Source organism: Acomys minous (genome assembly GCF_964271855.1).
Source record: "Acomys minous genome assembly, chromosome: 3".
NCBI lineage: Eukaryota > Metazoa > Chordata > Mammalia > Rodentia > Muridae > Acomys > Acomys minous.
This window is the reverse complement of record NC_140485.1, coordinates 118488154-118632332: the sequence shown is the minus strand read 5'-3', so window position 1 is coordinate 118632332 and position 144179 is coordinate 118488154. Positions and strand designations below refer to the sequence as shown.

General features: G+C 42.2%; 1 protein-coding gene and 1 long non-coding RNA gene across 4 annotated transcripts in view; both read right to left on the bottom strand.

The window, feature by feature from the left end:
- Positions 1-29861, bottom strand: part of PDE7B (phosphodiesterase 7B) — a 328683-nt gene extending 298822 nt beyond the window's left edge. Inside the window, exon 1 of the mRNA XM_084777572.1 lies at positions 29400-29861. Coding sequence (XP_084633698.1) covers positions 29400-29420 — 21 coding nt within the window. The 5' untranslated portion in view covers positions 29421-29861. The remainder of the gene's footprint in view (positions 1-29399) is intronic.
- Positions 29862-71948: 42087 nt separating this feature from the next.
- On the bottom strand, positions 71949-143935 carry LOC311595154. 3 transcript variants are annotated; one of them, XR_014778330.1, is made up of 8 exons: positions 143808-143935; positions 110147-110274; positions 103906-104045; positions 89500-89624; positions 87076-87211; positions 86922-86982; positions 84947-85068; positions 71949-72338 (listed from the first exon to the last, which is right to left on the bottom strand). It is a non-coding gene; the product is annotated as an uncharacterized lncRNA (long non-coding RNA). The 3 variants fall into 3 exon arrangements; XR_014778331.1 differs by lacking the exon at positions 87076-87211; XR_014778332.1 differs by lacking the exons at positions 87076-87211; positions 103906-104045.
- Between the last annotated feature and the right edge of the window lie 244 nt (positions 143936-144179).

The window sequence follows — 144179 nt, the reverse complement described above, 5'->3', positions numbered from 1 at the left end:
TACTTATTTCTACCCCTTATCTGGGAGTCACTGGAGAGTCACTGGGACAGAGGGAGGAGTTATTATTCTCTTACATTCCTAACTTGTCCTGTGCCATCAGAATGGGTCCCTGGATTTATGGGGGAAGGCAGCCCCCAAAAACATAGAAGTAGATCCTGGTAGTTAGAAGTCAAAGCAAGTACCTCCCCAAAACACCCTAGGAACGGGGGAAGAGGAGCCTGTATCTCTGCCATAAGGTCCCGCTGGATGCTACAGTTCCCTTGTGATCTTGACACTTGAATTTAAGCTCCATCTTTGCTCTGATCTCTACAGATTTTCTCTTGTTGTTATTGTTCATTTGTTTGAATAGCGCATATGTATCACTAGCACTTTTAAAAAAAGAATGTTTGTAGTTGGGAAGAGGTCTGCTAAAAGCAATGCCTACATTGCTTGAGGTAAAATTCTGAGATGTTTTAATATACATTTTAATTGTATGAGATCACACTATAGACAGCTCACAATTTCCTTTATCCTCAAGATAAACGTAATACTTTTCCATAAACATATGTGTAAGTAAACTTCATTCATGTTCCTAAAATGACATAGATGCTTGTTTATAGAGTACAGCTATAATATAGAAAGCAATAAATATTATTTACCTGTATTCTTTCATAGTTTTGCTTCTGTATCTAGATGTAAATTTCCAGCACTAGGATATATAGGGCAAAGCTTTTATGCAAGCTTAAATTTTAAAAGATACTTTCAGATCCTCCTAAATTATTTTTGCCATTTTTTAAAATTCTCACCCATCACAGGAGAGAGGCTATTTTTTTTTTACTTAATTTATTTTAGTTTATTTATTAGGGAAGATAAATCACTTTATATATCCTGGTCATTGAATAGCCATTGTGTGGCTTTGGTCACATTTTTATTAGTCTGCTTTTTTTTTTTTTTACTTAAATCATAAGAACTTTTTGTGTTCTAAATACTAGCTCTTTGTCACATATCTAGAGTATACTTTTAGAGGGTTATATTTCATCTTTTGAATTTGTTTATTGCATTTTATTACCCGTGTAAAATTTTATGTAACCAATTACATCTATATTTGGTTTTGTGGTTTCTCATTTTCATATCATATGTTTAAAGAGCCGTGTATAATTATTAATTATAGAAGAATTAAAGCAGTCATTGAGTACCTACTAGGAACTGGATACATCACAGTGTGTGGGGAACAGGACAGAATGAATGAGAGTCTCTATTGCAACAGCATGTCAGATTAAATATGAGATTTTTTTTTCTGTAAAAGGGATGAAGTAAACAAGCTCTCCCCTCCACAAATAAACAAGAGCACAGATGACAATTCTCTAAACTTGTGTATCTTTCTTAAAAGAAAAACTTAAGCCAGTCAAAGCATCAACAAATATAGTAAATAATACTGCTTAGAACTGATTGGCAAAAAAGGCAGGTCTAGAATTCACAGTCTCTTATACACTGATATGCTGAGCTTGCCAACCTATGTTCTTCCTCCATCACGTAGGGCTGCTTCGGCCCGAGCTTCTACAAAGGGGAATTTTTAAAGGCACTTTTTAAAATGCTGCCAATATTAATCTCAGTAGTTTTTTAGACAGCAACTATAGTTACTCAGTTTTTCTAAATGTTGGTGAAACAGGTATACTGTTGAAACAAATGATCTCTGGCCTTCAGGAAATACAGTTGGAAAGGCAAAGTTTACATTAAAGAAACAAAGTTCAATCTGAAGACAGAATGAGACAGGTCTGCATGCATGCTGTCGGAGCATAAGGTAGAGGACTCTAAGAATGAGCAAGGAGTCCTTGTAACTCAGGGTAGAGATGCCTTGATGTGCACAATTGCAGGTCATATTGGCATATGTTTCATAAGGAACTCTTAGATAAGTGTGAATCAAATTTTAAATGAATTAGGTAAGAATATAAAAGTCTACTAAAAAAGGTTCAAAATTTTTCACATTAATGGAGTGTAACACTGAACAAGTTATGAAGGCAGATTCTCTAGAATCTAGTGCCTTCATGCATAAAGTTTTGCTACACACACACACACACACACACACACACACACACACACACACACACACACTGCACAGAAGCCTGGTTCTTGTTTGGCTCGAGTTGTCTGGTAGCAACCTGGGAACCAGAAGAAAGATCAAAGGGCAAAATCAAGCAGCCTCAGACAGTCCAGCGGGCAGAGGGTCCGCTTGGGAAGCCTCCACTCTGGGCTGTGTGCTCTTGGAAATGCTAGTGTGTGGCCTGAGGCCTCAGGAGCTCTGTCATAGAAAGATGGATGAGTACCTGCTATGAGCCAAGGGCCACATGTTTACATTGATGCAGCCAAGAGGTGTTTTTGTTTTGTTTTGTTTTGTTGGCCAGTTAGAGAAGAAAAGCATCTCTGGCAAGAGGATGTCAAGTGTGACAAGCAGGGTGGATGGGCAGAACTAAAGCAAGCATTGCATACATTGTATACATATTGTACACAAGTGTGGTGTGGAGGAGGCTTTAGCCTGAAAGGGGGAAAATACAGGACTGACAGTGATGTTTGAATTCTCCAGGCATGAAAATCCTGTTTGTACTTCTTCTCCTGTCCTGGGATTTGCAAAAGACAAAAACAAAACAAAACAAAACTCCAAGCTGATCTCCCATTGAGCCTTGAAGTCGAGGAAGTCGAAACACAGTCTCCACAGTAGAGTGGAGAGTTGGATATGACTTTCTCACATACTCTGGTGCCTCACATTTGACCATGTCCCCCCCCCATGTCCCTGGAGGGGGAGACCTGGTGGCACTCAGAGGAAGGACAGCAGGTTACCAAGAAGAGACTTGATACCCTATGAGCATATACAGGGGGAGGAAATCCCCCTCAGGAACAGTCATAGGGGAGGAGCAATAAGAGGAAAATGGGAGGGAGGGAAGAAGGGGAGGATACAAGGGATGGGATAACCATTGAGATGTAACAAGAATAAATTAATTAAAAAAAAAAAAGAAAGGCTTCAGCTAAGAGGGGTTCCAAATGCCAGGCTGTATGGTGGAGAGGCAGCTGTGCTCACAGGGGCGCGGGCAGCAGCCACCAGATGCTTCCTTTGAAGCGAACGTATTGCTACAGCTCAGCAAATAAAGGAAAGGATGGGCTGGCTAGCCCGTTCTGCTCCCCCCTCACCCCCCCCCCCAGAGAGGCGGGCAGACTGGGGCTTTTGTTTAGTCCTTTCAGGGTCGATCTCAGAACAGATCTGAGGTCTCAGGATTCCATCTGTGACTGTATTTCAGATCCCGGAGAATATAGAGACAGCGCAGGGATGTGCCAGCATTGCCTGTAACTTTTGGAGCACGTGCATTTGCTCAAGGCTACTGTGTCAGGCTAGCTGGGGGCAGACCACTGAGAGTCTGCGGCAGAGTCACAACACGATGCACGGTGCACTCCCTCATCGGTGCTGCACTTCTCGTTTGTTTGTTTCTTTATTTTCATCAGAAGTCATCTCTTCAGCGAGAGTTCTTCAACATCTAGCCCTTCAATCCTCCTCCCTAACATCGTCCCTGTTTTGTCCTTTTCCTGTGCCAATTATCACCAACTGTTGCCCCAACAAGAATTTGTTGAATGGATGAGCAGCTACTTATGTGGTTTACGCTACATTTGACATATCTGGGACTACAATTTTAGACTAGGGGGATCGATCCCTGGATAAAGCACTTGCTGCTCCAGCACGGGGGCCAGAACTCATATCCCTGGACCCCTGTAACTGCAGAGTCGGGGGAGAGGCCTACCCAGAATTCCAGCCTTAGGGCAGAGCGAGAAAGCTCATGAGACCAGCCTCATCAGTGAACTCTGGGTTCGACTGAGAGGGCCTACCTCAAGGGGCAAGGTAGAAGAATGATCAAGACGGAATCCAGGTATCAGCTCAGGTCTCCTCAAAACACTTGCACATGCTTGTGTATCCACCCATACACAAACATGCCTACACACATGCATGCACACCATAGGCACATACCAATGCTAAGAAGAAAACTACAATAAAAAGTTTAAGCATTCTTCAACAAACGAGAAGTGTCTATATTTGTGAATAAAAAACAAAGTTTGTGTGAATAGCTTATCAATATATGATAATGATTAATCATATTTGCACTCTCCTATTTGTCTAATTGGTTATAACACATTGCTTTTGTAATCCCAACAAAGGTAAAATAACGGCTGTCCCAGTGAATCACACATGTCTAGTTCATATTTCAGTAAATTCTATTGTCACTTAAAGCAGCCATTCTATTCCAGGACTAGTGAAATTGTCACGCATGTGTCATAGTGTGTGAAGGGTGAATAAGAGACCATCTAAGAATCCTTCAAAGATCACCTAGGCCAAACAATCTCATCACAAAACCCTCACAGAACACTGAGTTACACAAACCGCTCCATGAAAAATGTTCTGAGGCTATTCTGGGATTCCAGTGTCAATTTTGCAAAACCTGGGAACAAAGAGACAACTAAGATCACAAAGAGACACCTGAGATCACCAGGAGACACCAGAGATCACCAGGAGACACCAGAGATCATGAGGAGACACCTGAGATCACCAGGAGACACCAGAGATCACAAGGAGACAGACAGATGAGATCACGAGGAGACACCAGAGATCACGAGGAGACACCAGAGATCACCAGGAGACACCAGAGATCACCAGGAGACAGACAGATGAGATCACTAGGAGACAGACAGATGAGATCACTAGGAGACACCTGAGATCACTAGGAGACACCTGAGATCACTAGGAGACACCTGAGGTCACTAGGAGACACCAGAGATCACAAGGAGACACCTGAGATCACTAGGAGACACCAGAGATCACTAGGAGACACCTGAGATCACGAGGAGACACCAGAGATCATGAGGAGACACCTGAGATCACTAGGAGACACCAGAGATCACAAGGAGACACCTGAGTTCACAAGGAGACACCAGAGATCACAAGGAGACACCTGAGATCACAAGGAGACAGACACCTGAGATCACAAGGAGACACCAGAGACCACAAGGAGACACCTGAGATCACAAGGAGACACCTGAGATCACAAGGAGACAGACATCTGAGATCACGAGGAGACAGACACCTGAGATCACGAGGAGCCATCTTTACTCATCCTTCTGCTAGCTCTTCCTGCCGTCTTTCACACTTGTGGACGGCTTAGCTCTTTAGCGTGTTTTCTATTGTCCTGAATCGGACCCTGAAAGTAGCCCAGGCTAGCTTCAAACTCACTGTTCTCCCTCCCTAGCTTCTGGGGTGTTGGAGATAGAGGTGTGCACCACCATGCTGGGTCCAGATGCATTTTGTAATAGAGAATTCCAGAAGCCTGTAGTGAAGAGTAGAGCACATGCACTGTCACTGACAGGCACTCAGCAGTTCCCCTCAGCTCCAGCCTGGCAGCCTCTCTGCCAGCACAGGAACCAGAGCCTTCATTGTGTGTGGGTATTGTGGTTTTGGACCGTGAAATTTTATGTTTATAGAATGAGTCCATTAATGAAAGAACAGTGATAGAGAATTAATTAAAATCTGAAGATCAAAACATTAATGTGTTAGATAACACACCAAGACAGAAAAATTGTTACATCAAGGCTTTCTGTAGAGAACAAAGCTTAAACTAGAAAACCTTTATGAAGCACACAGCAATGTTAATCTGCTGCTTGTGGCACTTTCAAAAACAGATAAAACAGAATATTTGGATGTGGACAAAGAGAAAATAAAACATATTCCCTCAGCAGCAACATGTAAATGTGTAGCACTGGATTGAGGTGTAGTTTCTAAAGTACACACGTGTGTGTGCACACACATGCACATACATACACATATGGGTATGCACATACACATTCACACACATATACATGTAGGAGTGTGCATACACATGGACACACTTGCACACACATATACATATGGGAATGCACATACAAAAGAATGCATTTTATTATGCATCAGCCAATTGTGGAGCTGTGTAAAGACGAATCTGAAGGTGAAATTACTAAGCTGTTTCCATTCAGTGTGTCTGCACAGTCCCTGGCCATCTTTGCACCTCAGAATTGTGCTTGGTCTTATGGAATGTCGGAAGGAGTCATAAGGTCATATTTCCTTCTATGTGGGTTTTGCAGCAGATTTCTGGTCACACAGAATAAAAAGGAAATTATAGATTCCCACTGGTGTGTGTGTGTGTATATATATGTATATGCGTGCATTTGTATATGCATGTATGTGAGTATTCAAATGAATGTGTGCACATGTATGTGTGTGTATGTGTGTGCCTGTGTATGTGCATGTGTGTGCCTATGCACATGTGTGCATATGCATGTGTATGCATGTGTATATGCATGTGTGTGCTGAGCATGTGTGTATGCATGTGCATACATGTAGAATCAGACAACACCCTCATGTGTTGGTCCATGGCTTTTGTCTTAATTGAAACAGAGTCTTTAGCCATTTGCAGCTTAGCATGCCTGGCTGGTCCCGGAGCTTGCAGTAATTTTGCTTCTATCTCCCCATCTCATAGCAGGAGAACTGGGAATACAGATGCGAGCTGGTGCTTGGGTGCTGGCTCATACTTGTGCAACAAATGCTTCACCCACCGAGTCACGGAGTCACCCCCTGGTCCCCCACATCCTCTTCCTTGTTTTATACCCGTGTTCCACACTCACTGAGTTCTTCAAAGGTAGGTAACTTGCTGAGAAGCCCTTCTGTCCCCTTCTTGCCTGTCTCTTGTGCCCAGTTGGAAAGTGTTCACATTTACTCTGCTGTGTCGGAAAAGGAACAGAAAATATACTCCTTGGATTTTAAGAAATCCACGCAACCCTCCCTACAAACCCTTTACACACAAACGTCCCCGCAAGCCATTTGCTCTCTGACGTAGGGTCTCAACTTTCCGTGCTCCACTTCCGCACCCTTGTGCATTAGCTGGGCCCTCTGGGGCTTCTCAGTTCTGGAGTCCGAATCAAAGCCCGTCTGCGAAGTGGAGCTACCCGCTCTGTCAAGCACAAGGAAGGACACAGGACCCAACTTAAAGCACTGTGGGCCCGCATGTCACTTCAATGGCACTAAAGCCATCGCATGGTAAACAGGAGGAGGCTGATTCGCACCACAGCTTCTTTGTGCTACTGTCAAGCATCACTGGGAAGTTCCTGTCATCAGAGTCTGGCCGGAAGCCACAGACCCTCAGCACTAGCAACTTATAAAGCGGCTTTCACGTCTGCGGGGGCCTCCTGAAGCACACACTCTGCCTGCTCTCCAGGGACATAGGCAGCACGATGATGTCAAAAGCAGATGTGCATCGTTGGAACCATTTCCTGGCGCTGCCTCATCTCTCGGCCTCCCTGTGCTGGTGGGGTCCCACCCTCCGCCCTCTTCCTCTTTATATTGCCACCCTCGGTGTGCGCTTATCCTGCAGCCAGGCTGCAAATAGCGTGCATGTCAGTAAACGCCTCCCCTCTGAACTTGAGAGCGCCTCACCTCTGTTCCCCTGGTAGACACCTCAAACTTAGTGTCTCTTCTACACACCTCCTAACTCCTCACGCACTCCTCTTTGCCTATCTGATCTCCCTTTAATCCATCCCAGTAAATGTGAGCCTCAAATCCAGAATTATCAGGGTTTTTTTTTTAACTTAGCTAATAAGCTCACAATAGAGAGTCTGTACTTACTTGCCTTGTTACCAAACCTAAACCTGTGAACACATGCACACACAAACACACACACACACACACACACACACACACACACACACACACACACACACACACACACTTTACAGCAATCTTGTAAGTTTGGCACCAGCGTTGTCTCCTCCAGTTTTACAAATGAAGAAATGGACAACATATTTCCTGTCCCAGGTGAAGAAGCTGGTAGAGATGAGGCTAAACTTGATAAATAAGCCCAGCTTCAAAATCTGGGATTATCACCAAGCATGGTGGCGCAGCCGTGTGATTCTAGGATCTGAGTGATGGGAGCTGGAGGGTTAGCAGTCTAGTCAATGGAATCAACCTCCCGAGACTTACATAAGATCCTCTCAAAATCAAATCAAATTAAAAAAAAACATAAAAGGGTAGAAAGGAAGGAGGGAATAGAGAGAGAAAGAGAGGGAGGAGGAAGAAAAGTCATTGCAAAGCCTGTGGTTACCTGTCCTTCACAACTATCTGGTCTTGTTGGCTCCACCATGGATTCCCGCAAGCAAACATCGCCCCCTGAGCCATTCCACAGTCTGAGCCCCTAAACCACGCTATTCTCATCTCATGTGGCCCACAGCAGATGCGCCACCTTCTGCTGCACGAGCCGCTCATTGCACGTGCGCCAGGGCTATCCTTTTCAACATGCACCATATAGTAAGCAATTTTCTGGTTTATTCTGCTACATTTTCTTTTGGATTTACCAAGACAGGAAAGCAACTGGTACATCTACTTGCCTATGTGCTGTTGCTCTGTGGAGATGGGGATGTTGTCTGTTTCCCTTCTATCTCTTGAGTCCCTAGACTATATCAAGACTCCAAATATGTGCTAAATGAATGAGTGCACATGTGAATGAGTGCATGGATGAATGAGTGCATGGATGAATGAGGGCACATGTGAATGAGTGCATGCATGAATGAGTGCACATGTGAATGAGTGCACATATGAATGAGTGCACATGTGAATGAGTGCACATGTGAATGAGTGCACATGTGAATGAGTGCACATGTGAATGAGTGCATGCAGAATGAGTGCACACATGAATGAGTGTACATGTGAATGAGTGCACATGTGAATGAGTGCACATGTGAATGAGTGCACATATGAATGAGTGCACATGTGAATGAGTGCACATGTGAATGAGTGCACATGTGAATGAGTGCACATGTGAATGAGTGCATGCAGAATGAGTGCACACATGAATGAGTGTACATGTGAATGAGTGCACATGTGAATGAGTGCACATGTGAATGAGTGCATGGATAAATGAGTGCATGGATGAATGAGGGCACACATGAATTAGTACACATGTGAATAAGTGCACGCAGAATGAGTGTGTGTATGAATGAGTGCACATGTGAATGAGTGCACACGTGAATGAGGGCACATGTGAATGAGTGCACATGTGAATGAGGGCACATGTGAATGAGTGCATGGATGAATGAGTGCATGCATGGATGAGTGCACATGTGAATGAGTGCACACATGAATTAGTGCACATGTGAATGAGTGCACACATGAATTAGTGCACATGTGAATGAGTGCACGCAGAATGAGTGTGTGTGAATGAATGCACGCAGAACGAGTGTGTGTGAATGAATGCATGCAGAACGAGTGTGTGTGTGAATGAGGGCACATGTGAATGAGTGCACACATGAATGAGTGCACATGTGAATGAGTGCACACATGAATGAGTGCACATGTGAATGAGTGCACATGTGAATGAGTGCATGCTGTGTTACTAAGACAGTCATCGATGTGAATTAATCAACGGAATCCCAGTTTGCTTATAACATGGGAACAGTCACACTATGTTGGAGATTTTCTGAGACTATTTGAGAGATTTAAGCAGGAACCAGAATTTTTTCATAACTATGTAAAAACAATATGCTATTCATAATTAGTATACTATCATTTGTTATCTGTTTGTATGTTTATTTAATCTGTTTGTCTTTTTTTTTCTTACAGTTTGAATAAGAAATACTCCCTGAAAATGGTACATGTGTAGAAGGTTTAGTCACTAGTGGCAGTTTTATTGAATGTTACTGGGCCATGGATTAAATTATACATTGTTAGATACTTGGCTAACTAAATAGGCTGTTAGAGGGGGGAACTAATTGGGGTAAAAAAATCACTGGGGTTGCACCTTTGAAGGGTGGTCATTATCCTCTCTCTCTCTCTCTCTCTCTCTCTCTCTCTCTCTCTCTCTTCTCTTTATCTCTGTCTCTCGCTCTCTGTCTCTCCTCTATCTCTGTCTCTCTCTCTCTCTCTCTCTCTTCTCTTTATCTCTGTCTCTCTCTCTCTCCTCCCTCCCTCTTTTCTCCTCCCTCTCCCTTCCCCCCTCCATTTCCTTCAATGAGGGGATGCAGACGCTCTGTCATGTCCTTCTTCAGGAGAAGCCTATTGCGACCTTGAGCCAAAGCCACAGGTCAGGACACGTCTTCTTTCCTCTAACCTGCTTTTCCCAGGTGTCTTGTCATAGTGATGAAAAACTTACCCAGCAGTTAAAATGTAACACATTGAGTCTGGGCTTATTAGTAGCTTGTTACATGTGACACATATTTCCACATCAACCTAAAGAGGTCCCTATGTCCTTGTGTCTAAGATCTAAATTATCTACTTATCATTTGCAGAATATAGAAATATTTTATATACCTGTCACCTTGAATATTCCTACATATGTACAGATACACACACATAAACAATACAGCCACATATTTATTAATATTTGTCTATTTGGGTCTAAAAAGTATTGTGTCAACAGCCTGACCATTGAAATGCATCTTTAACAAGATGTCTGTACAGCAAGAAACAGAGATCTGATTATTTACTTGAGATTCCTATAGCAAAATCACTATTATCATCATCACCACCATCACCATCACCACCCCTACCACCACTATCACCACCACGACCATCACCATATCATCATCATCATCACCATCATCACCATCATCATCATCATCATCATCATCATCATCATGATGTCAGCACTCGTGAGGAACATGAGGAAAACTAAATAAGATAGTATAAAATACTGAGCCAAGAATTCACCTAAGCATCTCTGAGATTTCACTTGGGGTTTCTACTGAGCACAGTTCTGATGCTACCTGTGCTCCATGGGAAAGTCAGAGTAGTCCATCGACTATAATTCTGGGGTCCACAGCATTCCTGCAACTCAGTCTTTGTGTATCGCCTTCATATATTGTTTTTCATTTTAGAACATCAATAAAGGAGTAACAGTGAGTTATTGCAAACTCTGGGTAGGCCAATAGAAGCAGCAGCTATATGCTGCGGTACAGTTTAACCGACGTCCTCAAATTCTTGTGAAAAGGCTCCTATGTTGTGTGTTTTTGATAATAATAGGTACCAGAGGGATAATAGTCAAGACATTAAAATCAATATATTGACCAGAGATGAATGATCAATGTGCCTATCTTGGCCCCGAATATGTGGCAAGATCTCAAGAACACTTGTTGGCTACATTAAAAATAAAACAAACAAACACCTTCTAGCCTGAAAACCTCTTTGGAGATAGCCACATTCTTGAAAATTCATTTCTCAGAAAATGAAGTTATCACCATGCCTCAGGACTGTACTAATAATCTAAGCACAGGTCAAAGTGACCATGTCTATGAACGGCTACTTTTAAATTTTAATTTGAACACTTAAAATGAACTTTGAAATTTTAATTATAAATTACTTAAAGTTATTACCTTTTTGTGTTTCTTTAAAGATGAAACACTAAGTCTTTGTTGTATTGAGATGAACACACAACATAGGAGAAGATGGAAAATGTCTTCTCAGTTTAAAAGTTCATTTATAACACACAAAATCCACTTAGTCCTTTGGTTGACATATTAAGACAATGTCCCTTCATTTCTAGTGTTACCCACAAAATAGATACTATCAACTGAAAATGGTAACATTTTGCAAATCTTTCAGTGTTTTCAATTTAAATGGCATTTTAAAATGGTTGAATACAAAACCTTTAAATTCCAATTTTATAGCATACACTTTAATAATAATATAATGCATGAGATGTCTAGTTATAAGAAAACATATCCTAAAAGTTATACCAAACATATTTTAATGTGTTTATATTTCTCCCATTATACACTTAATCTGTTTTAAGCTATATATAAATCACACACAAATAATTAGCTATTAAATTCTAGGTTAATGCATTTTTAAATGCAAACTTACTTGCTCTCCAAAGATATTCTAGCACTGAAAAAGCCTGCATGAAGGATGAGGAAAACACAATATCTCAGAAAAGACAGCAAACCGACAGATGCAGCCAATGAGTTACAGGACACAGAAAGCTAATTTCACACAACTAAGCCAGAGCTTGACGACCGCCTAACCAGATGAATGTTAGGGTTTATTTTATTTGTAACTAAGGATTTGCTAACTCTACAGGATACGGCTAAAAAGACATCATGCTTTCTTGTGTGTCTATGACACACATTCAGAAATACTACACTGGCTTATATAGAACTGTGAACTTGGAAATACTTTGGATAATGGGGAAAGTCACCAAGAGGTCATGGTCCCTAATTTACATCAGAGATTGTGCAAGGAAATATTAACTGCCATGTTTGGAAGTCGGAAACCAGGAGCAAGATGATTCAGTTTTGGTAGATGACTGTGAGCTACAGATGACAAACAAGTGGTGATGACGCTTTGTCCTCAGGGTCCTTCAGTGTATTACAGTATCATTGAAAACGGTGGTGGCGGCTGAGCAACTAACAAGTATAAAACAGTATGTGCTCCGGTGGGATTGGAGTTCTTTTGATTTAGACTGTTGTGTGATGACAATGCAGTGGCCACCTATCAGCCAGTGAGTAATAGGATTGTGGCTCTCACAGATGTGTGTGAAGATAGTTTTTAAACTCACTTCAGACACAAAGGTAAAAGCCTCCCAACTCACAAAGATGAACACCCGTTTTGAGGACATACTCTCGGTTCATACGGAGCCTTCCAGCACTGCATGGTCTTCTTCATACCTTCTTCTCCAACTCTGTCCCTACACCCATTGAAGAAACCACGAGAGGGGAAGAGACGTGGCTGCAGAGCCCACCAATCACCGCCTTGCGTTCTTGTGCAGTGGGCTAAGACGATCGAGGTAGCTACTGTCATTGGCAACTTCACAGGAGCAAACGTATGATCTGGAAAGGCACAGCACTGTGCATAGGCCCAAGGCTCGCTCTCCCACTTATAACTCAAAATTGAAACAATTATACCCAGCAAGTAGGATTGATACAGACACTAGACAAACTTAACTACTATGGCTTTAGAAACTTCAAAATAACATAGAGAATCATGTCCAATGACATGTCCAGGACATGAAGGTATGGCAGACAAGACTAAGAATCTTGATAGAGACTTAAAAACCGGACTGGAAAGATGGCTCAGCCGTTAAAGACCAGGCTCACAACCCAAAACTATAAGAGACTTAAGAACCATAAAAATAAAATAATATTAAAAATTAGAAAGTCAGCTGACATGGTGGTGCATGCCTGTAATCCCAGAACTCGAGGAGGCACAGGCAGCTGGATCTCTGTGAGTTCAAGGCCAGGCCGGTCCACAAAGTGAGTCTAAGACAACCAAGGCTACACAGAGAAACCCTGTCTCCAAAAGCCAAAAAGGAAAAAAAAGAAAGAAAGAAAGTCTATGACTGAAAAATAACAAAATTCAAGATCATTTAATAGGTTTAGTGGCAGATTACACAGACCTGAAGAGAGAAATAGGGAACTACCTGTCAAAGAGAGACATCAAGCAGCAACCATGGAGCCTGCATGTGTCTGTGCTGTGTCTTCTGCATATGTGTTATACATGTTGGCATATATGTTATGTATGTTGTTCTTGTGGTAGTCCTGACAATGGGAGTGGAGGTGTCTCTGACCCTTTGGCCTGCTCTTGGGGCTTGCCTCCTACTAGGTTGCCTTATCAGCCTTGGCCTGAGGGTTTGTAACTGGTCCCATTGCATCTTGCTGTGCTGTATTCCCTTAATGTCACTGGGAGGCCTTCTCTTTTCTGGAGGAAGACAGAGGGAATGGATCTGGGGAAGATGGAGGAAAATTGGGAGGAGTGGAGAATGGGGAAGCTACAGTTGGGGTGTACTGTATGAGAAAGGAATAAATTTAAAAAATGAAAACATCAAAAATAAAAAACAATGAGATCAAAAGTAAGCAATGGGGGTAGGTTGATTCAAATCTACAGCACACATACAGCTAAGCTTCTATTAAGAAACCAAGGGAGAATGAGCCATAATTAGTATTAAAAAATGATTAGTAGAAATATTTCAAGATTGCTGAATGGTAGCAAGAGAGTTTTTTTAAAAAAAATATTGACCACTTTATTCATAGTTTTCTTGATAAATTTTTGGTCTATATTTTAAAACTGTAAGAGTAGACACATAGGTACCTTAATTTGTTAGTTTAATGAATTTAACATGCCAAAACATGTAATGGATTGTTCATAAGATAGCAAGCTAATTTAAGTAATACGGCAGTATAAAAATATCCCCAAGCTTGTCTGTAGAATTGCCAATGGAAAATTTCATTTCCAGGAAAAAGATTGAATAAAGCTATTGCAGATAAAACTTGAATGAAGTCATTACTACACTATAATCAGGGAGGGTGTGTATATGATTGGATAATGCTGCATTAATAACTATCATTGAGGTATTTAAATTACATAAAGTTAGGCATTTGATAACTCATGGGTACACAAAGGAAGTTGAGGTATTCCAAGGTTCTCACACTCCCTTTCAGAGGACTGAACACTAAGGCACATCATATTCTCGTTAGGTTAAAGATGCATCCTGTATCCTCCATCAGTAAAAGAGTGTAAAAGAGTACAAAACAAATAAGCTAATGAGAGAGGAGGCAACACAATGAAAACAACACTCAATCCAAAAGAATACAAATTAAAGTGAGAGAACAAGATAGACAAATAGACTAGACTAAATGATTACACTAAACATAAAAGGACTAAATAATCCACAAAAACCCAAATACCATCAAACTGATCAAAAACAAATTTTACTATCTTTGGCTTATGTAGAGGCAATTCTAAATTATAAACATAAAAAAAATTAAAAGATGAAAGAGTGGAAAATAATGATATGCAAGCTCTACCTATCACAATGCTTGTTTTTACAGAATTTAGCAATAGTCAAATAGAAGCAAAGGCAACAAACAAACAAGATAAAACTATGTAAAGGATATAATATAATGATCAAATTTCTGGTGAATGGAACGTCAATTTTAAATTTATATCATACTAAATAATTCTCAGATATTTTCACCATTGTTCTGCTTTTTCAGACTTTTTCCTTTGCACATATCTATGGAAACTTTAAGACCATACTATGTGTATCTGTGTATGTACTGAAATCTTTAGATGGCTATAAACCAATATGAGATCTTGCTCTATAAGAATCAGTTATTTCCCCACACGGTGACGATAAGACTTAAAGACATAGCATTGAAATAGTAGTATAAATTGTATACTTTTTTATATTTAATCTTGATCAATAAAAATAAAATTTCAATCTGTTTAATGTAATATGTGAATAAGTGAGGAAAAACTAAAAAGAAAACAAATACATCCTCAGCCAGGAGGAAGTTTTTTTTATTTAAATTTAATGCTATTAATTTATTCAGATTACAACTCAATTGTTATCCCATCACTTGTATCCTCCCATTCCTCCCTCCCTCCCACTTTCACCTTATTCCCCTCCCCTAGGTCTATGACCAAGGGGGTCCTTCTCCCCCACTATATGGTCATAGGCTATCAAGTCTCATCTTTGGTAGCCTGCTTATTCTTTCTTTGAGGAAGCTTTTAATATGCCCATTTAAATAATTGATATAAATGTGAAAAGTAGTAAAACCTGGAAGATTTTCATGATGTGGTTAATGACTTTCTAACTGACATACGTGAAAGACTGCACTTAATAACTGCATAATCATTCATTTCATAGGTATGGGGGACATTATATTAGCAAATCTTTAACAAAGTTTAAGCCTCAAAATCTTGTATAATAAGTTGTCAAACACATTAGAATCACTTCATGAGTAATGCCAAGTTACACAATTGTTAACATGTTTGCCAATCAATAGATGCACTTGTAAACAATAAACTGGTCCAAAAAAAGTAAAATTGACATTATTTTCAACTAACTGATAAAGAAATGCCAATCTTTAAAATAGATGCCATGCAAGAATCCAGTCTCAAACTCAGTTTAGGGCAAGAAATAGAAAGATGAGGGAAGAATTTAATGAAATAGAGACTAAAAGAACAATACTCAGAGTCAGTTGAAGAAAGAGTTGGTTTTTGAAAAGGTTAACGAAGCATCCAAACCTCTAGGCCAATAACCAAAAGGAGAGAGGGGGTGGGACAAAGAAGGAGATGCTACAACAGACCCCAGAAAATCTAGAAGACCACCAGAGAATGCTAGGAAACTCACACTCCAAGGAGCTGGAGAACCTACATGAAGCTGACACATGTCTATAGGTGTGTGGTCTACACACATTATGTATAAACAGGCCCATGAGGAGCAATGAAGTTGAGGTAGTAGATAAAAGTATCTTCACAAAGAAAAGTCCTGATGAAATACTGCTGAATTCTCACATACTTCTAGTACTGACACTTCTAAAACGGTTTCATGGCACAGGGAGGAAAAGGCCCCACCAAGCTCATTTGAAGAAGCCAGCATCATCATGTGTAAAAACCAGCTCAAGAAACAAAACAGAAAACAAAAAACAAAAACAAAAACAACAAAAACAAACAAACAAAAAAACAAAGTACAGCTCAATAACCCCAATGAACAGAGACACAAAAATTCCAACAGAGTACTTAGAAACCAAATTCAAGAACACACCAAGAAGACAAAGGAGGCTTCAGCTCAGCACAGCCAGGTTGGCTCAGCATAAACAAATGAAGAATGCAAGCCGCCATGTAAATACTCCCAAGGGCAGAACCTGCCTGATCATCCCATGGAGCAGAAAAGGCACGCGGTAAAGCTCACGGTGCCTTCACGATGAAGTCTTACAAACATGAGGAACAGACAGAACATGCCTTGAAATACTAAAAGCTCACCTGAAATCCTACTGTCGATGTTATACTCAGGTGGAGGTGGGGACGGAAAGCATTCCCTCTAACATCTGGAAGACAGGGGGTGACTACTACATTCATTTGTACTCACTGTTGCGCTCAAAGTTTTAGTCAGAGCATACACACAAGAAGAAGATATAAAAGGGGAAAACAGGAAAGTGAAATTACCCCCTATTTTGCAAATGTAAATACTTGAAAGACTCTACAGACTCTACCAGAAAACTTAGATGTAATAGATATTTTCACTAAGGTTGAAGGACACAACTTTGGTGAAAACGAAGAGACCATCCAATTACCGGCTGCCCAGCCCAGTCGACAGATCTACAACACAATGTGTGCACACAAGCTCAGGGGACATTTCAGAAGAGTGGGCAGAGAGACTGTAAGACAGAGGGCCATAACGTTTGCCGCACAGTAGTATCTTTGATACATGACAGGGAAGCTACACCGATGATACCTCAACAATATGGCCACCTAAACAGGACCTAAGGAATGACAACTGACACGCCAACACGAATGAGAAGACTCTCACAAGATGAAGAGCTATGGGCAATATCGATCTTCTCCAGCCAAAATGGCCCCATAGACTGCCCAATGCCAACCAGAGAGTCATAAACACATACGCATACGACCAACACTAAATGGACTTAGAAGGTTACATGTATAAATAATATATAATGTTCTACAATTGTATTATAATTATAATGAAAGGATAAGAAACCATGCTTTTGAGGAGTAGGGGGATACAGGGAAAATTATAAAGAGGTGAGGAAGTGAGGGGGTGACTTATGTAAATACAGCAATGTAGGTAAATAAAAACAATCTTACAAACTCAGAGGCTTTATTTCTAGCAATAAGGAACACCTCATTCACAATCATGCTCCAAAAATAAAGTCCTTAGAAGATCTCAGCAATGACGTGGAAGACCTATACAAGAAAAACTTCAGGCCACTGAAAAGAGAAATAAAAGAAGATAGTGGAGAGACTTCCCATGCTCCCAAGACTTACTTCCCATGCTCCTGAGACTTACTTCCCATGCTCCTGAGACTGACTTCCCATGCTCCTGAGACTTACTTCCCATGCTCCTGAGACTTACTTCCCATGCTCCAGAGACTTACTTCCCATGCTCCTGAGACTTACTTCCCATGCTCCCAAGACTTACTTCCCATGCTCCTGAGACTTACTTCCCATGCTCCCAAGACTTACTTTCCATGCTCCTGAGACTTACTTCCCATGCTCCGGAGACTGACTTCCCATGCTCCTGAGACTTACTTCCCATGCTCCTGAGACTGACTTCCCATGCTCCTGAGACTGACTTCCCATGCTCCTGAGACTGACTTCCCATGCTCCTGAGACTGACTTCCCATGCTCCAGAGACTTACTTCCCATGCTCCTGAGACTTACTTCCCATGCTCCTGAGACTGACTTCCCATGCTCCTGAGACTGACTTCCCATGCTCCTGAGACTGACTTCCCATGCTCCTGAGACTGACTTCCCATGCTCCTGAGACTTACTTCCCATGCCCCAGAGACTTACTTCCCATGTTCCAGAGACTTACTTCCCATGCTCCTGGATCAGCATGATTAACAGTGTGTAAATGGTCTCATTGCCAAAAGTAATCTACAGAGTCAATGTGATCCTCAGGGGCTGGAGAGATGGCCCAGCAAGTATTCTTACCCAGAGGACCCAAGTTCTATCCCTAGCACTCACAGGGCAGCTCACACTCATCTGTAACTCCAGTTCTAAGGAATCCAATGGCATTTTCTAGCCCGCAGGTTGGAGGCATATGCGTGGTGCACAGGTATGCACGCAGGCAAACTTCCATCCACACACATAATTGAAAAGTTTAAAGAAAATTCCAATGACGTTCTTCAAAGAACTAAAAAGAACAATACAAATATTCATACGGAAACACAAAATACAGCATACAGCCAAAGCAATTCCAAGTACTAAAAAACAAAACAAAACACAAAAATACTACTACCGATGAAATCATAAAACCTGACCTCAAATTATACTCTAGAGTGATAGTAATAAAAATAGCCCATTACTGGAATGAAAACAGACATGCAGACCAGTGGCGAAGGACAGAGGACCCAGAAGTAAGTTCATCCTGCTGCGGCCACCTACTACTTAACAAAACCATCAAGAACACACAGGGGGAGGTGGGGGGGGAGGCAGCCTGTTCAACAGACAGTGCTAGAGAAACTGGGCATCTATTACCGAAGAATAGAATTAGGCTCTCATCTATCACTCTGCAGAAAAACCAACTCAAAATGGATCAAAAAACAAAAACAAAAAACAACCCATTGAAACATATAACCCGAAATGTTGAAACTCCCAGAGCAGCTGATCTCAAGCTGGGGGCCGTTACCCCTTTGGGGGGTCAAATGACCCTTTTATGGGGGGTCACATTATCAGATATCCTACATATCAGGTGTTTACATTACAATTCAAAGTAGTAGCAAAATGACAGTTATGGGGAGAATAATTTTATGGTTGGGGGTCACACACACACATGCACACACACACACACACACACACACACACACACACACACACACATACACCTTTCATGCATACTGAAAGCAAAAAGTTGAAACTGAAGAGGCTCCGTTTAGATCAGATAAAAAAATACTAAGTTCTTGCTAATAGATGCTTCACGTCTTAGAGAAATCACAAAGCCAGATAGAAAGCTGGATTGAGAGAAAGCAGCAAAGACAAAGTGGAAGGGGCTGCACTGTGCTTATAAACCAACGCTCAGCAAAGACATCCTCTCCTCAGATTAACTTGTATCCCAACTGTTCATTTGCCTTGTTGGTTGGTTGGTTGGTTTGGGGGAGAAGAATCTTAATTCTAAAATTCATGTAGTAATACAGAAAGCCCAAGATAATATTGAAGAATTAAAAAATATTATTTTTGGCAATGGAAGAAATGTTCATGCTACTTAAAGCAATCATATATATATATGATTATATATATATAATGAAGAATTGTTTTCAATTAGAATACAGGATGACTATACCTGACATTGAAGATATTTATCTGCCTGAGGTCAGGCAGATAGGGAACATGTCAAAAGGGAACCAGCAAAACGCACGTTGAGTCAGAACAACCTTAACTCTATACCTGACAGAGATGCTGACGTGGACAGTGAGGAAGGAAATAGCCTCTCAGTGAGAGTGTAAAGTTTTATAACAGCTTTGAGAAATCTTGAGTTTTCCACTAATGTTCAACATGATTTCTTAAGGCCAAGAAGAAATAAAGGGACTCTTCTCCGAAAGACTTGGACCAACATTATCCATAATGTAAGAAACTGGACACAGCCCAGCACTTTCCTCAGTACAATTGCACAGATGTATACAGATGGCTAAATCTCATGCAATAATGCAAATACCCAATACAATTATATGAGACAACTTACAAGTCTCAAGACACGATGCTGAATGAAAGAACGGAGGTGGCGCGATGGGATTCCAGCACGCTGATGATATAAAAAGCCGTCGTCTTGCCTTGAGTAACAGGAGACTTTTGTTTGGATATTTGTTTTAAGGAATCGTCTTGTTGTGTAACCCGGCATTCTAAACCAACACTCTGGCAACTCGAATAATACACAAAGGGGGAGAGACTTTCTTACCGTAAGTGAATGACCAATACATTTATAATTTAGGTTATATGTGCTATAGTTTAATATAGAAGAAAAAAGTCAAAGACACATGTTTTGTTGCTGCCACATAATACTCCAGAGCGGGGAATTTATAAAGAAACATATTGAATAGGTTTGGGCTCCATAGATTCACGTGTTTGAATGTTTGGCCATAACGAGCGGCACTATTAGGAGGTGTGGCCTTGTTGGAGAGGGTGTGGTCTTGTTGAAGGAAGTGCCTCCCTGTGGAGGCGGGCTTTCAAGTTTCCTAAGCTCAAGCTCCGCCCAGTGTAGAATCAGAGGCTCCTCCTTGGCTGCTTAAGGATCAAGATAGAACTCATTCGCTTCCAGCACCAAGTCGGCCTGCTTCCTGCCACGCTGGTAACGGACTGAGCCTCTGAAACTGTAAGCCATCCCCAGTTCACCGTTTTCCTTTATGAGAGTTGCCTTGGTCAGGTTGTCTCGTCACAGCAATGGAACCCTAAGACAGTATTCTTATAGTTCTGGAGGCTCAAAAGCAGAGTACCAGCAGCTGGTGTGCTACCTTACAACACGCTGGGAGGTGAACGGGTGAGGAACAAGCCCCAGCAAAGGATGGAGAAGAGGCCTGGGCACCTCACAGCAACCCACTCTCAGGGTACCCGAGCCAGTCCAATAGTGACAACGCTAAACCCTCCATGAGAATTCTGCCCCATGAACTATATATATATATATTTTTTTTTCTTTTTCTTTTTTAAAGCTCCACTTCTCCATATATCAGTACTGGAGTCAAGCTTCCGGCACATGAATTCTGAGGAGAAACTTTCAAACTATAACAAGAGCACAGCCATCTTAAATGTTTTAAGCCCTCAGCCAACACAACGCTATTCACATAATAATCCCAAAACTCATGTAAACAAGCATTGCCAGCTGAGAGGCTTGCACACTTGCTCTCTTTCCTTCTCCTCACGCTCAGCAAATAAAAAAGACCTCCCATCTCCTTTATGCTTTTATGAGAGAGACATACTGTAAACACCTTCTTTTCAGAAACTTGTAAGTAGAATGAAGCGATTTGCATATGGTCACAGAACAAGAGTGACCTACACACACACACACACACACACACACACACACACACACACATACACACCGAATGCTGCCTGAGCATTCTTGTGTGCCACCAATAGCAAACTGCACTCCTGAAATTTGAAGTGTCAAAGGGCACTAAAAATGAAAGCGCACTATTTCTCTTTATTACAGAACCTCGTGTGTATATATCTAGTTAGAAGAATACCTTAACACTTTTTGAAACAAACGCTCTTAGGCTTGGTATAAATATTTTACAAACGTTTGCCAAGTCAGGCTTACAATGAGTAGAGATGAAGTGGGGACACGTAGGAACAGTTAAGACTTGACAGCAAAGGGCGGAAGTGGAGTCCTGGCTGCACTAGCTGGAGTTTCTTTCGGCCTTTATTTCTTGCTTTTGAAATCGGCTCCACTAACCTTTGCTTCACAAGAGGGATGTGAGAATAAAGTGATTTGTGCAATTTGTTAAGAGTGAAGTGACTCATGACACAGGACACCCTGAAGTTTTAGAGTGTAAAAGTACCTTGCTGCAAGTTACATTGTAGAGACAGGAAAACCAAAAATGCTAAATACCTTGCGAAGAGTATCATTCTTTCATCAAGGACCCAAACTCGGGGTTTTAGGTTACAGATTCAGGGCTCCTTAAAAAACTGAGTAGATCTGCTTTTTCTCTTCCTGTTCTTTTTGTTTTCTCCTACTGCATGACCCATAAATTTATTTTGTTTTAAATTACATTTTGCCATTTTATATATATATATATATATACATATATATATATATATATACACATATACACACACATATGATGCATTTAGTTTTTACTCTACATTAGAGGGGACAATATATGTGAATTCACTGTGGCCTCCAGGCAACCTGTTAATTTTGACATAAATGTAAACATTAAAAGTTTTCCTTGGTGATTCTGGAGATCAGACCCAGGACCTTAGGTATAGAGCAATGCTGACCCCTGACTGACACCTTTGACTAGGTTTCCCGTTTGAGAAGGCCTGCACACTGAGGCACCAGAACTGATTATAAAAGAGAAGTAGAGAGAAAAGTTATTGTACTTATAAGCTCTTGAAGCATCTTTCTAGCAACAATGAATTTTAATAGAAGTTAAGAAGAACATGTTAGAATGTTCTTATCACCCGAGTTGCCAGTGCACAGACTCCCATCCGTTTTTGTTTTATCTGAACACAAAGCTTCTTCCTCTCTCTAACTGAGAGGCCTCAGGAAAGAGGAAACAAAACTACCAAGTATGTTCCATGGTGAATAAAGTTTCCAAATTGAACCAAACGCCATATTGAAATTACGTTTTCATTTCTTTGAAAAAAAAAAATGAGGACACTAAGTGTGAAGGCCGTAGAAAGAGGCCACACTTCCACCACACCGGAAACAACTCCTTCTAGAGTAAGTGACCTTTCCTAAATCGGGGCATTCTTTAGACCTCCATAGTGCAGGGCCACATCTCGTCTCATGAGAATGCAGTCTGCACTTGTGAATGACTGGGTTCTTTCTTCTCACTGGGCACAGCTGGCGACCGGCATAATGAGAAAGGGAAATGAAGGTATTTTTTTTTTCTCATGGAAAACCAAGAAATGCATAAATCACATTTAAGCAGAACCAGCATTAGTCGTTTGCATACGCAAAACATGAAAACATTAATATAAATAATATTTTCTAAATAACTGATGTTATGGTATAAATTCATTTTAAAAGTTTTACCTTAGATGTGTAATTCCCTTCAAGACAAATTAAGAAAATCATAAGCTTTGCATGTTTAATTGACTTGGAAAATTAAGTGAAACTGAACTAATTTTAAAACAGGTAGTTTAGCTCAGACCAATAAAATATATAACATATACTGGTTTAGCCAAAAGGTTTTCAAGGACACCATGCCAAGGGGAAAGGGACTTTGCTCTTGACAAAGCTCCTCCTTCTATGGCAAGGAAAATCAAGTGTGGAGGACAAGTTCCTCAAGCGGTGGTGTCATGGTGGAGTCCTTGTTTTCCTGTCTGCAACTCTTACTTGAAGAGCATTCAATTCTTTCTCTTTGGCAGTTTTTAAAAACACATGAAATAAATTCAAAGCCAAATAGAAGCACCCTTTCCTTCATTCTCTACCACGTGGCATCACAAGCATGTCAGGAAAACGGTTTCTGCTGTAAATGCAGTAAGCTTATGGGGGGGGGGGACTTTTATTTTATTTTTTTAAATAATTCTATAGAATTTACAAAAGCTAAGTCTCTCTCGCTCTCTGCACTTCAGGCTTTCCTCTTAGACACATCCATTTGTTACGCTTTTTATCTATGCTTTTTCCCGGAGATATTCTTTGCGAATTACCAGTGGTCTGCATACTTATACAAATGCCAATGTGGATGTTTTCCTGTCCTGTATATCTGAAAAATCACTCCACATCTTTTGCATGCAGGCGTACTTCATTCTTTTAAATCAACAGTGGCATTTTATTACCTGGATATAAAATAATGATCTATTTATTGTTGAGTTTTCAATTAGTTTCTGAGTTTTATATGACAGTGCAAAAAATCATTATATTTTTAGACTAAGAGTTGAAAAGTATATGAGCTATTGATTATTATCTCAAGATATCAAGATTTGACCAACTCAAACTTATAACCACCTCCCATATCTATACCTGGGCTCATGGGAGCACCGTCCTCATCCCTAACAAGCTGTGGCCCTCTAGCCCATACAAGACAGAGGGAAGATTCAGAGCCCCAATTCTCAGCTGCTCCTTAAATGGGTCTACCAACTCCTAGAAAGGAGAAAATTAAAGCGAACCTTACTCTGAATTTTACACAAGGAAAACCCATCAAAACCTCATTGTCACTCTTCATTTTGTTCATCTTTCCCTTACAGATGAAAGGGGGAGGGGAGGGGAGGGAAGAGGAGAAACAATTTAAAGAGGGTGAGAAGGAGAAAGAGAGGGAGGAAGAAACTCTACATGACAGACAGACTCTACTGGGGTATTGGCTTCAGCTACCCTTTCCATACTCTGTACCGTATGGAAATCTTAATGCAGACACTTGTTGATAGGATTTAGATTTTCTTTAATATTGAGGCAATTGCAGAATATGATTAAGAGTTACCTGTGCCTAATAGATTTCCATGTGCTGACATGCTGTTTTTTAGGATTATCTGAAATGACAAACCTGCTGCTCATCCTCCATGCTTTAACTGTAATGGAAAGCTCCTTCTTAGGAGAGATGGCAGCTCGCCCCAGGATGGACCAGTGTCTGAATAAGGCTAATTGGACTACGTCAAAGCCAACCAGCAGGATGAGGGAGTATGTGCGCACCAGGGCTCATGGCCTCACAGCACATATGCAGCCAACAACCAACTCTCTAGACGGTTTTATCCTGAGGGCTCCCCCCAACTCTGTTATCAAAGTGCTTTGTTTTCCTCTAAAGAAACCAGAACTGCCAAAGAAAGGAATATAGGAACTTTAGAATGACTGACATTTATGGGGAAAAGATGTTTGTCTTACAGCACTGATGTGCCATCTGCAGTAAACACAAACCATGTCTCAAGAAATGATCCAGCATGGAGGAGGTGCCACCTGACGGGAGATAAATGTGGCGGAGAGAGGGAATGTTCCCAGCAGAGTGACAATCTTTCTGGGAGAAATTCTCCAAACCCTGGCCTTCTGACTGCTTTTGCTTTTCCTTGGTAATGTGATTACCTTGGAGGAGGAAGAATTATCTAAACTAAAATAACTAGAGGCAGTAAGGCATGAAGATAAGTGGTAAAGTTAATGGGGTCCACAATAATGGTTCACTATGAACCTTGTCAGGATAAGTCACAGACTGCAAAGGGCATCAAACACCCTTAAAAACAAGGAAACGGGGGTCCCCACAAACACACACACACAAGTGACTCTTAAATGTTCTAGAGCCACTGTCAGAAGCCTCCAGACACCACAGGTGCTTCCCACAGCATGGACATCACTTTATATCAGTATTGGTCCATCATGGCTGCCAACCCTTGTTGCTGTCAGAGGGATGCTGGGATATGGGGCTGCTTTCAATATCCTCAGAGGATTCTTCCTGTAACTCAAGGAGTGATGAAGGAACCCCAGTGCATACGTTTTATAAATCATCTCTGGCTGGTGGATAAGCTAAGTCAGTTTGTGATAGAACTTGGGCTCTCGTCAGCAATGCTGTTTTTAAGATTACCACTACAAAAGAGTGATGGTGTCGTCCCACCTGGCCTCGTTAGGTGCCTATATGGATAACAATTCACTTCTTGCAATCTAACTTGCACTCACCTGCCTCTTCTGTGTAGTTCTTTTTTACTATCTCCCTTCCAAATGTGTGTGTATACACGTGCGTGCCTGCCTGCCTATGGTGGTTTTTTTTTTTTAAGATTTATTTATTTATTATATATACAGTGTTTTGCCTGCATGTACACCTGCAGACCAGACGATCTCATTATAGGTGGGAGTGACCCACCATGTGGTTGCTGGGAACTGAACTCAGGACCTTTGGAAGAGCAGCCAGTGCTCTTAACCTTTGAGCCATCCCTCCAGCTCAAAAGTGTAGCCCAGGCTAGCCTCCTGATCCTCCTGCCTTTGCCTCCTTCAGCAAATCCTCCCAGCGCCTAGGGTGTTTTTTTTTTTTTTTGACACTTTCACATTTATGTATGAATAGATTTTTAAAAAAACAAATGTGGTTGAAAGTAAAATACTATAAAAGTTTGGCCTAAAAGGATGTTAGAAATAACCCAATCCAACCAGTTGGTCATACAGATGAGGAAATTCATGTCAAGAATAACTGAGTGTCTTAGTGTCACTTTGCCAGTCGCTGCCTAAATGAGGGCATCCGTCCTGGTCCCTACCCACTGCTTTTTCTTGTTATTGTTTATTCTAAGCAGTTGCTGTCTTAATTACAAGTTCACCTATTTAAATGGTAACATAATTATTTGGGGAGGGTTAAATGCCTTGATTCAACATTAGAACATCAGCATCGTCTTCCTCCTGCTAGTCATGTTTCCGAATAGGTCTTTCCCACAGGTGTTTTAGTCAGTATGGGTCTCCCCAGTTCCTTTTCTTTCTTTTCCTCAAACCTCAGGATCAAGCACTCTAAAGTCTGCTAGGGAACTGAACGGGCACCATGTCGTGAATGGAAGCGAGGGTGCCTGGAAAGCGAAACGATGCTGCCGAGTGCCCAGGCCACTCTGACGGGGAGAAAGATGTGCTCCATGTATGCAAAGGTTGGGAAATGAGGATGCCGCTTCCCAGAAGTAGTTACAGAAATGGCCTCATGTGTGAGGTACCAAGAAAGCCTTCAACTGCCAAATTTTTGCTTTCTCAGGGTGAAAGTCCCTCTAAGAAAGACTCTTACTTGACCCAAGACCTCACTAGGATATGTGAACGGAAGCTTCCAGATGGTGCATTCTTCGGACAGTTCATGTACACACGGGGTGCCCCTTCCCAAGATCTACAGCCCCTCTGCAGTGTGAGACAAACCGGCTATCAGGGATGATTTAGGAACACACAGCTGAAGCATTTGTAGGCAAGAGCTGACTTCTGGCTTAATGAATTCCTTCCCGCAGTGTGCTATGTGAGTCAACAAGCAGTTTTTCCCTTGTGATTTGAGCCTGGCGAACAACAAAAATTAGACCTTGGGAGAATAATGACTGGACATAGGCACTTCCAGGTGGTACCGTCCCACTTGGAGGAAGCTTGGTCGTCTTGCTTTTGTGTGGACGGCATCCTTTTGGCTGAAAATAGCACACACGGGGCGCCTGGAATGGCCTTGTCCCCATCATTGGCAATTTCCAGACTATATTTTCAACTGGACTCAACACCAAAAAAAAAAAAAAAAAGTTTCTCAAAACAGTTAAAAAAAAATTCCAGGATTAAAGTCATTCAGTTAATTTACAAGATATGCTTGGTAAATTCTCAGCAAACATTTTAGCTAGAGTTTTTATTCGGCCCCAACAACGGTGGCTTTGTGATAAACACTGAAGAAGGCATAAAAAAGATGTCCTGGTGTCATTGTTCTCTTTAAACTGATGCCTGCCTCTGACACATCTTGGATAGCCCCACCCTTCTCCTAAGTCACTTCATTCAAAAAAAAATTTTTTTTTCTCCAAACCACTTTGCTGAAATACAGTCTCCACTGACTTTGGCCCATGCTCAGTTGAGTGGGGCCCTCTGAAATCAGACAGGCAGAAAGTAGGTAGACAGGTAGGAAGTCGGCTAGAAAGCCTGATCAAGAGGATTTGGATTTGAGAGTCCTTAACTTTGAGCTTCTACTTACAAATTAAAAAAGAAGAAGGACTTCATTTGACTAGAGCAAATGTCAGTCAAGACGGAACCACTGACACCGTCTTTGTTTGGCCAGCCAGTAATAAGAGATAAAGCGGAGGAAATGGAGGAGTCGCAGTTATGCATTCGAAACACACAAAGTCCTTGTTTTCCAAGTAGGCGATGCAGAAAAGCCATTGTCCATTCACAGCACATCCTCTGCAGTTCAGAGCTAATATTTTCGCTATTCTTAACTAGGTACGTTATGCAGTTAAATTCTGCTAACCCTTGGAAATGTCTGAGGTGCGTCTGAGCCTGCCTTCTGGGGTGCTCCTGATATGACCCAGTTTCACGGAGCTCTAGTTCCCGGTGTTGAGAACAGAAACTTTAAGGAGACCGAGTTAGATATCCTGGAGCAAGGCAATGTTTCAAACAATCCTGTCTTGTCTGCTGTTGTGTAACTCTCAGATAAGGAAGCCTATGTCGACTGTGTGCTGCTTTAATTGCCTTTATAAAAATTGACTGCCAGATAGGGAAGATCCCCAGCAAGGTCCCCTCAGACACATAAAAATGTACGGCTGAAGCCATCAGCAGTGCTCGGCTGTGCCTGCTGCAGCAGCAAGTCAATCTACTGAGCGTGGATGTGTGCGCCTGGCTTTTTTTCTTCCCTTGCATGGTCACTGGCCAGAGCACACCAAGAGCTGGGTTTTCAGATGATTAATTAGTCCCCAGGCTCCATCACTTAAGTCCCTAATTAAATATCTGACTGCTTTCAACCCATTCAGGAAAAGATAATGACCGAATCTTACAATGATGATAAAGTTTTATTTTCCTTTGTAAGTAATGAGACCTAAATCATTGGCCACATAACTCACTACCTACGTCTCCTCTGTTAACTTCGAAAAATGGGTTTGGTTTGGTTTTGTCTTGTTACAAAAGGCAGCAAGATAATGAAGTGGATTTTTTTCTCCTCAACAATTCACACCCCCACACACAAGCCTTGTACACAGTTGTCTGTGTTCCCTCTCACTATCCACTGTTGCCTTCTGCACTGCCACTTCCTTCATCTGGCAGGCTGCTACTGACCAACCACCAAACTCAAGAGAAAAACAAACAAACAAACAAACAAACAAACCTGATTTTTTCAACCACCAGTTCATAACCCTTCACCAACATTTTCCTGCCCTGTCCTACCAAAACTGAAAAAAATGAACCAATTCTAAAATTTACAATGGAGAAGAAATATTTCACTCATTAAAAGAAAAACACACACACACAAAACAAAAACAAAAACGTTGGGGGGCGCTCCTCCGTGAAGGTTCAAAGTGCAGAGAATACAGAATTTCTTGCTAAACCCTGTTGCCCTCAAGGGGTTAACTGAAGGCAAGTGACAGTATTCAGTCAGTCCGTTGAGGAAAAGGAAGGAAATTCAAAAGCTGGTTGCTGTAGGAACAATCACAGACAAAAAAAAAAATATACACATTTATAGGTACGGGTCCATTTTCAGTTTTAAAAAAAGAAAAAGAAAGAAACAAAACCTCTGGCGTCTCCCTGTGGCTCTGTACTCTCAAGGAAAATGAACTTGCCGCTTAAATTTGTTGTACATACCTCAACCATTAAACAAGACATTTAACCATAGTGGCAGTTCTGTGACCTTTGAATGCCGTGAAATCTCTGAGCGGTGCGGCTTGTTCATGAAGACTTGTGCTGCAGAATCCAGCAACTTCATCCAGGATTAGCAGTATAATTATGTAAATTTTTAAAAGAAAAAGAAAATATCAAAAAAAAAAAAAGAAAGAAAAGAAAAGAAAGGAAGGAAGGAAGGAAGGAAGAACCTCCAAAGCGGCCAGAGAGCTCCAGAAAGAAGGAAGGTGCAGAGAGAGACGCTCTCTGGGCTCTCTGGGTGAGGACACCACTTTCTCCCAGACAAGCGCTGGGACGGAGCCGAGCTGCTGCAGTGCCCAGGGCGAGCCTCTGGCTGGGGGAGCAGGCAGGCAGCCGGCCTGGGAGGCTGGCTGAGGTGCTGTCAGTTGCCACAGGCAAGGAAAATCAGAGACCAATCAGCTTCTGCGCCGGCAGCTTACTGGAGTGGAGCCTTTTCTGTTTATGTTCCCTCATTTCAAGAGTGACGTCAAAGGGTTTAGTTTTTCCCCTGCATGTGCTATTAATTTTAAAGTACTGTACTATGGGAAGAATGTGTGTGTGTGTGTGTGTGTGTGTGTGTGTGTGTGTGTGTGCGCGCCTGTGATTAACTGGGGTGCTCCACTCTCTCTGGAGAATCCGAGAAACGTTTTTTACATTCAGAAACAATAAAAAAAAAAAAACAAATTAAATACCTTGGGGTTAGGTGTTTAAAAGTAATTAACAAAACAAAACGCACTGAGCCAAGTGATAGCAGCAAGCTTTTTATTTTGCCACGTGTCAGTTGATGTGCATATGCCCACTTGACAGCTTGTTGCTTATTCCTGAGCTAATTCATTTGTACCTTTACCTTAAAAAAAAAAAAAGTGTTAATAAAAACCCCTAGAGCCAGGGGTGGAGAACTGTGCAAATGAGCTGGCGATCTTAGTATGTGCAAAGACAAAGGGAATGTAAGTGGCCCTGGCTGCTGGTGGTCCCTGCTTCTCCCTCCTTCCCACAACTTCTGAGGCAAAGGCTTGGGTTTATTAAACCAGGGAGATCACAGCTCTTTTCCCCACAAAAGCCACTTAAGAGTTAGGACGCTATGAGTCCGCGCATGCGCGCCTGGGGTAAGCGCACGTCCTCTCCCAGAGAGTGCGAAGGTACAGTTATTTAGGGAGAGTCCCTCTGCCAAGGGCCCCAGCTAATCCTTGTGTTTCCCTTCCCACTCGTCACAATCTCTGCAGCTCCCATCTGTTGTTTCTGCTTCCCCAGGGTCCTCCCCACTCTAGCCCTACCCTGGACGCTGTGAGGAAAAACCTACTTTTTGTTTCCTCCTCTCTCCTTTAGGCCTCATGCCCTTCCCTGCTAATCCCATGCCAATGACAGGCCTATAAAGGGAGCATGTGACTCACACTGTAGAATCAAATGTCTCTTTTGATCTGGGCAGAGAAAATGTTTTAAGGGTCCACACAACATTTGGAACGTCTCGAGTCTTTTTTTTTTTTCCTTCATAAAGGAACATGATTCTTTTTGAGAAATAAAATATTTATTTCTATGACCTTAGGTACTAAGGTTTAGAAACCCTAGAGATTAAAGATTCTAATCCTATTGACGAGGACGCAATGGTGAACATAGCACTTTTACACAGAGTTTACATTTTAAGGGTGAAAAGATAGGTGACTGAAAAGTAAATAAAAATCCTGTATGACATTAAACACTTGTAATCCTAGGACTTGGGAGGCTGAGGCAGGATCAAGGTCATCCTGGGCTACTAAGAGAGGTTCAGAATTAAAAACAAAAACAAAAACAAAACCTAAAAATAAAAATAAACATGTGACTTCAGGTTGTAGGAAAGACTTGTAAGTAAGATAGAGGCTAGAGCAGTGTGTGGGTTCAAGTAGTTCATGCTCGATGTTTTAGGTGTGGTCATCTGGGAAGCAGTCTGAGGAAGCCACATGGAGCAGAGGTCTGAGTGTGGACGAGAAGCCAGTCACATGTGTACCTGCATTCCAGCTCCACGCCTGGCACATTTAAAGACCAGCAAAGGCCGTTGGGTGGCTTATGACAGCGAATACAGAGGGTGTGAGGGAATTAGCTTCATGGAGGGATTCCTAGGGCCAGATCAGGAAGAGTCAAACCTGCATCCCAGGAAGGGGAGCCCTCTCAGAGTGTTTCGGTGGAAGACAGACTTCTGCAGATCCTGAGTGAAAGAGTAGGGCCAGTAACAAGTCCCGCCGCAGCTGGCAAGAGAGTATCATAGCCTGGCCTTAGGGGAGAGCCCTGAAGAGGTGAGAAGTCCGGATTCTGGAATGCTCTGTGCGTTTGTGCATCGACATGGTGCAGCTTGAAGACCTAATGGGCAAAGGGGAGTCAAGAACGGCTCCCAGGTGATGGCTTTGAACAAAGAGTCACTGTTTACAAATACAGGGAAGACAGCATGAAGGGGCCTTGTCCTTGGGAAACTTGGATTCTTCTGGGGAGAGTAAGTCCTAAGTTATACACGATATGGGGTGGTAATATATTGAGAAGATAAGGAGACAGTAGGTCAGATAAGGGTTCGTGGTCAACCAAGTATCCCAACGGGTCTAGATCTGAGGGAATACTGGAGTTCAAACTTGAGGTTGATAAAGGGAGCCGAGTCAGGTGGCATCCAGGCAGGAAGAACGACATCCAATGCAAAGGCTTTGAGGGGTGAATTGGCTGACAAGGTATAGATGGTGGCAGTGGATCTGGGTGGGGCATGGAGGGCTTTCTGAGCTACGGCAGGGACTTCAACATTTACTCTAATTGAATTGGGTCTTTAGGTAGAGGAGAAGGATGATTTGATTTTAGCATGGTCTTTCCAGCAGCCGTGTTACAGTCAGCATGGAAGAAAGGAATCTAACAAAGAAACCATTGTGATAAGGAAGTCAGAGATGGTGTGAGCCAGGGTGCTCTTAGTGGAAATGATTAGAAATGGTTGTGATATCAGAGATAGTCAGTTTGGTAAGTGGATTGGATTCTACATACTATAAGGAAGGACTTTAGCAAGAGGAGCCAGTGGTTTCTTCAAACCTTTCGACCAAGTGGAAGACCAGAGCTAATGAGTAGGAGACAGTGGGAGGAGCAGACTTAGAGGTGAAGATAAGGATTTAATGTCACACCTTTCCCTGCGAGATAGCTACTTGGAGATGTCACATAGGCAGTTGGGTAGATAGGCTTAGAGTTCAGGGTGCATTCTGGGCTGCCCACGTGAGTTTGTACGCCATTGTTTAGAAATAAAGCCATGGCAGTGGATGAGGGCACCAATGGAATGAGTTCAGAGAGCAAGTCCAGGGGCAGTCCACTGCTAAGTCATTAGGAAGAACCGGCAAAAGTAAAGGAGAAGCCACCAGGAGATCCCAGAAAAGCCAGGAGAGGGTGAGGTCTTGGAAGCCTAATGAAATATTCCAATAATCAACTTGGTAAAGTGCAAGCTGGATGAAAACGGAGGAGAATTCCACACCCTGGAAATGAGTTTCATTTTGTCTTTGATAAAAGACAGATCTGGATCTGATACAGTAGGGAAGATGAAAAACGAAGACAGAGTGCAAGAAGCAGGAATATATTGTATGCTATGAGACATCCAAATGCAAGGATCTTGTAGGGGGTTTATTTACAATTTTGGAGAACTGAAGGGAAAAGAACTACTGCTGAAGTCAAGGGAAAGAGTATGAGAGTCATTCGTAAATCAGAGCAGGTTCAAGGGCTAAGTGTGCAAGTCTAGTTACTGGGGACTTGAGGCAGAACCAGGTCAAAGGTATCAAGGAGCAGGGGAGCCACTTGACCAATCAAGATAATGCCTTCTCGGGTGCCAATTCTCACGTCATTGCACTGGACTGAGGGGTGTCCCTTGTCATCTAATCTGGTATGTTGAATTCTTTGCCCTATTTTACCTGTACCTGGAATTAAAGCTTTTATGAAGGCCATTAAAGCTAAGTGAGCTCTAACAGTGGAGCCCACGTCTGATAGGGCTGGCAGATGCCTTAAAAGATGGAAGAGTTAGTTCTTCTGCCTTGCCCCGCCCCCCCCTCTCTCTCTCATGAGGGTAGAACGGAGGCTGCTGTCTGCCAGTTTGGAAGAGTCTCCTTCTGATACCAACTCCGCCAACGTCCAGTCTTCGGAGTGGTGAGGTTATAGGCTTGTGTTGTGTAAGCCAGCCCGTATACGGTATCTTCCAATGGCACCCAGGCAAGATAACGCAGTGAGCTATGGAGCTCAGTCAATATTTTATTTTTGTCTTAGGTCATCAATGTCGGCCGCCTACATTGTCTGCTATATTTTAATGAGAAGAGCCTTAATGATTCCAACATACCTGTCCATGGCTCCTAGAGGTAGCTGCTCGTCCTCTTCTCCCTGATATGAGTGTTATCACAACTGAGGGGGGGAAATGTAAGCGTGCACATAACAGTACATCTGCACCAATATTAATGACTATGTTATCTGTCTGACTCCAGCAAGCATAGTAATGTGAATGTTAAGGTTACTGAAATTAAACTATGAAATGGCTGCTCTGCAAGCACAGCTATTACACACATACTTTGGAATTTTTTTTGGAGAACAATATTTGAAGTGGCCACCTCTTTTGTAATTTATCACTTATAAAAATAATTTGAAAGGAGTGGCCTTATTTTAAGCCTTTTCATTTCCTTTCTTAAATAGCCCATAACCCATGACTCAGAGAAATGACCACTCTCTCATTTTAATTCTGCTCTAATTCAGCTGTGCATTTTCCCTATTGAGATATTTAAAAAACACAGTTCTTCTCTTGCTTACTCTGGGATAGTGAATTCCTCAGAGACTTTACAGATGTTAAATTCATTCATGAAACCCTTTTTGCATATGTGTTTGTAGAAGGATCCAGTGGTTTATGCTCAGTGCATTATTGGGAGTACAGAGAGGGATGGAATGTGATCTCTGTCTTTGAAAGTCCTTTTCTTGGCATCAAGTTCAACAGAATGTCTTGACAATAGCAATAGGAAGAGGCAACAAGTGCCCTGAAGGAAGAAAAAGAACAACAGAAATTTAGGGAAAGGAAAGAGTGTGTGTGTGCCGGGGGAAGTCAGGGAAGGCTGCAGAACGTGAGAGGTCCTTTGTTCTTAGGTGGCAAGACACATGTGTGCGGAGACTGGCTGGTAGGTTCAGAGTGACAGAAATACACGACGTGGGAACGGAAACGGTGTTAGGCCTCCATATGGCAGCTTAGTGAAATGACAAAAAGATACAAATGGAACTTGAACATTAAGCACCGGGGAATATGATTTATTGACGGCTTCCAAGTAGGGGTTAGAAATTGTGATATCTTTATTACCAAAATAGTCTTGTGATGAATTAAGACCTGTGATTACACTGCAGAGGAGTAAATAACGTCATAGGGGGAAATCCTGGGATAGAGGCAGAGTGAAGAGAAACCAACAGCAGGCTCTGATCTTCACGCCTGTGTCTCTCTCCGTAGAGTCGTATTTGATGTGAAGTCGGCAGAAAACATGAGAGGGGTGTAAAGAGGAGAGGACTCCTGAGATTGAGATGAGCTGAAGATGTTTCAGAGGAAGCGAAGGGCGCCGGAGGTGTAGAAAGAGCCCTGGCTGAGATGCCAGCACTTACAAAGAAAGGCACTTGGGTAAGGGAGGGTGAGCCTTGCTGCTTCTGGAGGCTAAAGCCAAGTCGTGTGGATGGAAGGATAGAAAGTGAAGAAAGGAGTGGATCATTACAGTCAAGTGTGGACGGCGTGGGCTCGAATGCAATGGCTGGTGTCATTACGAGGAGAGGCAATGACACAGACACAGAGAAGGATAAGGGCACACGTTAGGCACACATGGAAGGAAGACCGTGTAAGGGTACACAGAGAAAAGATGTGCTCGAAGGAGAGAGACCTCAGGAGAAACTGTGCTGAAAGCTTTGCTTTCCCAACTGCTAAGAAATAAACTTCTGTTGTTCAAGACATAGCGTCTTGAATATTTTTATGTAGCAGCTTTGGCATTCTAACTCACCACAGAATGTCATCCTAAGTCAAAGACTGGTTAAAACCAACCAAACAAACAAAAAACTCTTTGGTAAAACCTAGGAAACTAGAGGTGTCATGACACATGCCTCTAATAACAAAGCCAGTAGGCACACCTTCATGAGTTCCAGGCCAGCCAGGGCAACATGGTAAGACCATGTCTAAAACAAACAAACACTCCTGTGTTGTGTTGGATTGCTAATGTATTTCTTGTCTATATAACACTGCATTTCTCCAAGATTTATATTTTGTTTCTCTCATTGTATCGCTAAGGGATGTATTTCTTCAACATAGACACAATTATTTTAAAAGCAAACTTACTAAGGTGATATAGTGGGTAATTACACCATTTACAATGTTTTATAAAGGTTTCTCTAATGGCAATTGTCTCTATACATTTAAAATTGAGATTTAATTTTTAGCCTTTTCCAAAAAAAGGCATTTAAAAAATAACTGAGTTTTTGAGACATTATAAAATTGGTGAACTTTAAGAAAAAAAAGATCAAATACATGTTAGAGTTTAATTGTTAACTGTGCAAGATACTTTACAATAGCTAGATCATTTGAAACTAAATTTGGTAAGACTGGTGGTTCAGACATAGATAGCTTTCTTTGCAATGTGTTTCTGGTGCTTGGCACAGAACCCCACATTTAGCAGACCATCACTATGTAGCTGTGTAATGACTGAGCTGATGAATAAATGATGTCTGTGGAGAATTGATGTGAAAACCAAATACGTAATTCAATGACTGAAAGAAGATTCTATAAACACATAAAATGTCACTCCAGCAGTTTAGCAGTATTGGGATCCTAGATTATATAAATCCAGAGGAAATAAACCGCATTTTACTGAGAAATCAGGACATGGATAAGGCAGGAGATGGTTCAGAAAATGAACTGCTTCCCTTGAGAGCACAAGGACCCAACTCCAGTCTCTATTATCCATATAAAGAGAGCCAGGCATGGTGGTGCACACATTTGTAATCCCAGTTCTAGGGAGACAGAAATGCATAGATCCCTTGGGATCATTGGCTGCCATTTGTGAGCCTATCCATTCCTCCTCATTCAGAAGTATCTGCTCTCTGCTGTCAGGAGAGGAGCTTCCAGTTCCCAATTATAAGCCACATCATCTCCCTTGAATGGTTTCTTGTCCACGGAGCGTTCCTGACTCTCTCTCTCTCTGCACATACTCTTTGCTTTTTTCAATGGCAGCTTTTTAGCCCCTGATCAAATCAACATACTGTTGGGTACTTTTCACTTATTTCCTCTCCTTTCTGCGCTGTCTCTGTCTCTCTCTGTCTCTCTCTGTCTCTCTCTCTCTCTCTCTCTCTCTCTCTCTCTCTCTCTCTCTCTCTCTCCCCTTCTCCCTCTCTCTCTTTCTCTGTCACTAGCCTGCAAGGATGTTATGCTCTTCTTATTTACTTTCTGGGAATCCCCTTTCTTGTTTATCATCCTTTATGATAAAAGCCTCAGTAAAATTCCATCTCTTGCTTGGCACTATTTTCTTTAACCAAAGCAGAGACGAATTTTTAAATTCACATTTTCAAAGGTGATATTAGAAAAGCCAGAATGCTAAAGGCTGTTGAGGCTCTTCCATGGGAGTAAAGGACCCCACAGTCAACGTCATCATTTGCTCTACAGCGTGGACCTTATTTTTTTTTTCCTGGTACATCTGTAGTTCCCGACACAAGACATGTACTCAATTAATTATTCAGTGCATTTTAAAAAACATGTCCTCACTGATAATCCTAAACATAGCATCAGTGGGACAGATAGCCTTTTGTGTCTGCTGATGATATGTAACCTCAGCATGTACTGCATCTGTCTCCATGGATACCAAATTTCTGTGAATGGTGCTTAGAGGGAGAAAATCCATAGGAAAAGCTGCATTGTGCTCATTCTTTTGGCTTGAGTTCTTGTCTTTTTTGCCTTCCCTCCCTGTTCATATAACCATCCTGGGTTATAGAATGCAAGAATCCTATCATGCTAGGTACAGCAGAAAGCCCTCATATTTAGGATCACGAGAAATTTTGTTTGTTTCTTGTTGACCGATGGGTGAGCATTAGGCAGAGAAATTGATACTGCTGCAGGAGATGAGAAGGTAAAACTCTAAATGTATTTCTGGACAAATTCTAACTTGAAATCCCACCCTGAGGAGCTCTAAACCTGAGATCAGGGTGAGCGCAACAATGGATGGGGATTTGCCTACAACAAGTTTGTCTTTTCCTTTTTTAAAAACAAATAGAGCTGAATTGAAATGATCAGCTTCCCAGAGTTCCAAGCAGTCAGAACTCCCCATCTTGTGTTGTAGCATCACTAGCTTAGCAAATCCCTGTTTGCTGCCTTGTGCTGGTTAAAATGCCTGTGAATTTTTATTCTTGTTATTAAATAAGAAAACAGTAAACAAAACTTATTATTCCAGTAAAAGAGGCACGATGTGGAGAGACATCCAAAACAGTACAACAATCAGTGTAAGATGCAGGCTGTGTTTCAGACAAAATCTCTCAATACCGACTCCGTTAAGGAAATGCAAAGCTAAGTATTCTTGATGACTTTATAAAAAAAAAATGAGAGCTGCCTTCCTGCTTAAAGCCTTACTTGTTTGTTGGTTTGTATGCTCTGTTTTGATGCCTAGTCTTGTCCTTAGAGCAACAGGCACACTAAAATTAATGGCTTATACATTCTTGTCTTGGCTATTTGATCATTCTGAACCTACAAAGGGAAGGTCCTAGACCATCAGGTGAGGAATCAAGCAGGAAAGCCTTAGGCCAGGAAATGGAAAGGCAGGAGCAGGTTACCCAAGAGACTAAAATTAAAAATGGCCAGCAGGTGAGCAACCACAGGAGCCATAAGGCTACTCATGGTTGTGACCTTGAACATGGTGCAAAGGTTGTGCCTTGGCCACTCTGGTCAGAGTGAAGTTAGCTAAGACTTCTAGGCAGCTTGTTGGAGACTCAGTGTTCCCTAGTGATTAGAAAGGGTGCTAGGGCTCAGGATAGAGTCCAGTGCTAACTAACTATGGCTTCCATGGCCAGGCTTTCTTCTTTTCTCTCACTAAAATACATACTAAGTTTGGAATGTGAAAAAAATTTTCCCCATTAAAAAAGAAGCCATCCCCATATTTAAAAAAAAAAGATCATGCTCTTCTCAGTGACAGAAACTCCAGGTAAGAATGGCTAAGAATTGCTCTCCTCGAGACAGCTGCCAGAATCAGCCTCCCTCCCACACTTCAGGGGTGGGCGAGGTAAAGACACAAAGAAGAGTTTCAGGAGATGTTCACACTCATGACATCTTCTTTGACTTTCCGAAGCAAAGCTAGTGAGTTACTCGCTCCTCCCCCTTTTCTTCCAAGTTAGGCAAAAACATAGGTTCACTCAAAAGTATCAGGCATGCCTGATAGAGAGAAAAACTAGTTTCTGATCCACACCTTAAAGTTGGGAAAAAACACTTTCCTGAGAGGCAGAAAATGCATACAGAACAAAAAAGAAGAAGCCATCACTCTGGGCATATTCTGCCTTCAATATCAACTCGCCCCTTAAGTGTAAAGGAACGTGTTGCTCCTCAACACAGTGATGAGAACATGCATTGAAAAAAAGAAGAGTTTTTGAATCAGATGATACCAACTAATTGCATCCTGGAAAATGTCAACTCAGACAAGGAACAATTCAAAGAAACATCCGGAAAAATAGACTGAGGCAAACAGCAAAATATCATTCACATCAGTGAGAACTTCAGACTGTATTCTTTAAGCTGAATAATAGATCAGCGCTGCTAAACTTCTTCCAGTGGAGGGTGATGTCACAATTTTACCTGGCACCCTCTGAATAGCATAATTTGTTCTATTGCCTTTACCCCTACAAAGCTTAGTTTTCATACCTATCAGCTTACAAGAATACAACAAAAACAACTCTTTCTACTTGTTTTCACCTCTTGCCTTAGCTAACTGGTCTACCTTGCTCTTCTCTCTACCGATGGGAGGCAAATGAATGACAATGAGGTGAATAAACACATTTCTGCTCTGAGGAATATCATGTCTTATGATGCTTTGTCAGTTTTATTGCTTTGCATTATGCTTGATCTGAGTATTTAGATAATATCTACACATGTAAATATTGCATACTCTGTGCTTGTTTACGGTACTTAGGCAATACATGTACATATGTGTGTGTTTATATATTATGCATATATTATGTTTTTGTGTGTGTGTGTGTGTGTGTTGGAAACAGGAAAAAATTTTGTTGCTTGGAGGATATTTGTTATTGACTTAAAACATGTTCCGTGTTCTTATTTTCCTACAGTCACGGTTACAACTCTAAGATGTAGTGGCCTCATTATCTCCATTGATAGCTGGAGTCCAGAGACACTCCTTACCTATCTCAAATTGTCCGGGTTAGAGCTGAGACTTCAGCTTATGCGCTGCCTCTTCCACACATGATAGTTTTCCCCTCAATAAATCGGGTCTAAAGGTAGTTAAGGCTCCTGATGCCTCAAGTGGCTCTTCCTAATTTATTGTTTATTGAGCACTTGCTATGTCCCCCGCACACTTGGGATACACACAGAGCATAAGTAGTATACATTTCTACCACCTTTCCCTCCTGCCAGTCACCTGGACCAGCATGTTACTGCTGTAGGTTCAATGTGTCGTGTCCCCTTTGTAATTTGGGAGTTGCCAGAGTGATGGCATTAGGAAGTTGGTCTTTAAAATTAGCCAGACCATGAGGGCTTCTCCTTATAAAAGAAGCTTTCCCTGGCATTTTGGGAATCCATTTTCCCACCGTCTGTGATGTGGGGCAGCAGCATCTGGAAGCAGAGCAGTACTTACCAGATGAGCAAACCAACCAGCGTATCCATCTTGGCCTTGCCAGCCTAGGAACAAAAAAATGCCTTCTCTTTTAAAATTGCCCCATTTCAGGCATTTTCTTAGAGTAGCACAAAAGGACTAAGATGCTACAATGCTCTGAGTATAGGCAAGAGTTTGGAGATGAATAAAACAATTAAATTATCGTTGGAACTAGTAAAAAATCAGATCCTGCAACTGATACTGATTTTCCCACATTGACATAAATTAGCCTTGGTATTAAAGTAAGACCTTTAGGGGCAGCAGTTACTAAGATTACTTTTTTTTTTCTGTAGCTAAAAAAAAATAGTATTAAAATGAATTGACTTTTTTGAGAAAACTTTGAAAACAAAGTTTGGTAGACACATAGTCAACCCTGTTCACCACCACATGATGTCTGTCAACTTCCATTTTACTTGAGTTGAGAGAAAAATCAGGGTTATTGAACTTGGGAGAATGACATCCTCTTAGCCATTTGTTCAGTTCTCTTCTAGACCAATATAGACTAGTGGAAAATGAAGGGTGAGTGCAAACTGGAAGCGTGTTCTGATGGCGCATCAAAGGAAGGTGCTGTCAGAGGCCCTAGTCTTCCAAAAATTATTTCTTATAAGAGAAAAACAATCAGCTAGACGAACTCGGTGTCTGGAGGTTTTTCTGCCACTTTCTCTGCTCCCCCCCACCTCCCCCAGGCCAGTACAGAGAAGGGAAAAACAAGGTGACTGGCTCCACTCCTCCAGGAAGCTGCAAAATTCCCACTAGTGAGGTGGCTTTTCTCAAATGCTCATCACACAGCGAACGCACACCACACCGTTGCCGTTCTTCTGGGTTCTAGGTTACCAGTCACTCAGATAACAGGGGTAGGAAAGGCCTCCCAAAAGAAACAGCTCTTAGTCCAGGTCTGGGAACCAAACAAAGTAGAAGGAAAATCAGTTCCAGACCTTCACAGGGCCACCAGTTCAGAAGGCAATGTGTCACGTTTCTAATTGCCAGGGTCCTGTAGCCCATTCAGGGTGCACACAAGGAAGACATTGTTCTAAATCAGACCTAGCACCAGAAAAGACAGTACACAGTGGAGCTCTGACCGTGCGCAGACTCTCTCCATTGTCTGAAATCGGGTTTTTTCCCCTCTTGGTTTGAGAAATCTCCTGGCCCCGTCAGTCCTGTCAAGCAGAAGTCCTAACATCTTAGGAAATTCACAGTTCCCAGCCGACATCCTACTGCCTCTTTGCTAACAGAGGGAACATTATTATCTAAGGGAGGCTGGGAAGGTAGCTCAGAGGACAGAGTGGATTGCTTTGTAAGCACAGGGGCCTTGAGTTTGATCCACAGAATCCAAGGAGAGAGAGAGAGAGAGAGAGAGAGAGAGAGAGAGAGAGAGAGAGAGAGAGAGAGAGAGAGAGAGAGAGAGAGAGAGAGAGAGAGAGAGAGAGAGAGAGAGAGAGAGAGAGAAATATTGCGCACGTCCCACATGCCTTTAATCCATTGGGGAAATGGAGAGAGGTGGATCCGGGGGACTCTGGGCCTAAATCACTTACTCAGTGAGTTCCAGGCCATTGAGAGATAAAGCCTTAAAAAAAACAAAAACAAAAAAAGGTGGCTGGCACCATGCATACACAGGGAAACATACCCAAATCTTGGGGCAATGGGGAGACATTTTAAGTTTTCATGATCTATTCTCAGTAAGCATGCATTGTGTACTAATAGAAAAGGAAAGCCTAGAAGGAATGAGTTAACTTTGCCATGTCACATAAAACCATTATTATGAGTCTAAGAATATTGAGTATAATGCTTGTGGTTTATTGAGTGCTGAGGGCAGTGGTGCAGTTTAATTGAGGATTTCCTGTGCTGTCTGGGACTGAGAATAAGGGCTTGCATTGTACCCTCCTCCCTTCCCTTCTTTCCCCTTTCCCCCAAAGCCCAATGTATCAGTCAAACAAAACTAGTGTAACCAGGAAGCAACTAAGGCAGAGCGGCGCTCTCTCTCTCTCTCTCTCTCTCTCTCTCTCTCTCTCTCTCTCTCTCTCTCTCTCTCTCTCTCTCTCTCTCTCTTTTTCCCCCTATTGAAAACTTAAGTGCTACCACAAAGCAAACAAACTTATCTATTCACTAGAAATGATTGAATATTTTCATGGTAGTTTTAAGGAGCTCAGGTGACTTGAGACTCAGAGGCTCCGAATGCAGAGAGGTCTCCCAGAATGAGCATATGCTATACTTAAGGATGGCTAGTTTTTCCTCCCAAGCCCCGAACCCGGGCAATTCCCAGTGTGCTGTTTGTTTCTCTACTGACACGGGTTCTAATTTAGTTATAGTACTCAGCACAACTCACTCACTTCCTGCTTCAATGGGCAAGACTTGGGCTTGAGTGCTCCTTGGCACAGGGGACAGTAATGTGTCCCTGATGGCAGCCTGGGAACCTGCTGGCCCTAGTAGGCATCCATCCCCTAAGCTTAGGAGAGCCTCAAATGACCAGGCCACTAGGGGAATGCCAGAATCACCAAACCCCAGAGCCACAGAGTCAAACCCCATTAGTCCCACAATGACAAGCACACTGAACAACCTAGCTTATATGTTTGAATTCCATTGAAAAGCACTTGAAAATAACTATGTATTTTTAGTGCCATTCTTCTCTTTTGGATTCAGTTCAGTTATTTTTATTATTATTATTTTAACATTACTCAGATAATGTTCTTTTCTCAAATCAGCAATATTAAACTTCTTTTCAAAGTTTAAAATTCTCTCCCTCCCTCCTTCTTTCTCTTTTTCTTACTCTTAATAGACTTACTTCCATGAACTATAGAAACATCAGTGGCATGTATCTTCCAAACCATGTGTGGCTAACAGAGACATTAGTAGAGTGTGTAAGGCAAGCTGGCCAGTTAATGAATATTTCCCATCCGTGGGGCCCACTGGCATATTTTCAATTATAAGAAATGGCCTTGAGGTCTTTGGGAGTCAGACTGACAAGTAGGATTTGAACTCTTGCCATTTGCAGGGCTCTGAACTAAGTGCTCGGCCTAAGACGCTCACTGCACCTAGGAAGGACTTGCACCAATGTAGACAGCAGGAACTGGAGGCACCAGGGGCCTGTGACGTTCACACACAGCATGCGGTTGTCTCGTAAGCGTCAGAGCCGTACCCTGAACTCAGGACAGATGGCCACAAAGCTTGCGTCATCAGCCTCTCGCTGTGGCTCTTGTCTCATGCGGGAAGGAAGAGAGAGAAGACATGGCCACTCTGCACCATGGCAGGGGTGGGCTTGCTCCAGAAGGTCCCATCAGCGAGAACTAAACTAAAAGCTGATCTTGATTAGCAGAGTGTTGTGGCCCAGCCCACCTGGAATGTCTTCCATCTGATGTAATCTCCTCTCCTGTAGATGGTGAAAGCCTTCCCGCTTCTCCTTGTCCTTCAGAGTCTCACGCAGCTGACATCTAGATATGGCCATTCTGGATGGATGCAGTGCCTGTTCGTGCCACAACCGATGGCTTCAGTCTCTGCTCTACAACTTTTATCAACTTCCCTAAGTGTTACTAGTAACCTAACCGGCTAATCTGTAGGCTACCGCATCAATAAGCTAGAATGCGTCCTGCTGTGTCTTTCAGAGAAAAAGAAGCAGGCCAGCTCTGTTAAGTTTCTGACTCAAGGTTGCTTAGTGGAGACTTGGGTCTGCCTCCCCATTTAAGCTGAGCGTGTCTCTCTTCTTTAATTCTGTACACTCGGTAAGAGTCCAGCGCTTTGCCACTCAATGAGACTTCCCCCAAAGACTTACAGAATGAGTAAACAAGAGAAAGTATAGCAGCAGGTAAGCTATTAGTACAATAGCATGTTCTAGGAAAATGACCAGAGGCAATTATGGATAGATGTGTGTAAATGCTACAAAATTCACTTTTCTCCTCAGAGGTCAGAGAAGTTGTCAATTGCTTTAAATAATTTTAATGTCCTAAAATAGATAAGGATGGGAACAATTTTTGTATTTTGATGGAGCTGTGCAAAGTTAGCCTTTGCCATCAGGGTGGATGTCTTTGTTTGGCTGTTTTGATATAGTCTCATCTTCACGTGTTTTCTCATGCTGTCAGCCATGGGCCATTTTCATGGAAACAAAACATTTTCCAAGGAGTATTCGCAGAACTTCTAAAGGGCCTTCAGGGGGCCTCCTGAGCCCTTGCTCTGCAGATGGCTTCACAGCTCTCACACGGCTTCCAAGTTCTTCCAGCCCTAAGTTGTTCTGGTCACTTTCTGTTTGTTTTCATGCAGAAAGTTTTCATAACTGGACCCTGCAGCTTAAGTCAGTGAGGAGTCAAAAATATCCTTTCTGTGTGCCAAGAAGGTGGTAATCACGCATAGATAAAATAGAGCACTTCTTTTGACCTTTACCACGGTGAAATCAAAGTACGTTGCCTGGAGGCTAACTGAAGATTTTGCCAGACAATGTCATCCGAAGTAGGAAAAGTCTGAGTTTGGCTTTCTGAAATTTTGCACATGCTAGCAAGGAGAGAGTAATGCAAACCAGGACTTGGGTTTGACTCCTGGCTGCTCTTGGTCATTTATGTGGCAGATGTGCTTTGAAAATAACACTGGCAAGAATGGAGCCACAAATATGTTTTGAGAAATAAGCTATAGAGTGTATGTGTACCATGACACATAATTACTATGTGGGAAAGGCCAACTCTGCAGAGAACGTTTCACATTTACAATGTCAATGGTTGGCCTGTGCACCTCCTTCCTACCACCCCAGCCACATTGATCCCGTAGTTGCCTCCATTTTGGTAATGTTTTTATGGCCTCCACTCATCCTCAGTCAAGCCAGTAAATAATTAGCTAAACTAGTCATTCATTTACAAAGTCATCAATGTGTATATGTGTGTGTTGTATGTGCTATACATGTTAGCATGTGGATACACGCCCTCATGCAAGTACATGAGGCTAGAGTGAGAAATCGGGCATCTTTCTCTACCACTCTCAAATATACTATCCTGACACAAGGTCTCTCTACCGCTGAACCAGTTTGTCATTTTGGAGCACAGCAGCTGGCCAACAAGCTCTTAGGTTCTGCCCATCTCCTCCTCCTAATCAGGCCTACAGGGTCACACAGCTATGCCTGACTTTTTACATGAGGGCTGGAGATTCGAACCCAGGCACTCGTGTTTTCAGAACAACTGCCCTTATCCATCGAGCCACCTTCCTAATCCTTTCTGAACTCAAGAATTCAGCTCTCTATGGAGCTATTGGTAAGTGTGGATACCGCCTGTTATCCTGTCCAGTAAGAGTAGAATGTCCTGTGAGGACACTTGGGTACTACGGAAGCCCAGACGGGAACAAAAGTAAGAGCCTGGCATGATTCAGATGAGAATTACAGGCCCAGGAAAAAGAAACAAGTTCCTTCTCAATGACAAAAACAAAGCACCCAGGCTGAATGCAAGCACTGTGGATTTCTTCGGTCTTGTCCCTTCACCGTGTATGTACTGTCTCCTTTTTCTCTTCACTCGCAAACACTATAGAGAATTATAAAGTTGGAAACAGAATTACAGGCTTGCCTTTTATGTACCCAGATAGGCAGATGCATCAGCCATGCTCTTTGCCACCTGGCTCCAAGGGCCAGATCATTCTCACAGAGCTCAGACAGAGACTGGGGGGCCTCAGAGGGAGGGGGTTACAGGTAGCTATTATCCTCGATACAGAGAAGAAAGATCTTTGTTTCCTTGGCACTGCATCTTCTGAGGATTAAAAACAAAAACAAGAAACAGCCATCCGATGAGCTTTTCCACTTCTAGACAGGTATCTTAGAGAATGCACATCCTCCTCCTAGATCAATCACTGCATGGTGCGATATGGTGGAGCAGACTTTCCTGCCACACTGGAGTCGGTTCACAGTTCTGCTCTTTCCAGACACCATCTTCGACGTGGAGGACACAGGTTATGCATCCCCTGCCTCAGGGAACTTCCAGTTGAAGGTGAAGAGAGGAGAGCAGGTGACATGTGATGCGACTCATCTATTTACTTGGAAAAAATGTCTTGCTCTGAATTAAGTTCGAGTTTTGAAAACAAATCTCTTTATATCATGATACAAAGTGTGGGGGGGGGAAGGATTGTTTGAATGTGTTTTCTTTTTATGATAAAGCAATCTCCCTCCCCCTCCCATGCGCACACACGTGTGTGTGTGTGTGTGTGTGTGTGTGTGTGTGTGTGTGTGTGTATTATATGCACACATTGTTTGGGTGGTATACACAGTAGGTGTATGCATGCATGTTGGGGATAGAGGGCAACATCTGGTCTTGGTTGCATTCTATTTTGATACCTTTGAGTCAGGGTATCTCACCAAAAGTGAACTCATCCATTTGGCCAGGTTTGGGGTCCAGAGCACTCCAGGCGTCCTCTCACCTCTGCCTGCCTCTGCATTAGGGGTACAGATGTGCGTGTCACACCTAGATTACTACATGGATACTGGAGATCTAAACTGAGGCCTTCAGGCTTGCTCAGTGGACAGTTTACCAGCAGCCATACCTCGGTCTACAAAGATGGAGACAGCTTGGATTATTAATTATTCCAGAAACTTATGATCAATGTATTCAATCTTTTTGATGTGCGAATGGTAGAAGGAGACCATTCACTTTGGAAATGTTGTTTGCTAAAATATTGGGAAAATAAGGTTGAGAAAATTTACACTGGCATCTCAGCTCCTATTGACATTTTTATTTGTAAATGATCTAGGATAGGTTAATTTGCTGTGAAAAGGCAGTTGACATGGAAGTGTGTGTGTGTGTGTGTGTGTGTGTGTGTGTGTGTGTGTGTGTGTGTGTAGGGGGGTCTGGGTGTCCTGAGGAAAAATAGGAATAAGGAAAAGAGAGCAGAGGAAGAGAACATGGCTGTGTGAATTTATTTTTGTGAAATTGAGAATCCAGTCCTCTTTGTGAAATATTGTTTATATTTTGGAGCTGGATTCTCATGGTTTTTGATGCAATAATCCCAATGCGTGTGCTTTATATGAGATACCCATGTGCTAAACACTTTACTGAGCGAGGCCTGAGTATGAAATGTTAACACTTGATGCAACAGGGTGAGGAGTACATAAGCGCTCCTCTGGTGATCTTGGCTATGCGTTTTATGAGTCTGAAATGGTCTTAAAGTAAGACCTTCAAGAACTATGATCAGCCAGGGGAAGGGAAGTAATATGATCAAAAGATACTGGATGAAAAAAATTAAAAAGCTAATAAAAAAAAAGGCAGTTAATAAGTTTCAACAGAAACTAGTGTGGCCAGGATGTACACCTGTGTTTGCTTGATTATAAACTGGGAGCTCTGATCCTCTCCACCCGTGAGGACAGTGCCTCTCTCATACCTGAACTTGAGTGGCGGGTTCACCTGGAGCCAGAGATCCAGAGGCCCCCGTTTCTAAGTCAAGGTCTCCAGTTACTTGCAGAAGTATGTCTTATAATAAGATGACCACCATCGTCTTCTATGGAGCAGATACATTAGGGACTGCTTCAGAACACGGTTAGTTATCTAGCGAATTTCCCATATGCATGTACAATGACTTAAAACAGCAATAAACTTTTTTTTATTTTCTCTGTGAAGCACAAACTTGAAGTGGCTTGGTGGGTGGTCCTGGCTCAGCGCCCTCCCCTGAAGAGTCTAGACGAGATAGTTATCAGAGCTGGGGTCTTCAGGAGATCGGACTGGAACTGCAGGCCCCGTGTTTATGCACATGACTGCTAATGTGGTGTGGGTTGTTGGCATGAGGCCCCTGCTTCTCAGCCTGTAAGAGCGTGTGCACAAACTGTCAGAGAGATGGTGAGGTGAAGTTACATCTTTAGACTTGATTTTAGAAATCTACTTATAATACTTCTGCCATATTTTATCTACTACAGGCAAGCCGCTATGTCCACATTCATAGGAACAGGTATTTAGATCTCAGCTTATGGGTAGATGAAGATAAATGTCAAAGAATTTGCAATATATTTTAAAATCATCATGGTAGTTTTCACTCCCTGTGCCCTAGATAGAAAAATGCTGGCTAATGATACATATACTGACTACGTATTACATCAGAGAGAGGCCCGATTGTTGGTTAATATTTTTAATTATTGTTCCTCAAAATTACCTGCTGTAATAGTTTCCTCCATGAAAGTATCTATGACTTTAAATATGCTGAAGGGGACCCTTTGCATTTAAATGACCCAAAATTGTAAGTGATACCTGCTTTGGACTTGTGGACATGTATTGGCTCCTATGAACCAAGGAGCTGAAATACTAGCAAGACCCCACCACCACCTGCCCTGCGCCCTGTCTGTACTCCTGGTATGCCAACCTCAGTCTTTTCCTGTTTACAATAGTTTTCATACAGGGTGAAAGCCAGGGCTACTGATAGAGTCTAGATTTTTATGTTTCACAGCTTCTGGCATGTTTTCCTCAGACTCCATGTGTGTCCAAACTGAACATACTGAAAGAAAGCCTCAGTACCAGCTTTGATGCCAGAGGAAGGTCAAGGTCCTTTGACACGGTGGCCTCTGGTATTATCACTAGATGCCATTCAAGAGAAATGTGTGCCCTGGAGGAGAGGAGAGCGTGATAGAAAGGCTGACACAGCAATGCCTTAATAAGTTTCCGGAAAAGAGTGATGCTGTTGAGTCTAGAGGACACACCTCTGCCTGTCCACTTAAAACTAAAATGGACACAGTGATGCTCATGTGGAAACTACCTTCCTTTCCTTCTTTTATCTTTCTTTCTTTCTTTTTTTTTTTTTGTCTACTTACTCATTTGTGTGAATATTCACAGTCATAACTGGCATTAATGTGTCCTATTTAGAACAATGTGGCCAATGGACATGTTCTAAGTTTTCTTCTGATGCTCCAAGGAAACATTTAGGAAGTGCTTCTAACCTGTCAGCAGTTATAAACCAGAGTTTCCTCTTCGAGTCTTTTAACAATGCACAGGACACTGACACTATTGCCATTTTCAACAGGTGGACTTATTTCCCAGAAGAGCAATGGACAAACTGGAAACACTCCACTTCCAAGAAGTGAAAACCATCAGACTTTGTAAAAGAATTCTGTTTGAAGTTGTGTATTGGGGAATGCACGGGCAGAGAGACACGAAGGCAGAGAGAATACTCGGGGAAGACTCCAGAAAGTGGAAGACACACCAATGTACTTCTTTCTTTACAGGGTCAAATGTGACCAGATGATGGCAAGTAAAACAGCCTTGTGTTGGTTGCATAAATTAAAGTTTTCAAAGAAATCCACGGATGTCACGCTTTCTCTACAGAACACACTCCGTGAAATGCACACACACTGAACACTTTCCTTATAAAATTGTGTAACTTCAGGGTGAGGGGTGTTACTCAGTTGGCATGGGGTAAGCCCTGGGCTCAATCCCTAACAGCACACAGAACGGGATGTGGTGGTGCATGCCTGGAATTCTAGCCCTTGAGCACCCAAGTCAGAAGCATCAGGGGTTCAAGGCTATTCTGGGCAACATAGAAAGTTAAAGACCATACTGAGCCATGTGGGTCCCTGTCTCAAACACAAATGTATTGTTTCAGAGCTTTAGGTTTGACAGATGCTTTCTTCATCTCCTGTTGTGGCCTGGTTCACCAACACCACCTCTCTAGGGGGTGAAAACTATTAAAACTTTCCTCTTTTTTTTTTTAAATCTATGCTATCACAGCAAACTACTTTGTCTGATTCTCTTGTTTCAAATGCAGCTCCCAACTCCACTCTCTTTGTCTCGACTTCTCTACAGCCTCTGCAAGGACCTCGTGTGCACACAGGTGCTACTCTGGTACACTGCATCTTGCCTTGGCATCCCATCGCTGCTTCTACTCCTCTTGACGGAGCTGCCAGTGCCTGTTTCCTGGAATCCTCTCGAAAGGAAACTTCTGTGAACAAGATAGACCTCTTAGTTTAGTAATTCCCACTGCATTCTGTGGGCTAGTTCCTGTTAACTACTATGCGACACTATAGCTGCTGCTGGCCCTCCCTCCTTCCCTTCCTCCCTCCCTCCCTCCCTTCCTTCCTCCTCTGTTTCACCTTTTCCCTCCTCACAACTTTGCACTCTTGCCTTCTCTACATATAGAGGATCTTAGTAGAAACATTATTCATTGATGTGGGAGCCGGAAGACGATACACTAGGAGGAGGAGGAGGAGATCATCACTACCTAGCAGAGTCAGAACAAAGTGAGCTTAGCCACCACGGTCTACACTGTGCCAGCTGTTCAGTTCTTATGACAGGAGGAGAAATTCTGTGTTAGGATGAAGAGGGGCCATACGTCTACCTCTTCAATTTCTTTTGCCTTGACTTCTACAAAACTGCCTCAAGGACCTTTAGAACCTTGCAAGACCTATCTTTTTCAGCACCGATGAGACTGCATTTTCCTTAGGAGAAGTCTGGTTGGCAACAGTAGTGTGGTGTTAGAATGCCCGATCCACTTGCCAGAGGGAGGACTCCCAGCCTACAGTCATGGGCTGATCATTTCACTATGAGAAAAGCTCACCCAGGCCCCGGGACAAGCTCTCTAAACAGCAGCACTCTCGACTCAGTTGTTTCTTGGGTTCTTGTTTAAGGGCAAGGCATGCAAAGTTGCAGCCTCCGCCTCAGTCCATGCTCAGTGGCACCAGGGTCTGCGTCTGCAGGTCTCCCCACTGCCTGTTTGATGTTGTGGACTGTCACTCAATCGTGTCATGGACTAACCATGAAGTGGCCAACTTCATGGAGCTTCAGGAAGGGACTTGACTGGTCATTTTATTTTTTATTGTTGTTAGTCAAGCTTCAAAAAGGGTTTCAAAGTCTTGAATGGTATAAGGCCGCAGACTGCTGAAGTCTGGGACTCTTCTCTAGGTTGTGCACAGGAATTTCTCCTCCTGTGATAACTGACCTGTTGACATGGTGTAGACAGTTGTCTGGGCTAAATGTCAATGAAAGTTCATAGTCATGCATTCACTTAGTCAGCACACACATATACACAGGGGAGAGAGAGAGAGAGAGAGTCAGTCCCATGTTTGCCCTGTGCTTCTGGAGCATTTTCAGGCCTTGGCTGCTCTTGAGTATATCAAGAGAAACCTTCCTGGGCACAAGACACTGAATTCTTCAAGCCTTTCCTTCAGATGTGGGGCTCATCATATTCTATTGGCTCTTCTTTCTGGTAGCCCATTCAGTGTCCTGGGACTAGACTCCTTGTTAGCATCTGGCAGCCCTGCTAACCTGCCTCTAGGTTTCTTAGCAACCTCTGATGTCATCGCTTGGGGTGGCCAGGTGTGCACCAGATATACAAAGGACCAACCCACCTCGCCCCCCCTCTCACTCTCTCTCTCTTACTTTCTCTCTCTCTTGCACTCTTGGTTCCTTGGCTTCCCCCTCTCTGTTTCCTTAAGGGGTTCCCCCTCTCCCCTTTCCCCTTCTCCCACCTCTCTCTTTGCCTCTCTGCCCCTGTCTCTGTCCCTCTACCCTCTTGGCCCACTCAGGCCCTAACTCTTCTCCTCTTTCCTTCCGCCAAATAAATTTCTCCATATCAGATCTGCTGAATATCTACTTATTTTTAATGCTAGCAGTCCTTATTGGTAGCACATCTTTGATATTAACAAAGTATAGTCATCAAAGGCAATTTGGGCAAAAAAGCAAGGACATTTCTCTTTCTCCAGATACAGAATAGGCTCACTGCCTAGTCCAATAATAAAGTGTCCTTTCTCTCTACCTACCAAACAAGACTGAGACACAGATAGACATATTTGAAGCATATATTTGAAGATAGAAATGTAACAATATAGAAATATAAGCCTGTGTCCTTCCAAAAGCTGGCCCTAGCTGATGAAAGTCTTTTCATGGCATTATCAAATAGAAGACTCTTCACAATGTAAGACCTTTCCACATAAACAACATTGTCTCAGTAAGGTCATTCAGGGTCAGCCTCGTCTCTTTAACCTTCAGCTCTGAACACCCACTGCTGATATGCAAAGGTCTCTCTCTCTCTAAAACCACCAGATAGTTACCAGAGAGATAGTTTAAAAGAAAACATGTGTGTAGCCATTATCAACAATCCCATATATGGAGCTACCCAAGACATTTAGATAAAACAAATCAAAGGAAAAAAAAGGTTTTTTTTTTCCTCAGAGAAGTTAGAATGCTAGACAGAAAACACTCACAAGGACTTACAGTGTTTGGTTCTCTGTGTTAAGGGGCCCTTGGGGTTTGCACTAAGAGGCCAGAGAAAGGTCAGGGACCCTCTTAAAACTGTGAAGAGTGGCAGTATCTAGAGGGCTGAGTCTGAGCCAGCATCTCTTGAGAGTTCCAGAAGAGGGAACCAGAAATTAACTCATGAGTTGACAGGGGGAAAACATGTTAAAAACGAAGAGTTGTCAGCAGAGGACAAAAGACCAGCAGAGCAAGAAAAGAGGAGCCGCTTTAGATTAATAAAATCTAGAGGGTTCTAGCTGCCGTCAGTGGCATGCAAATCTCCATGGTTTGCTTTGCACTAATTTACTGGTGGATCCCATAGTCAGCGCACCATGCCCTTTACCGGTGTTTGAACTCCAAAATGAAGACAATTTAGATTGACAGTCTACCTTGAGAAGCAGACGAACAGGGTAACAGCCTACAGTGACAAACAGTTAGGGAAGGGGTAGAAACAGAGTGTCATCAGAGAGGTAGACAGCTCCAACAAACCCAGACTTTAGGGACCAATATGAGCTAGCTGGTGGGTCAGGCTGGATAAACACAGAGGAGGGGTCGACACAAATTGCCCAGCATCAAAAGAGGCATCAAATATCAGGATTCACATTTTGATACCCTCCTCCCACTAAATGTCAATTACCAAACAACCGAACTTAAAGTTACACTCACGTCTTTTACAGTCTGCACTAAAATAAGAGTCTTCCGAGGGCCAAGACAGGGACTGCTTTGACAATGATGGTTTAAATTATTTTAACTATTAACACTTAGCAACCATGGCGACACTTTAATGCAAAGCAAACCCCAAGACCTGTCAACATGTACCAGTGTGATGGTAAATCAATAAATAGGTCTCTGGGTGCTTTCTGTGATGTGCTCTGTGCACAGGAAGTCACATTAGTGTCCTTTCAATAACCATAATTAAGATGTAGAGACTACAATTCTCAAGGGCAAGACACTGCTCTAAGCACCCCCTCTATAAATGACAACAGTAAGGATGGTTGTGTGAGAACAGAAGGGAGCAGTTCTTGTGTCCTAGGAACTGTTGTAGGGACATGGCTATGGCCTGATGGATGAGGGATGGTGGGTAGGGCTCTTAGGGAGGAGACAGAGAACAGATGGGATACTAACAAGCCCTAGGACTCAGAGAAAGAGTAACTCTGCGTGAAAGGGATTCTCCAACTCTGTTATTTCAAATTAGGCTCCAGTTCATCTCACAGTAAAGGGCAGGCAACTGTTGGCCCAAGGCATGGCTAACTTTTGATATGATACCCAGCCTATGCTGGCTACTTTTTAATATCACTTTGATGCAGGCTAGAGTCATTTGGGGGAAGAAAGAAACCCAGTTGAGAAAATGGTCCCACCAGATTGGTCTGTACACACACCTGTGGTGCATTTCCTTGACTGATGACTGGTGTGGGAGGGGCTCAGCTCATAGGCGGGTTGTGACATCCCAGGTAGGTGGACCAAGCCATGAAAAGCAAGATAGAAAGCTATTTTATCCCATGGTGTCTGTTTCAGTTCCTGTCTCCAGGTTCCTGACTTGTGTTCCTGCCCTGACTTCCTTCAGTGATGGAGTGTTGTGACTTGAGAGCTGTGAGCTGAAATAAATCTTTTCTCCTTGTAGTTGCATCTAGTCATGGTCTTTATCATGGCAACAAGAAGCAAAAGACATGGTCCTTCTCTTAAATTATACTGATTGTGTAAACATATAAGCAGCTTCACAAGCTTGCCTCCAGGTTGCTTAGCAACCTCTGCGGTCATCACCTGCCTCGCCACCAGGGGCCCAGGATAAAAAGGACAAACCTGCTGTGCTCTTACTTTGTCTCTTACTCTTTCTCTCTGTCTCCCTGACCTTCCTTATTTCCCTATGCTTCTACAATAAATCTTATACCCTGTATGTTGTGTGGTGCATACTTAAGTTACACTGTCTTTTACAATCTGCTCTAAAATAAGAGTCTTCTGAGTGTCAAGATAGGGACTGCTTTGACAATGATGGTTTAAATTATTTTAACTATTAATACTTAACAGAATGACTTAAGGAAAGTGCCTAGAATTTCTGGCTTCTGAAAAGGTCTGCAACTTACCATTAAATACTACCTGATATTGGTCATGTCTAAGACTGGTGTAAGTTGGATGTTCCGTCCAGGTGATATTGGTTTCAGGTGGTTCACAAATCCTTTTAAAATGCAGGACTCAGTGTAGAAACACACAGAGTGTAGACAAGGACCTGCTTGAGAGGAGAGTGTACTGCAGGTGACACTTAATTGTTGCATTGTTTTACATGCCGGGGAGTCACTGTCTTACTTCCAGACAGTCTGTTGGCAAGAGCTGGAGAGCGGAAATCAGGGACGTTGGAACAAACACACAAGAGATTAAGATGTAGAAAGCTGGGTAAAGACCATGTCTTGAGAAAGCCTGAACATCTCAGGGGAAAAAGAAAAGATAGAGCCAGAGAAAAGTTAAGAGAGCCCAGATCGAATATTACAAAATTACAATACGCAGTGACAATAGAATATCACAGAATTACCATATGCCGTTACAATAGGATGGCACAAAATTCCAATGCTGATGTATTACAATGAACAGTTGCTGTCTGCTCTCAGCCTAGTCCCCTTAATGTGGCTGGTGTGTGTGCACGTGCATGTGTGCGTGTCCTGTTAACCGATGTGAATGCCAAATGGCTGACTGGATGCCAGAGTCCACTCTAATTGTTTACTTATAAGTGCACATTCCTGAGTGATTTCCTCTGCCAAAAGCTAGGGTTCATCTCAGGTGTGTATGCTGACTGGATCAAGCCTGGTAGGGTAAGGAACACACAGGAAGTGAATCTCTACTTATAAAAGTTCACATCTGAGAAGGAAGGTAATAAAGAATTAAGTTTGAGGAATTAGAAATGAGAGAACGCTTTAAAGATTTTTTTTAAGGCACTGGAAACATTAAACCCAATAACTTTAGTAGTATGTAAGATATTAGCTATGTTTAAGCAATCAAGCAATTATAAAAAACAATTAATCACTTAATCACTAACTGTTAAAAATATAGCAAGCATTAGAAACTGTACGAAGAGATTCACCATCTCATGGGGCATAAAATTATTCAAATATACAATTGATATGAATGAATCTAGCTCAATATCCTTTTAACTCAGCAAAATGCATCATTCTTTACATGTAGGGGTGTGTGTGTGTGTGTGTGTGTGTGTGTGTGTGTGTGTGTGTAGGTCAGAGTTCAAATTTGGGTGTTGGTCTTCAGCTTTGCCCACCCGCTGCACTCTTTTGAGACATGGTCTCTCACTGGCCTGGAACGCACCAAGTAGGCTGCCCTTGCTGGCAGAGGCCCAGCTACTGCTAACTTCCCACTGCTAGGATTGCAAGCGTGCCACCACACCCAGCTCTCTCTTCTATATGGGTTCCGGGGTCAAACTCAGGTTCATGTGAATGCCAAGCAAACACTCTATGGTCTGTGCTATCTCTCACAGCCCTCTCCCACATTTTCAAGCATTCTAAATATCCAGTCTTTCACATGTATATGAAAAAACATACATAATATTTTTTCAGTTGCATTCCTTGCATTATTTCACCAAAGCACATCACACAATTGAATAAATGGCCTCAAGAGGTGCAACCCAACGTATTGGTTGAAGTGAAGAACAAACTATCTGAAAACATCTTACAGTGGGGGTAAAAAATAGATACCAGTGAAGTGTTGCCTTTTTTAAAGCACCGTTTCCCCCCTGTAATTCAAAATTCCTTTCCTGCTTTCTGCTCCACGGTCCCATGGGCCTCTGCATTGCCAGCAAGAGCCATAATCATGGACAACACAAGCCAGACACTAGGTCAGGACAAGCCAGAGGCTGGCACTGGCTGGCAGGGGGGCCACTCTCCCTCCCTGAAGGAAAGGCTGCCAGGGTAAAGACTAGGAGTGATTTGACTTGAAAACCAGTTACTGTGATAGAGAAGCAGATGTGAAGGAAAAGCTCAAAGGGATGTGAGAGTAATGGCTACCACCTCTGTTAGTTTGTATTCCAATAGTAAACTCACAAAATTACAAACCAACCAACCAACCAAGTATCCCAGCCTCCATCGTAGGAAAGGGCAAGCTGCTACCAACAGTGCAGGTGTGATGGAGAAGGCAGGATGACCCTTGTCTTAGGTCAGAATACTCTTTTCAGCACTCTTTCTCATAGCTAAAGCAATCTTGAAAATACAAGTGCACATACCGGTAGTACAACATTTATGTCGTCTCTTAAAAAGCCAAGTTGTGTGGGAGTTAGATGCACCAAGATTGCCCAACACTGGGGGTTGAGTATGGTTTAGGGGTACAGGGAATAGGACTCCAGGGTCCACTTACCCCCAACCTATTTTCAAAACCTATTATTAGTGGCAAGGGCAGGACAGGGGGTGAGCTGGAGAAACGTGGAGCCTCTCCTCTTCACAGCACGCTGGCGGGGATGTTATATAATTTCCTCTCACTGACCGCGGGACTGCTAGCCATAGCGGCTTTTCAGCCCTGCACACTATTGTCATTCATCGCCATATATGATAGGGTTGACCTCAGATATGACAGGAAACAGTGAAACCCTAGGACTGTGGAGCAGTAGTTCAGCAGGAAAGAGAATTTACGATGTGCATGGGATCCTGTGATTAAGAATGTGTACAATTCCCAATTTTTCTGAGAAAGCACCAGGTTGATTTCCATCGTGGTCTCGTACAAGTTTGCACTCCCACCAGCAATGGAGGAGCGTTCCTCCAGCATGTGCTGCTGTCGCTTGAGTTTTTCATTATAATCATTCTGACAGAATCTCAGAGTGGTTTTGATTTGCATTTCCCTGATGACTAAGCATGTTGAGCATTTCTTTAAGTGCTTCTTGGCTACGAGAGATTCCTCGGTGGAGGGATTATAAGTGGATATTAGCCATATGGTACAGGATAGCCATAATATAATCCACAGACCCAAAGAAGATAAGTAACAAGGAGGGGCCAAGGGAGGATGCTTGAACCTCACTCGGAAGGAGAAATAGAGTAGACATCCATCGGAAGTGGATGAAGAGAAGGGAACTGGGTGGGAGAGGGGGTGGGGAAGGGATTAAGGGTAGGGATCAGGGGTGGGGGAGAGTCGGGGTGGGAGGTGAGAGGGCAGGGAGATGAAGGGAAACTGATGTGGTGTGGGCATCTCCGGAACAAGCTGAAGACCTGTAATAGGGTAGGCTCCCTGGGAGGACATGGGGGCGGGGGTGACTGTACCAGCAAGGGACATGGAGACTAAAGTGGCCACCTCCTAACCAGACAGGACTTCCAGTGGAGGGAGGGGGAGAGACACCAACCCACCCACCAAACCTTTGACCCCAAATTTACCCTGCCTATATAATGTGTAGGGATAAAGACGGAGCAGAGACTGAGGGAATGGCCAACCAATGACTGGCCCAATCTGAGACCCTCCCCATGGGAGAGAGCCAACCGTTGACACTATTAAGGAAGCTCTGCTATGCTTGCAGACAGGAGCCTAGCACAACTGTACTCTGCGAGGCTCTACCCAACATTGGATCAAAATAGATGCTGAGACCAACATTAGGCAGAGCTCGGGGAGTCCTGTGGAAGAGTGGAGGGAAGGATAGTGGGACCCAGAGGGGACAAGAACTGTGCAAGATGACCCAGAGAATCAACTAACCTAGGCACATGGTGGCTCACAGAGACTGAAGCACCAACCAAAGAGCAGGCATAGACTGGACCTAGGCCCCATACATATGTGTAGCTGATGGGCAGCTTGGTCTTTATGTGGGTCCCCTAGCAACGTGGAGCAGGGCTGTCTCTGACATGGACTCTGTAGCCTGCTTTTGGATCTCTTTCCCCTAGCTGGACTGTCTTGCCTGGCCTCAGTAGAAGAGCATGCACTAGGTCTTGAATCATGTGACTTGATGTGTCAGGCCAGGTTCACATAGGGTGTGGTGAGGGGCTCCCCTTTCATGAGGAGAAGGGGAGGGGAGGGGAAAAAAGGGGCAGAGGATAGTAGGGTGGGGCTGGGAGGCTAGCAGGGAAGGGGCTGTGATCAGAATGCAAAGTAAATTAATAAAATTTTAAATGTGTACAATGTGCCTTTTAGTAAAAAAAAAAAAAAAAGAAGATTCAAACTAAGGAATAGTAAGTTAAAGTACTGTACATTAACGCTATATGCAAATGTAATTCTTTCACCAGTCGATTTGTTTTATCCTAGGCACTTATCTAAGTTACATGAAGTTTTGTTTCATGGTCCCTTCTGCCTTCAGTCCTTAAATATCCAGATTACAGATGCTGACTCCTAATCTCTTTAACTTATACACACTGAATATTTCCTCTAAAAGAAGTGTACAAAACAGCCATGCAGACTGACCCACACTGACCACAATCTTGCTGTTCCATCTGCGTTCAGACATTGGCAATTCCAATGTTGGAAGTGTGACTTCAAAGGTTGACTTCAAAATGCTATTAAACCAAGAACTCCTGAGTCGCTTCCCTTTAATTTTCGAAGTCTCTGCTGGCTTCTAGCTTCCCCAGGGAGGTTCAGTACAGCAGACTCTCTTGTTTTTTTCCTTATTAAAATGCCAATATGCTGGGGAAGGAACATTCATTATAACCTCATTAGCCAATAATAATACACTTGTTGAGTTTCCATGGTATAGTCTTCTCTGCAAAGTATTAAAAAGTGAGTCTGTTGGTGAAATCCTCTCTAGAGGGAAGGGAAGGTCTGCTATCAATGTTATTGTATGGAAAGCACATGCTGTATATATGCAGTACAGTGCTACATATATTATCTTATCTAATCCTTGCTCAACTGACATTGATGTAGATAGTGTCCCCACTTCGCAGAGGAGAGCACTGAGATGCAGAGGAGAGGTGAGTCTTAATTGTGCATGGGCACAGAGGCCTGGCTGGTAGTCTACCATCCTGAGGGCTGCAGCAGGCACACTGGTCCTGCTTTGGAGTCCAGGAAAGCTGGCCCAGCCATCAAGCCTCAAGACTGAGCAGAAGCAGATTATCTGCTACTTTCCCCGACCAGACCACACAGAAGGCTCTGTCGCAACAGGAGCAGCGTCTGGCTTTTCTGCTGCCCAGCCTACACTGGTCTTGAGTGAAGGCAGACCTCACATTCTGCACACAGACAGCAGGAGCTAGAACCTGCATAGTGTCTCTCATGGAAATGGTGGGGGAAATGGACTAATAGTCGGTTGCTTCCCTCTTCAAACTCCTTCTAAAGAGTAATCTTCAAGTCAACTGTTCTTTTCTTGTGCATATATATATATATATATATATATATATATATATATATATATATATTATGTATATATAATATGTATAATTTTTACCTCCGTGTATGTTTGTGTGTCTGTGTGTCAGTAGGTGAGCCTGAATGCAGATACCCAGATAGTAGAGGTGTTGGAGACCTCCCCGCCCTGATTCTAGGGTTACAGGTGGGTGTGAGCTAGCTGGTATGGATGCTAGAAACAGACTAGAGTCCTCTGCAATATCAAATAAAGGTGTGACCCTTTGGCTGAGCCATCTCCCCTCTCCCACGGCAATTGTGCTTATCCATGAGTGTGAGGTAGACTCGCGAGAGGCATAGTGCCTGGGGAGACATGAACAGACATCTCGTCACATTCCAGAGGACACTGATGACAGACAACAAAGCGATTCTATCCAAGCCTAGCTCAATAAACCTATGAGTTTAGGGGGAGATTTATAGAAGGTCCGAGGAGGAGCAGAACAAAGGCAGCTAGTTGGTTTACCAGAAATTCCACTCCAGCGTAAATGACAAATCATAACAGCTCCATGGGAGAGCCCTCTTCTTCCCTAGAGACCAATGCCTAAAGGTCAATGCTTTTAGAATCGAACCTTTGAACTCCACGTGGCTCTCATAACTCTGTTTCTTGTAACTTTTGTCATCTCCTTCAGTCCTACGAGCCTGTCTCCTCCCTCCAAGAAGGAACAGTTCTACATGACATGGCATAGACTTTTGCATCAATCCAGGGTCACCTATCTAGAAAGGATGATAAATAGTGAGGCTGTAAAAGCAGGCAAGAGAAGGAAGAGTTGGCTTTGGAGCACTTTCGACACATGGCACGGCGGTGAAACATCAGATGCCAAGAAAGCACTTTCCTCCTTGGTATGGTAAATTTGCTCACAACGTAAGATTCCCCACCAATCCTCTCCTTTAACCTTTAACTTCTTCTTAGTTAGGGTTTCCGTTGCTATAATGAAACACTATAGCCAAAAGCAAATTGAGTAAAGGGTTTATTTTTGCTTACTCTTTAATATCACAGTTCATAAATGAAGGAAGGAAGCCAGGACAGGAATTCAACCAGGGTGGGAACCCAGAGGCAGGATTTGACAGAGAGGCCATGGAGGGATGCTGCCTGCTGGCTTGCTCTGCCTGTGTCCTGATAACACCGAGGGGAAGGTACCATTCACAGTGGGCTGGGCCTTCCCACATCACTAAGAAAATACCATATAAGCTTTCCTACAGGCCAATTGTATGGAGATACCTTATCGAGTGGGATTCCCTCCTTCCAAATGACTACTTTGTGTCAAATTGATGCCGAACAAGCCAGCACATCCTTTTCTATTCCCCTCCCTGTTTCCGTTCTCCCCATTCTTGTCACCAACTGGTCCCCTCCTGGTTTTGCTGTGACCCAAGTGAATTTGACTAGGGTGGCTTATATGAGCACAGTCAGGAAGTTATTTACTGGATCCTGGGTAACTCAACCAGTAGATACATCATGGATGAAAAATGACTACCCCTCCAATGCCCATTACTCTTCTATTATCTTATATTATGGGGCTTCTCAAGGAGGGACCCTCATCAGTCCTCACATCGTCCATTGATGGAATGCTGAAGGGGTCTTGCTCAGGAAACAACAGTAACTGTGTGCTCATAATTGCAGCAGCAGTAGTAAATTTTAAAAGTATCTTTGGCACCTGTCTATCTCACTTCTGGTGACTCTGGGATGGAGAAAACTGATGTAGCTATTTTTTTTTAACTCCACATTTCCAGGAAGCCTATGCAAATTTCCATAACCATAAGGAATCTATACTTTTTCCATCCACAATTGCCATTTTCTCTAATGGGGTCTCAGACTGTTACTAGTTTGGGAAGCCTTGCTATGTTTCCTGTGTGTGGCACTGGAGTATCCTTGGGATCTGTCTTGCAGATAGAGCACAGTGAAGGCGTTAAACTAGTCACTTTTTGTCACAGCAATCAAGGAACCTGACAGAGGTCAGCCCATCATGGCAGTTAGGGTGTGGCAGAGCAGAGCAGAGCTACCTCCATGATGGATCTTTGTCCATTTGGTTAATTCCCTTAGAGTCACCCACAAATGTGGCTCAGCTGCCCAGGATTTTTTGTAGCCAGGAAAGCTTACAGTGAAGATTAATGACACCAAGTCCACCCCTTGTGTGTTTAACACTTAAATATGTCACCTTAAACCATAATATAACACCCTAACCTCACCCTAAAGCTATTACATATCTCATGATACATTTGGTCTGTTCCCAAAACCTTAACAATTCTATCATCATTTCAAAGTCTAAACTGAAAGTCTCCTTCACAAGGTAAAGCAAACTCTTAGATATGAGCTCATTACATCCCACAGCTCCATGTCTGGTCAGCCCCCACCCCCATCCCTGACTTTGGTGCTCTCAGCCCATGAAGTTTCTTTGTCTTGGTCCACTGTTGCCTACAGCTTTCTTCAGCAGATGTGTTGCACTTCTGGCATTGCCAAACTCTTGCAGGCTCTACCATAATTTTGCCTTTTGCCCTCCCACTGTCACACTCTGCCCTTTCAGGGACTCCTTGCAAGCAACGCGATCTTCCTGTACATTGTGATCTACATACCTGTAAGAACCACCACCCGGAGGGTCCCAAGATCTGCCACCAGCAAACAATAGCTGGCAGCCCTTGGACCATGGCTGCACTGATGTCTTGGTACCTGGTAGAAGAGCACTATTGGCTCTTTCTTCTTAAGAAAACAAAACTTTCCTTTCTTTTCCTTTCCCTTCCTCCCTTCCTTCGTGTGTGTGTGTGTGATCTGAAAATTAATCTTAGGGCCTAACATATGTTAGGCAAGTACTCTCCTACTGAGGTACGTACCTTACGTGGAGTCTTCAGTAGGTGAGGTCCGGCCAGCTTCCTAATGTCCTGGTTGAGAGTGCTTGTTTTCTCTTTAGTGTCACCAGTGTCTTCAATACTACCTTTTCTTGTTCACATTTTCAGTTTTCTTATTTTTCTGGCCAAATTACATGGTGTTTTGTTTTATTTTTCAAAGGAGAAAAATTAAAATATTTACTCTTTTTCTCCGAATTCTCACTATAAATCTAGCTAAAAGCAGCTAGCAACAATCACACCATAACCTGAATGCTGTGTTGTCCTTGAAGCTTCCTTTGAGACGTCAGTCTGTTGCTTCAGTGTTAAACACAACATAGACACTAGATTTTTTTTTCCCAATACAGCACAAATAACCTCCAATCCAGTTCTCAGTGGAGTTTCTTTGTTCCCATCTGCACCCCTCTGAGCATGATTTTTATTCTCCAACTCTATAGAAGCATTCTGATCCTCTGAATTGTCACTATTTATCCATTAAGCTCTCCTTACAGTATCCTGGGGCTTTTCCAACCCATATGTTAAGTGTCTTCCAAATTCTTCCTACAAATCCAGTCCATTGGCCTAAAAGCCACATGGTTGAGTTCAGCCATAGTGATGATCCTACTTTTGCTACAGTTTGCAATAGTGATGACTCCTGTCATTGCTGCAACTAAATTACTTGACAGCAACAACTTAAGAAGGGTATGTTTTTAAAAATTAATACTTTTTATTTTTAATTTGTTCTCTCTCATCACCTTCCAGTCCCACCCTCCCTCCCCTAGTCCTCAGAAAGGGGAGCTCTCCTCCCCTATCATCTGACCTCAGCCTATCAAGTCTCATCTGGACTGCCTGCATCCTCTTCCTCTGTGACCTGGCAACGCTGCCCCACCAGGGGGAAGTGATGAACCAGTTGGCACCACAGTCCATGTCAAAAGTAGCCCCTACTCTCCATATTATGGGACCCACAAGGAGACTGTGCTGCCTATTGCAGCAAAGCAGTGTGTCTGGTCCTCACCATGCATGGTCCTTGGTTGGTGCATCAGTCTCTGCAGCTGGAAGGAGCCCCTCCCCCCATAGAGGTGTGGCCCACTCCATGAGCTGGGGTCCTGAACTGACTAAAGAGGACAAACAAGCTGAGATCAAGCTTTTATTTCCTTCTGCTCCTTACTGTGGACTCTGTGAGCAGCTCCCTTGTGTTCCTGCTGCTGTGTATGCGTTTCTCAGCATGTTGGGGGCGTACCTTCAAACTATGAGGCAAAATAAGTCCTCCTTCCTTTAGCTTGTGTTGTTGTTGTTGTTGTTGTTGTTTTATGGTCACAGCATTAGACATTTTGCGTATCTGCCTTTCTCATATTTCCTTTCTTCCTCAGTGCACAGTGGAGTTCTTCAGAAGTAACTTGTGTGTGGCATAGGATGTTGAGGGGTAATGGGCTTCATTTGGTTTTGTATGAACTAAAATATTTTTTAATTTTACAAGTTTAATTTTTAATATAGTATATGCATAATTTCTATAATTCACACAAACGGTGGCAAAGATTTATGAAATTTAAAGACTATTGACAAGAATTTTCAGAATGATGGCTTTGTAGACATTGTAAAACTCAGGATACTTTCATGAAATTAATCCTGTCTATTAAGTTTAGCAGGTGTGTGTATTTATGTGCATGTGTGTGTGTGTGCATATGTGTGCATGCATGTATGTATGAATGCATGTGTGTCTGTATGGATGGATGGATACACACACACATACACATTATATTTGTACTGAATTTGTTTATTCTCTCCATACTCAAAGCTGGGTAACAAAGAGAAAGAACTTAAACTGCAATGCCTACCCTCTAATACCTTGAATGTTACTTTCAGCCTGTAGTGCGTTACTAGGCTGTCATCTGAATAAATTTAGACTGTGGGCCTCCAAGTACAGTCATACTCCTTACCAGATTTAGCCAATACCTATTACATAAAGGCTATCGTCTTTCAAAGGTGAAGAAAAGGCTGCCAGAATGCTTTTCTAACTGCCGCAGGTGTCAGCTATTAGATTGGAGAGATAGCCCAGCAGAGAGCGAGACCAATCTGCTGGTTCTTGAGCACACAATGATACTGCACTTTCTGGTCCAGCTTCCTGTGGGCTGCCTAGGGGCGGTCTACACCCTCTGGGCATTCTCCCAAAGGTGGGGCGAAAGCCATAATGACATAATACCACTTTCTTGAGCGTTTAAAAGTGCAGTAGCTAAGCCGAGACGAAAGTTTGGACGGAGCTTGAGCAAGCAGTGTAGACCAGCAACCCCTCCTGGTGTGGCGGTCAGGAGCCCCTCCAGGGGACACAGCCTGGCTCAGCTTCCTCCCCAGGTTTGGTAGATGGGTGTGTTCCCAACCCATGAAGAAATATAGTCCATAAAGTCCCTGTCAGTCCCATTCTTGTTGTTATTGGCCTAGTCAATGGAACACAATCCTGAACAAATTCTGACTTCTCACCCGTTCCAACACTTGTTCTGTCAAAATCTATTACTCCCATTCCTTACGCTTGCGTAGAATATGGCAGCTCACAAAAACACATCCACCATGAGTGTCCCTCAAAGACAGTATAGAATGGAGTAGGCAGGAGATTCCATCCTTATTTTACAGATCAGAAAACTGAAAATGAAGAGAGCAGAGATTTATTCCCAGGCAAAAGGGATAGATGCTTTTGAGAAACTACATGTAGCTCATCTAGTGACTAGTGACATCCAGTCACACATCAGGTGCTGAGTAGGCAGCTGGTACCCAAGATGGCCCTCTACCTAAAAGGATCTAGCCACAAGGATGCTCTCTGAACAAATCTATTTCAAAGGAAGTTCTAGAAAAAAGAAAAAGAGTGACAATTACAAAAGAAGAGAAGAGAAGCTATGCCTGGTGCTGAGTGAGGTCTGTCATCCCTGCCACTCAGGAGGCTGAGGTGCAAGGTCACATTTCAAGGCTTGGCTGGACTACAAATCAAGTTAATGCCAGCCTGAACACTAGAGAGATCCTGTCCCAAAAACAAACAAGACACATAGAAAAACATTCTGGAACCTTTACTGGCTATACGCAGACAGGCTGAGGTCATCTTCTGTCAGCTTCCAGGGATCTAAGTAGTCTGAGTTGTAAACCATCATCACTGGAAACAGCGTGTAAACACCTGCTGGTACATCACAGCAACTAAGACACATCCAGGCACTAAGGAGGGTGCAGGTTCTAGAGAGGAGTCCTTTGGTACATATCTACCAGGATGCTCTACATAGGTCCACAAGCATGGGTCCCATCTGCCCGAGTCCTGATGCATGGACAGTGTCTTCCTGCAGGCTGTGCTGGAGGGTCCCCAGGTCCTGATGCATGGATAGTATCCTCATGCAGGCTGCTCTGGAGGGTCCCCAGGTCCTGGTAAATGGACAGTGTCTTCCTGTGGGCTGTGCTGGAGGGTCCCCAGGTGCTGAGGCATGGACAGTATCCTTGTGCCAATTTTTTTCATTCCATTGAAAGTGCCAAGAGGACTAGATAATCTCTAGGCTTTGCCTGACCTGAGAGTCAAAATTTCCCTTCAACATGTTTTTGCCTATTTAATAAAAAAAAAAAAAAAGATTTAACATGGTAACAAAAAGAAGCATTAGCACAAAATGAGGTTCGAAACCATGAATGAGGTGCAGTAAAATAGAATGACTGGTGATTCTTGCTGCCCTCAGGACATAGGCATCTAGACTATTCGTCTGGCCCAGGGAACTAACCCATGCTTCTGTTTTGGTGGAATGAAAAATACATCTTATTTTCTTCTTGCTCTGAAGTGTGTATTCTTCATGTAACCTGGATTCGAATCTCTCCGCCGAGCACTGCCGCCATGTGGTTGTGTCCAGAAGCCTTTGATGGTTCTTCTCTTTTGACTTCAGCTCTCAGGGTCTCTGATCACCAGCATCAGCAGTGTCTAAGCTCGCTCTTCCCTCTGGGGGATGTTTAACCTGCACAGCCAGCCATCGCAGCTGCCCAAGGAGTAGGCAGCACTTGGGGTTCCCCTCCCTCCACTGCCGCTCTTTCCCAAGTGGTAGCAAACCTTGAATGCTAGATTTGGAAAACATTCGACACTATAGAAAGTATTTTAAACATTTTAGAGGAATTTAAATGAGATAGCCAGTCTCCCAACAGTCATCTGCCTGGGTCTTTTGGAGGAAGAGTTCATTGATTAGAATAAAGTCAGTCAGTGCAGATCAGACAGGCAGACATATCTGTGCCCATGTCTTTGGGATGGCGTCTTGAAATGACTGACTGCTGTGTATGCTGGTCTCCTATTGACACCACCCTTTCAAAGATGCCTGTGCCTCTGTTTCATCAAGTAACATAATCATTTAACAACTCATAAAGTTTCATGGAGTGTGACGTAACTCGTCGGCAGTCTGTCCGAGAGTTTACACCTTGAAGCTATGTTTATGTCTGCACTAAAAACTTACTGGCTGGAGTTCAAGATTTTTGAAATAATATTGTGTTCTCCTTGATAGAAAGAATGTTTCATGCAAAGTCACCCCTGTATCACTAACACCGGGGGGGGGGGGGGGGGGCGGGGGCGGGGAACAGCAATACTTTTATTTGACAAGTGTGGGACTCTAATGGATAAGGTTGAAGTCTGATTTCGGGGAGCCATTTTGCACTCGGTCTATGAAGGCAGATTCCCTTTTCTTAGTGGGGCTCTCACCCCACCTGATCTGGTAACCCCAGATCTTGTAAGGAGTGTCACATAACCCTCAGGGAAGCTTACAAGTCCAGCCCTTTCCTGATAAGGAACATCAACAAGCACAGGGAATTCCTGCAAGTACCCCACACTAATGCTGAGGAGATCCTGGCCTCCAGCAAATGACCTTTAATTGTACCTAGAAGTCATCCCCTCACACATAGGAGAATTAAGTACTGTCTTCTCGGTTTTTGTTGTTGTTGTTGTTTTTGTTTTTGTTTTTGTGATAGGGCCCCATGTTACTGACTGTAACTGAGGCACTGTTCTACTGTATGTAGATTAAGTATCCTGGCATCCTAAGCCCTAGCGAATCAGACACATTCACCCTCAAAACCCCTCCCCACTGGCCAAGGTATATAATAAATAAAGGTTGCCTGGCTTGCTGGGCATGCTCACTTGCTCTTGGGCTTGTGCTCTCTTACTTGCCATTCCTTTACTATGACCATCTAAGATTCCATTTATTCTGGGGGAACCAGCACTGAATGCCTGGGGCTTGACTACCAATGAAGGCAGCCGCTCCCCACTGCTAGCTCAGTGCTGACCCCTGGTGAGACTGGGAACTGGACTGGCACCTTGGGCCCAGGGCTCTGGGCTCTGGGCCTCACCCTAAAGTGCCCTATCCACCCACCCCTGCCGCCCCCCAAGAGCAAGAAACTGGACCTCAAATCTCAAGGTGCATCATTCTGGTCTGGAGGCCAGCAGTGCCTCCTGGACCAGCCAGGAGGATACAGGACCTAAGCCTCCCATCCGCCAGATGCCGAACGACAGACAAGTAACTTACAGCAATAGAAAAGTTGTTACAAAGAGAATATCAAAAATGTCCCAACATCACTTTCCAATTAGAGATTCACAATAACTTTTCATAACTTATCATTGTATTGCTAATAATGGGTTGAGTGTGGGCTCTCGAAGATACTGGCAAAGGGTATAACACTGGCCGTGCCACTGTGGGTTTTATAGAAGAACACTTTTTCCTATACCCTCTTATAGTCTATGACTAAAGTCTTCATAATAAATGAACACCAACAACTAAAGACATCAACAGATAAAAACATACAAACTGTATTTGACATTGCATTTTTATCTGTACAGGGCTCTACAGGAAAAAAAGAAAAAAGAAACAAAGAAGTACAGACTTGGGGGCCTACGTAGTATTTTATCAAAATATAATGAAGTATGGAGAAATAACTAAACAAATAAAAGGAGCTTTGTGCTTGGAAGGGTGGTGCATTCTGGGAAACTAGGTATATGAGGAAAACCAGAGGGCTGATAGGTGCTATTGATTCAGATTTGTTTACATATAATCTCATATGTATTATGTCCATAAAGCATAGTGTGGTAATGTCATGTGTTACCACAGAGCAGGTCTATTCCTTAGCAGGAGCGATGGCAGCACCTTCGCTAAGGCACTTTGTGAACTGTTCCCAAGGAAACGGGGAGAACAGAGCAACCTCTCCCAGTGCTTTCTCAATTGCTTCTAACTCTCGAGAATCCTTGTGCCCAAGTGACATGTTTGGTGGCAACATATTTGGATCCCTTTAAGGCTGTATGACTTTCAGCAAGTTACTCTACTTTTAAAAGTGCAATCATAGTGCCTACTCTAAAAGAATGTTGTGGTCATTTGCAGGATAATTCCTATAAGGAGCTCAGCACAGGAATCTGGTTCATGAAAACCCAACTGAAGGATAGCTATGATTCTTGTCTTTTCTCCAATATCCCTTTTTGTACTATGCTTACTGAAGTATAGCAGACAGCATCTACCTAGTAGTAAATTATATATGTAATTTATTTTTTGCCAGAACATGGAACAATGGGGAAAATACCATCAAGATCATTTAGTCTACAGTGTAAATGGTTGATGGGAATTGAAACCTGAATGTTGAGGCTAAAGATAACACACAAGGTTAAACTTGAGCAGTGCAGATTTTAGGTCCAGATGTTTAATAACTATGAATGAACTCCATAGGTGCGTGTGTGTGTACATGTGCATATGCATGTATGCTTTTGTGTGCATCCGTTGCTCTTATAAACAAGGCAATCACATTTACACTTTTCCATTAGTCACCAGCTCATGTGCTTACTGTGGACTCACACCCATTGCTTCCTCATAGTCCCCAGGGCCATCCTGGTAAACCTAGATGGATGTAACACCCTCCTAGACAGGCTTTATACTATTTTACTCTTTTGGTTATTGTAATAAATCCTATATTCTTCCCACTAATGATTGGTTTCCCTCAAAGTGTCCTAATTGTTACACCTTTTCCCCACTGGATTGTTAGTAATCCCTTGGATTAGCTCTGAAGAGACAACACGACACAACTTTAAGTTGCCTTAGCAGCTGGATTTCTTCCAGGTTTCTCCTGTAACTCGGGCTCCTGAGGAGGACCTGCTGGGCTGGGTGGGTGAGGTAGGGTCTTAAGAAACTAGGACTGGAGCAGGGGTGTCCAGCAGCAGGCTCCCTGCAGGGACTCTAGCTCCATCACCCTTCAGTTTCAAACAGTTCAGACGTTCTGAGTTATGAGACGAGTGCTATATGCACTTCCTCCTGCTAGATAGCTGGGCTTTGGGATATGAGGCATAAGCCACTGGACACGCCCTCTGGATAAGCAACAAACATAACTTCCTCATGATTCTGTAGATTTAAAAGTATGCAGCGGGGGAGGGGCAGCTGGCAGAGAAAGAGGAAGCAGGGGCAGCTGCAAGGAGTGTTGGTGAATGGCTTGTCTAAGCTCACAGAGAGTCCATGGCGGAAGGTCACACACAGGCCTGTAGAAAGGTGGAAATAGGCAGAAGCAAGGCCATGGTGGGGCTGGGAATGTGCCTCTCTTTGCAGAGCTCCAGTCTCTGGGCCCCAACACTCTCTCCTCCAACGAGATGGCCATTGTTGGGGTTTGTTCTGGCTGCTGCCCAAATGAGCTGGCGACTACCCCAAAATGTTTGTAACCTTGCCTAAAGCTGTGTTCCTGTTTGACCAATAAAAAGCTAATGGGATAGGCGTGGCTAAGGTTCCAGGGCTTTTGGGAGAGGAGGAGGAGGAACTGGAGGAGGAAGAGAAGGAGGAAGAGAGGCCAGAGCCATGGGTTAGGCAGAGGGGGAGCACATGGCCGGCATGGATGGAGGGTTTGGCCCAGATGAAGAGCACTAGCAAATATTCGGGATTGTGGATGGGAGGTAGCTCGATAGAAAATATTAGAAGCAGGTGACATATGTCTGGGGCAGGGTATGGGATACCTGCCCCAATGTGAGAGGTAATTCAGGGGATTAATATCTGCCCTGCCCCAGGTTAACTAAGGCTAGTTTAAAAACATTAACAGGTGTCTGTGTTTAATTGATTGCTAGAGGGTTAGAAAATAACTGCCATAATAATAATTATAGGCCTAGTAATAAACATCATTAGGCACACTTACAGTTCAACTGCAACAGGACATACAGAATATTACTGTGCCCCAGGGTTCTGGTGTAACAGTGCACTAGGGTGTTACTTGTAAAACTGCAGAGAGAGTCAGAGTTGAGGAGTGACTATGTCACTGGTATGGAGAGCCAGCATTCTGCATCTGGGCTTCTCATTCAGGACAACACAAACCTAGTAGGGGCTCCGGCCTGTGGAAGGGCCACTCCCCATGACTCCTGTAAACTCCCAGCTTTCTTAGCTGCAATGAAAGCCTTAAGAATAATGTTTAGAAGCCACCTTAATAGAACCCTCTGTATTTCCTGGGTGATAGTTATCAATTTGTTTTTGTCAACAAATATTATCTGGAATAGTAATAGTAATACGTTGAGCCCCTATTATATTCAAGAGTCTTCTAAAACCATCCGACGCAACACCATCCTCATTTTATAAAGAAGACAAGTCTTAGTTTGATTATGCACTACAGCCACAAGCCTGCAGAGACCTAACACCTACGGAGTTCTGTGGGCACTTTTTTTTTTTAATTCTATTTTACTTTATTGAGGTTTCTTATACCCCCTCCTCCCTACTCCACCCCAATCCATCCCAACACCCCAACATCAGGTAGGAGAGAAAGAAGGTTAGTGGGAAGAGGGGGGCGTCGTTCTCTTTAGCTACTTACTGTTGGTTACGGTCCTTAGGTTCCTTGGGGCAAGTCCAACCTTTGTAGTCAGTGTATCTCCAACTTCTTCTCATCAAACTGCATCCAGAGCATCCAGGAGCATCCAGGAGCAGTAGGAAGGACCACTGGCAGCCTCCTCCCTTCTCGGCGACCTCCCCTGCCCCCCCCCCCAGCTCTGGCATTTATTCCCTCTCTAGAGGCCTTGGAATTAATGAATTAAACTATCTGCAGCAGGCAGAGATCCCACCCCTCTCAGAGCCCCCGCACGAGGCAAATAGTCAGCTGCTGTGGATAATCTGACGCAACCTTATATTCTACACCTGGGATTAAAACAAAAAGACGTTTACATAACATAACTGAGATTTTGTTTTTTTAAAGACACCAAAACTTCCACTGCAGAGTTGTTCTCAGACATCTGCGTCTCTCTTACCCATCTGAGTTTGCCTCTGCACCTGTAGCTTTTCGTTTTCAGCAAAATTGTACCGTGGGTTAATCACTTAACAGCCTGATCCAGCCCCCTCCCTCCCCTCCTCCCAGTCCCACCATCACGGCCCTTTCCCCCCCCATTCCCTCCTCTCCTCTGAGAAGGGGAGACCCTCGAGGGGTAACAACCCACCCTGACACCTCACAGGACCACAAAGCCACTGAGGCCACAAAGCAGCCCAGCTAGGGGAAAAGGATCAGTGTCAGGCAACAGAGTCAGAGACAGCCCCTACTCCCCAGTAGGGGACCCAATTTATTGATCAAGCTGCACATTTGCTACATCTGTGTAGAGGGTCTAGATCCAGCCAGTGCTGGATTCAGTTGGTGGTTCAGTCTCTGAGCTCCCATGGGCCCCGGTTTGTTTACTCTGTAGGTCTTCTTGTAGTGTCCTCTATCCTTCCTCCCACTCTTCCACAGAACTCCCTGAGCTCTGTCGATTGCTTGGCTGTGGGTCTCTGCATCTGTTTCCATCAGCTGCTGGATGAAGGCTCTCAGAAGACAGTTAGGCTAGGCTCCTGTCTGCAAGCATAGTGGAGTATCATTGTTAGTGACAGGGGTTGGCTCTCCCTCATAGGGTGAATCTCAGGTTGGGCCAGTCATTGGTTCACCAGTCCATCCATCTTTGCTCCATCTTCATCCCTACACTGTGTTGTGTGTGTGTGTGTGTGCGTGCTCTTTCGCTCTGTCTCTGTCTCTGTCTCTGAGTGTGTGTGTGTATCTGTCTGTGTCTCTCTGTTCTTTTAGGATAGGATGAACTTAGAGTCAGAGTTCCTATGTTATTCCTTATAAAGATTCGAGAACAAATGTGGAAAAAGAAGGAAAGTAAGCTAATAACTCAGTGTGTGTCTGCTCGTTTTAATGCAATAAAGCTGAGGGCCAGCCCCCAGAACATAGCCAGGAGTTACATTTAGAAGATAAAGAGAAGACATTTAGAAAGCGCCTCATAAGAAACGCATGCTGCACTGTGATGGCTGTCAAGGCGAGCAGCTGAGATAGCAACAATCCTTTCTAGGGAAACTATGATGTGATGGGCCTGGCCCCAGTGTCTGTCTTGCTTTATGAGTTTCAGCTTTCCAATGGAGTGTCTTGTAACCTCTGCAACATCTCTATGCTCAAGCTACCTACCTTAGCATATGAGATGAGGTATGTTAGATGGCAGCCTGGCAATATCAGAGGGTTTTTTTTAGACTGTATTTTATTGGATTCATTCATTTTTATTACTCTCCTGTTTGGAAAGATGAAATACTACGGAATTCTTGTAACTTATACTTTGCATGATAAATGTAATCTAGAACATTTTTGTTCTTCCTCCTTTTTTCCCTTTTCCTTCCTTTATTACTTTTTTTTCCCATTCTTTCTTTTTATATGCAGACCCACTAATATCTTCCCCCATGAGCTTTCATTCCTCCAGATCTATTGGTTATAACTGTTTTTTTTTTTTTAAACTAAGGGGGTAAGGAGACGGCTCTGGGTATATCCTTAACACACATGTATAAGGGCCTGAGTCTGAATTCCCAGAATCCACAACAAAGCTAGATGAGACAGTAGCATCTGCAGTCCTGGTGTACGGACAGCAAGGTAGGAGAGTCCCTGGGAGCTCCTGGACTCACTGCAGCTCAGTGGCAAACAGCAAAGAGGTCCTACTTTACTTTTGTTTTTATTTATTTATTTATTTTTGGTATTTATTTATTTATTTTGGTTTTTTGAGACAGGGTTTCTCCGTGTAGCCTTGGCTGTCCTGGACTTGCTTTGTAAACCAGGTTGACCTTGAACTCACAGCGATCTGCCTGCCTCTGCCTCCCGAGTGCTGGATTAAAGGTGTGCGCCACCTTTAAACAAGAAGGAAAGCAGTATCCGGGATATCATCACTTCATGTAATATGCTTCAATAATAAAAATTTTAAAATTCTTCTTGCCTACTGGGAAATATTTTGCACCAGTGAAGAGTGTCCATTTTTAACTTGGCTTTGGCCGCTTTCTTCTCACTGGTGATGCGGAGGCTTTTCGCTTTGCTGAACTGGTCCTCGCGCAGGCTCCGGGCTACATCCTACAACTTGCTGCTGGACTCGCACTCTGCCTTCAGGTGCTCTGCTCTCTGGCCTCCTCTACGCCAGGAAGCTGGGACTCTGAATCAAGCAGTTCCAGGACTGAGCTGTTTACAAGGTGCTTGTACCCGGATGGGCGAGGAAAACTCGGCGGATCTTTCTCTAACGGCTACTGACCTCTCCTCGCACTAGGAGCTAGGCTGAGGCCAGTTGCTTTCTTTCTTTCTTTCTTTCTTTCTTTCTTTCTTTCTCTTTCTTTCTTTTTTTTTTTTTAATCCATTCTAAGAAGTTATCATTCACAGGAGGATGAAGTTCTTATCCCACCACAGGCATCTTAAAGTAACTCTTTGTAGTTCTCACTTCTTCAAGGGTGATAGTTTCCAGGCTCATTTTTGCCCTCTGTGCTTGAAAATCCAAGTTCACTTGAGTTTTACTTGTAGTCTCCTTGATAGCCAGGTGGGGACCTGGTAGCTGAAGTGTGAGATGAAATACGAGCCAGTTCACTCGGCATACCTCATTCAGTGTGCTCCTTTTATACATCTACAAAACTGCCTCACACCAGGACTTGATTTTGACAACACCAGGTTCTTTATATAATATCTCTTCCCTCCCTCTCTCTCTCTCTCTTCATCTCTTTCCATCCCTGTCCCCTTCCATCTCTCTCCCCCACCCCACCCCCTTCTCTCTCTCTCTCTCTCTCTCTCTCTCTCTCTCTCTCTCCTTTCTTTCTTCTTTTCCTTCACTTGGCACAGAGAGTAGACTAACCCTACAATCATAGGTCTGGTTGCTGTGGCATCATCACACCTCTTCTAATTTAATAGTTTCTAACACAGCTCCTCAACCTCTGGGTACCAATCCCTTTGGGGAGGGGGAGGGATGTGTCGAGTGATCCTAAAACCATGGGGGGAAATGCAGATATTTACATAAGATTCACAACAGTAGCAAAATTACTGTTATGAAGAAGCAACTAAAATAATTGTATGGTTGTGGGTAACTGTATTGAAGGGTCACAGCATTTGGAAGGTTGACAAACGCTGCTCTAACACATGATGAATGGCATAAAAGACTCAGAAATATTTTCTTAAAGTGCTGTTAAGAGCTCTCTGTTGGTAACATTCTCTAATAATAAATTTGAATCATTTATTCGTCTTGAACTCGCAACCCTCCCCTGCACCCCTCCCCCTCCCTCCGTCCCTCCCTTCCTTCCATGTGTGGGGATCAAATCCAGGACCCTGTGCCTGGTAAACAGGACCTCCACCACTAAACTACATCCTTAACCTACTCTAATTATCTCTGTCAGACTCTGCAGGTGAGTCAGACAATTTCCTAGGGAAAAACCCTCATCCAGTAAATTGCAAATAAAGACACTGAATCGTGTTTTCAAAGACCAATAAATGCATGACTCAAAATAAAGTTTGCATAGGAGGCACCTGTGAACATATTTGCCACATTGCTACAAGGAGTAGCTACAGGGATAAACATTCTAAACAAATGTAAGCACACCAACTAAGAAAAATTTTAAATTCACTTGGTTAAAACTTATTTTTAAAAAGGAAGAGAAAGGGAGAAGTGAGAACATGCACATTGTGAAATCGTAAAAGGATGACTTACTAAATAAACGTAACACCATAATTTAAATACATTCTTTTGCCCCCTAAGATTAGTAAACTTGCCTTTTTGCACAGAGATCTGTATCACTGAGGTGATTTCCTGAATGAAAGGAGTAGAAGCATGAGCGCACGCTCTGTAGGCTTCTTAGCGTGGCTAACTGTGCTGAAACACCGTGCAGCTGTTCAGTGTTAAAAAGAGAGAGTGGCGAGCATGTTGCGGCTTTCATGCTACTGAGTGTATGCTTCCTCTCCACAATTAAAATTTATTTATTTTCATTTTTTTAAGTTTCCTGTCGTGTTTGCTTTGATCTTTAAAAAAAAATGTTTCCGCTTTATTCATCTCTGTCATTGTCTGCCTAGAGCGGGGCCATGTGTATGTGTTGCCCTAGGAACGCTCTCGTTCCCTGCTTGAGTAAGACTGGCAGGCACGTTGGGAGCTCTGACAGCCCCTCAGAGACCAGCGAGTGCTCATTGTAGCCCGGGGAAACAGCACATGAGAATGAATCCTAGCCTCCTTCTTGGTGTCAAATATGAAACCAGCCAAGAAGAAATTTAGTATCAAAAAGCTGCCCAAATGGTGGGAACTAGAGCCAGCTCATTCTTCAGTTTTATTCAGTGATGGATTCCTCTGTTCTCCCTCCTCCTCCTCCTCCTCCTCTTCCTCCTCCTCCTCCTGTAGTCCTTGTCACTGAAACTACAGGCTATATTACCGTATTTTAAGCAAGGGCTCCACAACTGACCTGTATTCCCAGCCCCGCCCCCTTTTTCTTGTTAATTTTGACACCGGGTCTCACTAAGGTGCCCAGGCTGGCCTCGAATTTGTGATCCTCCTGCTTTGGCCTCCAAAGTAGCTGAGATTCCAAGCCCGTGGCACCAGGCCCAGCCTGTGATGGTGTGTTTGTCTACATTAGGAATTTCACTGCAGGGACACAGCTGACTGAGGGATGTGGGTGAACTGAGCAATATTTGTCCTTCTTGAACTTAGAATTTCCCTGACTCTTCTGTGCGTTATTGAGCAAGAGCTCTGACATTCGTAAGAAGGCCTAAACAAATGTCCAAGCGCATAAGACAGGTAACTGCTGGGTAGGAGCCAGATAGGAAATACAAAACCAGGAAACAGCTGCTGAACACAGTTCACGTTCTTTTAAAGCCGGGCGGTGGTGGCTCACGCCTTTAATCCCAGCACTTGGGATGCAGAGGCAGGCAGATCGCTGTGAGTTCAAGGCCAGCCTGGTCTACAAAGCGAGTTCAGGATAGCCAAGGCTACACAGAGAAACCCTGTCTCGAAAAACAAAAACAAAAACGTGTGGATGGGAGTCTTAACAGCAAGTAATTGGTCTTAAGTTTATAAAGGGTAGTTATTTTTTTTGCCGTGTGATGAATCATAGAGTGATTCTTTCAAGCAAAACGATGAAGATTCAGGGAAGTGTGCATTGAATGTAATGAATTTTACTTTTGCATATGCCACGAAACTCCTGTCCCTTTTGCGACCTAGCACTCACCTGTAGCCCCCGAACCGTTCTCTATTGCTGCTTCTCAGTCAGCCTCACCCTCCGTTGCTTCTCAGTCAGCCTCACCCTCCGCTGCTTCTCAGTCAGTCTCACCCTCCGCTGGTAGCGACTGTTGTTCCGTACAGAGAGTCGGATCACGTAGCATGGGCGTTCTGCCGACGGCTGGACCTTGTAGCATGGGCATTGTCTTGCCTCTTTCGCTTAACATAAGCTTTAAGGTTTGCGCATGTGTTGCACGCACCACTAGGCGTGTAGTTCTTAATTAACGAGCAGTGACACATAAACCCAAGCTGGGCAGTAGGATAAGCAGGTTCATTTTATTCGGCAACTATTGTGGAAGAGAAAGAGAGATCCCAGAGGAACGCGATCCACACTTTCCTTAAGTTAGGCCATTTTATGCCATTTGATACAGTTTTAGGTGGCACACATTTTTCTTTTATGTTGTATTTGTTCTTCGTAGTGTAAAGAAACATAAGTGATATTTTTATATTGGCTTTGTACCTGTGGGTTTGCTGAAACTACTTATGAGTTTGATTAGTGTTTTTAACGATTGCATGTGTCTACATATATAGTCATGTTATTTTTAAATTAAAGGCAGCCAATTTCTCACTTTTAATGTTTATAGATCCTTTTATGGCCTTGGAGTACTAAGTAAAACATTAATAGAATTGTTGAGTAAAACCAGACCCAAAAAAGACCTCACTGCCTTGTTCAGATCCTTGGAGAATGTTTTGCTTGGAAAACGGGGATGGTCAGATACACATCATCCCACGGTCACGGCTACTGGTTTGGTTGGGTGATAACCAGTTAATGGGACATAATTGCAAATTCAGCGACAGGGAGACTTTGGAAGATATGGACAGACATTGGGCATAAATGATGGAGATAATGTTTCCCGTATCATTGTTCAACAGAAGTGCGCACAACAAATCATTCTGTGGACACACATGAACTTGATTCTGCAGCTCTCCTTGTCTCTGCAGGATGTAATTGTGATCAGAGTGACCACTGGCAGCGGGGACTATGTTGTAAAGGTGCTGACCAGTGTACGCTGTTCCTCTCATTGTTCAGATATAGTGACCGAGGAGTTAAAAATGAATCCGTCCGGCTTACCTCGCTGTTGACCCTAATGCATGGGAGACACCAAGTTACAAAGGGGTAGACTCTGGATTCTGTTCTGGACCCGGTTAGCTAAACTGTAATGCTTCTCAGAATCACTTAACCGTGTGGCCTCAGCTTATGAGTGGCTTCAGCAGGAATGTATGTGGGCTTGGGAAAGTAGAAGTGAATGCATAAGCACACGTGACAGCTGGTTGGCATGGTGCCAGACACTGCTGAGACTGTCCTTCTCTTCAGTGATGATCTGGTGACGTAGACGATAATGTGGAGTGTAGGCATGATTACCTTAACAACTATATCTTATTATGAACTTATTAAATGAGCCTACCTCCCTTATAACCCAATTAGCCTAAATAAGAGAAAAAGGAGATTAAGGAAAACAAGAATGATACCTGGGTCAGAAGACCAGCAAGTCCAGCAAAGTTGCTGCTGGAACCTGGAGCAATTGGAACCAGGAGCCTCAGCCAGAGCCCAAAGCCTGGAAGCTTTCCCTGGAGCAGTTCTCTCTAGGAGCTTCTCAAAGCGCAGGGATGAACAGCCAAAAACCAAGTCCCAACAAAAAGCCCCGCCTCCTGTTGTGGGCTCATATATCCTTTCAGTCTGTTCAAGGATGTTTTTCAGCTGGCAATGACCAAGCTCCCCCACGAAGTGGTTCGACTTCTAAGTGGAAAAACATCCTGCTCTGTCACATCTAAGTGGTAAACATCCTGCTCTCTTCCCCATCCCACACTTGGGATCAAAGCAAAAACATGTTTATCTCCCCTTCAGTGGAGAAACACCTGGGCTGGTGTTTTAGACCACCAGAAGCCGCAAGTAGCTTCATGGGGGTAGGGTATCAGCTCAGTTTGCAACTCAGTTCTGTTGTCAAACGGCAACAAGTAAGACGAACTCTGGTTCTTGGTTGTTCTTGCGGGCTCTCGCTCCTCCTCACGAATGTTCATTTCTCCTCATAAGCTCTCTCGGTACTATACCGCCATGTCTTTATTTCCTTGGTAACTTCATGTCTAGTTTGCCAACACACCTCCTATAGACTGCTTAACTTTGCTTAAAATTAAGTCCCTAATGTAAATCCCCTGTTAGCCAGCCCTCAGCAGTTCTGCGGGTCTGCTCCTAACTGCAGTGCTCTTTGTGGTTAGCCTCTGTAGGTCCTGTTGAGTCTCTTGAGTCATCTTAGAAATGTCTTGTTAGAGAGATTCCACTATTATTTTTCAGCTTTATCTTCTCCCTATACTTCAGTTTGTGTAATTTCCATTGTTTTCTCTTCAAGTTTACTGATTATTTCTTCGGTATCTAATCTGCTGATGAGATCTTTTTCCCCCCCCTAAACTTTGCCATTCTAGTCATTGTCTCTATCATTTCCCTTTTTTTTTTTATAGTTTCAGTTTCTTGGTTGAAATTTCTAAATTTTTCTTTCTTCTCTATTTCTTTGAAATCAACACTCACAAATTGATACATATTGTTATTCTTAGTCATGTGTTTTTATTTTCTTTGTTCTTGTTTCTGGATGCATTTCCACGTGTGTGCTTGTGTGTCGTGGCGTATATATGGAGGTCAGAAAATTACTACTAATCGTCTGTTCTCTCCTTCCACCATGTAGATTTGGGGGAATCTAGCTCAAGTCATCAGCCGTTACCCATTGGGCCATCTCACCTGCGTTCACACTCCTTCCTGTGGGAAGACTGTAGTAAATGAGATCCCAGGGAGTGAGCTGAGGCAACTGTTTTCCTCTTTGGTAGGTCCAGGTTTGCATCAGATGAGAAACTGCCAAAGCTTCTTCCAATACCCAAACATCTTTAAGAGCATTTTATTAAAATAATGGGAATACCATGATATTATATTCTGAGGTGGAATCCCTCAGGCTCCTTCATTTGCAAATCTAGTAGGTTTGGGTTGGTTTTTTTTTGGGGGGGTGTGTTTTTTTTTTTAACTAAATGTTGGACAGTCTAGAAGCTCCCTTACTAAGTGGACTTTATCTGCATCTTTAAAAGAATGTTCTGCATCATTCCCATAGCCAAGTACTTAACTTGCTGACCATCTTGATTCTTTCAAGACTTCGAGTGATATTTTTCTTAATGACTAGATTATCCTCATTTTAAAGTATGGCCTTTCTGGCATTCCTACTGATTCTGCACTGTTTAATAAAGTCCTTTACTTTGGCAGGCGTGACAATCTCTGGAAAAAACTGAGATGAAAGTGGATAGAGAAACTATTTCAAAAATAGTCAGGAGGATACACAGCTCAGGCTGCCGCTGGGAAATGAACATATGGTGACATCACCTTAACACTTTCTTCAGTGACTCCAGATGCATACCCGAATCTTAGCTGACTCTGTTTTATGGGTTATATTTAGCATATATTGCGCATGCTTTCACTTTCTACTCCCATAGTTTCTGGGTTTGAATCAACCAGTGTAGGCAACTACAATATATTCTTGCTTTTAGGCTCTGGGAGCTCAACTTAGTTCTTCCCATTCTTGTCCCTTTCTAACAAGTTCTGCTTCAGGAAATTTCAATCTGCATGTGCACAGCTTACTAGTCAACCAGGTGTTTCAGGGGGATCTCTGTGCAGAACTCATTTGCCCAATTCTTATTTAATCCCCAGCAACAAAAATATATTTACATATGTAGCACTTTTAGGGCTTGGTGTTAATCCAAAGGAATAAAGTCAACAGCAAGCAGAATCTCTTTTTTATTTGGGTTTTTTGTTTTGTTTTGTTTTTTCAAGACAGGGTTTCTCTGTGTATCTTGGCTGTCCTGGATTCATTTTTGTAGACCAGGCTGGCCTCAAACTCAGATCAATCCACCTGCCTCTGACTCCCCAGTGTTGGGACTAAAGGCATGCACCACCACACCTGGCTTGCAGACTCTCTTCTTCTTGCCATGACGCCCCAACACCCCACACCTCTTAGAAGTTGATAGTTACCTTAAAAGCAGAATCCTTTGACCACTCAGCCATTTGCATGCACATTTTTGTTTTGTTCCTTTGCTCAGCTATAGGAACATCAGAATTTCCTATGCATGAGTATTAGTATATAAATCAACAATTCCCAGCCCAATGAGATATTTAAATGTCGCTCTAAGTCAGTTTCGATTATTCATCCTAATGTGTTGAAGTTCACTTGTGGGTATTGCAATTCATTATTTTGCATTTTGATTTGTTTACCCTGTGGAACTATTCAAGGGCAATTCAGTCCTACAGAAAGAAGATGGAATGACCTTGAAAGAAAAAAGAAACACAGAGAAAAATCTGGAACTGAATTATAGGCCTTACACAAGAAGGAGGGCATATGCCCTGCACTTCCCTCGACACTTAGTGTCGTGTACAGAGAGTCCAGGAGTGTGAAACAAATTTCCAAAGACAGTCTTTCACACACAGAGAGAAAAAAGAATGAGGTTCATCTCAAGCTTGCTGACCTAAACATATTCATGCCTTTATTATTTATTCTTCAGCTGGTGTTTCCCAGTAAAGCCTTTTTGATAGTTTGGACACCCAGGTTATTTTCAATTTACATGAATTAAAAGAAATTCTTAGGCTACACCTAACTGCCCCTCTTCTCCTCCTCACCACATCCCTGCCCACACCTCCACTGGAAGCCCCCTGCTCCACCAAAGGCCACGCTGGCACCCAGAACCCTACGTAGACTGCTTGCAGGTGGACTGTCCCAACCTCCCAGTGCTTGTACAGCTAGCCCCCAGTTGGCCCTCCCCTTCTATCACCATATCCTGTGGAGGAGCCCCCTCCCGCCTGGCTATACCAGAACCCATACCTACTGCCAGAACTCCAGCGCCCAACTTGGATGGAAATCTCCTTCTGGACCAGAGGCCATGCCGGCCATCAGAAGACCAGTCCCCAACCATAATGGAGATTCTCTACTCAACCGTAGCATCCTCGGGCCAAACAGCCAGAAAGGAAACAGAAACCAAGGAACACAACATGAAGTGTAGCCTTAATCGAAGAGCTCCAGACCCAGTGAGAGACTGTCTGAAAAACCAGGACAGAGAGTGATTGAAGATGATATATGTGCCTGCATATGTGCACACATGTGTAAGTGCATGTGAGCATGTATACGTACACACACTCACAAAGAATGTACTCATTTGGCAATAGAAGTGATTCCACTGCTCTTGGTCACCCACACAAACTAAATAATAACGCTTTATTGCTAAAGACACCACATGTTATGGATACAGGATACAGAACGCATTCTGAAACTGAAGTGGAAACTTCCTCCCTGCTGTCTAGTATCCATCGTGTCATGAGGTGCTATCAGTGTGGGGGAGAAATGCCTTCAGTAGTCTTAGCAAGCTGCGAACCATGCATGCCACAATAAAAATCTGACAGGTGAGATGTGCTTACTGGTGCGACAGTGGCATGAATGTTTTAGGGGTAACCAGCTGATTACTGATTGGATTTGAGGCCCGCTCCAAAGGAGGAAATTAATGGCTGGTACTATAAACCTGGTAAAACAAACCAAACAAACATAAATGACCGGGGAAGTCAGAGGAGAGTGCTACTGATGTTTGGCTAACGGGAAACATAGTTAAAGTGCCTTCTAAATATTTATTTAATACCTTTGTATTAGTTCTACTCTCATCCGTGGCCAGAAAAGCTTCTTTTTGTAGTGGGTGATGGTTAACATGAAAAGTCAGAACTGGTCCAAGTGCTGAAAATAGGTCACTATTGAGTACTCGGGCCTAAATGAGACATCTACATCACCCTTTCTAAGGATCAACGGACATCACGAAAGAAGGGGCAGAAAGGCCTTGTGAGAAGCAGAATGGTATAAAATGCTGTCTTCTGGATTTGACAAAGCACTGGCGGCCACCTGCACAAGACCTGCACCTGGGGGTGAAAAAGGAGTATCTAAGGACATGAAAGTACTACTTGTGAAAAAGGAGTCTGCAGGAGTGGGAGGAATAAAGAGGTTTAGGGAGTAAATACCCACTGTGTATGTATTTGAGATAATATTAACTTACAAGTCCATAATCACGCCAAGAAATCTCTTAGACTTTCCTGACATTCCACCAAGTAATATTTAATCAGATGTCTTCTATATACTGTGAATCAATGCATTTGTGTGTGTGTGTGTATATATGTGTGTGTGTGTGTGTGTGTGTGAGAGAGAGAGAGAGAGAGAGAGAGAGAGAGAGAGAGAGAGAGAGAGAGCGCTGCATAGCACAGTGATTTGAAGTATGCGTTCAGACTTGAACAAACAATGTGATGTCTCATGTGTCACTTAAAAAAAAAAAAGACATAGTAGTAAAACTGTGCAAATCACCCAGGCAACACAGAACAAGCAATAAAAGCTGTTAGCTGTGCTGGTATTGGTGCTGCATGCCTGTGATGCTGGCATCTGCACGTCCGAGGCTGGCCAAGCTTGTGAAGTCAGGGTCAGTGTAAGCTATGTGTGATGTTTGGGATACAGAGCGAAGCCCTATCTCATGTCAACGACACCCTCTCTTCTACCCCGTGTTAAGTGCCCACAGTCCCTCAGAGAGAGGTGAGATCTTCGGGATCCCTGCAGGAGGAGGTTCGTTGGGAAGAGGTTTCAGAAGAGAAAGGAGAGTAAGAGAGGGGTAAAATGACCCAAATTCAGCGCATACACGTATGAAATTATCAAAGCATAAAATGAAAAAAAAAATCTACACAGCACAAACATACACACACAGAGGAAGTGGAGAGAGGGCAAGGAGGAGAGAGGGAGTGTTAGCTCTCACAGCTGTTTTGGATGTGAGCACATATGAGTTTATATGTTTGCAAGCATCTCTGGCTTTTAATGGTACCAAGCCGTTAGGAGATGTCCTTGATGCTCGGCTTTATTACCTTGACTAATGGTTTTGCATCAATACGTACTTCATTCTCTCTCAAATAATGCTCTTTTGGAAATTCATGGTCCTTCAGCCCAGAAGGTCTGTGTTGTTAAATGCTCTGTTTTGGACACAGTAGAGACATGTGGTTGGAAATACGCCAAGTTTCCTGTGACAGGGCTACACTCAACAGCTGGCATGTACGTCTAAATATTTGTACTGGTGCTGATGTGAAGTGTTTTACAATTTAATAAATTTTAAAGCATTATGGATAAATTTAACTTATGGAAATGAATTTGTCTGAGTAATAAAAGTCGCTGGTTTGAATATTGTTCTCTGAAACCCACATTACGGCCGGGTTGACACATCGTGTGCTCTGCTTTGTAGAACACGGCTTTGTTTCACTCCCTGCTGGAAAGCACATTGTAAATATACTTACTCAATTCCTCCAAGATTAGAATTCTTGCAGCCAGTAATTGTAATCCCATATATTTTTGTTTATTGATTCTGAGAAAAAGGGTGATGCTATTTTTAATGGGTTCATAAGAAGCATGTTTTTTGTGTCTGTACAATATTTTTCTTTTAGGAAAGAACTGCAAAAACATTTACAATTCTACGACCTTATTTCTATAGAATGCTGCATTCTGAGAAGAAAAAAAGACTTTGTGGTAGTTTGACGGAATTGGTCCCCATCGTCTGGAATGTTTGATGGAAGTGACAGGGAAAGAATGAGGAGCTGTGGCCTTGTAGGAGGAGGTGCGTCACTGGGGGCGGGGTTTGAGGTTGCAAAAAACCCTGCTCCATTCCCTTCCCCCCTCCTTCTCCCTCCCTCGCTCCCTCCCTCTCTCCCTCTCTCTCCCTCCATCCTTGTCTCTGTCTGTCTCTCTGTGTCTCTGTCTCTCTCTCTGTCTCAGTCTATCTCTGTCTCTCTGTCTCTGTCTCTCTGTCTCTCTCCCCTCCCACAGCTCTTTCTCCCCATCTTGCTCTCGCTCTTCCCTCCTCCCCCCCCCCCCCCGCCCCTCGCCCCCTTACCTTTCTCTGTCTCTGTCTTTTGATTGTGGATCAAGACAGGCGGTATTAGCTGTTGCCCCAGCACCACCACGTCTGGCTGCCTGCTAGCATGCCCTCCACCATGAGGATCACGGACTCACTTTCTGAAATGTTAAAACCCAGATAAACTCATTCTTCTGTAAGTTGCCTTAGTCACGGGTGTATAGAAAAGTAACCAAGACAGATGCGGGAAGAGATTTTCATAGTTTGCTAGTTTATATTAATTTAAAGAGGAAATTGTCCTATATGGTTTTGAAGCATTGAAAACGCAGCTTAAGCAGACACAGGAAGGAGTTGGTCCTGGCTACCACATTGTGATGGGTTGATCTTGATGTCCACTTGGTGGGAGTAGAAACAGTTTGGGAAAAAAAAAATCTCTAGGCAGGTCCCTGAGGCATTTTCTCAATTAGGCTAACCGAGGGAGACGCAGTCTAAATATGGGTTATCGGCACCACAGTTCCATGGGCTGGAGTCCCAGGGCTAAATGGAAAGGAGAAAGGATCCTGTCGGTAGAGGCCATGTGACCAACTGCTTCCTGTGCCTGCCACACACCTCCCCTGCCACAGTGGATTATATATTTCCTGAAAGTGTAAGCCAAAACAAACTGTGAGCCGAACCTTCCTTCCTTCAGTTGCTTGGGTCAGGCACTTAAAAAAAAAATCACAGCAATAAATTTAACTGTTGCGTGTACTCAGGGTCAGGGCTCTGGTTGAATAAAGAAACGGCACAGATTGTTGTAGAACATATTTCTCTCATCTCTATGAATGAAGAAAGTTATAACTCAACTATTTCTCAATTCTTATTGAATAGTTATAGTATCCAGGATAATGTAAGAATTTTGTATTTTTATTATATCCAAAATCTAAGTTATGCTAATGGGATATTTAGTGGAGTTTCATAGTCTAAGTTATGATATGAAATAAAGTTTTATTATCTTAAATGTGAATATTAAAATTCAGACTATGCAGAATTTTTATTAATTAATTAATTAATTAATTAATCTTTTGACCGCAGCTCCTAAGCCTCCATGGTTGATGAAAGGTGTCAACTCCGCGTGTGGAGGGATAGTTAGTTGTTGTTAATAGTTGTTGTCCATTCTAGTCAGTGCTCTGGTTTGGCCAACAGCATGTTGCCATCTTAATTCTATTTAAAGTGTGTGTTTACACTTTCAAAGACCAAAAGGTTGTTTGTTTTGTTACAAATGAGTGGAACTGGTGTCTCTTAAGGCGTTTTTTCCCTCCCAGTTTCCTACACTTGTTGTTAAGTACACATTTCAAAGTTGATGTTATATCATAAAACATTTTCAAAAGTTTCCTAGAAAATTACCTTTCTGAGTTATTTTAAAGTAGATAGGGAGATGGCAGATAGATAGATGATTGATAGATAATATAGTTACACCTTTTTTCCCATCTCTTTTCTTCATCTAAACCCTTTCACATACTCTTGCCACTTTGCTATCTTTTAAAATTGTTTTAAATTTTAAAAATTGTGTTTTATATATATTATACATATCCATCTAATAGATCTTATAGATACTTTATATAGATATAATCATATTATATCTTTATAATATATACATATCTATATATAATAGCATTAAGGATTATGTATGCATATATGTATATAAAATATATATGTGTGTTTATGTTTTCCCTTGTATGGCTTGACCATTTGGTATGTATAATCAATTGCTGTGTTCTTCCCTGGAGTCTGCTGTGAGATTGTGTCTCCTAGAAATGTCAGAAGCTACATCCATGAAGTCTCCCCACGTGGATGCCCAAACATGACTGGAAAAGGGACAACAGAAATAGACATGCTAATGTGAATGGAAGGGATCTCAGGGAACCTCCACCCTAGGCAAAGAGCAACAGACAACTAAGAAAAAATGAGTTATTTCGAAGCCATGCCTCCAGATGACAATCAGCAGACACTAAATACTAAAATTTGTCTGACTTACGTAATACAGATTGTCCATTGTGTTCACTTTTGTTAAATAGTGTAGCTTCTGAAATTCTGAACTGCAATGAAAAGTAAAGACATTTCCTGACACCAAAGACACACAAAAAATGTTAAATCAGTACGACTCAAACAAATGGGTGACACAAACACACTGGGGCAGCAGGAGTCATCAAGTTGTGAATGTTACATACTAATGACTCCCTGAAAAGACCTCAGCTAGCCTAGAGATGTAGCTCAGTCACTGGAAAGCTTGGCTGATACACACAATACCCTGGTAACATCCAAGCACTGAAAGACAAAATCAGATGAAATGTGTTTACTGGCATTTTTAAGTCTCCTGGAATAAATTGTTTCAAGAAGTCAACCTTCTCTTGAGTTATGACTCGCAGAAGGTCCCTCATCAAACAATATCCTTCCTGCTTCATATTTTAAACCTATAAACTTAAAACATAGATGTTATCTTTCATAAAATCAGTTTCTTTTTACTTGGTCTTTTGCCGTGAGATCAGGTCTTTTCACATTGTACCCGATCCCATGTAGAGTCTCGGAGCAAATCGAAGTACCTGGCACTTAATGATCCATCATCATCTTTGTCAGCATCATTGGAAACTATGTTATGGGACATTTTACATACACTGTCATATTTAATCCTCCTGTGAAGCTTTGGAGACCACGTTTTGTAATGGACTGGACAACTGGAAAAAGTAACGAACGTTCTCTAATTAGCACTGCTAGCTTGCAGTAAAGTGTGAAATCCGAATCCAGCCGACCATCTCTGATATCCAACATGCTTTCATACTTTGGCTCAGGTACATATGTCCCTGGACAGCTCTTGTCACTTCCCTCCTCCATGCACACACAAGCCACCCCTCTGCTCTGTCCCAAGGCAAGCTGATTCACTTTCTCCTGAGCTTTGAGTCAGTTGTATTAGAAAGAAGGGATGTATACACGTAACACAGTCTATCTTTCTCAGTCTCTGAACACTGGTCAGTCAAGTGTCTGTGTGGACCAAAGTATTTCTAGAGACTCCCTCATGTAGAGCCTTGGCAGGAAACTGTTCCGGGAGATCTGTTCACCTCCAAGGCTCTTGTTCTGGAGTTAATGAAAACCTTCTAGACTTGATTGTTCCTGAAATGCAGTAGAGAAGAGTTGAGTGTCTCAAGAATGGTACACTTCGTTACCCAACGTGCCTAAAAACTATGCTTCTCTGACATGCACCAGGCACGATAGCATCCTTAGGAAATGAGCAATGTGTATTATTTAGTTCGGACATTTTAGTATACATGCTGCCAAAGCGAGCACTAGTTTGGACATTTTAATGGTTAGTTTTATGTGCCAACTTGGCCAGGCCATGGAGTCCTGGATCACAGCTCAGATCAGATGTCTCAGCAAAGTCTTACTTTCTGTAATGTGGGTGGGCCTTGGTTAGTCAGTTGAAGGGTGTGTGTGTGTGTGTGTGTGTGTGTGTGTGTGTGTACACAATGGGTGTGCATGTGTGCACATGTGCATAGTCAGAGAATAGCTGTCGGTGTTTTCCTTCCATGCTGTTTGAGACAGGATCTCTTTGTTATTTTTGTGCTGCATACAGTAAGCTAGCTGACCTGCAGACTTCCAGAGTTTCTACCCGTTTCTCATGCCCATGCAGAAGTGAGATTAAAATGCTCATGTTATTATATACTGCTTTATGTGAATTCTGGGGATTCAAACACAGGTCCTCACGTTTGTTCAAGTAGTGCTTTGATCTACTGAGCTCATCAGTTGAAGATCTCTATAAAGAAAAAGGCCAAAGTCCCTCAAGCAATGGAGATTTCCCCTTTCTTCTCTGACTCTTCGGCCTGCCATCTGTCAGGCATTTGGGACTTTGCTTATCCAGATAACTCAACATAACCCTCCGTCCCTAACACACCTACCCTACTCATCTGGGGTCCATGGTTAATAGAACCATAAGAAGTAGAGGGGCATTTGCTTTCAGACTGTGAATCACTGGTCCTTTGTTGTTTTGTTGTTGTTTCAAACATATGAGCTATAACTGCTTGCATCTTTTTAAAATGCATAAGAATAGAAAACAAATATTAAACAGAAGGATGGGAAATTTCTGATTTGGGGATATAGAATAATGAATTTCTTTAAAATGTGAAAACCAAAGTTTTAGTCATTACTGAATTTAAAAAATAGTTTTGACACATTAAAGGAGGGCTCATTTTAAAAAGTAAGTAAACTGGTTTGTAGAGGATGCATTTTTCCTTTGATAATTTCTACATTCCTGCCACTGAAGTGTGGTAGGAAAAGGCACACATAGTTTGAGAATTCGAAATAACTTAATACCATACTAAAGACTAAGAGGAGCCAGAAAGTGGTGTTGCACTTTAATCCCAGCACTCGGGAGTCACAGGCAGGTGGATCACTGTGAGTTTCAGGCCAGCCTGGTCTACAAAGCGAGTTTGGGACAGCCAAGGCTACATAGAGAAACCCTGTCTTGAAAAAACAAAACAAAACAAAGAAGAGTAAGAGGAAAGCTCCTAACTAACTCTCTACATTATCGACAAATTTAAGACAAATGTAGAATGAAATCTCACGTCTCCCGGTGCTTGGTCATTTTCGGTCAATTCATCAGCTGGGATCTTGTGACTGTGTCAGGATCTCTGGGATCCAGTTGGCCTCTTTTTTAGTTCTTTCAAGTATTGTCCTTTTATGTTTCATGCTGCAGACAAAGATAAAGGCTCTTTCATGGGCCTGAGTCTTCAATTATGTCTACCATATAACTCTGTGGTATACAAGCCAAATCAATCTGGCAGCACATTATACTAGGGCAGTACCACAAAAGAATTTAATGCCAGCTAGTATTTGAGGAAGACCAGTGAGGAGGAAGTCAGACAGTTGTCAAATGGGGATGGACATAAGCAAACCTATGCAATGTATAATTTCTCCTAAGCATGTATGTAGATTTAATTCACAAGTAAATATGAAGTCTGTTGTACCTTAAAAATAAACACAATTATCGAAAGAGTAATCTTGTATTACCCAAATTTTACCAACACTTAAAAAATGTCAATGATCTCATTTATACTTAGGTACTTTAATGTCTATCTGGAACTTTTAAAAAAATACTCATAAAAATCTCAGTATTTGGGGGAATAATGGAACCTTAGAACATCTAAGAAGAATTTATTTATCAGATGTATTTTGAGCAGCGTCCTTGAACAGTGTGGGATTCTAGGCTCCAGGAACATGGCAAGGACTGAAACAGCCCAAATGCCTCATAGTGGTGAAATTTCTCTTGCTTTCCTATCAGGATTGGCCAGGAAGTCTTCTGGGACGTTCACCTTTATAGAGATTAAATGTAAAGGCCTTGTGTTCACAGCTGCTCTTTTCTTCAGTAAGTACCATGCCAACCCTAGTTGAACATCAAGTAGGAAAGGCACAAACCTCTTTTCCCCCATCTACACAGACAGACTAATTGGTCTCTATCAAAATGGGTTGTATTTCAGGGCGGTCATATCTAAACAAACACTGGGGAATGGCAAGGAGGAAATGGCGGATCTGTAAACTTGGAGTATGGAGTCTGTGCACATGGCTTATTGTCCAGAAATACCGGAAGTTAAGAGATATGATCCAAGTCCATTTCCAGATGTTGGGCTAGGCCACGCCCTGCCTTAGTATAAGTGCGCTCATGGACATGGCTAGTCGGCTGCTGAATACAGAAGAGGAAAAGGGAAATCAGGATGTTTTACTTGATGGTCATTTGGCTGGATAATGGAGGATTGTCTTTAAGACACGTTCCCAGAAGATTCAGTACATAAATTAAAAAAAAACAACTTAAAATTTTGAATGAGGAGACACACAGTCTGCTTGGTGACTGGGAATCATGGACCAAAAATGGAAGAAGACATTATTTTTTTTCAAATATTTATTATGTGGCCTGTGTTGGGTGTTTACTCTTCACTGTTTGTATCTGTGATTGTTCTCTCCACCTCCTCATCTTACTGTTACTGTGTTTCAATAATACCCAGAAGCCCAGAGGTTAATGGAGAGGAGATGTGGTTCTAGTTAAGCCAGGGCCACCCATGCTTAAGAAAGATAAGGATCTGGCCCCAGTGTGAGGATGCTCAGAAAGAAGCCCATAAACATTTCCTTGTAACCTATGGTAACATTTAAAATCTCATTAAACTGGGAAAGTGAGCCTGGCGCTTTATCTAAATTTCTAACTCTACTTACGAAGGCAGAAAACAGTTAGTTCTTATTCATAACATAAAAGCTAAATCACTTTTCTTGCTTTAAGTGGAATAGTCTTGATTTCTTTAAATTTTTTTAAATTATGGAATGTTTCAAAAATGGACAAACATAGAAGAAGCACCTTGACAAATAGCCCTGAGGGTAGGCATAAGGTTATTGTGTACTTTAAATGCTGATTTCTTTAAATGTGGATGTCCCCTGATATGTCAATAAAGCAGCTTATAGCCAATCGGTGAGCAGGGGAGAGAATGGGGCTGGACTTCCTGCCACTAGAGGGAGGAGGAGTTAGAAGAAGACATAGGGGATTAAATTGGGAGATGCAGCCACAGGCAGAGGTTCAGCTGGAGCAAAGATGGAGTCAGGATAGCATAGAGAGTTAAGAACAAACTGCTCAAGATTGTGTTTTAAAGCCTTATGAATGAATATAAAAGAATCTCAATGTTTGTGTGATGGCAGGGCTAAGAAATAAGCTAAGAGAAACAAACACTCTTTTATAAAAATAACAGTAACACCTGATTCTATCACTTGGTACAAAAATTTAAACATCATAAACATAATAAAATATTTTTATATTTTCTTCTATGAATAGTTTTTTCTCTAGTTCCAATATGATATATTTTCTAGTTACTTTTCTAATCACTTTTCTAATTTCACATTGACTATTTACATGTGTGGCTTTACCCTTATGTGTGCATATGCCAAGCGATAAAAATGCAATAATTTCAAATGTTTTCAGCCAATAAAAACGGCTAGAGAGATGGCTCTGGAGATGGCCATCACACGAAACAGTGTGAACAAAACAGTGTTCAAAAGAAGTCTTATGCTAGCAAAATTGACATACGGAGCCATCTCCTCACGTGTTATTCTGCAGGTAGATTGTGTATCTCGGGAGCCGAGTTGTAGCTCAGTGGCGGAGCACTCGCCTAGCATGAATGAAACTTTGAGTTTACTCTCTAGGACTGGGGGGGAAAGACATTCACCTTGGGACAATAAATATTACGGCTCTTATTCCAGGTTTTGACTCCCTGTGCATTAGTGAAATGGCCATCAGCGTGGCTAAAGAAGAACCACTGAATGCTGCACTTTTGACAAGGACGTGAGCCTTTGTTTAACCACATAACATGTGTGGAGGCTGGAAAAATCTTTTAAAATAAACAAAATAACCTGAAAGTTGTAGAGAAAAAAAGTAACAAAGAGTGAGGAGACTGGGAAGTCTAAGGAAAGTCAGCTGGGAACAAATGCCCGAGTGGGCATGTAAGCAAGTGTCACGGTGAAGCACATTAGTACATGTAATTTATATGTATTAGGAATCACAGCAGTATGAAAAATCAGAAATGATTGTTTACTGTCCTAACACAAATCAGTTTCCTCTTAATTTTTGACTTATATCTAATTGTTTTGTTCCAAGAGTTTTTTATTACTTCTTGATAGACTAGATTTTAATCATGATTCCAAAGAAAGTAAGATGTATTTTCTCAGTTTTAGAACATAATTCATTGTTTGTTTGTTCACTTGTCCATTAGATTTGTCTTCATATCTTCACATTCCTAAAAGATTCATGTATGTTGAAGATTTTTTTAACCTGATATTTACAATGATGATGTGCAACTTTTACAAAAAGAACCTATCATCCTACTTTAGGAAATATTTATTCCATGTTACAGGAACAGAATAAAGCCAAAACATCTGTGAGTAAAGTGGTGCATTTGGAAGCAGTTAGCTACTTAAGGATGTTACACTTGAATGTGAACATATCTCTGACTTTGGGCCTCCTTGACAAAGCATCACTAATGAACAATGGCTCCACCCTATCAGTGGCCACAGGAAGAATCAAGTTTCACTGTTAAATTGCATTTGGGTTGTTTCTGAGCTACTCATTAAAAAACTTAATTTTGTGCCTTTAATATCAATTTCTTGGTAACATTAAGAACATATTTATGAACCAACTGAAGGCAAAATATGTAAGTGCATCAATTAAATCAGCATCAAAACAGTGGTTTACTTTCCCTCTTGATACCGCAAAGGAACAAAATCATTTTTAACTCATTAGCATAGAAATGTACCCTCAAATAAGAGCAAAAGTAATATATATTTTAAAAACTCTTACAACATTCGATAGTATTGACAGAAATTGTTATAGCTTAACTATATGGAAACTTGGACTCCAAGTGTGATCAGTATATATTTGTTTTTCATCTACTTCAGTACACACACAAAAAAGCTGCTTCCAGTGTCACAAATCACGTTTCAAATGTCAGCGGTACACATGTATGTTTATGTGTAAATATAATTTGTATATATATGTAATAAATTTCCTCAGGGAATTTGCTCCAAATGTGAAGTTAGAAAATGTTTGGATCCTTCACAACGATGCCTTTATTTGTTTGTGTCAGGCTAACAATGTCAACTTAACATAATGGATTTCACTGTGGAATCTTCATACATTATTTTTGTCAATTGAAAGCATTTATTCTGGTATTTTTTTTCCTTCTACTCTAGGTCACAGATGTGTATAGGCAAAGGATATTGGAAGTGAAAGAGTCCGTTAAGATCAACTGCTTGTTTTAAAGATCTCACAGCCAGACAACTGCAGAGAGTAGAAAATTCTGATTCTTTTAAAGCTTACTGATATATGATCCTTTGGTAAAATGGAGTATCCACCAGGGGAAGTAAATTATAGTCTGATAATTAATTTTTTCTATTTAGTCACAATTTGGATAAAGCATGGGTCACAGGTCTAAGTGTGTATTCACGCGGTAGTGGAAAGACGCTCCAGTGAGTGTTGGAGTCTGTTGTGGTCAATCGTGAATTCTCTGTTCACATCTGTACCCCCGGTTTTCACTGGGCTGTTTTCTTGAGGTCCGGCTGTTTTTGTTTGTTTGTTTGTTTGTTTGTTTGTTTGAGCTCTTTACATAGGCTAGATATTAGCCCTCTCTTGGCTATGTAGTTGGTAAACACATTTTCCCATTCTGGTGCTTTGTTTAAATGATGGTGCACTTTGCCTTACAGGAGCTTTTCAGCTTCGCTGAGGCTCACTAACTGTTGATCTTTGTGCCTGTGTTATTGGTGTTGGGTTCAGAGAGCTTTTTTCCTGTGCTAATGAGTTCAAGACTATTTCCCATTTTCTCTTCTATCAGATTTAGCGTATCTGGACTTACATTGAAGTATTTGGCCCATTTGAAGTTAAGCTTTGTGCAAGGTGGTAAGTGTGGATCTATTTGTATTGTTATATGTGCGGGCATCCTGTTTGACCGGCGTTATTTATTGAAGCTGCTGTCTTTTTTTTTTCCAATGTGTATTTCTGGATTCTTTATTTAAAAAAAAAAAAACAAACACAACCAACAACAACAACAGGCATCTATAGGTGTGTGGACGTATTTCCATGTCATTAATTTGATTCCTTTGATAACATGTCTGTTTTAATGCCAATACCATGCTGTACTTCTTACTACGGCTCTGTCGTATAATCTGAGATTAGGGCGGCGGGATATCTAGAAGATCTTTTGTTGCTCAACATTGTTTCAGCTGTCCTGGTGTTTTTTGTGTTTCCACATGAAAATGAAAATTGTCCTTTCAAGCCTTGGTAGGATGGCATTGTTACTACATTCACCCTACCAACCCAAGAGTATGGGAGATCGTTCCATCCTCTTCAATGTCTTACATTTTTTATCATATAATCTTTCACTCGCTTACATAGAATTACCTCAATATTTTTTTTTTTTTGGAGGCTATTGTGAAAGGCATGTTTCCTTGATTTCTTTCTCAGTTCCTTTATTATCTTTTATGTAGGAAAGCTACTGATTTTTGTGTGTTAATTTTGGATCCAACTACTTTTCTGAAATTGTTTACTAGCTGTACAAGTTTCCTTGTGCAAATTTTAGAGTATTTTTTGTGTACAATCATATCATCTGCAAAAAGATGCTTTGACTTCTTCCTTTTCTATTTGTATCCCCTCGATCCCTTACATGTGTCCTGTTGCTGGATCTAAGACTTAAGTTATTATATTGAAGAGGTGTAAAGAGAGTGGACAACTTTGTCTTGTCCTTAATTTTAGTGGAAATATTTTTGAGTTTCTCTCCATTTAGGTTGATGTTGGCTGTGGGATTGCTGTAAATTACCTTTATTTTGTTGAGTTATATTCATTTTTATCTCTGGTTTCTCCAGGACTTTTAGCATGAAGAAGTTTTGGATTTTGTCAAAGCATTTTTTGTATCTAATGAAATGATCATGCGGGGTTTTTTATTTCAGTACGTTTATATGGTGGATTACATCTATTGATTTAAGTATGTTAAACCATCCCTGCATTTCTGGGATGAAGCTTACTTTGTCATAGTGGATCTTTTGATGTGTTCTTTGATTCAGTTTGTAATTTTTAATGAGATTTTTTTTGCATCTATGTTCTTTGAGGAAATTGGTCTATAATTCTTTCACTTTGTAGGGTCTCTTTGTGGTTTGGGTGTCAGGGTAACTGTGGCCTTGTAAAAAGAACTGGGCAATATTCCTTCTGTCCCTATTTTGTGAAATAATTTGAGGAGTATTGGAGATAACTCTTCTTTGAAAGTCTAGTAGGATTCTCTGCTGAAAAGCATATGGCCCTGGACTTTTTTGGATGGGAAACTCAGTGTTGCTGTGGTTTAGGGGTTTGTTTAAGCTGCTTATCTGATCTTGACTTTACTTTGGTAGGTGATGTATTTTGAGAATCCTATCCATTTCTTTTAGATTTTTCAAATTAGTGTAGCACAAACTTTTAAAGTGTACCCTTATAATTGCTGGATTTCCCTAGTGTCTGTTGTTATGTCTACTATTTTCATTTGTGGTTTTGTTCATTTGCATAGTCTCTCTCTGCCTTTTAGTTAATTTAGATGAGGGTTTTAAATCTTACTGATTTTCTCAAAGAACCATCTTTTTGTTTCATTGTGGGTCGTTTGTTTGTTTGTTCCGTTATTTGTATCATTTTTTTCTTACTTCATTGGTTTCATCTCTGAGTTTGATTATTATTATTATTATTTTTTGCTGTAGACTCTTGTTAGGTGTAATTTCTTCTTTTTGTTGTAGTGCTGTCAAGTTACTAACTGAATCTCTCTCCATTTTTAAAACATAGGCACTTAGTGCTACGAACTTACCTGTTAGAACCGCCTTCATTGTGCCACGTAAGTTTTGGGTATGCTGTCTTTTCATTTTCATTCAATTTGAAAAAGCTTTTTGTTTCTTTTTCATTTCTGACTTGACTCATTTTTCATTCAGTAGCAAGTTGTTTAGTGTCCATAAGCTTTCTGTTTTTCTTGCTGTTGATGATACCCAGCTTTAATCCTTAGTGGTCAGATGCTATCCTGGGTGTTAGGTTTTTTGTTTGGTTGGTTTTGGGTTTTTTGTTTGTTTTTTTTGGTTGGTAGGCTGAGTTTTTGTGGGGTTTTGATTTTGTTTGTTTTTTTGTGTTTGTATCTGTTGAGACTTGCTTTGTGTTCAAGGATGTGGTCAATTTTGGGGAAAAAAACCCATGAGGTGCAGAGAAGAAGGTAGATTCATTTTTCTATGGGTGAAATGTTCTGTAAATATCTGTTAAGTCCATTTGATTTATAACATCACTTAGCTCCATTTCTGTTTAGTTTTTGACTGAATGACCTATTAATCTGTGCAAGTGAGGCAGTGATGTCACTCATTATTACTGTGTGAGTGTCAATACATGATTTTAGCTGTAGCAGTGTTTATCTTATGAATCTGAGTGTTCTTGCACTTGGGGCATTGGTATTTAGAATTGCAAGGTGGACTTTTCCTTTGATGAGTATATAGTGTCCTACCCTGTGTCTTCTGATTAGTTTTGGTTTGAAGTCAGTTTGTCAGATATTTAAATGGCCACACCAGCTTGCTTCTTGGGTCCATTTGCTTGGAATATCTTCTTCCATCATGAGGTGACGTCAATCCTTGATGGTGAGATCTGGTTCTTAGATGCAGCAGAATAACAGATCCTGTTTTCAAATCCAGTTTGTTATTCTGTGTCTTTTTATTGAGGAACTGAGACCATTGATGTTGAGAGTTATCAATGAGCAGGGTTGGTTGATTTCTGTTATTTTGTTATTGTAGTATGAGTCCTCCCCACTCCCTTTTGATTTTCTAATTCTGAGACTATTTATACCTTGTGTTTTAAACTTGGTTGAATCCCCTGCCCCACCCAGTACCTTCTGTAGAGCTGCATTTGTAAATAAAGATACTGTTTAAGTAAAGCTTTATAATGGAATGTCTTTCTTTATCTATCTATTATGACTGAAAGTTTTGCTGGATATTGTAGTCTGGGCTGGCATTTGTGGTTTCTTAGAGTCTGTAGACCATCTATCTGCACTCTTCTGGATTTTAAAATTTCATTGAGAAGTCAGGTGGTGTTCTAATAGGTCTGCATTTCTGTTACTTGGGTTTTTTTCCTTGTGGCTTTTAATATTCTTTATTCTGTATGTTTTCATGCCAAGGTAAATTTCTTTTCTGGTCCATTCTATTTAGTGCTCTGTGTGCTACCTTGATAAATACCCTATTCTTTAGGTTAGGAAATTTTTCATTTATGTTTTTGTTGAAAATATTTTCAGTGCCTTTGGCCTGGGTTTCTTTTCCTCCCTCTATTCCCATTACTTGTAGATTTGGTCTTTTCATAGTGTCCTAGATTTCCTGAATGTTTTATACCTCAATTTTTATATTTAACATTCTATTTGACTGCGATATCCATTTCTTTTATCTTGTTTTCAACAACTGAGTTTCTTCCTTCAATCTCTTGTATTCTGTTAGTGAGTCTTGCCTCTGAGATTTCTGTTCAGATTCCTAAAATTATTCATCCCATTCCCCTTAGTTTGAATTTTCTTTACTGATTTCATTTTTATTTTCATGTCTTGAACTTTCATTTCCTTCCATTGTTTGTTTGTGTCTTCATAGATTTCATTAGTTTCACATCATCTTTAAGGTCCTCGAGTATATTCATAATAGCTATTTTGAAGTTCTTGGCTTGTGTTTCAGCTATATTGCATCTCTCATGCCCTGCTGTAATAAGATGGCTGTGCTCTAGTGGAGACATGGTCTCCTGTCAATTGTTGATTGTGTGTTTACACTCACATTTGGCATCTGGGTTTGGGATGATTATAATCCCAGTTGTTGATGTCCTGCCTTTGTTAGGTGTGTTTTCTGCTCCTTGGTTTCTGTTGTCCTCTCTGTACCTTAGGAGACTGTGGTCACTGTGGGTCTCAGTGCTTCAGAGTCTCTACCAGGTATACCACTGTGGGTCCAGGAAGTGGTGCCTCTAGGTATTTGGGATCCAACAGGAAGGAACTGAGATGTGCTAGAGAGGCTGGAAGTGGAGGGTGTACACAAAAGGTAGAAAAACTGAGTCTGCCACAAGGATCTGTAGCATCCCCAGGGAATGGAGGAAGAAAGTGAACACAGGTCCCTGTAGGCTGTCTGCTAATTGCAAGGCTTGGATGAGGCTGGAGAGTTGGAAATGGAGCCCAGGAAGCAGATTTAAGATTGTCTGTCTGATTCCCAGGTCAGTGAGGCCAACAGGTTTCCAGGGAGAGAGTGCCTGTGGGTGTTGGAGGCTGAGAAGAAGGGATGGAGAGAGGGAGGAAGGCTCTAGGAAAAGGTATGAATAGCCCCCGGGGGCTGGGAGAAGAGGAAAGAGAGGCCTCAACAGGTAGTCTGCTGTAAAGCTGGGGATAAGACTGGGCAGTTGGAATTGGAGGACAGGCAGGGAAGGGAAGATGACCTACTTAATTCCCTGGCCAGCATGTTCGCAGGGAGAGTTTATTCTCTTTTTGTTTTGAAGATAATATCCTCATCACTGATGGTTCAAAAAAAAATATGAGCAAGTCTGTTTTGAGATAGCACATTCCAAACACTCACTTTGTATTTTTTCTTTTTGTAACTCTAGAAATTTCATGGCATTTTCCCTTTATGTTTTTTATTTCTTTTATAGCACCTGGCCAAAATGATCACTGCTTGAAGAAAGAATCATAAATAACATGCTTATGGTTTTATATGAATTCTGTGTTCGTTTACCTGCTTCTTCTGGAAACTGCAATTCCTAACTCTTGGGAAGAATGATCATTACCCAACCCCCAAATGCTAAAACCTTCCTTGAAGGATACTGTAAGAGGGTGCGTCTTTGCCTCCCCAGAAGTGAGAAACGTTCCCGTAGCCTCATGTTACAGAGCAACTAGTAAAGCTTTCCAGTCTAAAAATAGGGATGGCATAAGCAGTTTTCTCATTTGTTCCACTGTTCTTAGATTAAAGGTAGATATCTTCCACTTCAACTTAGAGCGGATGCAAGTTCAACTTGCTGACAGGGATCTCTACCAACTTATATTCGGAACTCGAGTTCTTTCCACCAACTTCCTTGTTGGTGAGTTAACTACTCTTAGGGTTGTGTTGTGTCAACACACTGAACTGTGTCAACATTATTGGCTGAAGCCCATTGCGGTGTGGCAGTATTCAGAGATTGGGCCTTCCTAAATGGTTAAGTTAAAAATAAAAGTCACGATTCAAAATTACTGATATTCTTAGAAAAGAGAAAAAGTGAAGTCATGCAAAAAATCACATCCGGCTCCCCATGTGAACACCAGAAAAGACCATGTGTGGACAGAGCCAGCGGCAAGGTCATGTATACCAAGAAGACAAGCCTTAGGAGAAGTCAATTCTACTGGCACTTTGATCTTGACTTCCAGCTTCCAAGGGTGGGAAAATAAAACTGTATCACGTCTGGTGTCCATTCTCTCCAGTGTCTTTGTCTTAAATGACAGAAGCCTTACACATCCCCACCTCTGCCTGTTCACAAAAATGATCAGTGTGATTGGGAGAGAATGTGGGACTTTCTATCTTGACTGCCACGTGGTAGTCACCCCTTAGGGCAGGATGGAGTTTACTCTCCCCATGCAATATGATGAATGAATGTTATCTGGGAGGAAAAAATCAGGTTCTTTAATATAGAGGAATAGAAGATTGTAGAATGAGCAATACCAGCCACAGAAGTGCTCCTTAGCTGGTAAACAGAACGACACCCGCCTCACAGTGGGTCTACCCCTATTCTGGTATCCTCGGCTGCCTTTCAAAATGCCCCCAAACCTTGAGCTATGAGTGCGTTATCATTATCTGCATCAGTATCCAGCCCAGCTTAGGCTCCCTGGAGGGCACTACTTATTGCAAGTGCACTGACACTTATCTCTGAGGAAGCAGGTGTGGAGACAGTAGTATGCCTTTGTACTCTCTGTGGCACAGAGATTTCTAAAAGGAAAAAAAGGTAATATCCAGTGTTCAAGTGGAACACATTCTTTCAGTGTTGGGCATTGAACTTAGTGCCTTACACACTAGGGACAAGGCCTTTACCACTGAGCGATACCCCAGGCTAAATACTGACACCTAATACATGCACTTGGAGGTTTGGGTAAGCACTGTTGTCAATCCTGAATTAGGAGGTTGCTTATCTTTAAGAAGGACAGCATTCACACTAGTTGCTAGTGTAGTTTATGTGTAAGACACTTAAAAACAAAATGTTCCATGTAGCCAGATTCTCAGTATCTTCAATAGAAAAGAAAGCTTTTTTTCCCTCTTTTAGAGCATTATCCCAAGAAAGATGTTCAGCTGAAGAATTGAGGAAATTTGAAGTACATTTTTATTAGTATAAGATTCTGAAGAAAATGAACACATAAAAGCTTTGGGTTTAGAAAGGGCTCCAGTGAAGTACAGCTTAGGAAAACTATGTTTCTTCTGCCTCTACTGGATGCTGTTTATACATCATTTCAGTTACAATATTTAAATATAAGCTTATTCACTTCAAGAACTCAACAGCTCAAATTACAGCTACTATTTACCCGAGAGTCTCTCATTACTAAAGCGTTTGAAAGCTAATTTCCCTGTTTGATCTGCATTTAAAACAAGTGGAAGGATAAGACTGTGTTGCAATAATTATTCTGAGCAAGTCCACAGATTATACAAAGGTTGACATCTGCTCACATTTCACTGTTAGTCGGTAGCCGACTCATAATCTAGTGTTTGCTTTCTTATTCAAAGAAGAATCAATCAACCAATCATTCATTACAAAAGAAAATCAAAACACAGGCAAACACGATTATAAAATTACAGATCCAAAAGCAGATTTCCTAACATTCTAACTATGGATTAAAGCTTTGTCATTATTTCCAGAGCCTCCTCACACGTGTAACACACAGCTCATTCTGTGGGTGCACGCACCGGTAACAAGCATCTTCTGAGAGGAAAAAAGAGACACAGATGTACCTCTTGTCTCCCAGTTCTTTTTCTCCCTCAGTCTTACTGCCTTTTGTCTTAGTAAAGTAAAACAAAACCAAAATCAAACAAACAAAAACAAAACACATACACACAAAATGGTGCTCAAGAAGAGCATGGCATTTGAGTCTTAAGTTTGAGAATTGAGAGCATGTATGGAAACACATGTCCCACTGCACTGACTAGTAGTATAAACACACATATGTATGTCATGTGCACGCAGCTTTTAATCTTTGTTTCTTTATCTGTAAAATAGGTAGCACAGCATATTCACCCTCTAAAAAGTGCTGATTAGGACTTAAATATTTTCAGGCACTCTGTGTATGTTTGAGATACAGCACATGAGGTGCTTATTCTCTGGTAGGTCAATGGGAAGAGGCAGGAGACAATCTGTCACGTGGCAAAGATGAAAGGCCGACAACGTCCCCTCTAGGTCTGCATGGATTCGCCCACTAACAACAGACACCCAGAAAGGTACGCGTCACATGTGAGCTGACTGTTGGGGGACAGTGAGGACTGCAACTCCTAAAGAAAGAGAGCTCCCAAGTTCCGTGGCTTCCGTGGCTCTGCCTATGAACCCTTTCCCAATGTCTGCACCAGGAACAAGGGTTCCGACATTGCCCATCAACTCTATAAGACGATGAAGAGGAAACTTGGCGGGCAGCGTAGCTTTTAAGCAGTTAGAACCTAGAAAAATACGGCATCGGAAAGGAAGGGTCTGTGTAGGACGGCTGCGCTGGCTAGTTGTTGTCAACTCAGCACAAACTAGAGTCCTGTGGGGAGAGGGAAACTCGCCTGTGGAAATGCCCAATTGAACAGGTCCGTGGTTGTGTCCGTGGCGGCACTTTCTTCACTAATTGTTGATGCGGGATCATCCAGCCCCGGGCTATTGCCACCCCTCAGCATTTGCTCCGAGCAAGTCAGGAAGCAGCATCCGATATGGCTTCTGCCTTAAGCTCCTGCCATGAATTCCCCCAATGGTGGATTAGAATCTGTAATCCAAATAAACTGCCCCGCGCTCCCAACCCCAGCAAGTTGGTTTTGGCCGGTGTTGTATCAAAGGAATAGAAGCCAAACTAGAGTGCAAGCTGGTATTAAGAGTGGCCTCTAGAAGTGAGTGTATGTAGGAATAAAAAGTAAGCCCACATAGGAGCTTCTGAGCAGACCCACAAGCGCGGGCGGCGACCATTCCTACACCACAGAAGACTATCTGGAGCATCCAATAACAACAGACCCGACAGGAATTCAGAGTAACTGAATTCTTCCTGAAAATATGCACTGATCGTTTGTTAGAGAAAAATAACAGAATCTTGAATTTCCAAAAATGTTTACATCAATACACATTGTTCAGTAAATACTTCCTTAGACGCTCAAAGAAACTAGTATTCATAGTAAATAATAAAAATAAACATGGACAAGAAAAAGCAACCCAAATGGTTAGATGGTCAAAATAGTGAAGCCAATAGATCAGTAGTTTAAAACTGCTCTTTATAAACTTGGCAGAAGCATTTATAGGATAACTTTTTAAATATCTAAGGAAACATGACTTTAATGAATGAACACACACAGAGGCTTTCAGCAGAGAGGACAAGCCATTAAAGTGGCGTGGGTCTTACAGATAGGAAGTGATGTTTGCAATGGAAAGTTCACCGGATGGACTTGTCAGAAGGTCAGCCATGACAACGAAAGAATCAGCAACACGTAAACCAGTTCACGGTTCCTAATTTTTTGTCTGATCAACCAGACCAAAAAAAAAAAAAAAAAAAAAAGAGTGAGGAAGAAGAGGAACAGGGCTCCAGGGTCTGGTGGAGCGATAGCAAATAACGTAAGATACATTTGCATGCGCACTTGCGGAGGAGGCACAGTGAGGAAAATAATTTTTTAAGAGACTTGGGGGATGGGAGCAGTTGGGAGGAGGTAGGAATGGGAGATCCTCACAAAAACATCTCAGCAAGATTTGGGGTGGAGAGATGCGAGTTTCCAAGATGCCGGTGAGAGGATTGTTAGGAAGATGAAACGGGCAAACAGAAAGGTGCCTGTGGGGAGCCAAAGCACACAGTAGGTGCTTCGTAGTATGTGGTTTTTTGACAGGTTTTCTCCCAGTAGCCTATAAAGTCCTGATAGCTGGGTGCTGTGCTCCTGAGCTGAAACCCCACACTTCTAAAGATAATATTTCTGAGTAAAAGGAAAACCCTACATACACCGTTAAACACGTGTTCCTATATTTCAAAGCTGTGGAATTTCACACAGTTGTCAGGTCAAGTGTCCTCTGTTTGTCACTTGTCCACACTAACAGGACATGCTTAAGACGAAGGCTCGGTGTCAGCATACATGAGGCAAAAAAAAAAAAAAAAAAAAGCAGCATCCCTACCGCACAAACACGCCGTGCTACAAGAAAAATGACTCTGCTCTGGATACTTTGCACCAACTGGAAGCAGGAAAGACATGCCTGACAGATGAAGCACATCAGCACTCACCAGTGACAGGACTGAGACTGTGGGAGTCACCATCACTCTGTCCATGCCTCCTCAAACAGGAACAAATTCCAAACTTACATTTTTCTATTATCATTTCAACAGGAGTTCAAAAAGCTGGTTTCCATGAGAGAGTGACTTACCTATGAACAGAAATTTGCCTGTGATTGGAAGGGAGCCTGGGCAACCGGTTACTTACTAAGGAGTCTTAGGATCTTGTATCTTGATCCCCTTGAAAAGAGCTGGGTTTTAGCCTTCGATTTTTAAAACTTCTTACAATCTCCAGTGAGGTCAATAGAGTTAAGTGTGTTTGTTGCTCAAGGAGTTAAAAAGTTTTGTAAACTCTGAAATACAAATCTAGAGATAGCAGTTGTAAGTTTATTGTCTTCCATTCACAATAACAATATAATTTGATGGCTACAGTGTGTGTGTGTGTGTGTGTGTGTGTGTGTGTGTGTGCATTCAATGTAGTATTTTAAAATCAGCAGCGTCACATGAGCATGCTATTCTTGAATTTGTATGGATAAATTGTGTATGTGTGTGAGCATGCATGAGTGTGCATGTGCATGTGCAGGTGTGGGTAAATGTGCAGGTGCAGGTGTGTGTGCAGGTGCAGGTACAGGTGTGTGTGCAGGTGCAGGTGCATGTGCAGGCCCATAGCTAACACCAGGTATCTTCCTTGATCTCTCTCCACTTTACTTACCCAGAAAGAGACTCTCACTCAACCCAAAGCTTACTAGTTCCCGCTAACCTCGCTTGCTTGCCCCAGGGTTCCCCTGCTCTGCTGCCCCAGTGCTGAGATGCTAAGCAGTCCTAAGTCTTCACTCTTGTGCAGCAAGAGCTTATCCACTGAGCCATCACCCAACCCCTCGTGGGCATGCTTTTTATGCCAGCACATGCCAATCTCACTCTGTGCTTTCAAACAAACTAAAACCTCTTAAAACCACCACTGGTTTTATTTCTTATTTTGTTGCAGATGATACCATATAGTGAACAGTATGCACATTTTTATGCATTTAGAATATTTCCTTAAGGTCTAAACTTCGAATTATCAGATAAAGGGATAAACATATTTCCATATTTAATAGTCATTGATAAATTTCCTTCTATAAATATTAATCTAAGAAAAAGATTAGGTGAGCTGCAAAGATGGTTCAGGTGTTAAGAGCACACACTGCCCTTGTATGACTGAGTTTGGTTCCCAAAAACCCACATTAGGCAGCTCACCACTGCCTAGAGACTCAGCTTCACACAGATCCAGTACCTCTGGCTCTCACGTGCACACACCTACACACCAACACACGAACACATGAACACACACATGGAAATTGGTAATCTGGGGATGCTTGGGATTTCCCCCTTACTTTAATACATAGGCATAGATATAGGCACACATACCTATAAATGAGAGCACATTTATTTATACTCTGTAATAGACATGCGCATAGCTGTGTGAACTGTGGGAAGAAGCTCTGTCTGCAGAGACTGACTGATTGGAACTGCACTACTGTGGCGAGACTGGAACGTTGCAGGTCCAGAGGCTTTTGGCCTCATTTTAGGCACGTTCTGGCCCTCCAGAGCAGCCGCTTCCTGCCCACTTCTGAATCTGAACTAACATCTAGTGACAAATAGATAAAGACCTTTGGAACGCATTAACTCAGTAGCTCCCATCGGTCCCAAAACTTAAAAATGTCATCAGATAGCATCCTGCGCCTTCAGAAAAGCTTCCGCATCTTGCTGTCACTCCCTTTATGATGTATCCATCAGTGTATTTTAAGCTTGCCTTGATTTGTGGTCCTTTTTTGTCTTGTAAAGCTATAAAGCTTCGTGAAACTTCTTCCACATCTTTTGGGAAACTTAAATCTGTTTCTGGGCCAAAGTCACTCATTATGACTCCAGAACAAATGATCTCATGCTCCTCTTAAGATGGGGACTGTGGATATTACATTGACAGCAGAGAGAGGGGGGGGGGGAGAGAGAGAGAGAGAGAGAGAGAGAGAGAGAGAGAGAGAGAGAGAGAGAGAGAGAGAGAGAGAGGTGTGTGCACATGTGTGTGAATGTACACATGTGTATGTATCTGTTTATAACACATAGTGTATTGTGGGTCACCTACTTAGAAGACATAAGAAATACTGGCAAGATGCAAGATGCTGGGAAGTACCAAGATTAACATTTTAATGCTTGAGACTACAGAGATTTGTCACTTGTACCTCAGAAGTAACAATATAAATGGAGGCAGGGGATGTGAGAGACGGGGGTAGCTCAGGGGCAGGTGAGTAAGAATAAAGTGCAATGCCACGTATGCATATGAAATGCCTCAATGAAACCTTGTATGCTAAGTTTTTTTTTAAATAGCACTAGTATCATGTCCATGAAAAGAGAAAAGATTATCCTGGCAACAAGAGATTTCTAAACTGTGATGAGTAGATTTGTATGTTGAATGGTAAGACAAAGAGTGTCAACACCAAGATTATAGAATACTGCCGGATGTGAGGTGTTCACGTGTGGTGTTCCCTGGGATCCACGCACACACCCCACACTCACCTCGCAATACAAGCAGCAAGCCAAGCTGCCGAGCCGATTATTGAAAGTCAGAAACAGGAAAGAATCTTACAGACTTGTTCATAAAAACCTCCATATGCTTCCTTACAAGCCCGTCCCCTCCCATGGCCTCTCATTAAAGGACACCTTTTCCTTTGCTCCGGATGTAAAAATGTGAAGCTGTCTCCTGTTTCATTTCTTATAAGATGTCATTTGTCACAGCCTGTTTCTGAGCCAGCTGATCTTCAGTAAAAGATTGCCACTTAGATTCTCCCTTGCTGAGTTCCCACTCATGATATTTTTCCTGCCTACCAATTATGTCTGTTTCCTAGCTGGTATTCCTCCATGCAGCCCTACTTCACCGAGAGCGACGTTGTTCTAAGGTTCTGAGGTTTATCCGATTATATAACTCATTTCCCAGAACCCTTTGCTAGGCCCACGGTGCATACATTATAAAATGAGCCCAAATCTTCCCAGTTTTATTTTCAAGACTCTCCACCGTCTTGCTCCGGGCTAGAATTCTAAATTTATCTCTCACTAAATCCTGCCTTCCACCTACACCCATCGCTTCAGACACCAGGACATCTCACCTGTCCCTCACAGGTTTTCATCTGCCCATGGTACATGACCGCAGCACTGGTAGTGTCTGTCACCATCTCTGCTGTTACCTGGAAACTTCTCAGGCTATGAACTGCTTCCAATCTCATCATTTTAGAGTGGCTTCCAAAATTTGCCACTGGAATTTCTTTTCCTTCCTTCCTTTTCTTTTCTTTCTTCCGTTCTTTTTTGTCAATTAATACCAGCGGAGGAAAACGCTTAAGTTTCCCTAATGTTTGAACACTAGGCTTGTTTTCACTATATATTATTGTTACTCTTCAAACAGGGCTTTAGCTATCATACTTATTGTATATAGTAGAGCATTTTACACACGTTCTCAATGAATATTTACCAGCATGAGTGTGTGTGTGTGTGTGTGTGTGTGTGTGTGTGTGTGTGTGTGCCCTTGCGCGCGCACTAATTACTAGTTAAGACTATAGAGACTGTTTCAGTAAGATTGATAGGCAGGCCTCTTCCATTTACTTTCTCTGCTTAAACCTCAGTTTCTTTTTATAAAGAGACGTTACCAATGTCAGCCATATTTATTTCACAAGGTTTGGGGATAGTTATCAGTGAAAATAGACTTTGTGGACTGAATTACAAATACAAATTTTCATCCTTCCTCTTAAATTAAATAGAAAACAAAATTGTTCTGGTTAAGAAGAAACACATAAATCTGTGTTGAGTCGTTGTATAACTGAGTAGATAGAGTTCTTCAAATGCAAACGTGCCTTGCTAAGACTGTCAGGAGATAGTGAAGTCAGTTGAGCTGAAAATTAAGTCAGACATGCTAAATAAATTTTTGATACACTGGTACCGGGTCTTTAATGTGACAAACGAAGGGCTTTGTTTGTTTACTTTGGTTTTTCCCAGGGACAGGGGCTACCCTGTGTAGTCCAGGCTGGCCTTACATTTGATTTGTAACCCAGGCTGTCCCCAAGTTCTCTATTTCCTTGCCTTACTGGTCCAAGTTGGGGTCATAGGTTATGCCTCCACTCGGCAACAAATGAGTCTCACTTAATCTAAAGAAAACTTGTATGAATTTTACACGATCTCTTAACAGATTAAAAAGAAGAGTTTAACTATCTCAGTAGGAAAAAAAAACACACAACAACAACAACAAAACAAAGCCAAACCACCCACCCACCTAGCAACTATCACCCTAAAGAGAAGTACATTAGAAAGCCAAAGAAGCTGAGACTTTAGTCGGCATCAGAGTTGGATCTGAATTAGGTCACTTAAGTCTCCATTGGCTCGGGATAATGCGTGTGCACTTCCTGTGTGATAGTCATCTGACATCACTACAGGCATCATAAATTGTGCTAAAGATTAGTGCTTCTAAAAAAACAAACAAACAACAAAAACACAACCAGCACCACCACATCAAAAAACCTCTCTACACTTCTTGACATTGCAATTGAAAGACCAACTCCATCACCTGAAAAACATAAAAAAGAGCCATTTGCTTTCCCTAAGAGATCACAATAATGATGTTGGCATGCCTGGGGTAAGAGTTAGGAGACTTCTCAGCCCACCCAACCGAACAAACCCAGTGTCCTTTTAACATGGTATGTGTAGATCAGGACACTAGGGAAGAAAAACCTCTCTGGCTGCAAACAGACAAACTGAAAGACACAGAGAAAGCAAAGCTACTGAGTTTGGGGTTTGTATCTTTTCTTTTTTTCTTTCTTTTTTTTTTCCCCTAACAATGAGATCAGTCTTCAAACTGCAGAAGGAACAGCAATGATATGTTCATGAGTGGGTGCAACTGCGCGTGTCTGATGTCCCGCTCGTGGGCTGTTACTCTCTCAGGAACACCAGCTAAAAACCACACAACCATGATGAGCGTCACGTCTGTGAGGGTCTTACACATCAATCATGCCTCAGTCTTGTGCGATGGCCTCTTGTGGCAATACTGGCTGTCAGTACTACAGGGGGGTAGCTCCATTCCCAGCCCCTGCCTCACCATGGAAGACACCAGAAGCTACACTGGTAGCTAAAGGCAGACAAAAGGTTTCAGGCCTTTCAACGAGGTCAAAACAGCCAGTTCCAGAGTCACTTCCAAGTAACCACATCAGCTTCAATTACCAGAGGGGACTCACTCTAACGTTAAATATGAAATGTACACCGTGCAACACGCATGGTGTAAGATTAATTATAGAAACATGGGAGAGGAGGAAATGGGAAAGGGGCATCCCAGGGGGACAGAGAGAGAAAGAGAGACAGTGGGAGAGAGAGAGAGGAAGGGAGGGAGGGAGGGAGGCAGGGAGGGAGGAAGGAAGGAGGGAAGGAGGGGGAGGGAGCGAGAGGGGGAAGGGAGGAAGGAAGTGGTTTGCCCTTTTATATCTTGAGCAGGGGCACACACCTAGTGGTGGCCAGCCTGTGATAACGTCATAGGTTTCTAGGCAGCCTGGAGGCAGGCTTGTAAAGGTGCCTATATGCCAATAGCCCAAATATCCTGAGAAGACATTGGGAGATTACATTATAAGAGCCGACTGATTGGGAAAATCAATAATATTAAAATAATATCTGGTCTGTATTCATAATTAAATTCTTTACATGAACAGAGTCACAGCAACAAAACCATCGCGATGTTGGCAGAAAAATAGAGCCAGGGGCCAGTGGGACAGAAATAGAGGATCTGGAAACCTGTGTAGATGTCTTCAACTGGCATATTACCGTAAGTGTATCAAAAGCATGCGTTGGAAAAAAGATAATCTCAGATGGTATTGGAAAAGCTGTGCATTTACATGTAAGGTGTTGAAAAATAGATCCTTATATTTCACACTGTATAAAAAGTCAGCTACAGATAGATCAATATATATATATATTGAATATTTTAAAAATACTAGTATGGGCACTAGTTTCCTGGATGCCAATTACTAGGGATCAAATGAGATTGTAGCAAATTAAAAGCTGCACAGCTGAAGCAATCACCAGAAATAGTCAGGTGGACCCCCACTGGTGACTAGATAACAGAATTATGGGAAATGTAAGAGGATTGGTGCAGTGCTCTTTGACAAGCTCTATATGGTTTTTGTCAAGGGTTCTTTTACTGAATTTTATGTAATCCAAGCAAATACGCATTAAGTAGATCTCTACTTACCGAGGAGATTCTTGGTGGGCCTGCCTAAAAGGTACAAGGAATCCATAATGCAGCTTTTGGGAGTCACCATCTGTCCAAGAAGCGCTTTTTGGGTTATGCAGCTGACTGAGAGTCACCAAAGCTCCTTCCTGTGGGTAAGCCATTGCCCATAGCTCTGTAAGTATTCACTATAAACTCATCCAGCAAGCTATATTTGAGTAAAACAATTTCTTTGTTCTGTGATTGGCATCCTATTTAGAGTAAGTAGACATTTGCTCATGCATCCCCAGGAAGGACCAAGCAACAATAATCACAAGTAGAACCAATGAAATAATAGCATGAGACTGTTACATAAACCCTGTCTCACAGCTTTCAATGTTTATACATACAGCTCTCGTATTAGGAGGTTCTTAACATAAACGACTTTTTATGATAGTAAGTACAATTCTATTTTGTCCACTGATTTAATTTGTATGAAGAAATAATATATCAGGGAAGCTTAATGATATGTGTTAAATAATATCGAAGGTTAACTATATTTCAAAGATAATGTGTTTCTTGAACTTGTTGTATATCACAAGATACTGGGTGTATACTTTATTTTGCTATTCATCTTGAGGCAGTTTTACAAACTGTAGGCTAAGCTTATATAAAATGGAATATAAAATATATAATGTCTTTTGTTAGAAAAATATTTATCTAATGGCTTCTCTAGCATCTTCAATATATGGCTTCTATAGTTTAAATATTTGTCTATATTGCAATTGACTGAAAGGCAAGAGGATATGAGAGCAGACAAGGTAGGTTTTATGAAACATGCACAGAAACAACACAATTCTTCCCTAGGTTCCATCATCTACACATTAGTCACATGGTTGGGTCTAACTGCAAAGAAGTCTGGGGAGTACAGTGCATAATCATAAAGGAAAGGAAATGCATTTTTTATGAATAGCTCGTATTCTCTCCTATGAGCTTAAATGTTCCCCACATGAAAGACTTCGGTTATAACTCATTTTGAGGGTTTCATGCTGAATTCATGAACTAACACTTTATGTGTGGGTTCTTTCTTAATGAAGTCATGATGAAAAGATCTATATTTATATAAACGAGTGACAGTCATTGAAAGAGCTAATCCCAAAAGAAGATATTTTCCTGTCTGCACCATATGCTTTTATTACATGACAGTGTGTGTCTGCAATCGAGCCACATAAAGAATCCATTTATGAAAAAAATAAAAATAAATAAAAAATAAAAAGAATCCATTTATGAAAATACAATTTAACTCAAGGGTTTCAAAATAATCTTCCTTACATTCACATTTCAATTTATAGAAGTTTCCAATATGTAGTTATTTTTTTTTTTATTTTGTGTCACCAAGTTTCTAAATCCCAGGACCATTTATAATGTTTAAAGATTACTTTCTTTACTACAAAGTATTATGTGTTCTTAATGGGCATAGTGTTTTTTCCTATAATTGTTACCTAACTTCCATCCATTATATGGTAATGAACTAATCTTTTTCAGCAGTGCATACATATTATTCTACATTGTGTAAAGTATGGCTCCAGGGACATTATTTCATCGTATAAGCATTATTTTATTGTAATAAAAGAAAACAAAAAGTGCTTGCTTAAATAAAAAAAAATGCATGTCCCAGCATTGTCTCCTTTTTGGTCTTATAGCTGAAACATGATTTCTCTCACCTTAAACTATAGCTTCATTTACAAATAAATTGCTGCCACATAGGGTTCAAAGGTTTTATGCTTTCCTTCTTGTTGCCAAATTTACATAGCAAATTTGTTTCTGCATTTATCTTGGTGTGTTTAAAGCATGTGTTGCATATACTCCCCAGAGCACTAAAATGAAAGTTAAAATATCCATTTTTCCAAATAATCCCCACATTAAGCAGTACCGAAAACTCCGCCACCAAGAAGACATTGCCTTCAGCAATCTGGCCAAGCCTTAAAACCAAAGAAGACTACATCTCCACAGGAACATGCATTCTGAAATTAGAGGATGGACTTCCCAGAAAAACCAGCTGCATATATTTCAACTTGTTTTTAATTTAGATAAAGTAGAATATTCTAGAGGCTGCAAGAGCGTAGAGCTGAGGTGAAAGGGCGATGCGTCCTAGAGAAGAACATGGTTCCAGGCTTCATTCTGCTGTCTTCAGCCCTCTCTTTTGTGAAACGGCACTTGTGGTGATCTCAGTCCTTTCTTCCCTTGGTCTTACTTTCCTTGACAGAACCTCTACTGCTGAGTTTCCTTTCAGAGGTTCTGGTTACAGGAAAGTTGACCAGAAGGTTCTAACCATCTCCAGACAATCATAAACTGTGTCTCAAAAGCGTTGAAAACTTACGCCACAGAGGAGAGGCCACTGACTCCATCTGGTCCACATAGCTAATAGAGTTAACAAAACCTACCATTCTTATGCACACACATCCTGGAGAGACACAGACATGAGGAAAGACTGCCGAACGATGACAGGAAAAAAGCTTTGAAGGAGACAAACAGGGGAGGTGGTCTATAAAGGAGCACACTGAAGGAGCCAGAGACACAAGCAAGACACCATATTTTCAAAAATTCAAAAAAAAATATTCCCAACAAGCCTTTTTTCAATATGTTGAGCAATATTTTCATTTTATTTCCCAGCTGTGTGTCTTATGCTTCTAATCCCCAGATATATACGCATTATTAAAATCTGTATAAAGAATACTTACAAATGTAAATTCAAAAAATATTTCTATAGCTAAGGATTGACACACGCAGTAGTTATCAGCCCACATTCCTCTTCTTCAGGGGCCCACCCTGCCACAGGGGATCCTCTGCCTGGGAAATGGATGAACTCACCATTCCTTCCTGATTGCTCAGTAGACATGGGAATTTAAAGTCACCCAACGGGCGCCAACCTTTCTGGTAGGGTGTCTGTAGCTGTGTGCCTGAGTTAAAAATTCAACTTGGAATTTGTGGACAAATAGATTGAACTAGAAATGATCATAATGAATGAGTTAACTCAGAAGCAGAAAGAGTCAAATGGTATATACTCACTTATATCTGGACACTAGCCCAAGGGATATATCCCATTGTCGATGCCGTCCCCGACCAGCAGGAAAGACACCAACACTGGGAACTCTTCTTGCCGCAGTTTATTCAGGATCCTGAACTATCGGAGTGACCCCGGGAAAAGCTCCCACAGAACCTTTATAGTGTGCCTGGTCCTATCAGAGACTGCCACGTTGTCGTTCTTGGTTGGTGTGTTCAGATCACGCCACCTCACGCTATGCCTTCAGGCATGCGCATAAGGGGCTTGCTCAAGGGAGATTGCGCATGCGCATAAGGAGTGCATTGCGCCGGGGAAGCAGCAGGGGGCGCTGCTATCTGTGGCTCTCCACATCCCATGAAAGTCTTCACTTACCAGGAAAGTGGGACAGAGGGGAGGACATCCTATTGGAACTTTAGGCGAGAGAAGCATGGGAGAATGGGGAAATAGAAGGATCCAGAGGGTCCTAGAAACCTACAAAAAGAACATTATGATGGGCAGATCTGGGCCCAGGGGTCCTGCTCAAACTATGGCACCAGCCAAGGACAATACATGCAGGAAACTTCAAACCCCTAACCAGATCTAGCCAATGGACAGAACATTATCCACAGTTGAGTGGAGAGTGGGCTCTGACTTCCATATGAACTCTGGTGCCCCATATTTGACCACATCCCCTGGATGGAGAGGCCTGGTGGCCCTCAGAGGAAGGATAGCAGACTACCAAGAAGAGACTTGATACCCTATGAGCATATACAGGGGAGGAGGTCCCCCTCAGTCACAGTCATAGGGGAGGGGAGTAAGGAGAAAATGGGAGGGAGGGAGGAATGGGAGGATGGGATAACAATTGAGATGTAATATGAATAAATTAATAAAATGTATTTTTTAAAACATTCAACTTGGGACGTGGTTCCAGTGTGATTATTGCTACTTAGGCTTAGAGAGGCATCTTTTCTCAAACATGGGTACCGTAAAAGCCAGGCTAGCCTGCAAGAATCAATTAAGCCATAATGCAGGTCAAGAAAACTTGTCTCAGTGTAGCCCTTCTGCTGACAGAAAATTTTGCTCTAGGTGAAGATAAGGGGATAAAAGGAGAAACAACATAGAGAACAAAACTGCCCCCTTTTCGCCTTAGCTGAAGCCCCTGACACTTCCTGTTGTCTTTGTCTATACTCCTGAGCCATTTTGGAACTGCTGCTTGTTTTGGTCTATTTTCTGTCCCTGAGACAGACTGTCCTAGTGTCCTAGTTTTGCTTCCTGTTGCTGTGATGGACATCACAACCAAAAGCGACTTAGAGGAGAAAAAGGGATGGACAAACTGACCAGGTCGGAAGTCAGAGCAGGAGCTCCACTGAGAAGTGAGCAGAACCACAGAGCAAAACCGTCGAGGGTCGCTGCTCTCCTCCTGACCTCTGACCACTAGCTTTCTTACACAACCCAGGACTCTCTGCCAAGGCATGGCTCTATCCACAGTGGGCTGGGATAGGCCCCCTATGACAATTAGCCATCAAGAAAGCACCCCACACAAGAGCTCACAGGCCAATCTGATTGAAATAACGCCCTCAGCTGAAGATCCCTCAGATAGCTGTAAAGAAGTCCCAACAAAAATCTCAAATTATTGCACAGGGAGCTCTAGCTCTGGGTTGCCCCGTGGCAGCCTCTTGCACTGTTGGAAATTACATCTGCAGTCTTGGGGTAGAGACTCCCCATAGAAACAGGACATGGCTATGTAACAGGCTAGTGGGATGGAGACTCCCCATAGCAACGGGACATGGCTGTGTAACAGGCTAGTCCTCACCAACAGTTTGGCTCAAGGAAGATACTAGAGTTGTGGGAAAAGGTCTGAAATGAGACCATCAGTCTGTAGCAATAGGGAAATATAAACTTAGATCTTATATGTCCAATAGACCAGCTCTGGGAACAGTGAAGACGAGAGAAGAGAAAGTCTTGGTAGATGCGTGGTAGGGAGAACTGGGCAGACTGTGAACAGCTGGTTAAGGGAAACCAGCCATTGGGGAACAACTGGCTGCAGGAACCAGGTGTTGAGGAGAGGTTGAGGAATGCAGGAAAAAGAAATACTGGACCCAGGCATATGTGGTACAAACTGAAGGTCTTAAAGCCCAGGAGAGCTTTGCTTTTCTGTCTCTGTTACTTGCTTGCTGTTACTCCTTGGGCCAACCCCAGTATTTTATTTAAAGTGAAGTTCAATTTTTTTCATTACCTCATGAGTTTTCTCATCTATTAGAAACAATAGAACATTTAAAAATCAACAAAGCAAGAGAACAGTCTAACAAAGAAATACAAACAGTTCTGTACAACCTACAATAAGGCATACAGCAAAAATCAGTCAATGTCGAAGCAATGGTCAGCATGACCTGATTATTATTTCTTAAACAATACTTGGGAAGGTTTAATCATAAATTTCCCCAGGATTTAAACCATTGTATTTACATGACTGTCATACCAACATAGCTTGAACTAAATATTCTCGAATAAAGAAAAAGCTTGACTTACTCCCAGTCCTAAACCAACAGGTGTGCTGTCCAAGCTTAGACTAACTGCCAAGGGATCCTCTACTGTAAAATATCTGTAAAGCATGACATTCCAATGCCATCTTCTAGCGCTCTCAAATCAGATTCTAAAGAAACTTTTCTACAGCTAACAGTATCTAGCCAGGTACTGTTATGTCAAGGTCTTAGCTTCCTTTCAAGCAGTTTCTGCTGACTGCACACAGTCAGAGCAAAACACAAAACAAACAAACAAAGAAAAAAGAAAAACATTGTCTCAAGCCTTTGGCCAGATGCCCTCTTTCAACATTCTCTGTGGGAAAAAGTTTTCCCAGTGTAAATTTCATTAGGGCTCATAGTCAATGTAAGAAATATAAAAAGGAAAGACAGTTTTGGGAAAGAAGGTAGATTTCAAGATAGTTTTTAGACAAAAGTACCCCTGGACCACACATAACACTTAAGGGCAATGGTGATCAGCCAGAGGTCTCTGGAACTTTGTCAAGCAAAGCCTCTATGGCTTGTCTTCATGTATGTAACACTTATACATAAAGACAATGAAGAGAGCTGTAGAGGAAGCCAGGTGGTGAATCACACAAACCATTTGAAATGTTAAAATTAACTGTTTTGGCCTGGTATAAAAACTGTTAATATAATAATTTGTAAAACCCGAAAGGATAACCTTAAAATTTTTATATCAACCACAATATCACAAATTCACTGTAAACATTTTGCCACTTATCATTTTGACACTGTTCTTGTTAATTTTATTTCCTCCAAAATGATATTTTGCTGGGAAAGTAGCTTTGAGTCCAGTTTTTCGTATCATAGATACTTCCCATGTAAATAAAATTTCAGTATCTTCCTTACAACAGATGTGTCAGAGTTTGCCAAACGTGGTCTAGCCTCGAACTCACAGCGATCCGCCTGCCTCTGACTCCCAAGTGCTGGGATTAAAGGCGTGCACCACCATGCCTGGCTAGAAACCTTCTTTTACATTTTTTTTTGCACTGTTTGTAAAGTTCTATGAGTACTATTGCACATATCTCTAGGAAATAATCATGAAAATGGAAAATCGGGTGCCAAATGATGTTCACATACGATAAATATTGCCAAATTTTACATAGATAAATATCGCCAAGTTCTCCTCCATAAATTATTGCCAGTAATGTTTGCGACTCTCTCTCTCCTCATCTCTACCGAGATTTGAAAGCTATTATTGTTATTAATCTCATGCGGGTTGAGAAGGAAGCTTTTCCTGTTGACTTACACCTATGCCAAGGGAGCAGGAGTGACTGGGACGCATCAGGAGCATCAAAAAGCAGAACCAAGAACAGCAAATCGAGGGTAATGACAAAAACGTTCCAGGAAAAGGACAGCGAAAGATAGTCCATAGTGTCCGGCGAGCATTTCAACAAGTTAAGAGACAGAAAGGCATCCTGGCCATAGAAGACAACAGGGATGGCGGTGGTGATGGAAAAGCCAAACTAAGAGAAACACGGGACCATTACGTAGCATGAAAGTGGCAGAGCACAGATCTGAACAACAGACAGTAACCACTGGACCTTTGTATATTTAAGAGTGTGAAAGCTGTGACTAGAATCCTTCATGTTTTCAAAAAAGGTTTCATGTGCTTCCTGCATTATGAAGTCAAGTACTTATGTCATTGGTGGAATTACAGAAATCTCTAGCATTCTCCAATCTGTGTGATAAGCAGTATATTCATGACCTCAGAGTTAGGAAGGCCTTGTCAACAAGGATACAAAAGTCAAGCACTCGACTTGGTTGTTAGGAGAAAGGGAGACCGGGAGACAAGGATTGGACATGAGGACGTGAGGACATGAGGCTACGGGGTCGGGTGGAACCCAGCGGGAGCTGTCAGGGGTGGATGTGATCAAAACACACTGCATGCATGCATTGCAGGAGGAACTAATGCACCACCACCCCCCAAAGGGAGGTATAAGCAGTTAACTGTTGCTGGGGGAGGGGGAATCAGATTTCTCAGTGGTGTTGCCATTGGTAAATTGCCCCTGCTTAAGTAAATCGTCTAATGCAAGCAGCCCTATTAAATGCACTAGGCCATGCTCCAACAAAGACACAAGAATAAGAGAGATCTTACTGCAAGAAGGGATTAGGGGAGAGAGGGGTAAGGGAGGATAATGCAGGGAGGACTGTGATCAAAGTACGTTTTATATGTATGAAATTGTGAGAAAATAAATTTTAAAAAATCAGCATTCAATCTAATCAAGGCTCTAATTCCATGTGCCACCTCACAGGGTGAATAGAGGAGTGCGTTAAAAGATACAGAGAGGTGAGTGGACCCAGAGGCAGAATGGAGAAAATGCTATGTGACTGAGAGCTTGTTTCATAAAACAACAATAAAGAGACACCTGCAACGGAAAGACAACCCAGACCCAGCTGCACATCACAGGAGATGTGGCGGCACACATGCATGAGCCTGGTACTCAACAGGCTAAGGCAGAAGGACCAGAAATTCAAGTGCGGCTTGGAACACACAGGAGGAACATGTCCCAGACATAGATCGCAATTTGCTCCTCTGTCGCCATGATAAAAACACTGACCAAAGTGTCCAAGATGGAGGAGAAGGGTTTTATTTTAGCTTATACTCACATGTCACACTCCATCACTGGGGAAACCCAAGGCAGGAGCCCAAAGCGGGACCCTGGAGGTGGGAACTGAAGCAGAGGCCACCGGAGGAGTAACACGTCAGGGCTTGCTCCCCCCTGGGTTTGCTCAACTTGCTTCCTTACATAGCTCAGGACGAGGATGTGGCATCCATCACTGTCGGTGTGGGCCCACCACATCAGTCATTAACATAGAGATGCTCCCACGGCCACTCTCACTGGCTGATCTATTGGAGGTGGTTCTTCAGCGGAGGCTCTGTCTTCCCAGCTGACTCTAGTTTGTGTTGAGTTGACAAAAAAACAAACCAGTAGGGTATATACACATACAGTTTTTCAATCGATACTTGTTCATAGAATCAGTTGTATTTCCTCATGACGACTGCAGATCTACTGTCGTCTATCGTGGGTTTGACACATATTTCACTGGTCTGGGAGGTGTCTGATCATCAGTGCCAACATACAACCAGCTAGGTTGCGGTTACAATCATTATTACATACTTAGTCATGTGTGCATGCACAAGTTTGTCACAGATATCAAGACCGTTGTTAGCTATCTACAGTGCAGATATGCATGCCTTTAATGCCAGCACTCAGGTGTCAGAGGAAGGTAGATCTCTGTGAGTTCGAGGCCAGCCTGGTCTACAGAGCGAGTCCAAGACAGCCAAAGCTACACAGAGAAACCCTGTCTCTAAAACCAACCAAACAAAAACAAACCAACAAACAAAACCTAAACAAACCTTACATGCAAAGTGCTAAGAAGAAATTGTCTCACAGTTTGAGTGTGGGATAGACACTATACATACAGGTAAAATATTGGTGAAGAGTTAATTAAATGTAATTTTAATATACAAAAGCAAATGAAAGATTAACCTATAGAAAATATAAAAGTCTTACAAATTACTGAGAAAAAAATTAAAATGAGACTGATAGTCAATTTACACAAATGAAATAACTAATAAACATTCAAAAAAACTCTGTCATACTGATAATGCCAGGCTTAAAAATATACATCAGTTTTAAAAGGGAGATACTATTTTTAACTCCACAACTTACTCCAAAATTTAAAAATTAATTTAAAAGGTGTAACAGACTAGGTCTTGTGCAAGTTGGCACTGATTGTCAGCCTGACAGCATGTAGAATCCTCTAGAACACTTGGATCTGGGCGTGCTCACAGGGGAGTGGCTTGAGCTTATTAACTTAGCGGGAAGATCCACAGTGGGTGGCGCCATTCCCTATCTGGGGTCATGTGAGATGGAGAGAGGCCATATGCACGCATCTCCCTCTGCTTCCTCGCGGGGAGAATTAATGTGACTGGCTGCCTCTTCAATCTCCTGCCTCCAGGATTTTCACACTGTGATGGACTATACCCTGGAGCTGTGTGCAAGCCAACATGTGCTTCCCTTCAAGTGGCTTCTGGCATGGTATTTTATGACAGCAACAGAAACTTACTAAGATGTATCTCTAGTTCTGAAGTCCTTACTCCTCAGTATGCATTTGTCTCATGGAACAAATGTCTTATCGAATAACCGCACTGGTCCTCAACGGGTGTTGGTTTGGTTTGGTTTGGTTTGGTTAATCTAACAGAATTTGTTAGAAATAGAAATTCTCAAGTTCTGCCCCCAGATCACTTCACTGCAGCTTTGGAGGGCCAGGCTCACCACCTGCGTTTCCACAGGTGACTCTGGGGCGATGCCTTAGTTTGGGGATCGGTGGAGGTAGAAGACTGATGGCCTCGTAAGGACCTGAAACAGTGGAAACAACAAACCAATGAGTATAACGGAGAAAATGAGTTAGGCAGGGAAAGAATTTGTTTGGAAGAATAAAGAAACCATTACATTAAAAAAAGATTGTAGTTGTGGTGGCTAGCTAAATTGAAATGAAGATGGAAAATAGGGCTTTGTGAAAATGATCGGGTAAGGCTAGGGAGCTGAAAGGCAGACTAAGAGCAACGGTAAAATCACTGTGTTGTCAGGCAGAAGGGAGAATGGGTGTGCTTCGTTCCTGGGGCCATCCATGGAGCACTGGTAGCTGTCCCCTATACATTAGCATATGGTGAAAGGAAGGAAGAGTGGTTTCTTGTTAGATGGCACTCATGTGGGAAATTCTGGAAGGCTCCGTGGGGCAGTGTTAGCGAGGATTGGAAGCAGCTGACTCCGTTCTTCAAGAGCCCATTGAAAAGAGATAAGAGGCTTCTGCCTGAAGGGTTTGGAAAGGTCCTGTGATGTTTAATGGTTACTTTTTTCTAATTTTATATTTTTAAAACATCAATAGTTAGGGAGTGCCTCCAATACATAATACAAAGCACCAACCGAACACACGTCTCCTCTCATGCATTGAATCCAACCAATGTGTCTGGGGTTTTTGGTAGTTTTACTATAGGAGAAAGGATTTCTCTTTGAAGTTACAAAGTTGAGCCATTTATAGTCCTAAGTCGCATCTTACCTTCCACACCGTCTTCCTTATGCCGTCAGCTCCGCGGTTTCTGCCGTTCTATTCCTGTGCAGGCGTCGTCGTCATCAGTGTCTTATGCTTAGGATCCTTATTATAGACCTGGGGCGGGTTGACACTGCTCCTGTTCTTCCTACTCCTTAGAAAGACGTCACTTAGAACACTGTTCTATTCCGAAGCGATAAAAGATTTCCGATGAAAACGTCAAGGGCGTGTGCACGGGGCCAGCTCCCACCCATCACCAAACAGGAGTGAAAGCAGTTCCATCCCCTCACCTCACCGACTAGAGCAAAAACCCCACCAGCTGTCACGGTTCCAGGAAAAACTTTTCAAAATCTAAACTGGCTGCTGCGGACTGTAAAGATCTTTTTCAAAGTGAGAACCACGGCTTGTCATCCTCCCCCAAAGACTATGGAGGCAAGCTGCCAATGCTCGCCATGGACCAGCCAGAGTGTGAAGACCAAGATCAACCCTGGAATTAAAAGGCAAATAAATAAAATGCTTTATAGGGTCAAGCTCAAAAGGATGGACTGTTCTCTGGACAAAAATGAGGTTACAGGCTGGTATTTCAAATGAGCCACAAATTCTGTATCTGTCCCAAATGGGGGATAATATTTTATTGAATAATAAATTTAAAATGAATCCACTTCTTTCTACTTATGAGTTAGCAAGTACTTATGATGTAGTCCCTGTAGCCAGAGTGTAATTCTCCCACTGACGAATGAAAGAAGTTAATGTGTCTGTGTGCACAATTATCCAAATAGAAACATGAAGATGGGGTGAAATAAAGTTTCAGGAGAGTTAAATTTTAAATTAAAAAAAAAAACAAAAACAAACCAATGTCCTCCAGGGTTTCAAACACACTGGTGGGGTTGGTGTTGCCCCCAAAAGACTTCAAGTGAATAGAGAAACGCAGGGCACCCTTGAGTAACCCTCTATCTTCATCCACAAGAGGAGACTGTGAATACATTCATAATGGTGAGTTTAGGATCTTATTGCTTTTGGACAAAGTCCATTTGAAGGCATACAAAGTAAAGAGGCAGTGTTATGCACTTATACAAATAGGGATTTAAAGGAGTAACATTGAATCCTTCCTCAACAGGCAATATTTTTATTCTATTCCAAACCAAGGATTGCTAATAGAGATAGGTACCCAAGGCATTTAGCTTAGACACGAAATGTGAACGTTACTTCGAGTTAGGACACCCTTGTTAGTGAGATGTCAACCTATTAAAGCAACAGATTACTTTCTTCCATGAACAGTTTTATTTCATTTCAAATGTACGCAGAGACAAAAATCCAGGTTGGCCAGGCAGAAGTCTAAGAGAATTGGGTTTTTTTTTGTTTTGTTTTGTTTTGTTTATAAAGGTGAGAAAGCTTCCTTTGAGTTGTTTTGAGTCAGGGCTGAAGCCAGTTTCTGGAGGATTGTTTTCTGTAGGAAGATGTGTGGGAAGATGCAGAGTTTCTTCATAAACAAATCACAGCGGAGTCACGATGCTCTCTGGGAGCAGTCCTATTTGCAGTCCATCATCCCAACCGCTGGCACCGTGTGCTGTAGCTTCAGGCGGATGGTGGGATGCGCGTAGGAAGGACCACTGGCCAGCATCCAGCAAGCCTCCTTCATGACCATTTCCAGATTCCATACTTCTGATAACTCCATTTATATCTTTTATTTCCTCTTGAGTCAATCTGATCAACTATAACTTTTAGGCATTTTTGGCCCCAGTTTAAAATATATGGTCCAAGACAGTAATTTTTGGTTAGCTTATTAAAGGGTAAATTTGTGTTATGTTACATGACAAAAGGGGAAATAAATTCTTACATCACATCTTTTATTTTTAATGTTATTTATTTTTGTCTTTTCTTTTTTTGTTCAGATTATAGCTTCGCCCATTTTATCTCTATTCTCTATAAAATCAGCTTGAATTTAGTTTTCCTTTATCACACATTAAACCATCTTCTCTTTGGGGGTCCTTTAACGTTCCTCAAGCTGTTTTTTTTAACTTCCTGTTATTTTAAGAAAACTTCTATCAATATGTTTGTCTCATTAATAGCCACATCTTTCTCTTTTCTCACTCAAGTAGTTCTTACTCTAACACTGCTACACAATGTTCAGCGTTAATTTGCTTAACGCTCAGCTGATAACAAGTGTGCTGTTTCAGAAATTCCATTGTGATCGCTTATCTCAGAAATTACAGATTTTAAAGTCTCAATCCTCGAATGAATGCATTTACTTTCTTATTATTGATCACCAACTTTATATAATCGGGTCTACATGCTTTTATACTTATTGCAATGTATTTATGATGTAAATGGTGATACTTTGCAAGTGTTTAATGTGTGATTGAGAAGTTATGCATTCTTTTGTTTGGGTTGTTGGCTTTCTATGTGTCTTCTATAGCAGGCTTGTTAAGTATGTTTGTTCAAGTTGCTTATTACTAAAAAGAATTAAAACTTCCCACTTTGGCATTGGCCTTAGGAACCTAGACATTTGCCAGGAATTGCCGTGAGAATTTTTTGAATATTATTAGATACATGGTGGTTTGTAGTAGCCATGCATCTCTTAACTCAGCGGTCCTCAACCTTCCTAATGCTGTCACCCTTTAATACAGGTCCTTATGCGGTGGTGACCCCAAACTATAAAATTATTTTGTTGCCACTTCATAATTGTAATTTTGCTACTCTCACGAATCATAACATAAACAGATAATATGCAGAATACCTGATATGGAACCCCCATGGGAGTTGCAACCCACAGGTTGAGAACCATGGTCTTAGGTCATACTGGTTATTACTGTGTAGCGGTCATCTCAGAAAACACTAACCCTTTAAGAGCTTGATTGCGTCTTAACATAGTTGTCGCAGCTGCATGACTTATTAGTATTTTCCAATGTTAACTGTTCTCTAATTTTCTAACTTTTCTATGTTCTTTGGCTTCAAGGCTATCATGGATAGCAATTGTTAGACTTACATTTTGATGCAGTTTGCCATTCTCAGTCACTTAACTTATAATTTTAATATATTTATAGCATATTATCATTGCTAATGTATATGGAATAAATTTCTACCATCTTGTTTTATAATATGCCTCATTCTGCTTGTTTTGTTGTTGTTGGTGGTGGTTTGTTTTCTTCATCCTTGTGTTGCTTAAGGAGCTTAAAACTCTTATTTTGTTTTTAGGTTTTTTTTTTTCCTTTTGTATTTTGGAAGCTCCGTGCCTAGCCCTTCAGTTGCTGCATTTTTATATGTGGTCTTGATTGAGACAGGGCAGCAACTTTGTGTTCCTGCTTTCCTTCCGAGATCGTCAGGACGCAGCATATTGTGTCTCCTGCCCTCCCTTTCCATCCTCTGTGCGTGTGTCATGGCTGCTGTAACAAACTGGAATGCGCAAATCAGCTTGGTCAACTAAGGCTTATCGTCTACATAGCATCTGTGCGGTAAAATCAAGGTATAAGGAGAGCTGGACTCCTCACGTGGGCTCTGAGGAGGATCTCTCGTTTGCCTTTTCCAGCTTCCAGAGGCCATGGGCACTCCATTGTCCCCAGCCTTCATCCTCAAAGCCAGGAGGGGTAATCACATTCTCCTCGCATTGCACTGACTCTGACTTTATGTAGCGATATAGTCCTCTGACGTGTTGAAGGACCTTTCTGATCACTAGGGTTCAGGAGATAACCAATCTCCATGCTTTAAAGTAGGCTGGTTGATCATTTTACTTCCCTATCCTACCCATGTTCCCCTTGACTGTGATCTGAGGGATCGGATGGATGCATCATTAGGGGATTGTTTCCGGTCTGCTATATTTTCTTTTTTAAACCATGCAAAATTCTACATTTTATACTCATATCTGATGTTGTTTGTATAGCTATGGTCACGGTTTTATGAAAACTAATTCCTTCTTCAATCTGGAAAGTTAGAGGCCAGGTTTGGTGGCACCCAGTTGCAGTTCGGGTGTAGTGGCACCTGTGTGTAGTTCTAACACTTGGGAGGCATTAGCAAGATAAGGTGGGGAATTGTGACTCTGAGACTGCCTGTCTCCAAAATACATTTTAAAAGGAAAGAAGGAAGGAAGGAAGGAAGGAAGGAAGGAAGGAAGGAAGGAAGAAAGAAGGAAAGAAAGAAAGAAAGACAGCAAGCTGGAGTTAGTTTTCTGAAGCCAGTAGAATGGCTCAGCAGGCTGGTTCTGCTGTGCAAGCATGGTGACCTAAGTTCAACCCCCAGAACTCACGTAACGGCAAAAAGAGAAGACCAACCACACAGAGCCCCATGCTGTGCCACATGTGTACACCCCTCCCCCCAGGAGTAGTAAACACTTAAGATGCACTGGTTAAAAAGGAAGCCTCTTCTATGTGCATACACATCTAGGCCAGCTTTTTCCTTTTCTACACCTGAGTATATTTTCCCGCCATCTTTTGGCTTTCATTAGCTTTTGGTCTAAGTGTAGTTCCTTGGTAGGCAAGTTAACTGTGTTTTAAGATGAGGCTTTGGCCTGTATGCTATATATCATTACACCACTCTACTTTGACATGATACATCCTGGCTTGCGTAGCTTTGGTTTTCCTACCTAAGATTTATTCTACTTCAGTTGAGGGCTAAAGTCACTCCATTGCCTTTTGAAAAAAAAAAAATCAAAGACCTGTTCTCTGAGATACCCAGAGGTTTGCCGCACTGTGTCATTTCAGGCTTCATACTTTGGTCTCGCTTTGTCTCCTTTCTCCGTCCCTCCTCCTCCCTGTCTCTGGTTCATGGTGGGAAATCACAGACTGTCTTGTTTGGGAGATGGAATCTTGCTGAGCTGCTCAGGGTGACTGCATTCACCAAAGCCAACACTGCTCCTGCCTGAGGCTCTCGAGTAGCAGGCAAGCATTCAGGACCATGTCTGGCATACAGTTAAATTTATATTATAATTTATTAACTCTCTTCTCATCTGTATCATATCTCTTCATTCCACTCAGTAGAAAATTCAGTTCAATCATTTATTTTAAAATCTGTAAGTTTTAATGTATACATATATACTATTTGACTCATATATATGTTTATATACATTCAAAATATAAATATATGCACACATAGATGTATCTTTTATTGTAATTTCCTTGAATATGAGTACAAATCCCTGTATCCATTTACTTAAATATTTTAAACATTAGTATTTTGGATATAGTAATTCCTATATCTGAAGCCTTTATATCCAACCTTGCCTCGTTGAACAAACCTTTTTCATGCTTCTCTGTGGATGCTTGCTTTTGTGTTGCTAGGCCATAGCTTCCTGGGATTTATCTCTGGGAGTCTAGCAAGGCCCAAGCAAGGCGCATACTCCTAAGTAGTTACATTCGGTTTTGTTTCTACTACAGATTCTGAGGCACTTCTGGGCACTTCCTACCCAGCACCACCTCAGGCCATCTTCTCACCTTGAGTTTCCCACTTGTTCTGTGAAGACAGGCCTGTGGTTGCCAAGCTCTACAGAGGGGGTTTCACTCATCTGGATGGCATGAGGAACAGGAGCTTCTTGTGTTTCTGCCTTTGTCAGTAGCTGATGCTCCTCCTCCTCCCCTTCCTCCTTCACCTCCTCCCCCTCCTCTTCTTCCTCCTCCCCTCTTCCTCTTCCTTCTCCTCCTCCTTCTCCTCTCACTTTTCTTCTTCCTCCTCTCCCCTTCCCTCTCCTCCTTCCTCCTCCTCTTTCCCCTTCCTCCCCCTCCCCTCCTCCCCCTTCTTCCCCCTCCCCTCCTCCCCCTTCCTTCTCCTTCCCTCCTCCCCCTCCTCCCCCTCCTCCCCCTCCTCCCCCTCCTCCCCCTCCTCCCCCTCCTTCTCTGTTCATATTTCTGGTAATCTACCATTTCCCTGGCTGGTGATATAGCGTCTGGGGAAGTCTGGCTTTCCTCAGGGACATGCTTTCCAGCTCCACTCAGACCAACACCTTCACTCTAGTCACATGTGCATACATGAATATCAGACCATCTTTCTGGGTTAAGATCTTCCTTTTATTTTATTTTCTACTTTCCTGCAGTGATTACGTACTTAAAATGATGGTTGTCAAATTATGTCCAGCTGTTAAAATGTACCTTGTGAGAATTTTTTAGACTCTCTTATCTTTCCTGTTGCAGGAGATCAGTGCTCCATAAGATTAGCTATTTATCATCTCTAGTCACCCATTAAATGATCTCATAATATTAGAGCATTTATGTTCTCGTATTGTCAGAGCATTTTTCTTCTTCTGACTCACACTGTGTTATGATCACACAGCCTCACATCCCTATGTGGTTGTTAAGGAAGAAAAGAAAAATGATGTTTGTTGCTTATTTTGCTAATTTCAGTAGTAAACTCACAAACATTTGCATCTGCTTGCAAGAAGTTCATATTTCCACACTTCATTATTCTATTGTTGGGCACTTTGATAAAACTGTTTTGCTTTGTAATTCCAGTGATCACATAGATCTCCTGGGAAGAAAGGCTGCCCTGGGTTAGGTCAGGACACAGAAAGCCAGGGAAGAGGGAGTCCTTTGTTCTTTCAAAATACTGAATGCACACACACACACACACACGCATACACACACACACGCATACACACACATACATACATATGTATACGTACACACACACACACACACACACATGAATTTGACTGACAAGAATGGCATTCCACTGATATCCTGGAGGCTGAGACGAGAGGGTAAGAGAAGGATCTGTACCCACAGCCAAGCTTCAGTATAAATGCCGGACTGAATGCTTTTTTATTCATTGCCATCACAGAACTGTGATCGCTACTCCACAGATGTTTGATCATATTTGTGTATTATGTGTACTATATTATATATTAAAGAATACATACGAATAGTGTAAATATATTTGTGTGTGTGTGTGTGTGTGTGTGTGTGTGTGTGTGTGTGTGTGTGTAAAGATTCATGCCAATCTTGAGGTCCTGCCCAGAGGAACTTCCTCTTCAATGACAGAGCATGCACCACCACCACCCGCCCCATGCAACCTACAGGACAGGTGCCAGTTTTTTTTTTCATTGTAAAGTAGAAAACGAGCAGGTGCTTAGTGAGCAGTAAGAGCCTCTCAACAGAAAGGACATTGGCCAACATTTCCCATTACTCCATACCTCAAACTGTAAGCATTCAGTGTATATGCATTTCCCCTGATGGCAGACTACGCTTCTCCCCAGCACCCCAAGTACCCCCCCAAAGCACCTCCGTCCTTCTGACCATCTCACATTTTCTGAATTTTATTCCTATAATTGAAAAATACTAATCTCAAAAAATGTGCCAGCTAAAAGATTATGAGACTTTCAGATATAAAGTTCCAGCATTTACCACCTCACAACTCCAAACTCTCATTGTTAAGTAGAAAAGTAACGATGCTTAAACGGTATTCTAAAAATTGTTGGGGCTTTCTAGAAATAAGGTCCAAAAATAAATAAATAAAACTAATTTTACTTAATATGCTCAAACCCGACCTAATGAATGTGGCGGGGGATCCCAATGGAAACCCTGGCCTCCGGCAGAATTCCAAACACTAGAATTGGGACCACTTTGCCCGTCCCTAGCAGTAAGACGTTAGGTAAGCTAAAATCCTGTTCTGCTGTTAAAAGGAAGTGTGGGAGCATGGACAGAGGAGGTGTTCCTCATCATGTGACCCGTATTACATACTGAACAGTGACTTAAACGGTTTGCTCTCTTGCTAGCCAACCTCCCAAAGTTCAACAAGTTCAGAACTGCCTTACATTTAAATGACTTTGCAATGGTTCTCAGGCAAGGCTCTGTAAACTCTCAATACTCCTCCTGGGAGCTCTGGGATACTGTTTGTGTGATAGAAGCCACCTCTCCAGACCCTTTGTTAAGGCTTGTTCTAGAGCAGTGGCTCTCAGCTTTCCTAATGATGTGACCCTTTAATACAATTCCTCCTGTTGTACTGTCCGCCCCCCAACTGTAACATTATTTTCGTTGATACTTCGGAACTGTAATTTCGCTCCTGTTATGAACCGTGAAGTAAATGGTCAATATGCTAGGTATCTGATATATGCCCCACCCCCGTGAAAGGGTTGTTCAACCCCCAAGGGGGTCACAATCCACAAGCTTAAAGCCGCTTGTTCTAGATAATTACATAATTTGGAGAACACTGGAATAATAAGTTTTATAAAAACCAAGTTAAAAATTTAGTTTCTAGTAAGAATTTCAGCAAAGGATCTGAGGTTACATGTAAGGGTTCAGCCTTGACCAGTTCAAGGAGAAAGGTAACTGTATTAATCAAAAATTTCTCCCATCAGGCACATTTCTAGTTAGGCACGTTCGTTAACATAATGTCTTCTCTGCTGTGATGGCCTAAAGGTTAGCATCAGTGTCTGTGCAGACAGCACAGTAGCCGAGTTCTTTCTCATCATTGCCATTTCTAGGAGAGCGTGTGCCTGACATCCATTGCTGGCACTACGCTATTGGCTGAGTTTCAAGCACAGTTTATGAACAGTGAATATATGAATTGTACTCTTATTTATTTGGGGGAAAGTTGACATAGGTCTCACTCTGTGGCCCTGGCTGACCTGGAGCTCACTGTGTAGACCAAGGAAGTCTCCAACATGGAGATTGTCTTGCTTCTGCCTCCAGGGGGCTGGGTAATGGTGTGGCCCCCATACCCTGCTGAGAACATGACCTTTAAAAATGTTTAACAATATCAGCTGCTGTTAGAGGTCCTGGGATCAGGCCGGAGCCAGATCTCTTTGAATATCCTCTTTTCTCTCTACCCATAAGCCTCCTCTTCCCATCTTCATTAAGTCGCCTCCTCTAACTCTGTCTTGTGGTTTTCTAATTGCCGCTTTCACTTTGCTCTCCAGCCGTAAGTCTGGAGTTAAGAACCCTCTGAATGTGGCCAGTCTTCCAGACAGCCGTGTGTGTACGTCTTCACAGAGCTGTCCATGCACAGGGACAGAGGATGGCCCTTTTAGAAGTGGGGCCAGGCTTATCTCCACACCACAGGCTTCAAAACTGGGTATGGGGTTCAGGCAGGCCATGTTTACAACAGCTACAAGATCTGACTACGTGCGTATCTCATGAAACGCTAAGTGAGTCACAGCGACAAATGTTAAATATATATTTTAAAAACCCTAGAACTCTATTTTAAACATCTGGATTCATAAAATTATTAAACTTTGGAAAAGTATTCTTGGGTTCAATGTTTTACATTCCTGGTCCTTGGTCTTTTTCCACTAAAGAATTGTTTTGGAAAAGTTGAGTAAGATCTGTTTAACAGCTTTCAAATATGCTGTGATCCAAAACCAAAAAAAGAAAAAGGAAGGAAGGAAGGAAGGAAGGAAGAAAGAAAGAAAGAAAGAAAGAGGAGAATAAAAGGATGCCATAAGGTGACTTAAAAGAAACTTTTCTAAACTAACATTTTGAGTGGCGATGATTTCTTGCAGGAAATGCATGTGTTTCTGAAGACCAGATAATCTTCTCTTCATATGAAATTATAAGGAAGAAAACTCACGTCCAAAACCACATTCCATCAAAACCTCATTTCTGCTCACTAAAAATACAGAACTTGTTCCTTCATCCTGGGTGCTAAGAAATCCATGAGGAGCAAGCCAGTGAACAACATATCTACCTCCATGGCTTTTTTCATCAGTCCCTGCCTCAGGCTCCTGCCCTGAGCTCGTACGCTGACACCCCAGGATGACGGACTATGAAGTATGAAAGAAATAAACCCCTCCCTCCCCAAGTTGCTTTTGGTCATGGTGTTTTAGCAGAACAATAGAAACCCTAATTAAAACAAGAATTATGAATTAGACATTGATTTACAATCTCAGATAGAGTAGTACTGGAAGACCTCATTTTGAAAATGGGGAAAGATTGTGGCAGGCCTCTGAGAGCCTTTTCAGAAAATCAATGTTGTGTTGGGGCTGGGGAACTGTCTGTTACTTTTGACTTATGAGTCCTTTCTGTGAGCGAGGTGGCTGATCTTTCAAGGAGTGACAAGTCTACAAACTGAGCAAGGAGTTGTTTCAAGATCTAGTCAAGGAAAAATGGTGGCTGAGCCAGACTGAAAGTTGTAGAGATGGTTAAAAATAGATCTCAGGAGAGTGGAGAAATGGCCCAGCCATTAAGAGCTCTTGTTGTTCTCACAGTGGACCCCACTTCGGGTCCCAACACACATGGACCCACACAAGTCCCTATATTTCAGTTCCAGAGGATGCGATATCCTCTTCTGAACTCCTCAAGCATGACAGGCAGGCGGCCTGCTTCTACACTTGCAGACAAAACAAGTGTATGGGTATCAATCAATCAGATTGATTTCAAAGTGCTATGAAGATTTAATAAGCAATTTTTACTGATAAGCTGAATCTTACTTGTGTTTTAAAAAGAAACATCAAGTATTGTTGCAGTTAATTTAGAAGTAGGGCCTAATAAATGTTTATTATTAGCCCTATAATTATTATGTTGGTGGTATTTTCTAACCTGCTAGCAATCAATGAAACACATTTAAAATAGCCTTGGTTTACCTAGGGCAGGGCAGATATTAATTAATCCCATAAACTACCTTCTATACCTCCCTGCCAAAATCCTATGCCCTCTGCTTCTACTAGCTTCTATCGAACTACCTCTGATCCACAATCCCAAATACTTGCTAATGTTTGTCATCTGGGCCAAATCTCCATCCACAAAGGCCACCTCACCCATAGCAGCAGCTTCCTTTTCTTCTCCTCTTCCTCCACACTCTCCTCCTCTTCTGGTCTCTGACTACTTCCTTTTCCAAGAACTCCTGTCCTACCAGCCAGGGAACCATAGCCACGCCTATTCCATTTGCCCTGCCAGGGCATAGTGGCTTTTTATTGGTCAAACAGAAATAAGTTCTTAGGCAAGGTTACAAACATTTACAGGTATGTGAGCCTACTCTTTTGGGCAGCAACGAAACCAAACCCCAACAAAGTATGATGTTCTGAACTTAGCAACTGAATATATTTTTTTCTGTATTGTACATTGGGGGACATTACAACAGGATGAAATTTCATAATGTAAATCAGGGACTTTTCTGAAAAGTTAGTGTTAAACAATTAAATTATCTTAAGTAAAAAGTTAGGTACATGAGTTGAGAGTCCCAACTGTGGTGAAGACAAATATAAATCTATCAGAATTGTGTGTTGGTGGCCTTTAAAAGTAATGCATTGGATAAAAACCAATTCTTCAAGCACTGAGTCTTAGGATATGACGGCATTTAGGTTTTAGAGAGACGGGGATGTAAAAACCAACTGAGTAGACAGGCCAGCAGAGTGGTGTCTTGGAAGCCAACTGAAAGAGTTCTAAAAACAGGAAGTTGTGAACCTTGTAAATCATTAGTGACAGGTCAAGTGAGAGTCTCTGGGACTGAGTCATCAGATTGCATAACCTGATAATCACCCTGACCTTGACCAAAACAACTTTAGTAAAGGGACAGGGTCAGAAGACTGCCAGAGGAGGTTCTAGAGAGGCTGCAAGGAGTGGAAGAGCAATAGGGGGGAAAAAAAAAGAATGTTCAAAATTGGTTTTAGGGTTTTTGCCTATAAACAGGAAAAATGAGGTGGCTGGAGAAAAGATGAAAGGATTTCTCTGTTGACTTTATAAGAGTTGTTTTTAAATTTACTATAGTAAGAGATGGAACCCACTGGCTTAACGTAGGAACAGGACAGGAAGAGGCGCCATGAGCTTAAGGGAAAAGGTAAGAAACGAGCATTAGTAATAATAGGTAAATCAAAGTCAGCGCAGTCAGGATGACTGGAGTGTCGATGCAAAGCAGCAGCTCTCTCTGCAAAGGAAATGAAGGATGGTTCGTCCTGGAGCCAAATGTGAGTGTCTGGGGCTCAAGAAACATGGAATGGGGTTCGCTTTTCCTATGTAGAGGCTGAACAAGGAAACCAGCAAATCAGGACCATTTCAAAAACACACCAACAGATACTCCAGAGGCTGTCCCAGCAAGATGGGGGCGGGGCCTCTTTCCTATAGGTCTCGCATGCTGCCTGATGACATTCTTAGCTTCTGAGTAGGTGGCAGCTCGTGGCCTACCAAGCTGATGACTTCCGAAAGGTTCCTATCTATTAGTCATAGGATGGTAGTTCCGACACAGCGGTGGGCAAGGCGTGGCTACCCATGGGGCTAAAGCTACCGCTAGCACAAGATAGAGATATGGTAATTAGCCTATGGGCCTGAAGCATGCCGCAGCTTCTGCGCCTGACTACAGCTCTAGCCGGTCTTTGCAGGCACAGACTCCCTGTAGCAATTGTCGTTAGCAGAAGCTGTCCTCCAGTTATATACATGTTAGCGGATGTGGGTCCAGTATAGACAGCGAGTTCAATTTTCCTAGGCCAAATTTTACCAAATGAGTGATTCAATGGGAAAACAAGGTTAGAGCTTTAGTGTCTATGCAAGTATAAGTCTAAGGTAAACCAGCAAGTGTAAGGTGCATACAGATGGGGATACTGTAGGGCCAGTTGAAATACTCGTTGAAATATAGTTATTTGAGAATGAGATATTCAAAGGTAAGATTATGGATGGAAAGCTCTGGGCGATGCTAAGATCAATGTGTGGGCACTGGAGTGGGGACTGAAGAGGCATAAAAGACAAAATCCTCAGAGGACAGAGGTGAGTGGCTGATGGGAAACACCAAGGTACCGGATGGATTTTCTCTAGGTGTTTGTTGAAAGTCATCCCAGAGTATCTCATGGAGCCAGGGTGACATGAGAGTGTGTGTTAGAAGAGAAAACTGTGGGTAACATAAGCTGACACCGTAAGGTTCAGAAGTGGGCTTGGGGTAGACAGGAAGCTGAGAGAGCAGTCTCAGAGGGTGAGCGTTGATGAGCAACGTGCACTGTCGTAGAGGGTTTCCACCAGACGTAGGTGTTCGTGGGTGGGTTGGTGTGAGTTCTTAATATCTGCATTTTTTGTATCATTTAATGTTAATGAATCTAAATTCAGGCTTAAATAGTTGCATGTGGCTAGCGGTTAACATACTGAGCAATGTGTCAGTGACAGAACCTTAGAATGAGCCTCCGTAGACAGCTATATAGGAATAAGCTCAGCTAAGGGTCAGCCTGTGGAGGAAGTGGTACCAGGCCAGAACCAGGGCTCAGTTACAGGAGATGGTTTCTTAGGGGAGACTGAATTCTAGAGGGCAGTATGTGACAACCTCAGGGACTGGGGAGAAGGACAGAGGTGAGAGACCATCCTTATTCCTACACACATGCTAGTGAGTCCATGGCTTTAGAATTGTAAGCAAAAGGTTAACGATTTATTAATTTAATGGCCCTCAGAGAAATACCTACAGTCCTTTGCACAATGTTGATATTAACAGGTCCTTGTCAAAGCACAACTTTTAAAAATGATCTGGTAGATAAGCCTGTTTGTACTGAGAGGGTCTAAAGTACGGTGTCTGAACAGTGTTTATTTACACTGCTCTTCCCACTGCCTGCCCTGGAACAAATGAGATGGGATTTTAAATGTCCATTTAAGTTCTCCCGTGTCAACAGAAGGCAGCAATTAGCTATTGGGAGTCAAACGACTTGCTTTTCTGTAAATGCTGTTTCTCAGGACTAGTGAGGGGCCCACTAGAACTGCTTTAACCTTTTCTGTTGACAACAGCCTCAAGTGTTCTAGGTAATGAGAGCAATTTCCTGAAAAACAGCTGTTCCTTATCTAGGACCCAGAGCATGAAAATATAAGCATCCAGCTTTCTGTTCTTGAGTTAAACAGACATGGGTCTCAGTCTTCGTCTTAAACATTAGCCATGTAAAATGTTGGCGGTAGTTACCAAAATTTGACTGAATATTAGCCAGATATGTGTGGTTTACTTTTAAACTCTTTTGATTTGCTGTATTCTGGGGATGTTTGTTTGAGGCAGGTCCTATCCAGCACAGGCTAGCCTTGAGTCCCTCATGTAGTCAAGAATGACCTAGAACTTCTTCTCTTGCCTCCAGCTCCAAAGGGTTAAAATTATAATCATTCACCCCTACACTCAGCTCAGAATTATATTTACCCTTCACTGATGCTTAAATTGAACAAAACTACATGTATTGGCAGGAAAAGACAGTGCCTTGTATAATGTACACATAAGGAGGGGGGAAATGAAGAGGAAACTGAATCCCGCGAATACCAGTGGAAGAGTATTGAAATATATATGAATCCATAATATTAAACAAGACAGAATGTACTGGCATATGACTGCAGTGTGTAAGTAGGGTGTGTGTGTGTGTGTTTGTGTGTGTGTGTGTGTGTGTGTGTACGTGTGTGTGTGTGTGTGTATGTGTGTGTAAAACCATAACAGTAAAAAAATTTTAAAGCCATAAATTCAAAATGGAGCAAGAGGGAGTGATTGAAGGTAAGAAAGGGGATACACGATGTAATTATAGTTTAATTTAAAAAATAAAAGAATTACTTTTGTGTAATTAGAATTATTTTTTATAATTTTCTTTTTTTTAAATGTTGGTTGAACTTTCTCTTGAACTGTTTCATATATGTATATAATCCATTATGATTAATTTCCTCTTCCCACCCCTTTGCAATCCCCATTCCCCCTACCAGTTTCTTGTCCCACATTCATGTCTCTGTTTATTCTGTGACCCACTGAGTTCAGGGCCATCTGTGTGAATTGAATATATGCAATAGAATAATGTTAAACCATAAAAGAGAAGATTCTATGAAAAAACAATAAATTGCATCTATGTATAATATCTATATCATATAAAATATATTTATATTTCACTTATGTTTAAATAAATATATAAATATTTGTACTGTGTAATATTATATAAAATATAATAAAGTTTTTGTAACAGGACAGCATCATGTTAAGTGAAATAAACTGCGCACAGGAGACAAACACTGCGTGCTTACTAACAGTGAGACGGAAACACAGAAGTAAAACAGGTCACTCACAAAATAAGCAGGATGTTAACCAAAACACACGTCGAGGGAAGCAATTCTGATGTTTAACAGCGGAGTGGGATGAGAATAATCTACAGTAAATATCTGCATGTCCAGAGACACCAGAGGAGAGACACATCCGGTCTCCAGCACACAGGAATAATATCTAAGTAGATGGAAATGCTGGTTGCCCTGACATACATGCACAGTGAATACATGTGCTGAGCAATAATAGTGCACTGTATACAGCTACACATTTGAAAATGTGAAGTTGTATCCGGCGGTAAAGTGTTCAGGGTTGGGGTCAGTGAGTGGCTGGGCGAGGAGTGGGGCAAGACAAATACAAAGACCACGCAGAGTCAAGTGCTGACTGTTACATACTCGCCTGTGAGTTCCCGAATGGGCATGGTGAAATGTACAATCCATTTGTTAACATCCATCCAGCTGGGCATGGTGGTGCATGCCTTTAATCTCAGCAGTTGGGAGGCAGAGGCCAATGAATCTCTGAGTTCAAGGCCAGCCTGGCCTATAGAGTTCCTGGTCTACAGGAGAGCAAGGTCTATACAGAGAAACCCTAACTCAAAAAGAAAGAAAAAAAGAAAGGAAGAAAGAGGAAAATAAGAGAAATAATATTTTAAAAATCTATCCACCAATCAATGGATACCATATATTAGCTATTTTATCTAGTGCTGCCATAATTGTAGATACTCAGGTATCTTTGACAAAATTATTCCATTATCTTTGGAAATGCAGTAGTCTGTTTTTTGAGGAACCTCCACACGGGTTTTCATACTGGCTATTATCATTTTACATTCCCACCAACATTCTGTGATTTGCCCACTTCCTGCACTGTTGTCAATACCTACCTTGTCCTTTTGATAGCAGCCATTTTAATCGGGGGTTGGGGTGGGGCGGGGGTGGTGGGGGGAGGAGTGAAACTTCAGCCTGGTTTTTAATTTGTATTTCCCTCATGGTCAGTGATCTTGAGCACTTTTCTTGTATGTTCTCTGGCCACTTGTAAATCCTCCTTTAAGAAATGTGTATGTCAGCTTTTCATATTGTGTCTGTTATTACTTTGTGGTTGATTGTTTCCTTTGCGGTCCAGAGGCATCTTGGTTTTGTAGAGCCCCATTTGCTTACTTTTTGTTTTTATTGTCCGTGCTTTTTGGGGTCTTATAAAAATCTTGGCCTATCCCAATGTCTTGAGAGTATCCCTCTACCTTTTGTTCAGTATTTTTCTTGTTTTAGGTCTTAGAGATATTTAATGTATTTTGAGGTGGGTTTTGTATCACATGAGAGGGAGGGGTGATGATACAGATATAGATATAGATACAGATATAGATATAGATACAGATATAGATATAGATATAGATACAGATACAGATATAGATATAGATATAGATATAGGTACAGATACAGATATAGATATAGGTACAGATACAGATATAGATATAGATATAGATACAGATACAGATACAGATTAGATATAGATATAGATACAGATACAGATACAGATATAGATATAGATATAGGTACAGATACAGATATAGATATAGATACAGATACAGATACAGATATAGATATAGGTACAGATATAGATATAGGTACAGATACAGATATAGGTACAGATACAGATACAGATATAGGTACAGATACAGATATAGATATAGATACAGATACAGATATAGATATAGATATAGAGATTCACATGACTACAAAGTATATGGTTTTCCATGCCATTCTATCTGCGTGTATTCTGTTGAATAAAGCCATAACAACATGGTATATTTAACAGAACATTATTGAACAGAAGTGTCCCAAGAGGAACAAGTTAGGGAACTCCAATACCTTGAAGGACATCGTTAGCACTTAAATACCTTTGCTTTGAGATTTTTCATGCCATAACCCATAGGCCTACCATGTCCATCTGCAGGAATTGCCTGTTGAGGTGCCATACTTGAAAAGGTACACAGCATGCCTCTCGTAGGTTGTTGTGCACATCATCAGTGTGTGCGTGTTTGTGAGGGACCATGTGTGCATGTGCCTGTTCATGGGGACAAGCTCAGGCCACCCTCCTTTTTGCCATCAGCTCTTTTCTTTCTGTGTTTTCAGGCAGGATCTCTAATTGCTTGGAACCCAAGTTCGTTTTGGACTGAGTGACCATGGTTCTACCTCTTTCACTCCCAGTGCCAAGACGACAAGCAAAAAGTACACTTGGCTTCTTCTGCACCGGTTCTGGGGCGGAAGGCAAGCACTCTCCTCACTGGGTCTTCTCCTCAGGTTCCAGGCTGTGGCTTTTTAAGTCAGGTTTGCTTTAACTTAGATCGATATGCCTAAGGCTGTGAGCCCCTGCGTCAGCTGTGGACAGGACAAGGCCAACAGAAGGAGCCTGTCCAGACTCCGAGCGAGGACAACAAGGGTCTGCACTCTATCTACCATCTATCAAACAGGGAAACCAGGAGGCGCCTTGTTGGTTCAGATGACTATGAAGTCGTGGTCAGCTGCACTGCAATTTGTTGCCAAGATGACAAAGGACAGAAAGTACAAACAGGGCAATGTAGGAGGCCTGGTAAGAAACACTGGGCGATCCCACTGTTGTGTGGTGCCGAACTGGGTCACGTAACTCCTCCGCTTGGAAGCCCTCAATCAAGCAGGGCTTCTATAGCCCACAACTGTAATTTCAAACCACGAGAGGAAACAGAACTCCCTCAGACTTTTATTTTGCTGAGGAAGTGGACGGTTTAAATAAGTCTGCTTGACACATGCCTATCTGGCTTCGAGTTCCCTCAGCTTCCTTGCACGTCAGCCATAAAGCTTTTCCCCGCCCGTCCTAACTGGATTTATGCATTCTACATCTGGTATTCAGCAAGCGTATTTTTCTTCCTTTTTCATTGAACTTCTGCCCATACACACACACTCAGGGTCTCATTTTAATAAGCGGGATTATTCCCTGTGTATTTAAAGGCACAGGAAACAGGAAATCATCTGAGCGAACACGGTGAGCTCATGGTTGTATCACTGTTCCCCCACAAGCCCGTTTGGAGGCAGAGACAAAGACAAGATTTTGGAACTTGCAGCTCGCAATTACTCAACCTGAGAGGCCGCTTGACCTTAAGTTCCCTCTCCAGGCTCTTAACATAGTAAAAACTAAGAGCGTGATTCCAAGAGACAGGAAAAAGTTTTTCTTTCTTTCTTTCTTTCTTTCTTTTTCTTTTTTCAAAATAAAGCTCTGTGTAACTCTCAGAAGTGTAGGCGTCTCATGGCGCCTGTAACTAAAGGAAGGGTGGAGAAGGAGCCCGCCGACAGGGCAGCAACGGCGCTTCCTGCGCACTCAGACGTACATGGTTGGCTCAGGCTCTCTCAAAGGGAAGGCCATAATGTAGAAACCTGTCACGGATTCCCCACTGTCGCTTATTAACTGTGGCCACACAGTCACCACCAGGCCATGCGTGTTAGATACGGCAAGCCCTGGTTTAACAGGCGAAAGGAGTTTGGTCTCTTAAGGACTCAATTTGCTGTGAGGAATAGCTTCACCTCCGTTTGGAAGTCTCTCTGTGGGGTAAGGCTCCCTAGGATGCGCTGGTACCGCAGCCTCAGGGAAACGCTTGAGAGCACACCGTTCTCTCAGCACACTATTGGCCTGAATCCCCAGGCTCTGTCACAGAACCCGACCAAGACGGAAGATACTCTAAGATCTGAGTGATGACTTCAGAAGTCCTTGTCCACCAAAGGGGAAATTAGAATTTGTTTATTACCGCACACAAATATTTGTATCTTTCCCTCACTCGTAAATCAACTCTCTTGTTAACTCCAAGGCATGCTTAGTCAGCATAGTTGATGTCTTAACCATGCCTGAGGATAAAGCATGGTTTTATGTGAAAAAACGGGATGCCCCTGGCTCTGAGCCAACGAGTGCACTCCCAGCTCCGCAGCAGTTTCGTGGTCCCACCCCCTTCTGGCTCAGGGTCAGGTTTGCTGTTTCTTGTCTTCCTCACTTCCTTTTAGGTGATTTCCTTCCCACTTATCCAAACCTGTGAAACCATGGTTCAGGTCTACCGTTAGCAGCCTCACAGGTCCTTTTGCTCCTCAAATCTGTCTTCCTTTAATCGTTCTGCGACTTCATTATTTCTAATGTTTGTTTATTTGTCTACCTATTTCTTTATTTTTGAGACAGAGTCTCACGATGCAGCCCAGGCTAGCATGGACTTTTCTGTGAGGACCAGGGTAGCTTCAAACTCATAGATGCACCTGCCTCTGCCTCTGGAGTGCATGGACTACCACGCTCAGCTTTTAGCACCCATTAAAAAAATGATTTCCTTTATATTTTTGAGGTTATAATATTTGCGTCATTTCCTCCTTTCCTTTCTTCTCTTCAAACTCATATAAATCTCTCCTTTCTCTTTCAAATTCCTGGCCTCTCTTTTTTTTTTTAGTAATTGTTGTCAAACACACACACACACACACACACACACACCTTGCTCAGTGTGTGTAATGTTACCTGCGTGTATGTATTCAGGGCTGACCATTTGGTGTTGGATAACTTGTATTGGTCTATGTCGCCAGCTCTCAGCATTTCCTTAGTTGCTTGTAGTACTTTGGGTAGGGTTGAGACCTCCTGGCCTTTCTCCAGCACATAATAGCGTGTGTCTTCAAACTATTATTTCCTTGTGTTTCCTATAGCTTTTTTTTTTGCCTCCTTCACTGTCCTGAACTTTTTTCTTTAAGGAGTTAAGCACCTTAGTCTACTCCAGTCACACAGACCCCTGTCTGAGACCGGAGCTAGTTTGCACCTACCCAGGAGAGCCAATTTTGCCCCCCTGCATTTTTACAGCCATCCCGTAGGTAGCTTGAACTTAGCCAGTGTAGGCGTGTCCCATCATGGAATTAGTGAGTAATAGAAATCACAGCTTCATTTTGCTCCCTGTGGGGCATTCTGCTAGCACTGAGTCCTTGGGACTGAAAGCGTGGTCCTCAAACCCCAGAGCAGACAGGACGCGTGAGCCTGTCAGAAGGACAGGCGACAGCATCTCACTTCAAGCCTCCCAGGTCAGGGTTTCGCATCTTAGCACCAGCCCGGTGTAATATTTTTGCACATAGAAATGTGGGGAACAAGGAACTTTTCAACTCACCTCTTCCAACTTAGAGGTGATTTTTTTTTTTACAAACACTGTGCTTACTAATTGTTACCTTGATTGAAATTCACAAGGAGAAACTGTTTCAGTCCCCTGGGCTGCTTACCAGAGGGCTGAGTGACATCTGTCCTGTTTGCAGTTACAGCTGTGACGTACCTGATCAGTTTGTTTTAAAAGGTGGAAGCAGAGCAATGCCCACCAGCTTTCAGACACCTAGATTTGAATATTACACAAGTGCATGCCAGCCCAACAAAGCAAATTAAAAGCATTTTAAGGAATGGAGGATTTTTTCCTTCTTCCCACGCGAGAGGATAAGTCTAACGCTTAGAAAGCAGCTGTAGCTTGCTTTTTTTTAATTAATGGTTTCTCCAAGGAAATCATGTGTTGAAAAACAAACAAATCTTTTTAAAATCCAGACTAAAACATTAAGAGTAAGTTAGGAAGCAGGTGGGAAACTTGTGGCACCCAGTTCTCCTTGGCTTTCTGAAAGCTGTGTTTTGGGGAGTGGTGAAGGCTGGATTACTACTGACAGGGCATGAACTACGGGGTTCAAATTCTCCTATGCATTGTGCCGTATCCCAGGAGGCTCTCTGACCTACCATTTCCTGTGAAATGGAAGTGTAAGAATATCACCTTTCTCATCAGAGTGGGTGGATCTAATAACCATTCCTGGTGGTCGCTTAGACATAAGCTTGCTGACTTAGGGGACAGGGCCCTGCGATTGAACATTGGTCCCAGTACCCCACGCATGTCTTAGGCAAGGCAGGGATGGGTAAATAAATCAGTTTCCAGACAGCGGAGCAACACATGCCCACAGTGAAAACTCTGTAAGGTACGTGCAAGAAGTTGTGTCAAGCAATGCTCTTTAAGCTTCCGTACTGTCTGTTTGTCATCAGATGAGTCGGAGCCAGCATAGTTACAAGGCTATATATTACCATGTTTCTGTGCCTAACATAATGCCAACTGAAAATACTGGCTAGACGGAAGAGTGTAGCTCTGCAGTTGAGCTCTTGCCTAGCATGCAAGGGGTGCAGGGTTTGAACCCTGCCACTGCAAAGAACAACAAAAGAAGATACAAACTTATGAGTGTCTTGGGTAAATGTGGGAAACTATCACAGCCTTGGTAGGGTGTCATCCTGTCCTCTGTCTCTGTAGAGCTTTGAAATAATAAGTGACTGGACCCTATACCCAGAGACGGTGATGTAGTTAACGCATGTATTAGCATTCCAGAAGGCTTCCAAGTGATTCTGATCCGCAGCCAGGATTAACAGCAGCTGACCCAAGGGCATGTCTGAACAGATGCAGAAACCAATTAAGAAGCAAGCTGAGCAGTGATTTGAGGAAAATAGATTCAGAGACTGGAATGACCTGGAAGCAGCTGTTGCCTTTTTTGTTTTTAGAGTTGACTTATCAGCTCTGAAGGTCCAGAATTATGGTGGTGCCAGTCCCCATGCTGGTAAGCTGGGGGTGAGAATAGGGACTTTGCTGGGGAGGTGTAAAAGACATGTCTATATATGCCTCAGAAAGGGAGCCCATAGACCAAAGATTCTGTCAGGGCCAGCTTGGTAAATTAGCAGAATTAACTTATCTGTGTTACTTATAGGAGTGTGAGTGACTCATGGGCCGCTATACTCATAGACAATTTCTTATTTTTGGAATTTTCTAGGCACTTTTGTATTAGATTATCTGTAGTTGGGGCAGGAGGGGTTGTGGATTGATTTCAGGGAGAGTCAGAGAAGGGCCTGTGACCAGCCCCCTCCATGAAGGAATACTGACAGCACCATTACTATAGTTCTGTGATTTCAGCCACAGCCACGAGCCCCATGATAGTCATGATTGTCAAGCCCAGGGGAAGCAACCACACCACAATGGGACAATTTCTTGCAGCTACTTGTATTCACAAGCACTTAGTCTGACCAAAAATCAATTGCTCACAGTCCTGTCCTTTTCTAGGAAGAATGCCAGATACTGGGAATAAATTAACGTTATTAAATTGCATTAAAAACTGATAAATTCAGGAAGACACCTGGGAGGTAGAAGAGAGTGTAAGCTTATACTGAAGCAATATAAGCTATATTTTACATTCTAAATATTTCTCAAACTGCACTGCGAATCATAATTTAGTTTGGGCTATATTGCTGATGAGTTAAATCAGCAGCGCTGGGTCGTGTTTTCCCTAATGGCTCCAAAGAACAACCAAGTTTATGAACTAATGAGATTTGTTTCTCTCATGGTTCTCCCACATTCCTCTTTTCAAACTTTCAGGTCATTTGAGCCTGAAATGTACATTGAAAGCACTTAATTGAGGGAGAAATTATGATAACACAGCTTAATTACCCAGTGTGTGTTCTTTATAGATACCTGATGATGGTAGACAGACAGACATACAAATGGACAGACAGACGGATGATAGATAGATAGGTAGATAGATAGATGATAGATAGATGATGATAGATAGATAGCTAGATAGTTAGATATAGATGATAGAAAGAAGGTAATAGATTGATGATAGATGGTAGATAAATAAATAGATGATTGATAGATGATGATGATGATAGATAGATAGATAGATAGATAGATAGATATAGATAAAGACAGAAGTTAATAGATAGATTGTAGATAGATAAATAGTAGATAGATAGATGAATCTTCTAAATATTGGAGGGGTTATTTATTCTTTAATTCACACAATCTATTAAACATGATGGAATTGCTTCAAATATCAGAAGGATGACAGGTAATATATCAGGCTTCTTTCAAGAGACAACCATCAGTTATTCAAAGTTAGTTTGCACTATTACTGCAGAGATATGAAACTATAAAGAAATCTAAGTCACCATGTGCTATGGCTCCATTCATGATATTATATTCAACCATTAATTGGCATGAGCAATTAACAATGTGGCTTGTTACGTGATGGTCACGGAAATGCTTTTTCCTTTGAAGAATCAAGGGGAGGAAAAAATGAAACAAGTTTTTTCACTTTTCCAATGTCCATTACTAAGTGCAGTGCATTGCAGAGGGAACTCCAGCACTCACCGTTGTTGTTGCCAGACCTTTCCTGTAACCCCAAAACAAGAACTTTGCCTCTTGAACATGCTGTAAATGTTACTTGTGCATATTACAGGAAGATGCCAAGACTGCAATTTGAATCAAGGTTTAGAGCATTCTGTGTTGTTCCAGTGTCCTCCTACCAATTCCAACATTGTCAGGGAAACTGTGGAATGTTGGAAAGGCAGCTTTGTGAAGGTTGTCACCTCCAATACCCGACTCCCCCTTCTCTTGCCTCAAGTCCCCCTCCCCCATATCAAGAGAACTGAGGCTTTTGTTGGAGCTACTGTGGCCAGAGGCAAGTGTATGCTGTGGAGAGGATGGTTTAAAACAGTTACTTCTATTCATGTTACTTATTTT